At 41.0% G+C, this 144,179-nt stretch overlaps 3 protein-coding genes across 4 annotated transcripts; 2 read left to right on the top strand and 1 right to left on the bottom strand.

The window, feature by feature from the left end:
* Positions 1-16,159: 16,159 nt before the first annotated feature.
* opn6a (opsin 6, group member a) lies at positions 16,160-22,456 on the top strand. Its single transcript, XM_067259722.1, has 6 exons — positions 16,160-16,286; positions 17,259-17,464; positions 20,762-20,861; positions 21,021-21,125; positions 21,284-21,507; positions 21,965-22,456. The coding sequence occupies exons 1-6, from the start codon at positions 16,160-16,162 to the stop codon at positions 22,454-22,456; spliced, it is 1,254 nt and encodes a 417-aa protein (XP_067115823.1).
* Positions 22,457-28,438: 5,982 nt separating this feature from the next.
* On the bottom strand, positions 28,439-108,443 carry strn (striatin, calmodulin binding protein). Of its 2 annotated transcripts, XM_067259122.1 has the most exons (18): positions 108,136-108,443; positions 88,185-88,288; positions 83,101-83,174; positions 70,974-71,058; positions 66,680-66,850; positions 66,217-66,352; positions 64,534-64,696; positions 59,203-59,313; positions 58,205-58,348; positions 57,721-57,860; positions 55,600-55,775; positions 55,004-55,051; positions 54,361-54,482; positions 40,862-41,029; positions 32,563-32,703; positions 32,302-32,403; positions 32,005-32,091; positions 28,439-31,656 (listed from the first exon to the last, which is right to left on the bottom strand). In XM_067259122.1, the coding sequence occupies exons 1-18, from the start codon at positions 108,349-108,351 to the stop codon at positions 31,487-31,489; spliced, it is 2,358 nt and encodes a 785-aa protein (XP_067115223.1). In that variant the 5' UTR covers positions 108,352-108,443; the 3' UTR covers positions 28,439-31,486. The 2 variants fall into 2 exon arrangements, with proteins under 2 accessions (XP_067115223.1, XP_067115224.1); XM_067259123.1 differs by lacking the exon at positions 59,203-59,313.
* A 556-nt stretch (positions 108,444-108,999) lies between these two features.
* Positions 109,000-109,996, top strand: map1lc3c (microtubule-associated protein 1 light chain 3 gamma). The gene is made up of 4 exons (XM_067259390.1): positions 109,000-109,135; positions 109,226-109,281; positions 109,358-109,464; positions 109,680-109,996. The coding sequence occupies exons 1-4, from the start codon at positions 109,024-109,026 to the stop codon at positions 109,852-109,854; spliced, it is 450 nt and encodes a 149-aa protein (XP_067115491.1). The 5' UTR covers positions 109,000-109,023; the 3' UTR covers positions 109,855-109,996.
* The last annotated feature ends 34,183 nt before the right edge of the window (positions 109,997-144,179 follow it).

Consider the following 144,179-nt stretch of genomic DNA (forward strand, 5'->3'; position numbering starts at 1 on the left):
TGTTGTCAACGGCAGTATTTCAAATGGAATCGCGATTCAAACAGTACCATCTGCTAACTGAAAATATGCCCCCAAAAACTTTAATAAGATTGACGATCTTGGCGATCATTGTCAGTATATATTTACATTTACATTTAGTCATTTAGCAGACGCTCTTATCCAGAGCGACTTACAGTAAGTTCAGGGACATTCCCCCCGAGGCAAGTAGGGTGAAGTGCCTTGCCCAAGGACACAACGTCATATTTCCAATATTGTTCCATATAATTTTACCTATATTTAAAATTCCACAATATATTGAACACATATCTGTGCATATATTTCATGTATATCTTTCCATAAAATTAGGATTCCCTCGTCAGGAATAGGCTTTAAGGTGACACCCCCCTGAAGTACCCTGCAAAGTTTCACCTTGATATGTGAAAATATGACTGAATTACAGCTGTTTGAGCTTGGACCAAGTCTGGCAATGCTTGCCATAGGAGAAACGTCTTATTTTATTATTCAGTTACTGAACATGGCGAAGCCAGATTTGGGAATGGCTCAATTGGATGAGAAGTTGTGCTGGTAAACGAAGGGCTGCAGGTTCAATTCCAGGCATAGGCATTTATTTTTTTGACAGAATAGTAGTAATAAGTAGTAGTCCCGGTGTAACTATCTATTATGTCAATTTTACAACATTTTGCCATTTTGAAGGAGGAATCCACCATTGCGGCTTGCAGCTATATATTATTTTACATATATTTAAAATATATTCTACTGTATATTAAACATACATGTGACACTATATCTGTACATATTACCAATACATTTACTACTGTATTACCAATACATTTTCCCATATAAATCGGAATACATTATGGTGGTATTTGTAAATATAAAATTGCATATATTTTGGGATTTATATAAACAAATATATTATATATTCATGTTCAATATGTTGCAATGTATTATAAAATATTAAATCCCATATCTGGAAATATATTGCCTAATATATCACATGATATTTTCCAATATACTGCAATATATTTTCCTTCCGTAAGGCCGATAACAAGCCGGTTGGTCCCTCTCCTCTTTAGTCTGGAGTACGCAGCGTTCAAGGTTTCCAAAAATAATTTCAAAGTTCAATTTGTCTGACCACAGAACAGTTTTCCCACTTTGGCAGTCCCGTTCCAATACCGTTTTTTGCATGCCTGTGCCTGAAGATCACAGGCATGCAGAATTTATTTTCCCCCTTGTCCCTTACACAGAGATTTCTCCAGATTCTCTGAATAATTGTATTATATTATGTACTGTAGATGATGATATATTCAAAGTCTTCACTATTTTACGATGTGGAACATTATTCTGAAATGGTTCCATAATATGTAGATGCAGGTTTTCGCAGATTGGTGAACCTCTGCTCATCGTTACTTCTGAGAGACTCTGCCTCTTTTTTTTTTTTACACCCAATCATGTTACTGACCTGTTTGCAATTAACCTAGTTAGTTGCAAAATGTTCCTCCAGCTGTTTTTTTTTAGTAACTCATACTTTTTCCAGACTTTTATTGCCCCCGTCCCAACTGTTTTGAGACGTGTTGCTGCCATCAAATTCAAATTCTTTATTTTTTTCCTTAAAATTGTACATTTCATAGGGAGTCAGGTGGCTGAGCGGTTATGGAAGCGGGCTTGTAATCAGAAGGTTGCCAGTTCGATTCCCGGCTGTGCAAAATGACGTTGTGTCCTTGGGCAAGGCACTTCACCCTACTTGCCTCGGGGGAATGTCCCTGTACTTACTGTAAGTCGCTCTGGATAAGAGCGTCTGCTAAATGACTAAATGTAATGTAAATGTAAAATCATTTATATTGTTTTTATTACTGTTGCTTGCTTTTTTCCACAGGTACACTTGCACTTATAGCGGTTCATGTTGTTTAATTGTAACTTGTTTAACTACATGCTCTTATGGTTCTTCCCTTTGGCACTTACTTTGGTTGTTCACAATGTGTGCTTCATGTTTTGGCTACTCGCGATGTTTTTTGGCTATCTTGTTGTTATGATCAGTGACCTATGCACTTTGTAAAGCTCTCTCTTGGAAGTCGCTTTGGATAAAAGCGTCTGCTAAATGAATAAATGTAATGTAAAATGTAAATGTCATCAGCACTTGACATGTTTTATATGTTCTATTGTGAATAACATAATGGGTTCAGGAGATTTGTAAATCATTGTATTCTGTTTTTTATTTTATTTTACACAACGTCCCAACTTTTTTGGAATTGGGGTTGTATTAACCAATGGTAATGGCGGCGGAGAAAGGTGCGAGCGAAGCCATTCGGTCTGTTGTGGCAACGCTGACAAATATCCAGAAGTTAGAGAACGTTCTTGTGGCAACGCTGCAAGAACGATCTTTACTGAGTTTTGTTGGTGGCCATGATGTTGTGGCCCTCCTCCCCACAGGGTGCAGGAAAAGTTTGATTTTCCAGCTAGCTCCGTTAGTTGTGAAGGAGTTGGCTAAGGCGAACGCTAGCGATTGGTTATGGCAGATCAGAGTGGCCCTGGGCAGATCCAATAGTTTTAAACTTCAGAGTACCCGCCTTCAAGGAAGTTAACGCTTGTCAATGGAGCGATCCCAGATTCTCTGTACAAATGAAATGTACGAGAGTCGGGTTAGAACCAGGCTAGTGTGTCGCCTCATGTTTCGAAAAATTCAACGTGCTTCCCCCTTTGCACGTAATCGTTTTGAAACATTTGTTGCATTTTGCGATGTCAGAATCCTTTCCACGCTTCACTTTAGATATTTTAAATGCACTAAAAGCTAGCTAGCTAACGATAAACTAGCTGAGCAAGTGTAATATGTTTAATAGCGATCACGTGCAGTGTATGGTTAATATAGTTTTATGTCCGTTTTGGTGAGCCCAGAGATAAAATATGGCATTTTAAAAGTAGCCTACATTTACGGTAGCTAGCTAACGGTAGAATACAGAGAAAGTTTGATATTTTAACGTCCAGTTAAAGCGACAGAGGGAAAATATTTCAGTCAACACATTAAATGGAACCAAAATTTGCGTTCTAATCCGTTCCGATTCCATGGTGGAACCGGGTTTCGGTACCCAACCCTATTTATCCCGAGGGGCCCGAGTTTGGTGTCAATCAGACCCCCAACCCTCGGCTTAAAGGGGTGATTGACTGTTTTTGGGGGGTATTTCACACTGTTCCTTATGGTCTCCGAATGGGGTATGTAACATAGGTTGGGCTGACAATGGCCTGGGTGCTGTTCTATGCCCCCTGATACATCCTCTGAAATTTTCCTGGGAAAAACGCTAGGTTTTCTCCTTTTATGGTATGCTCATGAATATATAGATGAGCTGCGCGCTGATTGGTTGGTTTACAACGAGTGAAGCTGTGGAGCAAAGACGCAACACGGCCAACATTCACTGAAACAACGAAAGTGGAGACTTGAAATAAAAACTTACAAATAAATCTATTGTGTCTACACAACACTGTTTGCAACAGATTGACTAGATATCATTTGAAATGATTACGTTAGTTGTTTCCACTTCTGTTGTCGAAGCAAACTGGATCGACTTAGGTGGGTAGAACGTTACAGCTTAGCAACCAAACTATATTGTGATTCAACTAGCTAGATAAAAAATAACCTGCCAAAAATCTGGACAAACATGCATCGTGAATTGTAGATTTACATGTACGGGTTATTTATTCGAATGAAACACAGTCAGGAACATGAAATAACGCGTTAATGCCATTGCCAATAAACTAAATCATCACACATTACCTATGCTCTTGCGTTAGCAAGCTAAACTAGTTTAGCTACATGCCTACTCTAGGTGTTTTCGCTATCTAGCTGTTCTTGCATTCCTTGCAAATCAGCATTAATAAAAAGCAGTGAGATACAGTCTAGCTAAAATTGACTCGACAGTAATGGCAGATGTTTGTCTATACCGTAGCTCTAGCGTAGAAGATCCCTGTGCAAGCAAACAGGATAGACTTAGGTGGGTAACCTTAGCACTACCTACAGCTTAGCAAACAAACTATGGTCAACTCAGCTTCAGTTAGCTCTAGCTATCTTGCTGAAAAATAGATCTGGACAAACATGCATCTTGAATTGTAGATTTACATGACAAGACAGGTTATTTATTTGAATGAAACACAGTCAGGAACAAGAAATAACATTAGCCCCATTGCCAATAAACTAAATCATCACACATTCTACCGATGCTAGATACAGGCAGGATACGTTAGCATTGCTAATAGCTGGTAGCGACAATATCGTACAGCTTGCGGTTGTGATCAACCTAAGGTCGGAACAGCACCTCTTTTCAGCAACAGCTTCATAGCAAAACCTGCTTTGCATTGTCCCAGGTTTTCAAAACTCTCCTCGGTGACATGGTCCGAGCAAAGTAATACTTTAGCGTCGTACTTAATAGGGATATTTAACTTTACTAAGCACAATATATTCTTTAATAGGAAAGAGGTTTCAATGGACTTTGAGGCTCACTGTATGTCTATTTTACACACCAAACTGTCATTTTTCAACTATGACAAGGTGAAATCGGTTTTGCAATCAATCGCCCCTTTAAGTTCACCACACCACAGAAGAATGTGTTATTAAATTGCTTGAGACTGGGGGGGCGTGTCGCCTGAAGGAGCTGAAGCTTCGCCCCTCGCTGCCTACCTACGACCCAGATAATGGACGCTACATCAAGCCGAACAAAACAGTATAGAATTTGAATTTATTTGTTCAATGAGTGAAACATACAGATGCATATAAATGAAATGTTCCCCTGAGCTGTAACACAGGAGTACAAATGGACACCAGAGACAGCAGACAGTGAGCACTCCAACTACTTCTAGCACATTATACGGTGGCCGACGTGCAAACGCGCTGCAAATTAAGAAAACACATGCAAATAGACAAAACACAAGCAAATTAAGAAGACATCTTCATGAATTTGACAACACATGCGCAGCATTCAGCAAACGCGCTGCAAATACACACAACACAACCAAATACATAAACGCGTACAAGTACACAAATCTTTTTCTTCTACGGAGACACAAAACTTTTTTTTACAAGTACACAAATCTTTTTTGTAAGTACACAAATCTTGCCTTCTTCTACGGAGACACAAATTTTTTTTGGAAGTTACAAATCGTTTATACAGAGCTCGCTCTCCTGGCACTAATTTCACGCCATAAAGGTCCATAATGTAACAAGACATGAAACACTTGCGGGCAATGACGTCACCACGCCACCCGCACCAGCAACAAACTCAAAACATAACAATATATGTCAGAGAACAATGGTTGTGCTCGCCGAAGGCGTGAGCACACCCAATAATAAGAAAAGGTAGAAACACTTAAGGTGGCTTCGCAGCTTGGCCACCAACGAGTTTACTGGAAGCGATTATTGTCAGTAACAATGCAAAATGCGACCATTTGGTCACAGTCTAAAGCCCTGCCTGGAGAAGCCAGCTGTGCTCTGCTTTGCTCCTAGATTCAGACCATGAAGTTGTACAGCTGAGCTAACTACTAGACTACCGCTGTGTGGGAATTGCGGGAGATACAAGCAATGCTTTCGGGACCAAGAAGAACATTTTGACACCAACAAGAAGAAAAGGTAGAAACACACAAGGTGGATTTGGCCCCCAATGAAGACTTTGCTACATACTCCCCTCTGAACTTCATCCAAACCATTACTGTAAGTCAAACATCTAAAAGAGCAGTGTCATTCCTATGTGATAAAAGATACTTCTCAAAGGGAATTAAAACGGAAAGTGACAACAAAGAAAGCTGCGCTAACCCTATTTCCTACTTTCCTATACATACCCCAGTGCACATGTGTGTTCCCCATGACATCAAAGATCCAACCCAACCACTCACTGAGTTGGGTTCAGTACATTGCTTTGTTATCCTCTGAATCAGTGTATTTAATGGTTTCATTGTCCTACCCACACGTGTCGGAACTACAGCAACTCTACTACTTGGGGGACCTCCAGTGCTGGGAGGTTGCACAGAACTCTCAGATCTCGGGCCAGCACTCTGACTCAATGCCAGACATAATTCTGATTTGGGAAGGCTCAGCTCTCGGTCCTCCTCAGTGCTCAAAAGCAGGAGCAATTCTGTGCCATGCTCCATGTATCTATATAAATAAAATCTAACAATAAATGTGTTAATGATGCTATTATTCACACTTACACATATAGGCCCAGTTTCCCCAGACACAGATAAAGCCTAGTCCTAAATTAAGGGCAAAATTCAATGAAGATCTCAGTTGAAAAGGTTTACAACATACTATAAAGTGTTACCTGTTTACAAATGCCGTGACTGGGGTGAGATGCTTAAGGGTCACAGTTTTTTTCCCTCTCTTTTGTAAAAGGGTAAATGAATGACTACAAAGTGACAAACATTTACCTGAGAATTGAGTTGAGAATAGTGACCAGGGTTTTGGCTATTTCTATTTGTTAGCAAATCATTATCTTGAAATTTACTCAAGATTAAATAGTTATAGCTGTGTCCTGCAGCACTCCAAAATGATGAATATGCAAGATGCGTGAAAATGAATAAAGGATCATTACAACTTCTTTGGTTTACAGAATCTATCAAATAAGTTATATTTAGTTGTTCCCTACCAAATATTAACATAATTATTAGAGTGGATTGATGGAAATCATATCTTAAAACTGAGTTAGCATATTTGACCACAGATTGAGTCTGTTTATGTTTGAATTCTATTATTTTTGGTGTCTTGAAGCATTTCAATGCAGGCCAATTTTCAGATTTAAAAATGATGAATAAATACTGAAGGCAAGGCAGGTGAAGGCAAGTCTTTCCAGACTTGCCTTATTGGGTGTGCTCACGCACGTGGTGTGCGTGCTGTCTCATAACTATCATAGCTTCAAGAAGCCAGTAATCTACATTTTGGATGGCTGCAAGGACTGACTTGCCAATTTTAAAGTGGGATTATAAACACTTTATTTGATTGAAATACATAAGGCATGACAGACAAACACAAATCACCTCACTTGTGAGATGTATAGCCTATCTTCATGGCAAAAAAACATTCAAATGTTTTGTCTAAGGAAAAATGGGCTTTGCTTTATACATCTGCATTTAGACCTGACAATCACTTAATATTAGACAAATTCCCAGAATATGCTTGCATTTTCACTGTTCTTATTTACTTAGCTGGATGGAGATAATTGTTCCATTGCCCAACTAGCAGCTTGGGTTACTTGAGAGGTTGCAAATATTTGCCATAGGGAAAAAGGAAAATAGTCCACACTGCATTTCCTACTCTTGGTCTTGGACTCTAATGACATCTTGCTACTAAATTCCACCAAGGGCTTTACGACATGTAATAAACCAATTAGAAAATGTAACCTATGAGGCAATTGTCTTCCAAGAGGGGAAGACAGGATGAGAGAATGGGTGGGGACTTGGGGGAAAGGGGGTTACAGAGTAAGTGTTCAAGGCCTGGGTTGTGGGCACTGACTCATGAACAGACCCTGAAAACAGCACAACAGGAATAGCCACAGCCCTTCGTCAGCGAGCCATTACTCATGAAACTGAGTCATGACATGAAGGGCCCTTCAGGAGTCCTTTAAACCTGAAATATAGCAACAATGTAAAGGTACTCTAAACACTATTATACTCACTTATTTGCCCAATTGAGGTGTTAGTGAAACTTACTGGTCAGCAAAAGTGAACTATTAAAGAAACCCCACCTTCTGGATGTTTATTTGAGCCATCAGATGGATTAAAGGGGTGATTGACTGGGTTTTTGGGGTATTTCACACTGTTCCTTAAGGTCTCCGAATAGGGTATGTAACATTGGTTGGGCTGAAAATGGCCCGGCTGCTGTTCTATGCCCCCTGATACATCCTCTGAAATTTTCCCGGGAAAAAACGCAAGGTTTTCTCCTTTTATGGTATGCTCATGAATATATAGATGAGATGCGTGCTGATTGGTTTACAACGAGTGAAGGTGTGGAGCAAAGACACAACACGGCCAATAGTGATGGGAAGTTCGTATTATTTTACTGATTCGGTTCTTTGAATCTCGTTCAGTAAAATGAACGAATCTTTTTTGGAGTCATTCGTTCATTTCAACGGGGGGGGGGGGGGGGCGTCCACTGCAAACACGTATCATATTCTCATGTAGGTTAGTGCATGACATGTGCACCAGCAGATACTATTTTAAAAGAAATTCCTGCATTAAAATAATGTATCATGACAGTTTGTATGATTTGGTCATTTATTATCACACTAGCATTGAATTATCACGGCAAACAATTACACTGCACTAAACTGTAAGTGTAAATGTAAAGTGAAAATAACAAAACCAGTCAGTATGATGACTTGAGCGAATATCATTCACGTCTTACAGCGGCCACACGAAAGGGAATGAGGAAACTGTTTCCTTTACTAAAAAATACAATGCGGGTCATGTGAAAAAAGGATCCAAAGACTCGTAGAAAGACCGAGTCGGGAAATGAACGAATCGTTCGTTTCCTCTAGCTACCACTACAGAGCCTATGCAGGTCATGTGAAAAACGATCCAAAGACTCGTAGTAAGACCGAGTCGGGAAATGAACGAATCGTTCGTTTCCTCTAGCCACCACTACAGAGCCTATGCAGGTCACGTGAAAAACGATCCAAAGACTTGTAGAAAGACCGAGTCGGGAAATGAACGAATCGTTCGTTTCCTCTAGCTACCACTACAGAGCCTATGCAGGTCACGTGAATAACGATCCAAAGACTCATAGAAAGACCGAGTCGTGAAATGAACGAAACGTTCGTGTCCTCTAGCTACCACTACAGAGCCTATGCAGGTCACGTGAAAAATGATCGAAAGACTCGTACCCGAAGACCGAGTCGGGAAATGAACGAATCATTTCTGTTTACTTGGACGAGCCTATGCAACAATCCCGATGCGCGGCCACGAGAAAATGAACGAATCACTCTTTGAGAGGACTCGTTACTCCCGAGTCCTTGTAAGGATTCGTTCAAAATGAACGAATCGTTCACGAACGACATCACTAATGGCCAACGTTCACTGAAACAACGAAGGTAGAGACTTGAAATAAAAACGTACAAATAAATCTATTGTGTCTACACAACACTGTTTTCAACAGATTGACTAGATATCATTTGAAATGATTACGTTAGTCGTTTCCACTTCTGTTGTCGAAGCAAACTGGATCGACTTAGGTGGGTAGAACGTTACAGCTTAGCAACCAAACTATAATGTGATTCAACTCAGCTTCAGTTAGCTAGATCAAAAATAACCTGCCAAAGATCTGGACAAACATGCGTCGTGAATTGTAGATTTACATGTATGGGTTATTTATTCGAATGAAACACAGTCAGGAACATGAAATAACGCGTTAACCCCATTGCCAATAAACTAAATCATCACACATTACCTATGCTCTTGTGTTAGCAAGCTAAACTAGTTTAGCTATGCCTACTCTAGGTGTTTTCGCTATCTAGCTGTTCTTGCATTCCTTGCAAATCAGCGTTAATAAAAAGCAGATGAGCTAGAGTCTACAGGGTTCTTGCAGGTTTCAGTTAGTCAAATTTAAGACCTTTTTAAGACATTTTAAGACCATAAAGATTGAAATTTAAGACCTACACGACGCATCACCCCAAAAAATATTCAAATCAAAGAAATTCTGAAAAAAACATTTTATTTCAATGAATTCAGTCATTGAAAAAGCATAAATGTAATTTACAGATAAAACAATCACATTAGTAATTTTTGAATATTTTTGGGGCAAAGTTTGCAGCTAGCCTTGTACCTGGAGCTGGGTACCGCTTGTAACCTACAGCGGAAATCGCTGTGATCTAGCCATGTCTCGTTGAAAGTACACTTTCCCATTTTCCACACGTAGCCGAACTTTAACAAACTCTGTGTAAGCGCAGACGTATTTCGCGGGCAGGTATTGCATTTATAACAGGATTTGTAGTTTTATCACCATGTACATACCAACACCAATATCCCCCAGAAAGAACTACAACACACCGAACCAACGTTCTGAGGGCAGCGTTTTGCTGGTTTCGTTTATAGAGCTCCGCTTTGTAGGCTGCGACTCAATACTTTTTTGCTACTTTGTCATAACTTTCTGCGGCCAGCGGTTCTGGAAATGAACGAGGGTAAAACCTTTTTTAGACCTGACTAAATGAAATTTAAGACGTTTTAAGGCCTTAAATTTAAAGTTCCGAATTTTAGACTTAAGACTTTTTAAGACCCCGGGGAAACCCTAAGTCTAGCTAACATTGACTCGTCAGGGAAGGCTGATGTTTGTCTATACCGTAGCTCTAGCGTAGAAGATCCCTGTGCAAGCAAACAGGATAGACTTGGTAACGTTAGCACTAGCTACAGCTTAGCAAACAAACGATCGTGATTCAACTCAGCTTCAGTTAGCTCTAGCTATCTTGCTGAAAAACAGATCTGGACAAACATGCATCTTCAATTGTAGATTTACATGACAACACAGGTTATTTATTTGAACAGTCAGGAACAAGAAATAACGTTAGCCCCATTGCCAATAAACTAAATCATCACACATTCTACCGATGCTAGATACAGGCAAGTTTCGTTAGCATTGCTAATAACTGTTAGCGACAACATCATATAGCTTGCGATTATGATGAACCTAAGGTCGGAACAGCACCGCTTTTCAGCATCAGCTTCATAGTAAATCCTGCTTAACATTGTTCCAGGTTTTCAAAACTCTCCTCGGTGAAATGGTCCGAGCAAATTAATACTTTAGCATTGTACTTAATAGGGATATTCCCATAGATAAACATCAGCCATGCCTGTCTAGTGTCTTGTTCTTTGGGAAGATTGTGAAGTGTCAGGATTCCTGGTACAGCCTGGAACACTGCATTTACGGCGCTCCATTTTCAATATCAGATCTTATTTGTAATTCCTGTGGAAGTACCGAGCAGCGCGCAGTTAGCTAAAAAAGTGTAGGAGATCTACAACCTCTGTTTATGTTCCTGGACCAGAAAACCAGAGGGCGGGTAAATGTAAATTATGGGGCGTGACAAAGTTGATGCTGCAAGTTGTGACGTCACAACTTGCACTGTTTCAAAAGCTAGCATTTGCAAGTAGCAGTTTCAAAAAGTGCAATTTTTATAGGAAAGAGCTTTCAATGGACTGAGGTTCACTGTATGTCTATTTTACACACCAAACTGTAATTTTTCAACTATGACAAAGTAAAATCGGTTTTGCAATCAATCGCCCCTTTTTACTTTTTTTGCCGTAACACCACCTGAGACTTTTAATGCCATTTCTACCACCGATTCTTGATTCAAATTCCCCCGTCTACTATTCAAATTCTCTCGTCTACCTGCGCAGATATCAACAGCGCAACTGGGTTGTAGGTTGCGGTCACAAATGGGTTGAAGATTGTACAATATATTATGTGAGTGGGATGCGTTTCATACAAGATCTGGCAACTGGACAACCTTGGAATAATATATTGATGTGATTATTCATATAACAGAGTTTGGGCCATACAAATTTCGGGAGTTTCTCGGGAGAAATAACTAAACGGGAGGGGGGCGGGAGATGGGTGTGAAATACTCCCGGGTAGACAGGTAGCCTATGCCGCTGATGTGGATAGCATCTGTTTTATTTTCAGTCTCTTTAAAGAGAGACAGAAAATCCCAACGTCTGTCTGATGCACGTATGTAGCCTAGCATAGAAGAGAGCAAGAGGGATTCGGTCCAACACCGGCGCACAGCAGCTATCCATGTTGATTCAACGTTTATTGAAATAGGCAGCAAATTAAACTATGTATAATATGTATGTCATTTAAAATGATTACGTTAGTTGTTTCCACTTCTGTTGTCGAAGCAAACAGGTTCGCCTTAGGTGGGTAACGTTAGCACTACAGCTTAGCAAACAAACTATCGTGATTCAACTCAGTTTTCGTTAGCTCTAGCTATCTTGCTAAAAAATAGATCTTGACAAACATCTTGAATTGTAGATTTAAATGACAACACGGGTTATTTATTTTAATGAAACAGTCAGGAACATGAAATAATGTTATCCCCATTGCAAATAAACTAGGCTAAATCATCACACATTCTCCTATGCTCTTGCGTTAGCAAGCTAAACTAGGCGGTTTCTCTATCTAGCTGTTCTTGCATTCCTTGCAAATCAGCGTTAATAAAAAGCAGATGAGCTAGGGTTTAGCTAACATTGACTCGACGGGCATGGCTGATCTTTACCGTAGCGTAGAAGATCCCTGTGCAGTTCGACCCTCGACACATTTGCGCGAACCATTTCACCAAGGACGGTTTTGAAAACCTGGGACAATGTAAAGCAGGATTTGCTATGAAGCTGTTGCTGAAAAGAGGTGCGTTCCAACCTTATGTTCATCACAACCGCAGCAGTAGTGTGATTTTGTCGGTAACAGTTATTAGCAATGCTAACGTATCCTGTATCTAGCACCTGCCTTTCTCCAGTTATTTCAAATAGATAATCTTGACAGGCGTAATAGGCTAGACTGCCTTTTCTGGCTATTTTTTCGGAAGCTTCCCTTCTAATGCCGACTACAGCTAGTCTAGCTAGAGTCATTTGCTAAGTAAGGTATGTTGATGTGTTTAGAAACGTATTTAGCATTCTACCTATGCTAGATACAGGAGACGTTAGCATTGCTAATAGGCCATAACTTTAGCGACAAAATCCTACTTACAGCTTGCGTTTGTGATGAGCATACGGTAGCAGCACATCTTTTCAGCAACAGCAGCTTAGCCAATCTTTTTTCTTCCTTCTTTAAATTGTCCAAGGTTTTCATTCAAAACTGTCTTTGGTGAAATGGTTAGAGCAAATTGTCACGGTGTGAGGTGGGGTAGGACCCAAATGAACGAGAGTTGGTAGGCATTGTAGAAGGGGTTTTAATGTCAAAACAAGGAACAGATAGGGTACTCACAGGGACATGGGTAGTAAGGACACGACAAAGACTGGACACAAAACAGAAACCTAAATACACATCCTGGAACACTGCATTTACGATGGTCCATCTTCAACATACTTTCAAACTATCTCCTTTGTTGTTCATGTGGAAGTACACAGAGCAGCGCGCAGCTAAACTAGTGTCTGAGATCCTGGCCCAGAACACCAGATAGCTGGTCTGTATGTAAATATTGGGGCGTGACAAAGGTGATGCTACATTTGTGACGTCACAAATCCAGCTTTTTCGAAACCGATCGTTTAACAGCTGCAGTTTCAAGTTGTGAGATTTAGATAGGAAAGAGGTGTCAATGGACTTTGAGGTGCAACTTTTACATACAACATTTACATACAGACCAGCTATCGGGTTGTTGGTTATGGTGACTCTTATTTAGCATGTAATGAGCAAATCTTTAACATGGTTCTGTAGCAATATGAGTTTAATGTTCTTGGCTGTTTCTGTAAGAGAATCTGCTAAATGAGTAAATGTACTTACTACTTTTATTTTCCAGTGAGCAGAGCGTTGAAGATTCTTCCTGGTGATCTGCTGCCCATCATCAATAGTGTTGGGGACTTCTGTGTGCTTCTTCTTACCTCCTGCTATAACAACCATTCTCCATTCCACAAACATAGCTGTTGTCTCTACTCATTTGTCAATATGTGTACAGCAATCAAGTGCCAAGAGGGTGTGGGTTTTCATTCAAACAACCACTATACCAGCTGATTTTACAATTGAGTTGCTGCTCTTTATTAAACGGGAGCCACAAAGTGAAATCAGATGGTGCTTGGTTACGTAAATGTTTTAAAAAGTTATGTAAATGTTTTGTTAGCAAGGTAGGCAATTTGGTGACAACCTGGCTGGTGTGTCACTGACTATCCAATGTTATCAATCCATATATAGCCTCTCTATTATAATTGCACATCCTCATTACAATTTCCAGAGGGCTCATCTCATAAGCTCCGCTAAGGATATCCCTCCTGGAAAATGCACATTCATGTTTGTTAGTTCAGACTGTCAATAAATCTGCCATCTTACAAGTTTAATGCAGTTGACTGGCTTGATATTGCACAGGTTTTGCATCCCTTATGTAAGAGCCATTTTCATTGGTTTATATATATCGCATCAATTTGCACACACCGCATCACTCATGGGAATGTAAAAATGTTTGTTGATGGAGCTTGATGGACACATTGACTTGCATGTTCAATGGAAGAACATTGTGATCAATAAAGGGCCATCAAAACACAACGATGATTATGAGGAGTCTGTGATTTCAACAGCCAGCTACGGAGCGGTGTAAGGTAGAAGAGAGTGAGTCAGCTAGTTTACTATAGGCATAGACTGTTTTAAGTCTGTATAGCAGCCCCTAAGTGGCTTTAAGTTTTAAGCTTAGCCATAAACTGACTTGTTAATCACACATTGTGGTGCTAATTGTGTGTTATTGTTTAACCACCCACATGTGGCTGCACAAAGTTTGCCAACCATGGTTTCTGATGTGGTATTATGGGGTAGATTGGTGTATAATTGGCCTTGTGTATATCAGGGTGAAGGCTATGAATGCAAGTAGGCCTATGAATGTATTACCCAATACATTTAGTCATTTAGCAGACGCTCTTATCCAGAGCGACTAACAGTAAGTACAGGGACATTCCCCCGAGGCAAGCAGGGTGAAGTGCCTTGCCCAAGGACACAACGTCAGTTGGCATGACCGGGAATCGAACTGGCAACCTTCGGATTACTAGCCCGACTCCCTCACCGCTCAGCTAACTGACTCCCAACAATACAAAGTGTAGCACACAATAAGGGTTAAGTAAAATGTTCCGATGACACAGGTTATTACTGGATAAGAGCGTCGGCTAAATGACAATGTTATTAACGTAGGCTAATAGACTATTAAATATGCAAGCTGTCTTTTAAAGACTCGACGTCCAATACTTTTCATGTCTGGGAATGTTTGAAACTCGATTAAGACTCGTCAATGACGAGAAAAGACTGAGCAAATTTAAGTGTAAAATTAATGATAGAGAAATGTCCGAATCAGTTCCAAAAACGGGCCAGTTCCGTAGAATGATACTAATTTGTATCAGATCTGGAACGGATCCGCAAAACGGATGCGACTGTTACGCGGATCTGCCGGAACTCAGCCAGATCCGGCAAGGAATCAGCTGCTATCTGGGAAACGATCGTTTTACAGCTGCAGTTTCAAGTTGTGAGATTTAGATAACAAAGAGGTGTCAATGGACTTTGAGGTTCACTGTATGTCCATTTTACCCACCGAACTGTCGTTATTCAACTATGACAAGGTAAAATCTGTTTTCCAATCAATGACCCCTTTAATGAAAACATAAAACCGAGCAGATAGTTCGGGAACAAGTGGGCTTGAAAGTCGACGACTAGAAGGGGTAGTCTGAGCTGGCAGGGATCTTGACCAAAGCGTCAGTCCAAAGAAGGAAAATCCGTTAGCAAGGTCACATCCCCCCATTTGTTACATTAGTGTGATAGTTCCTAGACGATAAAAAAAAACCCGTCTGAAACACAATAGGCGACATAGTATTAGGAGTGCTAATTATGAGTGCTAGAAGTACTTAGACTCAGTATTTATTAAATAAATAATGGATGTATCGATATAAAAGATGTACCTTTTCAATATATTGCATTTGGCTAACCAACAACTTGAGGAGAGAATGATACATTGATCTAACAAACACGTTGAAACGCTTTATTAGTGTGTTCCGTGATTTTATTCAGATTCAGCACCTTGGACAGTTCCGTGTGATGAGCCCAAGCTGTGAACTACAAAATCGGAACTTTCCCGTATGCTACGTGTACCGGACTTTACAGTAACAAATTATCTGGAAAATATTCCAGATATATTCCAATATTCCTCGACATAGTGCAGTAAATGGTTTATTTACCACGGGGATTTCACTCTTGGTGGTCATTAAAGGATTAAAGCGGTTCACGTCATCCCTTTTCCCAACACACTTGAGAGAGAGAGAGAGAGAGAGAGAGAGAGAGAGAGAGAGAGAGAGAGAGAGAGAGAGAGAGAGAGAGAGAGAGAGAGAGAGAGAGAGAGAGAGAGAGAGAGAGAGACTGGGCAAGATAGTTTTGAGAGCAAAAGCACTTTTGTGTTTTAACGGAACTAGAGCAGTTTGCTCAATCCATGTCGCGGCACCTGTAGGACATTATCTAGCAGAAATGTCTTTGAAGGATCCATTCCAAGTCAACATTCCTTGGAGGAATAATAATTTCAGTCTTTCCAACAGAGATCCTCCACTGTCGGACCAAGGGGAAACCATAATAGGAGTGTACCTGTTGGTGCTAGGTAGGTAGCCTACATCAATTGAGTTTCTGTAGCGTTTGTCAGAAATGTTGTGATCATGTTTAATTTTGTTGATAGGCGCTTCCATGTATCTTTGTACTTTCTTTGTTCATTTTCAATTAGAGCATGGATAAACGTGGTTTAGCATATGCTAAGCTATAAGTAGACCTGGACAACCTGTCTCAAGGTGTAGTACTAAGTCGTGGAGATCTTCATTCAAGACAGGATAGCAGTCAGATTAGTAACTAAAGAGGTCAAAAACCCCAGTGATGTAGCACATAGCTGTTTCTGATTTGAATTTATTTTATTTTTAACATATTGTACTCTTTTTAAATAACTACTATCTAAAGATTGAAATGTGTGCATTATTGCTTTTTAAGAGCACTCTGACTAAAGGTTTTTATAAAGAATCGCATTTAGGTCAAAAAGATTATCATAGTTCTTTTTAGAAGACTTTCACAGGATTCGATTGGAACAAGGGGTTCCATAATATTCTTTTGGTTTTAGTTTTAGGAGTGCATAATATGCTTGGTTTATACAGGGTTGGTTGGTTTTAAATAAAATATAGGACTTTTCCCACCTGATAACAGTAAACAGTAAAATAAATGTTGAAAACTTAAGGTGTTCAGTTAGTTAAATTCTCATTAATAATCATTACAAACAAAAGACACATTACATTTGATTATGATGGTGAAGGTAGCGTTAGGGTGTAGAGTTTCAAATTCAAACAGTTACTGGCTGTCAGAATATGTAAGAAACGTCCATTAAACTATCCATCATTGATTTGTAATCCATCAAACAACACAGAATTACTCATACATGTCTGAAACATTTTGGTTTTGTAGTGCAATAAAATAACATCATTTGGTGTTAAAATGTTTGGCACAGTTATGTCAGAATATGTTATTTATAAAATTCTCACGTGTGTGTGCTCTGCATTCAGTGTCTGATACACAGTTGTTATTTACCTACCAGGCTGGCTGTCGTGGTTTGGCAACAGTATCGTCATCTTCGTTCTGTACAGGCAGAGGGCATCCCTTCAGCCAACAGACTACCTGACCTTTAACCTGGCCATATCCGACGCCAGTATTTCTGTGTTTGGCTACTCCCGCGGGATCATCGAGATCTTCAACGTGTTCAAGGACAATGGATATCTGATCTCTTCCATTTGGACTTGCCAGGTACAGCTTGAGCTGAGGGAATCCTGTGAAAGGAAAAGGGTAGTTGTGTGTGAGATGTGTTGCCTCAAACTGTCCAAATATAGGTGGATTGAGCACTTTAAATTATCAATAGATTTATGTAGTTGGTGACATGTTATTTGAAGGTTACTAACAGAGGGATCACACAAGTCACATATTGCATTAAGCCTCTACTGTCACAGCAAATACTGACACGAACATTTCATAAATGTTTAAAGGGGTCATTGACTGGGTTTTGGGGGTATTTCACAATGTTCCTTAAGGTCTCCGAATAGGGTATGTAACATTGGTTGGGCTGAAAATGGCCCGAGTGCTGTTCTATGAGCCCTAATGCATCCTGTGAAATAGCCCTTGGAAAAAAACAAGAGGTTTTCACCTTTTATGGTATGCTCATGAATATGTAGATGAGCTGCGTGCTGATTGGTTGGTTTACAACAAGTGAAGCTGCGGAGCAAAGACACATCAGGGCCAACAGCACTCACTGAAACTTCGAAGGTGGAGACTTTAAATAAAAACGTACAAATAAATCTATTGTGTCTGCACAACACTGTTTTCAACCGATTTACTAGATATAATTTGAAATGATAACATTAGTTGTTTCCACTTCTGTTGTCGAAGCAAACGGGATCGACTTAGGTGGGTAACGTTAGCACTACAGCTTAGCAAACAAACTATCATGATTCAACTCAGCTTCAGTTAGCTCTAGCTATCTAGATGAAAAATAGATCTGGACAAACATGCATCTTGAATTGTAGATTTATAGCAGAGGTTATAGCAACAGAGGTTATTTATTTGAATGAAACACAGTCAGGAACATTAAATAACATGAGCCCCATTGCCAATAAACTAAATCATCACACATTCTACCGATGCTAGATACAGGCAGGATACTTAGCATTGCGAATAACTGTTGCAACAACATCATACTACAGCTTGCGGTTGTGATGTACATAAGTTCGGAACAGCACCTCTTTTCAGCAACAGCTTCATAGCAAATCCTGCTTTACATTGTCCGAGGTTTTCAAAACTGTCCTCGGTGAAATGGTTCAAGCAAATGTGTAATTGAGGGTCGAACGGCACAGGGATCTTCTCATAGACAAACATCACAGCCCGTCGAGTGTTTGGTTCCTTAGGAAGACTCTGAAAAGTGTCAGCAGTCCCTGTACAGCCTGGAACACTGCATTTACGATGGTCCATTTTCAATATCCTTTAAAAACTTCCAAACTTTCTCCTTTGTAATTCCCGTGGAAATACACAGAGCAGCACGCAGCTAAACTAGTGTCTGAGATACTCGGCCAGAACACCAGAGGGCTTGTCTGTATGTAAATGTTGGGGCGTGACAAAGGTGATGCTACATTTGTGACGTCACAAATCCAGCTTTTTCGAAACCGATCGTTTAACAGCTGCAGTTTCAAGTTGTGAGATTTAGATAGGAAAGAGGTGTCAATGGACTTTGAGGTTCACTGTATGTCCATTTTACCCACCGAACTGTCGTTATTAAACAAGGTAAAATCGGTTTTGCAATCAATGAACCCTTTAAAAACAGATTCATACATGTGCCATGCAACGGTTATGTATGTAATCTTAAATCTAGGTAGCATTGAAAGAAAGTGTTAACATGTACTGTATATACTGACTTATCTTGTTGGTTTTGCATACAGGAGATGTTTTCCAGTTTGCTGGAGTAACATTTCTTGTATGTACAGTATGTCAAAGGTAGCAGATACTTACTACTGTAGTGCAGAATAACCATAATCTACCATGCTTGACAAAGCAGAGATATGTTACTTAAAACCACTGTACATGAGTACTCGAGTATCTTTGTATATTGTGGTACAGAATAGTTCTATGGAAAGATGATCTTTCCAATATTAGCTTGCAGGGGACAAAACATTTAGCTCTTGACAGTTTCATAATTTATTCAGTAAAAAGTAGCTTGTTCGCGCATTCATCAAAGTGATTAATGAGGCTGATTCCTGCAAAAGAGGAGAGGTGGCCTTGTAAGGCTTTAAAGTGGAATTATCCTCAGGATGTAAAAATTGCAGGTTTTACCTAATAACTAAATTCTACCATTATCTCAAGCAGGAGAACACCAACACTTTAGCCTCCTCTGGCCAATAGATGGTTTGTTGAAGGTGCTCCTGTGTTTGCAGTTGATGACAGGGTGTGATTAATGCAAGGACCAATATCGTTAATGGTGTCTTTCATCTCTCTATGTGATTAAAACCAGAGCCCTCGGCATTGGCTCCACTGATGTATTTTCTCAATACATCCGAATAATTTACGGAATATACATTACCAGATGGGTTTTAGTCTTTACGCCTGTGAAAAACCATTAGACATTACCACCTCTGTCACAGGAACATGAGATGGGGCTGCAAAATTATTGTTATCCCCATTATCTGAATGTCAGACCAGCACCACACTACATTGTTAGTTTTCCAGTAACTTCCTTTTGATTCTTGAATAGTACTGTACAGTCATTGCATACAGATATCAAATGGAATATGAGAGTGAGCGTGTTACCTATGAAGAAAAAAAATTCAGAATGTCGGTGAAAAGTTTGAGTTGACCTGACCAAATTAAATAGAAAAAACAATTACACTTTGACCTAGAGGAGCAAAAGCAAGTAAGATAAATAACAGGGAAACTAATTATGGGAACTCTGACCCAAAGAATGAGTCTTACAAACAATGTACAGCCACTGGCATGGTGATTGTGTCCTGCAGTGAGTGTAAAGGTACAGTACCCCGAGTCATACATTAATGCAAGCCAATATGGTCCCAAGCTTTTCTTCCTATGGACTTTTAGCACATGTACATTCACAGTCACCTAAACGTGACGGTGGTGTGGTATGAGTAAAGTGAATGCTGCTTGGGGCTTAAGTGAGCTAGTTTAGACCCGCTGATAGGATAAGAGAAAGGACATTGGCAGCTCTCTGCCAGGAAACAGACTGAACTCCATTCTCTGTAAATCTGAATCAAACACACCGACAACATACAATGGATTGATTTTCAGTTCAAGGATGCCAACTATCCAAATTGGTGAAACGTATATGCCACGTATATATAGTGAACGTATTTGATGAAGTGAAACTTATTTTTCAAAGACAGCATGCTTAGAAAATACACTGTCAACTACAACATGGAATTGACGTTTCTTTCATACCATGAAATGGCTTGGTTATATCTGATAAATGGTCTTTGTAAAATCAACTAACTATGTAAGTACGTTTTCAAGGCTCTAAGAATAACTAAGTATCATGTTGCTCTTTGCCAGGTGGATGGCTTCTTCACATTGGTATTTGGCCTTGGCAGCATCAACACCTTGACCATCATCAGTATCACAAGATACATCAAGGGGTGCCATCCAAGCAAAGGTAAGGGAATAACTGAGGCTCTCCTCTCAATGTTACCTAATGTACCGAAAGTGTACTGGTCAGATTAGAGATGATCAGGTGTGGAATACATTTATTTCAACAAAAGTTTTTCAAACTCAAATTGGTCTTGGTTTTAATTTAATTGTGTATCCCTAATAGCTTGCTGCATTACCAATAAAACTGTAGCAATGTGCCTGGTTTTCATTTGGATTGGGGCAGTGTTTTGGTCTGGAGCGCCTCTTCTGGGCTGGGGGAGTTACACAGGTAAGATAAAACAACTTACAATGTTGTGACTCTAAAGTGCCGTTGACTGCTTGGTATTGCATCTGTTTGTTTGTGCCCTAATGTCCACAATGTACCAAGTGAAAAAAAGACATTGAATATAAAACAAACACATAAAAACGTTTTACTTTACTTTTAAGATCGTGGATATGGAACCTGTGAAATCGACTGGGCCAAGGCCAACTACTCCACAGTCTACAAGTCCTACATCATCTCTATCCTCATCGCCTGTTTCTTCATTCCTGTCATCATCATGCTATTCTCGTATGTGTCCATCATCAATACAGTGAAGCGCGGCAATGCCATGTCTGCTGAGGGAGACCTGACAGACAGGCAGAGGAAGATCGAAAGAGATGTCACCATTGTGAGTAGGAGCAATGTCACAATACCTGGACCGTAAACCCAGATTCATTTTAGCCATTCATCACAGTTCAGTGGCACAGTAAGAATTGAATAAGATTTTGACCCAAAAATAAACTTAGTCGGTCAGGGATACCACAACATACTGTAGCGATCTCAGTCACTACGCAGAGAGGTTTTTCTGGAATGATCACTTTATTACTTCACATCAATGCACGTAAATCACTGCTACTAAACCGCGAGCACGAAGAGGCTCATCAACCAGAAACACATCAACTTATTCAGGTGTCCCCGCCCCCCGGCTACTCTGCCAGCCCCCCCCCCCCCCCCCCGTAGTGCATAGCAACCCCCACATGAGCTTTCGCTGCTACAATACTAACCAGGTATGAAATTAATAGGGTGAAATTCCTCTTTTTGAATATGATCCTTTAAAATTAATTGTGACTTACTAAATCCTACAGGTGTCAATAGTCATCTGCACAGCCTTCATCTTGGCATGGTCGCCTTACGCAGTGGTCTCCATGTGGTCTGCATGGGGCTTCCATGTCCCCAGCCTCACCAGCATCTTCACACGCCTCTTCGCCAAGTCGGCTAGTTTTTACAACCCTCTCATCTACTTTGGTCTGAGCTCCAAGTTCCGCAAGGACGTTGGCATCCTGCTACCGTGCACTCGCGAGGGGAAGGACACCGTCAAGCTGAAACGGTTCAATCCCAAGGCCGATGCAGCTGCCCCTGCTCATCAAGGGGGTGGTGGAGGAAATGTACTAAAGGCACCTGTTTGCCGTAAGAAGGATAAGTATGCACCTGGAGACAAACCCCTCCCAGCTCCAAGCCCAGATTCTGGGGTGTGTAGCCCCCCTGCCACTCCTCCTCCACCCGTCAACAAGGAGGTTTTCTACATTGAAATTCCTCAGCCATCTGAGGGACCAGAATTTGAATGTGACAGGCTGTAAAAACATTGTATTTGTTGTACAGTAACCATATGCTCCCATTTTACAAGAATAGGCTTTGACTTTAGTCAAATATTTGAGCAAGTCTATGATTATGGTGGAATGTGTCGAAAGCGAACAAACCAATGTATACCAATTTCTTTCCAATTGTATAATCTTTCATTTAGTTGTTATTGTCATATTTCTTAGACTGTTAAATAAACTGTAAATATACTGGGGTGTGTAGCCCCCCTGCCTCCTCCACCCGTCAACATGGAGGTTTTCTACATTGAAATGCCTCAGTCATCCGAGGGACCAGAAGTTGAATGTGACAGGCTGTAAAAACGTTTTATTTGTTGAATTTTGGGGTGTTTTATACATAATAAATTTTCATAGAATTGTACATGAAAAGCTATCTGAAATGACAGAGGATTATGTAAAGGATATTTTTGTATTTGCTGCCTACGTATGCAATTGACTTGGTGTGTTTTTTCCTTATAATCTGTGAAAATCAATGTGAACTAAAACGTTGTATTTAAAAGGATTTCCACAACATTCAACTCATTCAAATCTGTGGCTGCCCTTACAAAAAAGAAGTATATTAAAGTATACTATAAGTATACTAAAATATGGATAGTACACTTTTAGTTCACTTTTGATATACTTTTAAGAAGTATGCTTTGAAAATAGTTCACGTTTGATACACTTTTAAGTATGCTTTGAAAATAGTTCACTTTTGATATACTTTTAAGTATACTTTGAAAATTGTTCACTTTTGATATTACATTTAAGAAGTATACTTAGATAATAGTTCACTTTTGATGTACTTTTAAGTATGCTTTGAAAATAGTTCACTTTTGATATACTTTTAAGAAGTATGCTTCGAAACATAAAATTGCATACATTTGTTCTGGAGTAGGATGTACGTTTTCTATTATTATACAGCAAAAACAGTCAAAATAATTTTTAAGTACATTACAGGTTAAATTCTTTAGATCCATCTCATTCTAATTATTCATGTATAGGAAAATCTATTATGCATTGCACATTAAATCTTTTTTCGTACTGAAGCTGTAACCTTAATTACTGCAAAAACATTTTGTAGCCCTATACTCTTATACTAATAATTATCAATTGGAGTATTAATGGAAAAAACGAAAAAGCTACTTGAGAAAGAAGCAGACAGAAGGGTTGCATTGTGCATTTGAAGGTTATACTGTCAAACTGACTGAAGAACGAAATAAGGACGTGAAAAAATGAAGATAGCATGGCTCATTGGCTGGTCAATTCCCATGATGCAAGGCGGTAAATAATGTAAAAAATTGCCGATAAGTTTGCCGTTTATTCGAAATACAAATGTAACTTCATGAATTTCGTTTTTTTTATGTGTCTGCTTAGAATGTAGTGTTTTGTTGCGTGGAAATTGCCATTGTTGTGACGCTTTACCATTGTAACCATGAGTTAAATGAGTGTTACGTTTGATAAGACGAGCTGGATTATTAACATTTAAAGTTCACTTCTCGACGTACTTACATTAATTGAAGGTGTACTTGAAAGTATTGCACAGTATACTTTGAGGTGCTCTAGGAAGTATACTTCATGAACTGAAAGTGCACTACACAGGTTACTTTAGAGTGCCTCCACTACACCGGCTATTTTACAGTATTTAAAAGTAAACCTCAAATATACTATGAGTGTACTTTATTGTGATGGGCATTCCGGCTCTTTTTCGTGAGCCGGATCGTATGGCTCAGCTCACCAAAAAGAGCCGGCTCTTTAAAAAATACACGTTTTAACTATGAATTTGACTATGATGGGTGTGAAAACTATTTGAATTAAATTATGAAATGAAATCATACTCGATTGTAACCACATATCTTAAAAAATGCATTGATTTGTCATGGCTCCCCTCCGAGTTTTGACTACTCTCTGACTGTGTGTGAGTTGGCTCGGCCCTCCCTCATGCAGGATTGACAGGAACAGAATGTGAGGATGATCGTGTGCGCCTTTAAGCCTACAATTATTTTTTTGTTGTTTGAATTAGTCAATTATTTTAAATACAATTAAAATTCATTATTTCATAATCATTTAGTTTTTATAGGCTGTATTAATGTATTAAAAATAGAGTCGGCTCTTCAGATATGCGAGCCAGCTCTCGACGTTCACCTTCAAGAGCCGGCTCTTAGAGCCGGATCGTTCGCGAACGACCCATCACTAGTACTTTAAAGTGTACTAAATGACTTAAAAAGTGGGCCAATTCAGTTTACTTAGTACAAAAATAGTATATAAATAAGTACACTTTTAGTACACTGCTAGTATACTCTTAAGTACCATGTTAATAGTATACTTTTTATACTAAGTATACTTACAAAATAAACTTGAAGTATACTTCTTTTTTGTAAGGGTGAGGCTAATATAGTTTCTAACAGACCTTACATTTACATTTATTCATTTAGCAGACGCTTTTATCCAAAGCGATTTCCAAGAGAGAGCTTTACAAAGTGCATAGGTCACTGATCATAACAACAAGATAGTCAAAAAACATCGCAAGTAGCCAAAACATGAAGCTCACATTGTGAACAACCAAAGTAAGTGCCAAAGGGAAGAACCATAAGAGCATGTAGTTAAACAACTTACAATTAAACAACATGAACCGCTATAAGTGCAAGTGTACCTGTGGAAAAATAGCAAGCAACAGTAATAAAAACAATATATCACAGCGAGAACCAAAATTTAAAACAGTTACCACTAACCACAAGAGCAACAAGTCTCTAAGCAAGAGTCATTGTGATCCTTGAGGAAACTAACATCGGGTCAAGCGAACCATTCCTAAGTACCGTTGTACTCCCAGAACAAGTGCGTCTTGAGCCTTTTCTTGAAGGTGGAGAGACAGTCAGTATCTCTGATGGAGGTGGGGAGTTGATTCCACCACTGGGGGGCCAGACAGGAGAAGAGCTTGTGTTGGGACCGGGCGGTCTTGAGCGGTGGGACCACCAGGCGGTTGTCTGAAGAAGACCGTAGGTGACGGGTGGGGGTGTAAGGCTGCAGGAGAGACTTGATGTAGACGGGTGCAGTCCCATTCACTGCTCGGAAGGTCAATACCAGGGTCTTGAATCTGATACGGGCCATGATAGGTAGCCAGTGGAGAGAGATGAGGAGCGGGGTAACATGGGAGCGTCTGGGTAGATTGTAGACCAGGCGGGCCGCTGCGTTCTGAAACCTTCTGCATAGGTGTAAAACAACGAATATTCTAAACTGGAGACAGCCTTCTCACAATGAAGAATGTAACTGCATGGGCAGGCGGCATTAGTGGTCATTTAACCCTTGTGCTGCCTTCGGGTCACATGACCCAAAGGTTCATAACGAACCATCGTTGTGTTTACCCAATTTTACCCAATACAAAAACAAATAAAAATAATTTAATTTTAACCGTTGCAATGTGGGGGGTCTGAGACAGCCCAACTGTTAAAAGAAAATACTTCACTTTGTTTTTGTATGCGGTAAAGTTGTCGCAATACGACGGTGGGTCACAATGACTGATGGGTCAGAATGACCCGAAGATAACACAAGGGTTTAAAGAACTGAAGCGGTCAACCTCAATTCCTTAGGCCAAGCCTGATAATGACCATTCATTTGAATCAGGTGTGTTGGAGCAGGGAAACATCTAAAACATGCAGGGCAGGGAGGCCCGAGGACCAGGATTGGGAACCCCTGCCTTAGGCGATATTTCATTCAGTTCGTTTTCAATTTTATTTTAATTTTTTATAATGGATGATCAAATCGATTAAAGTTGTAATTGCGACCGAATAGGTGATAAGCCACATGAAAGATATTGTTACATGTGAACCTGGATCTGTTTGAAGAGCAAAGATAATTAACCGGACGTTCGACAGGTATGGTAAACTTTTTTGCTGAGTTCCACATTTTATGGATTTTGTCTCAAAATAGTATTGTTCGTGTGTATTTCAATGAAAAGACATGTCCAACTTTCTGGACACTAGACTGCGTTTTATCAGGTTTCAGGGTTATAAACTCTGAAGGCAAATAGATTATGTATTTTCATATTTGAATGTCTTACAGAGCAGAAACATTGAACACTGAATTACGCATTGTTCAACAATTGTAATTCATTGAAGTAAAGGAAGTACACAAAACAAGTGAAAACTTGAGCAGAGCAGAATCCCTGAGATGCCTTTTCTTTAATCGGGAGTTAACTGCTGGATCCTGTGCTACTGTAAACGCTTTTACGAACCTAACTGCCAATTATCATTCCATTTGGTGTTGCTTTCTCTGTATGCACTTCCAAAAGATAAAGACTTCTTAGTGTAATAACACGTGGAGTTAGGTAGTTAATGAAATAGTGTATTCTGAGTGTTTAGATACTTCAGACCAATATTGTTTAATTATTCTGCTCACATCTTAATTCCTTTTACAGCAGTCCTGTGCCAGGTCTGTCTATGGTACTAAATAAGACAAGTTGGTTTTGCATACTGTAATTCAGCAAAAATAATGTGTCTTATTAAAACATCTTTATAGAAAGTTTACACAATTACATTTGTTCTTTTTTGTTGTGAATATGTGTCCTGTGAAAGTTCTTTCCCCAAAAATAGGAATCTCAAGTAAGAGTCACATTTCTTTTGCATTCATTTGAACGCAAATACAGTTTTTTTGATTTTACAAGCGTTGATTGGAATATTGCGTTTATTTTTAAAGAGATTATCAATCTAAATAAATGCACTGACTAATAAAGTAAATTGTTAAAAATCAAAGTTTTGATTGTACTGGGGCACAGCAGATTTATACTGGGGCACGTGCCCCAGTAAAAAGGGTCTAACGATGCCCCTGAGGCAAACCCTCAGCTTACTTTGTCTCAGTAGGTGTCCTTTTGAAAATCACATTACCTTTTCTATCTCTGCCATAACTATTCATTAGAGCACCAACAATAACTTTGCAGCACTGTTGTATCGGATTCGTCCATTTCTGTTTTAAATGGGGTTCAATAGAAGTTGCTGCTCAATATCAGTGATAAAACAGTTTAGCCTCTATTAAGGGAAAGATTTGTGTTGTATTATAGGGTTTGTACAGTAAAAAGATGCTCCCATTTTACAGGAAGAGGCTTTGACTTTAATGAAATATTTGAGCAAGTCTATGATTATGGTGGAATGTAAGCATAAGCGAACAAACGAATGTATACAGATTTATTTCCAGTTGTATAAGCATTCATTTTGTTGTTATTGTCATATGTCCTAGACTGTTAAATATACTGTAACAAGATCATAAGAAGAATGACGTATTGATGATTGATGATATATTTGGATAAAAAAAAAAAATCTTTTTTCATACTGTAGCTCTTCTGCTAACATATAGCAGCTGGGCCATGTTCAACCATCACACAACATAAAGGCCAAAACAAGGTAATATATGCACCAGGGGTGGTCAATCCTTAGGCCCACCCCTGAAGGGATGATTGAGGAGACAGAAACGGAACAAAGAGACGCAAGGCACAAAAAAAGGCTTTCGAAAGCTGTCCAGTTCCTGACAGGCATAGTACGTCACCAGTCCGTCGGCTTAGCTTTGTGTGAAATTATGTTGACCTCCTCTACAAGCTGGTGCCAACAATCATCAAAACATATGCCAGGAATTCAACTCAAAGACCAAAAAATGACACTGGAGACCATTTAAACACATCATCTGACACAGTACATTGGCTGTGTGTACTACTACTACTTTATTAACTTTAAAGAATCTTTTACAAAGTATTGAGTGATCTTCAATTTACATTGTTGTTGAAATTGTAACATGATTTGTATTTCTTTATCCCTTAGTGCTCATTTGAATGAGTACATCCCTTTTAACATAATAGCATTTACATGGCTATCCTATAAATTAAACTAATCCATTCCATCTTTTGGAATGTAAAAGTCAAATAAACTTTTGTCAAAATAAGCATAGAGTTAGTGTTCACAGGTCAAGGTTCAACTTAATAAAACACAAGCATTATCAGTATGATATACAACATATGCCTTTATTGTTGTTATTGATAAATCTGTCACTGTCCCATCTGAGAAAAAAGAGAATACATCATGAAAAAAGAATAGACGAGAATAACAATAGTTATATGCACTGTATGTACAGTAGAATTACCATATCAAATTCACATGATTTCTTTGTGTAACTTACAAGTTAAAAGGGCAATTACTTTAAATAACAGGCAAACTAGACATGGCCCAGTCCTTTGTTGTAGTTCGTTTTGTGTTCAGGTTTTCTACATGCTGTAGTGCTTTTATGTATTACCCTGCTGGTCAGTCTCTTGTGATTAAAATACTGGTGACTCAAGAGTGACTGTTCATGATGGACCATAGAGTGAGGTTTCAAGCATAGAAACGCATGGCAATTAATTTCTATTAAACCCATGGAAATAAACAACAGGCTGTAGTGAAAATCTACATTGAATGTGGTCCTCAAAAAACTGGATTTTAATATTTGAACCTGAACACTCCTTATGAATTGTCATTCAAATTATGCCAAAGGAAATATGAGCCAACAACTGACCTGACTTAAATCTTCTGCATTCTGACCAACAGGGGGCACTACACTACCCTTTCATTATCCTTCGTGTTGTGATGAGACTACTGTATGTTTATCACGACAGACACCATACTGACTCCATTTCACATCACTGTTGTGTTGCCACTCAATATACATATACTGTTTTAATAAATAGATCTTTTAATACCTTAAAACTGTACATATTTTGTTTGCGCTCCCTTAGATGTTCTAAAACGACCTGACACCAAAGTAAAAAGAAGAAAACATTACTGTATTACATAAGGGCACCAAATTCCCAACCGTTTTTTCGAACATCCCAGGAAACATGAAAACATGTTCTCATTGTATGGGTCAATGCATTTGGAAAATAATGAAAACTTGCTCTTTTGTTATACTGCTAATTGAAACAACAAAGAAAACAATGTCCATCCTCCCTTGTAGTGCTCATCATTGAAGGCATAAACTTTGATAAGACTAACTATTATCCATTCCCACAACAACAAAAAGTTTAAGAATTCTCACAGAATACTTCTATATTTTCAAGTAAAACAAAATATTCTTTAAAAAATATCTACCTGTAGTTCACAAGGATTTACCTTTGTCACCAAGCATTTATTGTTAAGTAAATGAAAAACTATTAATTAATCAAAATAATTCCACAAAATAGGCATTTTCGACCAGTTATTACATAAAGCATATTAAACAAACTTGTGTTGTAGCTTTGTGTGCAGTTAGCAGACTGAGAACCTCAGTTATGCAGTCAGAGATAGGAGCTAAAAGACTATTCATTTTATGGATTAACAACCATAATGAAGGTGCTAACTTCCTGGTCTAAACCAAGTGGCTAACATAGCAACATTAGCTTGAGAGCTCATTTATTTACAAAGCCATCAAACAGGGGTAGGCTTTACGGGAAGCATGTTGTCATCATAGAAAAAAATATTGGTTAATTCTTTTGGCTTAAACGACACAAAACAATTACAAATAAATATATGTTTGTCTAAATAAAAATACAATTATTGAGAAGGTATCACTGCCAAAACTTGTCAAGTTTTAGTGCAGTTTGTCTAGAGTTTAAACTATGAGTAGACCACAAAAGCAGCATTATTTCAAACTGTGTTTCAAACTGTCAACCCACATTGATCAATCAATTGTGCCGAAATAACAAAACTAGAGTGATTGGTCTAGTCCTAGCGTGTGTCACATGACAACAAATCCTGTCAGAATTTACGTCTACTTTAGTTGGTACAGTACATTACAATATTGGTAACATGTCACAGAGTTTCTGTCTTATTTACTTTAACATCAAAACATTAAAATGCACTTGTACCTGGGAGAACTGTAGCCAAAAAGCAAAGCATTTACAATTCCATTGGAAGCTGAATGATGTTTCAGAATGGCCACAGCCTAAACAAGTTTTTGCTACAACCACGTTATTTTTAGTTTACACTTTTTTCTTTCATTTGTTTTTTGGTGAGTAAAGACAACTTGCATGTCAACACGTGTAGCAGAAGGGTTTAAAGCTTGGACACAAGAAGAGCTCACTTCCTTAAGTTAACAAATGTGAGGTAACACATGTTGGGGCTTCCATGTTGGAATTTGTAACCCACAGACAGATTATCTACTGGTATACTTAAATGTATTGGGGCTTTGAAAAAAGAAAAATAAATCTAAACGGTAATTCGAAAAACAACAACTTCTAATCACATTTCCCACTTTCCATTTTATAGGACCAACAAATTATACAACTGGAATTTTTGTCTCCCTACAATGAAATAATCCTGATCATGCTTTTTAGTATATCCAACTTTATTTGCCAAACAGAAAATCCATGACTTTATTCAGAATGATAAGGTGTGGTACAGGCTCAGTCTCTTGCCATCGCAGTGGAACTTGAATCTATGAGTACATCTTTATAACAACACTACTCTGAAGTAAAAGGCACATTTTCATGAAATATGTCAAACGACAACTAAGACACAGGCAGTCTTAAGGGTAAAGTGTGTGTGTGTGGGGGGGGGGCAGTAAGAGGGCATGAGTGACGAGAGGATGCAGCACACCTAGTCTGTGTCTGTTACGACACAAACCCCTTCCTTCAGAATCAGCGCAAGTCTTGTTTGGGTGCCCGGGAGTGTGAAAGCTTCCATCTGCCCCCTGTCCATGTGGTGCATGACCTGTGGGGGTCTCGTTCAGGTTTGGCTGTAAAACCCAGGCCCGCCTGGGGTAGCAAGGGGGCGGGGGGTAGGGGCTAGTGTGAGTTGAGGAATGGAGGGATGAAAAGAAAGGGTGGATAAGCCCTTTCTCTTTATCATTCTCTCTCCTCTCTCTCTTTATCCCCCCAGCCTTTAACTGATTAGCTATCCTCTACCTATCCAGAGCCAGATCAAGGTGCCTCATCCTCACATGACGTTTCTTTCCAGACTCCATCAGTGACTGTTTTTTTCTCTGTTATGCCCCATAGATTTTTGGTCCTTCCAGACAGATTTAGGTATGAGTCTGAGGGAGTCATACGAAGACCTTGGCTAGTGCGTCGGCTCCAGCGCTGCCAATGTAGCACTTGGTGGGGTGGAATGCCACATCGTGAATGGACTCGTCAAACTTCTTGCGGTGGGCGGTAAACTCTTGGATACAGGTCTTGCTCTCCATATTCCACAAGCGGATGGAGCAGTCATGACCTGGAAGAGAAGGAAGAATGTGGGTGTTGGGAGGGGGGAAAGAAAGGGAATGGATAATGAATAAAAAATAAATTAGAACATTGGTAGAAGAAGTCCACTAACAAAAATGTTGATACTTTGTTACCACTTTGGTCCAGTTACATTTATTTTATTTTACAATTTTAAAACACAGGTATGGAACAAACAAGGTGCACAACACATGGCAGCATTTCTCAAGATTTATTTTCACTTTAGTCTGGGCAGTTTAATCTCATATTGGAAATACAAGATGGTGGGTTATCACACTATGAACACAAACCAAGCCAAGCAACACATATTGCAGTAACTATAAACTGGGTAAGTACTTACTGCCAGACATGAGGTATAATCCATTGGGATCCACAGCTAAACTGGTGACTGCGTCCAAGTGTGCTACCATGGAGTGAATCAGTTTCCCTGCAATTTCAATACAAAAAGAAAACATACATTTTATTAAACTTGTTTTATTATTTTATCTAGACATGTGTTACTTTTTACTAAGACAAAACCTCTACTACTCTAAAGATTTGTATTTCACAGCATAGAAAACATTTCCCCTGACAAAATCAGAGCAAACAAGCAAAGAGCACACACACCAGCTCAAGCACCAGAGTGGTTGTTACTGACCTGTGTTGTTGTCAAAGAACTGAATGTGGCGATCCTCCTGTGCGGTGATGGTGATGGGCAGAGTGGGATGACTCAGCACTTTGTTGATTTTGCATGGGGGTGCTTTGGAAAAATATATTAAGAAATGTTGTAAAAGCAAAAACAACAGCAAACCTACAAACAAAGTATGATTTTGTGTACTTTAAGGACTTAAAAGATAAAAAAGGTAAAGAAAAGGTAAGAAAATAACAGTATTGGTTGGGACAATACTAGTTTGTTTACCTGACTCTCTGTTCGACTCCAGCTTGAGTAGCAGTTGCCGTGTCTCCATGTTGAAAAGTCCAATCTCCCCCGAGCTGAAGGACGCCACCATGTGGGCAGGCTCGCTGCACACCAGGTCGGCTGACGTTGGAATGCCCAGCTCTGAACGGCAAACAACCCAATGCAGTTAAAATGTGTCCTGTCCAGCAGGTGTAGGACCGTTAAAGTCTTAGAGCATGCCTTTTTCCTCAGGACTGTTTGTCTCAACCACTCAAATAAAACCAATGTAAGTAACAACTGCGAGACAGATCAAATGCACCAAGTTTCTTCTGAATACATGAATGAATGGATTAATACTAGTGCTGTCAGTTAAACGCGTTATTAACGGCGTTAACGCAAACCCATTAGGTGCGTTCGACATGGACTGTGGCTGCATAAAAAAAACGGCGAGAGTTGCCTCTTGCAGTCGGGGAGGGGTTAAAAACGCCTCCTTAAAGTAGGACATTCCTGCTTCTCGTGGTTTGCTGCGTTGACATCAGTCATGGCCGATCAAGCGCTGTTTGCTTACTTTACTTTATTTATAATTAATTAGTGAAGAGGCGGACTAAAACCCTTTCTTCATCAAATTTTTTATTCAATTAAACAGTTTGGTCCGGATTTGAGCATTGGCGAAACTGAAGGTGTCAGAATAATTACAAAACACGCGTCAAAGTTGTGTGTGTGAGTCTGGCCAATCATGAAATAGCTCTAACTCTAATGGCTACATCACAGTGACCTAGCCTCGGTGCCGTCTCAAGTCGGACAAAAAGTCTAACCAGAATTCATTGTTTCAAGTCAGCCGCCTGCAGCCGGCTGCAGCGCTGCATGAAGTCAGTCCATGTCGAACGCACCTATTTTAACGCCGTCAATTTTCTTATCGCGAGATTAACGTTTATTTTGGCCTAGAAAACTTTTTTTCACATGCTGTTGCAACAACTACTGACATTAGAAAAAATACAACACCACACCGGATCTAGCTAGACCGGAAACAAAACAACAGGCACGCCGCACACACTTGTTTGGGCTTACGAGCCAGCTAAAGAGTAGTCAAGTCAAGTCATTTTTATTTATAAAGCACATTTAAAAACAGCCAATGCCGACCAAAGTGCTGTACAAAATCATCAAATAGGGCAAAACAACAAACATCACAATTACAGTAAGCACAAGTGACCCTAAACTGACTCGAAAGCCAAAGAATAAAAATATGTTTTAAGACGAGACTTAAATGTCTCGGTGGTGGGGGATGACCTGATAAAAATTGGCAGTTTATTCCACAGAGTAGGGGCTACAACTGAAAAGGCACGATCACCTTTCGTTTTCAACCGAGTCTGTGGAATAGCTGGGTTGATGATCTAAGGGGCCTGGAAGTGTTATACAGCCTAAGAAGATCTGAAATATACAATGGAGCCAATCCGTGTAAAGCTTTAGAAACAAGTAACAACACCTTAAAATCTATTCTATATTTGACTGGCAACCAGTGAAGAGAGGCCAATATCGGGGAGATATGGTCCCTTTTCCTGGTACCAGTCAACACTCTAGCAGCCGCATTATGGACAAGCTGCAGGCGTGATAATGATGATTGACAAATGCCATAATACAGAGAATTACAATAATCAATTCGAGACGATATAAGTGCATGAATAACAATTTCCAAGTCCTTGAAAGAGAGGAAAGATTTTAGTTTTGCGATAGTCCTTAAATGAAACAAACTACCTTTGACAACAGAATTAATTTGTTTGTCAAATGTTAGTGCTGAATCAAAGATAACACCCACATTTCTGGCATGGGAGTGCACATTGGTGGACAAGGGGCCTATTTTTTTTAAGATAAATCATCAATCGATCTGGGGGTACCAAACAGAATCACCTCCGTCTTACTCTCATTAAGTTGGAGAAAGTTATTATCCATCCAGCACTTGATGTCTTTAAGGCAATCAAACAGGGACACCAGAGAGTTGGTATCACCTGGTTTTAACGGTAAATATAACTGTGTATCATCAGAATAACAGTGATATGGTATATTATGTGCCCTGTGGTGTCCCACAGGGCTCCGTCCTTGGACCCCTCCTCTTCTCTCTGTACACCACCTCACTTGGACCAATCATCACCTCCCATGGCTTCTCCTACCACTGCTACGCTGACGACACGCAGCTGTACCTGTTGTTCCCCCCGACCGATCCGGGGATCTCAGCTAGGATTGAGGCCTGCCTCACAGACATCTCCGCCTGGATGACCGAGCACCACCTCCAGCTGAACCTCGCCAAAACAGAACTTCTCATCATCCCGGCTAAACCCTCCATCTCCCACGATCTCTCAATCACCCTGGGATCTGCGACGGTGACCCCTTCATCCTCTGCCAGGAACCTTGGGGTTACCATGGACGACGAGCTCTCCCTCACAGCCCACATTGCTGCGGTCTCCCGGTCGTGTAGATTCACCCTTTACAACATCCGGAAGATCAGGAGATACTTGTCTGAGCACTCCACCCAGCTGCTAGTCCAAGCACTTGTCCCCTCCAAGTTGGACTATTGCAACCCGCTGCTCGCTGGTCTCCCAGCATGTGCAACCCGCCCTCTTCAGAGGATTCAGAACGCAGCGGCCCGCTTGGTCTACAATCTACCCAGACGCTCCCATGTTACCCCCCTCCTCATCTCTCTCCTCTGGCTACCTATCATGGCCCGTATCAGATTCAAGACCCTGGTATTGACCTTCCGAGCAGTGAACGGGACTGCACCCGTCTACATCAAGTCTCTCCTGCAACCTTACACCCCCACCCGTCACCTACGGTCTTCTTCAGACAACCGCCTGGTGGTCCCACCACTCAAGACCGCCCGGTCCCAACACAAGCTCTTCTCCTGTCTGGCCCCCACCTGGAATCAACTCCCCACCTCCATCAGAGATACTGACTGTCTCTCCACCTTCAAGAAAAGGCTCAAGACGCACTTGTTCCGGGAGTACAACGGTACTTAGGAATGGTTCGCTTGACCCGATGTTAGTTTCCTCAAGGATCACAATGACTCTTGCTTACAGACTTGTTGCTCTTGTGGTTAGTGGTAACTGTTTTAAATTTTGGTTCTCGCTGTGATATATTGTTTTTATTACTGTTGCTTGCTATTTTTCCACAGGTACACTTGCACTTATAGCGGTTCATGTTGTTTAATTGTAACTTGTTTAACTACATGCTCTTATGGTTCTTCCCTTTGGCACTTACTTTGGTTGTTCACAATGTGAGCTTCATGTTTTGGCTACTTGCGATGTTTTTTGACTATCTTGTTGTTATGATCAGTGACCTATGCACTTTGTAAAGCTCTCTCTTGGAAGTCGCTTTGGATAAAAGCGTCTGCTAAATGAATAAATGTAAATGTAAATTATGTTTACGGAGAATGGAGCCCAGAGGGAGCATTAACAGAGAAAAAAAGAATTGGACCCAGGATTGAACCTTGAGGTACTCCACATGTAATCGCTGCCGAAGAGGAGGAAATATTTCCAATATTAACAGAAAAGGTTTTATCTTTCAAATAAGAGTGGAACCACTGTAGAGTCACACCCTGGATCCCAACCCATTGTTGGAGACGATCCAGGAGGATAGCATGATCAACAGTATCAAAAGCAGCACTGAGCTCAAGTAATATTAAAACAGCACAATTCCCAGTCACTGAACAACAACAAATCATTCAGTACCTTAAGCAGTGCTGTTTCTGTGCTATGGTGTGCTCTGAAACCTGACTGAAAGTTGTCCAACACAACATTCTCACTAAGAAAAGGAAAGAGCTGAGAAAGAACCACCTTCTCCAGTATTTTGGACATAAATGATCATTTAGAAATGGACCTAAAATTGTTAAGATCTGTAGGGTCTAGATTGTTTTTTTAAATAAGAGGCTGAACCACAGCGTGTTTAAAACTAGAAGGAACAGTTCCATTAATAAGAGAGCTGCACTAAACAAGGTTTTGGGGCTATTTGCATTTTTAGCAACAATATCCGAAAAATGCTTTGCTTTAGAGGCTTTAACAAAACGCTGATAGGATCCTAGGCAATCTCTCAGTATCTCATAGGATACTTGCAACTTATCCATTTTCCATTTCCTCTCAGCTTTTCTACACTTGTCTAAGGGCACGAGTCTCACTGTTAAGCCAGGGAGAAACTTTGACTTTGGGTCGCTTAAGTTTGAGTGGGGCAACAGTATCAAGAATACCTGTAACTATGGTGTTAAACAGAGTGACTAGCTCTTCTGTACCCAGAGAGAAGGTTGTCCCTGTAAGGCTGGTAAATGGAGAAGCTGTAAAGGCCTCATAAAATTGCCCAGCAGTCGAGTGATCCATTGCCCAAATGTAGCGACCAGGAATATGACGCTTAGATAGTGGACAAGAGAGTGATGCATTAAAAATCACAGGTGTATGGTCAGATAGACAAATACAGTTAGGTCCATAAGTATTTGGACATTGACATAATTTTCATCATTTTGGCTCTGTATACCACCACAATGGATTTGAAATGAAACAATCAAGATGTGCTTTAAGTGCAGACTTTCAGCTTTAATTTCAGGGTATTTACATCCAAATCAGGTGAACGGTGTAGGAATTACAATACATTTTATATGTGGCCCCCCCCTTTTTAAGGGACCAAAAGTAATTGGACAATTGGCTGCTCAGCTGTTACATGGCCAGGTGTATGTTATTCCCTCATAAAGGGAGTTCGTTATTTCATTGACAAGGAGCAGATAAAAGGTCTAGAGTTCATTTCAAGTATGGTATTTGTGTTTGGAATCTGTTGCTGTCAACTCTCAATATGAAGTCCAAAGAGCTGTCACCATCAGTGAAGCAAGCCATCGTTAGGCTGAATCAAAACAAACCTATCAGAGAGATAGCAAAAACATTAGGTGTGGCCAAATCAACTGTTTGGTACATTCTTAAAAAGAAAGAACGCACTGGTGAGCTCAGCAACACCAAAAGACCCGGAAGACCACGGAAAACAACTGTGGTGGATGACAGAAGAATTCTTTCCCTGGTGAAGAAAAACCCCTTCACAACAGTTGGCCAGATCAAGAACACTCTCCAGGAGGTAGGCGTATCTGTGTCAAAGTCAACAATTAAGAGAAGACTTCACCAGAGTAAATACAGAGGGTTCACCACAAGATGTAAACCATTGGTGAGTCTCAAAAACAGGAAGACCAGATTAGAGTTTGCCAAAAAACATCTAAAAGAGCCTGTACAGTTCTGGAATAACATCCTATGGCCAGATGAGACCAAGATCAACTTGTACCAGAATGATGGGAAGAGAAGAGTATGGAGAAGGGAAGGAACTGCTCATGATCCAAAGCATACCACCTCATCAGTGAAGCATGGTGGAGGTAGTGTTATGGCGTGGGCATGTATGGCTGCCAATGGAACTGGTTCCCTTGTATTTATCGATGATGTGACTGCTGACAAAAGCAGTAGGATGAATTCTGAAGTGTTTCGGGCAATATTATCTGCTCAGATTCAGCCAAATGCTTCAGAACTCATAGGACGGCGCTTCACAGTGCAGATGGACAATGACCCGAAGCATACTGCGAAAGCAACCAAAGAGTTTTTTAAGGCAAAGAAGTGGAATGTTCTGCAATGGCCAAGTCAATCACCTGACCTAAATCCAATTGAGCATGCATTTCACTTGCTAAAGACAAAACTGAAGGGAAAATGCCCCAAGAACAAGCAAGAACTGAAGACAGTTGCAGTAGAGGCCTGGCAGAGCATCACCAGGGACGAAACCCAGTGTCTGGTGATGTCTATGGGTTCCAGACTTCAGGCTGTCATTGACTGCAAAGGATTTGCAACCAAGTATTAAAAATGACAATTAGATTTATGATTATGTTAGTTTGTCCAATTATTTTTGGTCCCTTAAAAAGGGGGGGGGGGCACATATAAAATGTGTTATAATTCCTACACCGTTCACCTGATTTGGATGTAAATATCCTGAAATTAAAGCTGAAAGTCTGCACTTAAAGCACATCTTGATTGTTTCATTTCAAATCCATTGTGGTGGTATACAGAGCCAAAATGATGAAAATTGTGTCAATGTCCAAATACTTATGGACCTAACTGTATCATCCAACTCAACATTTAAGACAGGAAAACCAAAATATAAAACAAGGTCGAGAGTATGGCCACGATCATGTGTAGGGCCAGATACAGACTGAGTTAAATTAAAAGAGTCCACGAGTTGTAAAAATTGGCTAACCAATGGCTTTGATGGACAACAAACATGAATATTAAAATCCCCAATGATTAAAAGGTTATCAATGTCAGGCACAATCAATGATAAGAAATCAGAGAACTCGTGGATGAAGTCCTTATTGTATTTTGGGGGTCTATACACAAGTGCACAAAGCAGTACTAGGCTAACGTTACGTTTTGAGTGGATGGCGAGCGCGAGTCCCCGAAATGGATGCCAATAAGATTCTGAATGGAAAGTTTACTTTTAAAAAGTTGCCCAATGGTTCCATTGACAAGACCAAAGTGATATATGTGTTTTGTCGTTGTGAACTGAGCTATCATCGCAGCATGTCCAGTCTGAAATACCACTTGATGGCCAAGCACACAGCTGATGCGAATTCTCCGCCCCCTCGTCAAAGCCAGGCAATTGCAATGTTGTTTTCAATTTAAAAAAAACATTTGCACTAAGCAATCCGATCCACTTTTCCATGTTGATAAGAGCATTAAAATGAGAAACAAATTATGGGACAAAAAGAAATCAAGGGACATTTAGAATAGATAAAATTGTGCGATTAATCGTGAGTTAACTATGACATTAATGAGATTAATCACGATTAAATATTTTAATCGTTTGACAGCAGTAATTAATACATAATTGATAGGGGATAGGTGTAGCTCAATGGTAGAACATTTGAGTGGTAGAGCATTTAACTGCAGGTCAAGAGGCTGCAAGTTCAAATTGTCCACTGTGGATAAAAGCATTTCCTAAAGGAATAGATTATTATTCCATTATGTTTGTCAATGACCCAAGTCTGGTCCAGAGTTTTTATATTGGTGATCTATAGGCTACAATAAAGGACAAAATCTGCTTGTGTCCACTTATTACACATTTCCTTACATACAGGGGCTGCTGCTCAAGATCAGTTGTCTGGAATACAGGCCACAAGGATAAAATACATCTACGATTTACTTGAAAGCATTTGAGGTCTTATTTTTCCTTAGAGTGTGCCGTAATCAGTGTTAGGGTAGTTACTCAAAAAAAGTAATAGATTAGACATTACTAGTTACTTAAAAAAAGTAATGCTTTACTTTACTAGATTACTCACTGCTCAAAGTAACTAGTTACACTACTAGTTACATTACTTTTGGATTACTCCGTGACATCACCTGAGATGCACTTGCCAAATAACAATATATATGCCCAAATCAACTCATACTTATTATAATGAGGACAGATCTCTCTTTTATGCTTTTTAATACCACAAAGCTGAAAAAAAAGTTGTGAACATCAACCTAAAAGTTGTCAAGCATAACAAGGCTACAGTACTGGCAGTAAGCAAAATGTCTCAAAAGAAAATAATGCTTAAAACTTTAAATGGCAACATTTCCTCTACTATGTATGCTGCTACAAGCCTGTTTATCTCTGCATTGGTAACCTGCTGATGTTGAAAGTCAAGTCATGGCTGCTTGGCTGGTGTCGGCAACAATGGCAACGGCAACCTTTTATCGGCGTAAGTGCCACTCAGGGTTCGGGGATCCTTAGCTATAGTCTCGAGTTAGCATGTTGACGTTGAAGATGCTTTGACAGATTAGAGTTTCTGTTCGCGGCGGTGGAGAGGTGTTTTTGGCGTGGGCACAATTTACATTGTACAGTTACGTTTTTGTCCTTTCGCGCAACTAATATAAAGTAATGTGCATACCTCCATCCCTCAAAAGACATCCTCTGCCATTCATGTTTCGCCTCATGAACTCTGGGGCTAAGTCAACTGACGAGTGTTAAGCAAACACACGTAGCCTACTGTAAAGGGAAGTTTGATTTGTTTTTTTCTCCTCCCGATATGCAGATCGCAGTAATGCAAGTTACGCAAGACATTTTTGTATTAGTAACTGTAATGCGATTATTGACGTTATCAACAGTAATGCGTTACATTACTGCGTTACAGACAAATGTAATCTGATTAACGCGTTACCCCTAACACTGGCCGTAATCAAATATAGCATCTACTTTACAAGCTGACAATGGAAGGAAGTAATGATAACCGACATACAGTATATTTGTGAATGACGGCCTGTTTCTTTGTCAGTGTCCATACCTCCTTTTTCGTTGAAGACAGCGAGGGCAGGGGCAATGTCGGCGGCATTCCACAGGCGCACCGTGCCGTCCCCAGAGCAGGAGAGGAGGCGGTGGTGGATGGAGCTGTACACCAAACCCCACACTGAGTCATTGTGACCGCACAATGACCCCCGCAGCACAGACGGCTCTGAGGGGGAAAGACAACGAGAGAAAGAATGAGGGAACAGAACAGAGAGTAGGATGAAGAGAGTCCATATTACTACTTATTAAAACTACAGAAACTAGAGAGGATACAATTTCTGGGGAAATTGTAGGGTGTGCTTGCTTGCGTCGGTGGCACAGGGGTCTGTATATTTTATATAAAAATGCATCGGGCCTACTTATTATTTATAAAGATTACATAGATTTAAAAGCATCTTTTTTTTGCTGCTCATTTACAACTCAAAATACGAGTGAAGTGTAGAATGAAATATGATGTCTTCTCATTTCCCCTGCAAGAGGCAGCTGACAGGCTGAATCAAAACGAATACATTTGGCAGACGGGTGTTAAAATGGACCTAATCTCTATGACTTAAACGTCCTTTTAAGTTGTCCCTTCTCGTGATATTTTCAGGCATTTAGCCTACTCATATTGCATTCATTCATTAATAAAGAACCCCCTTTGAAGATTATTCTACGACTTTACCGGCAGAAGATAGAATCGCGATTCAAACAGTACCATCTGCTAACTGAAAATATGCCCCCAAAAACGTAAATAAGCTTGACATTTATTTAGTGGAAAATCGCTCATTCATAAAAAGCTCACTGGTAGCGATCATTGTCAGTAACAACGCAAAATGCGATATAGCCCTGTGTGGAGAAGCTGCCCCGGTAAATTCTACTACTACAGTACAGTACTAGACTACTGCTGTGTTCGTCTTGGTAGCGATTGCGTTGGTTGAATTCGATTTAACGTTCCGTTGTACGGTTTAGGCTGAAATTAATTATTTTCATGAACAGATTGACAACGTTTAGGCTGTGGCAATGAAGTTCAGGTTAGTAGTCAGATTGTTTCAACTATTGAAAGACTTTTGAGTAAGGGGAGTGCCGAACATGTTCTGTCGCCGTTTGACTTGAACAGCTGAGGAGTTTTTGTTAGCTACTCACACTAGTGTCTCGGGGAGGCTACAGCGTTGCAGTGAGCTACACTGGTTTGAAACCACAGGTAATGGTAATTTCACCAACAAATCGTTTACTAATGTCAGAATAAATCATACAACGAAAATGTATATGTGAGGAATGTTTATTTTAACGATTGAAAACAGATACATAATAGACCACTGTAGTATGTGTTGCCCGGGCAACACAGGCTAATGTCATGATGCTAATACTTCAGTGAAATAGTAGACTACTGTTTACGAAAGTAGATGTACTTCCTTAATAATATCAGCTTATATTGTACATTACACATCACAATTGTGTGTCATATCACAAAGTAAAATGAGTAAATATTTATCACCCTGGCCTCTTTGCTTGTGGCGTTTCTGCAGCTGCCTTGCAGTAAAGCTATAGTTAGCCTAGCTATCCCCCAAGTTAACAGATGCGAAACGAATGTTCTGCCAAAGGTAGTCACGCGTGTTTTCGTGACATTATTGCAGACCGGTGTAAAAATTGACCTAATCTCTATGATTTAAACGTCATTTTAAGTTTTTCTCTTCTCATGATATTTTCAGGCATTTAGCCTACTCATATTGCATTCATTCATGAATAAACAACCCCTTTGAAGATTATTCTACGACGTTACCCGGCAGTAGAAGATGGAATCGCAATTCAAACGGTACCATCTGCTAACTGAAAATATGCCCCCCAAAACGTAAATAAGCTTGACATTTATTTAGTGGAAAATTGCTCATTCATAAAAAGCTCACTGGTAGCGATCATTGTCAGTAACAACGCAAAATGCGATATAGCCCTGTGTTGAGAAGCTGCCCCGGTAAATTGTACTACTACGGTACAGTACTAGACTACTGCTGTGTTCGTCTTGGTAGCGATTGCGTTGGTTGAATTGGATTTAACGTTCCGTTGTACGGTTTAGGCTGAAATTAATTATTTTCATGAACAGATTGACAACGTTTAGGCTGTGGCAATGAAGTTCAGGTTAGTAGTTAGATAGACTTTTGATTTAAGTAAGGGGAGTGCCGAACATTTTCTGTCGCCGTTTGACTTCCTAAACAGCTGTGTACTGTAGCTAGATGTTTTTGTAGTGTGTCTCGCGTAAGCTACAGCGTTGCAGTGAGCTACACTGGTTTGAAACCACAGGTAATGGTAATTTCACCAACAAATCGTTTTCTAATGTCAGAATAAATCCTACAACGAAAATGTATATGTGAGGAATGTTTATTTTAACGATTGAAAACAGATAACGCTACATCATAGACCACTGTAGTATGTGTTGCCCGGGAAACACAGGCTAATGTCATGATGCTAATACTTCAGTGAAATAGTAGACTACTGTTTCCGAAAGTAGATGTACTTCCTTAATAATATCAGCTTATATTGTACATTACACATCACAATTGTGTGTCATATCACAAAGTAAAATGAGTAAATAGTTATCACCCTGGCCTCTTTTCTTGTGGCGTTTCTGCAGCTGCCTTGCAGTAAAGCTATTGTTAGCCTAGCTATCCCCCAAGTTAACAGATGTGAAACGAATGTTCTGGCAAAGGTAGTCACGCGTGTTTTCGTGACGTTAGTGACGCAGTGACGTTAGTAACGTCAGTGACTGTGGCTAGCAAATTAGCCACCGTTAGCTTCACTTTTCGCCACAAAAACTTAACTTAAGCTTAAACCATGCAACGGAACGTAAATTCCAATAGAAGCAACTCAATCGCTACCAAGACGAAACTTTTGACACCTACGTTGTCTATGTAGGCCAAGTATTTACTGAGTTTTAGGGGGGCAAAAAGAAATAAAAAAATAAATAATAATAACTAGAGAGGGTACAATTTCTGGGGAAATTGTAGAGTGTGCTTGCTTGCGTCGGTTGCAGGTGTTGCAAGTTTTTCCCTTGTAGTGATATTTTCAAGCATTTAGCCTACTCATATTGCATATTTCATTAAGAACACCCTTTGAAACAGCTGCGAACCCCCTTTGAAACAAGCTACTGTAACAACGTTGTCACTGGCAGTATGGAATCGCGATTCAAACAGTATTGTACCGTCTGCTTACTGAAAATATGCCGGCCCCCCAAAACGTAAATAAGTTTGACATGAATGTAGGGGGAAATGGCTACTTCAAAATAAGTTTGCTAGAGGCAAGCTAGCTGCTGTTGCTCCACAGTTCACTGATTGTTTGAATGCGCCGGTAATGAGAAAGTTTCTTTTGACATAGAGTTTAGCTGTGGCATTGAAGACAGTACTACTACACACTGCCAGTGGACGAGCCGAGTCTGACTGAGGCTAACGTCAAAACAAGCCGCGGTGTCACTCAAATTCCAAGTTTTACACAAATCACAAAAATATGCTGACCCGCTGGCTATCTTCGCAATCGTCTTATCTTTAAAACACTGCCCTCCTTCTGATTTTTTTTATGTAGAATTGACCCTGGTACGAAATTAAGAAAATACTCATCAGAGATCGACAACAGCTGACGCAATCGTCAACGGAGGCTGACGGGGCTCTCACGTAGCAAACCAATCAAAGTTTTTACAGCAACCTACATTAAAATCTCACCATCTGGCTGTCTTCACAATAGTCATATCGTCATAACATTGCCCTCCTTCTGTTTTTTGGTGTAGACTTGACCGAACTATAAAATTACGAAAATACTAAACTACGATGACGCTTGCATGGCTGCCGCCTAGGCAGTCTCACGGGCGAACCGCACTCGCTCAAATTACAAAGACTTTCACGACCTAAATAAAAAATCCTAGATTGCAGTTCCACTCGAAATTGCTTTCTCAACAAAACCCAATGGTTGGTAATTTTCGGGGTTGGCATTTTTCACTCATAATCCAAGCTCCAATTTGCGTGCTAGAACGTCTCTATCACGTTGTATCCATGCGTCGTTGCTAACGTGTGCTGACGTAGTGACGTAGACTAGCACTGCTACCCTTCGCCGACAGAAGACACTTTTTGCAACAAAAACGTTGTAACCTCCTAAACTGTGCAACGGAGTGTAAATAAAAATACAAGCAACTCAATCGCTACCAAGACGAAACTTTTGACACCTAGGTTGTCTATGTAGGCCAAATAATGACTGAGTTTTAGGGGGGCAAAAAGAAATAAAAAAAATAATAAAAATAATAATATATATGTGAGAGAACAAAGGTTGTGCCCTTGCCGAAGGCAAAGCACACCCAACTAGAGAGGGTACAATTTCTGGGGAAATTGTAGGGTGTGCTTGCTTGCGTCGGTTGCACAGGGGTCCGTTTTTGAATGACATTTTTACAACTGATATTTCTGTATATTTTATATAAAAATGCATACTTATTATTTATAAAGATGACATAGATTTAAAAGCATTTTTTTTTTGATGCTCATTTACAACTGAAAATACGAGTGAAGTGTAGAATGAATAGATGTCTTCTCATTTCCCCTGCAAGAGGCAGCCTCATCGTTGAATCAAAACGAATAAATTGGGCAGACCGGTGTAAAAATTGACCTAATCTCTATGACTTAAACGTCATTTTAAGTTTTTCCCTTCTCATGATATTTTCAGGCATTTAGCCTACTCATTGCATTCATTCATTAATAAAGAACCCCCTTTGAAGATTATTCTACGACGTTACCCGGCAGTAGAAGATGGAATGGCGATCCAAACAGTACCATCTGCTAACTGAAAATATGCCCCCCAAAACGTAAATAAGCTTGACATTTATTTAGTGGAAAATCGCTCATTCATAAAAAGCTCAGTGGTAGCGATCATTGTCAGTAACAACGCAAAATGCGATATAGCCCTGTGTGGAGAAGCTGCCCCGGTAAATTCTACTACTACGGTACAGTACTAGACTACTGCTGTGTTCGTCTTGGTAGCGATTGCGTTGGTTGAATTGGATTTAACGTTCCGTTGTACGGTTTAAGCTGAAATTAATTATTTTCATGAACAGATTGACAACGTTTAGGCTGTGGCAATGAAGTTCAGGTTAGTAGTTAGATAGACTTTTGATTTAAGTAAGGGGAGTACCGAACATGTTCTGTCGCCGTTTGACTTCCTAAACAGCTGTTTAGTGTAGATGTTTTTGTACAGTAGTGTGTCTCGCGTAAGATACAGCGTTGCAGTGAGCTACACTGGTTTGAAACCACAGGTAATGGTAATTTCACCAACAAATCGTTTTCTAATGTCAGAATAAATCCTACAACGAAAATGTATATGTGAGGAATGTTTATTTTAACGATTGAAAACAGATAACGCTACATCATAGACCACTGTAGTATGTGTTGCCCGGGCAACACAGGCTAATGTCATGATGCTAATACTTCAGTGAAATAGTAGACTACTGTTTCCGAAAGTAGATGTACTTCCTTAATAATATCAGCTTATATTGTACATTACACATCACAATTGTGTGTCATATCACAAAGTAAAATGAGTAAATAGTTATCACCCTGGCCTCTTTGCTTGTGGCGTTTCTGCAGCTGCCTTGCAGTAAAGCTATAGTTAGCCTAGCTATCCCCCAAGTTAACAGATGCTAAACGAATGTTCTGGCAAAGGTAGTCACGCGTGTTTTCGTGACGTTAGTGACGCAGTGACGTTAGTAACGTCAGTGACTGTGGCTAGCAAATTAGCCACCGTTAGCTTCACTTTTCGCCACAAGAACTTAACTTAAGCTTAAACCATGCAACGGAACGTAAATTCCAATAGAAGCAACTCAATCGCTACCAAGACGAAACTTTTGACACCTACGTTGTCTATGTAGGCCAAATATTGACTGAGTTTTAGGGGGGCAAAAAAATAAATAATAATAATAATAATAATATATATGTGAGAGAACAAAGGTTGTGCTCTCGCCGAAGGCTTGAGCACACCCAACTAGAGAGGATACAATTTCTGGGGAAATTGTAGGGTGTGCTTGCTTGCGTCGGTTGCACAGGGGTCCGTTTTTGAATGACATTTTTACAACTGATATTTCTGTATATTTAATATGAAAATGCATACTTATTATTTACAAAGATTACATAGATTAATTTTTTTTTTGTTGCTGCTCATTTACAACTGAAAATACGAGTGAAGTGTAGAATGAAATAGATGTCTTCTCATTTCCCCTGCAAGAGGCAGCCTCATCGTTGAATCAAAACGAATAAATTTGGCAGACCGGTGTAAAAATTGACCTAATCTCTATGACTTAAACGTCCTTTTAAATTTTTCCCTTGTGATATTTTCAGGCATTTAGCCTACTCATTGCATTCATTCATGAAAAAAGAACCCGCTTTGAAGATTATTCTACGACGTTACCGGCAGTAGAAGATGGAATCTCGATTAAAACAGTACCATCTGCTAACTGAAAATATGCCCCCCAAAACGTAAATAAGCTTGACATTTATTTAGTGGAAAATCGCTCATTCATAAAAAGCTCACTGGTAGCGATCATTGCCAGTAACAACGCAAAATGCGACATAGCCCTGTGTGGAGAAGCCCCGGTAAATTGTACTACTACGGTACAGTAGTAGACTACTGCTGTGTTCGTCTTGGTAGCGATTGCGTTGGTTGAATTGGATTTAACGTTCCGTTGTACAGTTTAGGCTGAAATTAAGTATTTTCATGAACATATTGACAACGTTTAGGCTGTGGCAATGAAGTTCAGGTTTGTAGTTAGATAGACTTTTGATTTAAGTAAGGGGAGTGCCGAACATTTTCTGTCGCCGTTTGACTTCCTAAACAGCTGTGTACAGTACTGTAGCTAGATGTTTTTGTAGTGTGTCTCGCGTAAGCTACAGCGTTGCAGTGAGCTACACTGGTTTGAAACCACAGGTAATGGTAATTTCACCAACAAATCGTTTACTAATGTCAGAATAAATCCTACAACGAAAATGTATATGTGAGGAATGTTTATTTTAACGATTGAAAACAGATACATCATAGACCACTGTAGTATGTGTTGCCCGGGCAACACAGGCTAATGTCATGATGCTAATATTTCAGTGAAATAGTAGACTACTGTTTCCAAAAGTAGATGTACTTCCTTAATAATATCAGCTTATATTGTACATTACACATCACAATTGTGTGTCATATCACAAAGTAAAATGAGTAAATATTTATCACCCTGGCCTCTTTGCTTGTGGCGTTTCTGCAGCTGCCTTGCAGTAAAGCTATAGTTAGCCTAGCTATCCCCCAAGTTAACAGATGCGAAACGAATGTTGTGCCAAAGGTAGTCACGCGTGTTTTCGTGACGTTAGTGACGTTAGTAACGTCAGTGACTGTGGCTAGCAAATTAGCCACCGTTAGCTTCACTTTTCGCCACAAAAACTTAACTTAAGCCCAAACCATGCAACGGAACGTAAATTCCAATAGAAGCAACTCAATCGCTACCAAGACGAAACTTTTGACACCTACGTTGTCTATGTAGGCCATATATTGACTGAGTTTTAGGGGGGCAAAAAGAATAATAATAATAATAATATATATGTGAGAGAACAAAGGTTGTGCTCTTGCCGAAGGCTTGAGCACACCCAACTAGAAAAGGCTGTTCCTGCGAAACAGCAGTGAGAATGCTGAAAACCTGAATGGGGATAGCTGACCATGCTAAAAAAGCTGAAAAGTGAAAATTTTGTAGAACGTTATAAGCTGAAGCTTCAAAGCAACCAAAAGGTATTTTTGAAAGGGGCTGGAGCAGCATTCCAACAATGATTTGAAAGGATTTACCATTACTTTTAAAGGGAGAATAATTTGCACAAAAACCTTAATATTTTAAAAAGTATAAAAGTGAGAAATGAGAAAATACCCGCAAGCTGAAATGAATTTCAAAAATGTGTGAGTCACACAAAAGAGGCAGTGTGGAAGCTGAACTGCATCATCTAACAAAGCTAAGAGCTTAAATAGCCTACAATGCGGGAGAAGCTGAACTGTTAAACAGAAGAAGAAGTAGGCTAGGTAGTCGTAACAAGAATATTATCGTTTTAACAGCTGAAATTATAGTTGGGATAGTAATAGCAGTAGCAGATGTAGCCTACCATTGAGTGCGTTTACTCGGCTTTCTTAGTATGATTCAATGTGTTGATGGAATGAAACATACAGCAGTAGAGCCGATACAGGAAGACACGGCGACACTTTGTTGCAGAAGGATGGTGGTGCAAGTTTTGGCCGTGGAGCATACAACGATTAATAAAAAAGAATCATGTAGACGCGTTTATTGAGTAATCGCATAACTAATTACACATGTAAACGGAGTAATCGTATTATTGGTATAAACCGACAATTGCTAGTAATCGGGTTTCTCATGGTCAAGTAAACGTACCAATCACCTGTGTGAGAGACTGAGTCTGTCGTTACGGTGATGGTGCAGCTATGATTGCTAACGCGCTGAGGGCAGAGAATAAGAGAAATATAGCTAGAATCCACACCTCAAACAAGATAACCTAGACGCAAAACTGTACGTCCAATCCAAAATATAAGGATATTTTCCGAGACCCAAGACTCTGCCGAAACCAGATATTCTTTATATGTCTGTGCATTCAGAAATACGACTCTACCTGCAGTTTCAAAAACGTGTTCCTTTTGCTTTCCTGGTGGTGTTTGTTTGGTTGCCACTGCGATGGAGCAGCTGTGATCGCTAACGAGCTAGGCAGAGAGAAAAACGAACATTTACCTAGCATCCACACCTCAAACAAGTTGACCTAGACGCAAAACTACACGTCCAATCAATAAAATGAGGATATTTTCCGAGACCCAAGACTCTGCCGAAACTAGAGATGTCCTTTATATGTATGTGCGGTCAGAAATATGTCTCTACCTGCAGTTTCGAAATCGTCTTCCTTCCTGCTTTCTCTGACGGATTTTACCCACCTCTCCATTGAAGTTAGTGAGAGAATTTGAAAGGCTGCTCTCGCTTCAAGGCCCATAGCTGAAAATCTGTAAATGTGAGCTTTTTAGTAGTTACATTGGCTGAAAGAGGACAATTCTTCCTACATTTTAAGGTATAACTTGTTTCTGTAAGTTAAACTATATGAACGTTAGAGGAATTTGTTTGACAATTTAGTTGAATATCAGAAAAAGAGCAGCCAGCAGAGTGTGCCACTCTGCATGCTGCTCATTCATAAAAATCAAGAAGGAGCAAACATTTTAATGTATTTCAAACTGTCATAATTCAAAATTGGCTGAATATTTGAAAAAGCTGAATCATTTGGGAATAGCTGAATGTCTTGTGAACATTTTAAAGGTTGAATGGTGTCTCTAGCTGAAAGTATGCTGAAGTAGTTACGTTTGAAAGAGGAGGAAGCTTTTTAATGATTTGAAAGGATTTACCATTACTTTTAATGGGAGAATAATTTGCACAAAAACCTTAATGTCTTAAAAAGTATAAAAGTGAGAAATACCAAAAGTCATAGCCAACATCTCCTGAAGGAGCTGAACGTTTTGATACAAAAATTGTCGGAATCGGTGAAAGTATGCAGAACTAGTTAAAGGCCAAAAAACGGCGGAAGAACTAAGAAGTTGATATAACTAGAAACGGCTGTTCCTGCGAAACAGCAGTGAGAATGCTGAAAACCGAATGGGGTTAGCTGACCATGCTAAAAAAGCTGAAAATAGTGAAAATTTAGTAGAAAGTTGTAAGCTGAAGCTTCAAAGCGCCCGAAAGGTATTTTTGAAAGGGGCAGGAGCTGGACGAAGGCATAAAACTACAGAAAAGAGAAGAACAATGCAAAAAGAGAAATAATTCAGAAGAATTTGAAAATTTAGTATAAAGTCATTTGCTCAGGTTTCAAAAGGTCTGAAATGTATTTTAGAGATGACCTGGAGCTAACTGATTAAAATGCTGCAGCAAAAAAAGTTGAACTATTGAGGGTAGTAAATAAGATCATGCTACATCTAACCAGCGGATCATCTTGCAAGTGTGTCAAAGTGGTATTTTTACAGACTGTATTAACACCGTAGGCGTGAATAATGCATGCATCGTGATTGTCGTCCATCTGTAGCCGAAGCTAAACTAGAGAGAGGATGCAATGGAACATTTCCTACATAAGTTACATCTACTGCTTCAAATTGAAAACGGAGACCATCTTTTAATTAAAGACAAGTTCCTTAACCTCTGTTGTCAATATCGCCAATACAAAGTAAATACTGTTCAGTTACGAAGCATTTGTTTGTAGCTAGGTAACGAATATTATGTCTGGAAAAACGTAGCTAGCTATGTGACCTGGTTTCGCCAGATGATGACAGTCGTAGCGTCACTAGAATGGAGGCTAGATTATGTACACTTTAAGCTCAATGTAGCTACATACCTTGTTTGGCCAATTTGGTCGATTGTGGAAAAAAATCGACCCGTTTTTAGCTATGGAGAGCCATCGCGCTAGCTTGATTATAAGAGAGAATAACAGAAATGTAGCTAGAATCCATACCGCAAACAAGTTAACCTAGACGCAAAACTGTACGTCCAATACAAAAAATAATGATATTTTCCGTAACCCAAGACTGCTGAAACCAGAGATATCCTTTATATGTCTGTGCGGTCAGAAATACAACTCTTGGCAGTTTCGAAAACGTGTACCCAATTCTGCTTTTATGTTGCGTGTCTGTTTGGTTGCCACGGTGATGGCGCAGCTGTGATAGCTAACGAGCTAGGCAGAGAGAAAAACGAACATTTACCTAGCATCCACACCTCAAACAAGTTGACCTAGACGCAAAACTACACGTCCAATCAATAAAATGAGGATATTTTCCGAGACCCGAGACTCTGCCGAAACTAGAGATGTCCTTTATATGTATGTGCGGTCAGAAATATGTCTCTACCGGCAGTTTCGAAATCGTCTTCCTTCTTGCTTTCTCTGACGGATTTTACCCACCTCTCCATTGAAGTTAGTGAGAGAATTTGAAAGGCTGCTCTCACTTCAAGGCCCATAGCTGAAAATCTGTAAATGTGAGCTTTTTAGTAGTTACATTGGCTGAAAGAGGACAATTCTTCCTACATTTTAAGGTATAACTTGTTTCTGTAAGTTAAACTATATGAACGTTAGAGGAATTTGTTTGACAATTTAGTTGAATATCAGAAAAAGAGCAGCCAGCAGTGTGCCACTCTGCTTGCTTCTCATTCATAAAAATCAAGAAGGAGCAAACATTTTAATGTATTTCAAACTGTCATAATTCAAAATTGGCTGAATATTAGAAAAAGCTGAATCATTTGGGAATAGCTGAATGTCTTGTGAACATTTTAAAGGTTGAATGGTGTCTCTAGCTGAAAGTATGCTGAAGTAGTTACGTTTGAAAGAGGAGGAAGCTTTTTAATGATTTGAAAGGATTTAACATTACTTTTAATGGGAGAATAATTTGCACAAAAACCTTAATGTCTTAAAAAGTATAAAAGTGAGAAATACCAAAAGTCATAGCCAACATCTCCTGAAGGAGCTGAACGTTTTGATACAAGAATTGTAGGAATCGGTGAAAGTATGCAGAACTAGTTAAAGGCCAAAAAACGGCGGAAGAACTAAGAAGTTGAAAAACAATAGTGAGAATGCTGAACAGCATTCTCACAATAATAAAGAGAAACAGAAAATCACAACTAGAGAGGGTACAATTTCTGGGGAAATTGTAGGGTGTGCTTGCTTGCGTCGGTTGCACAGGGGGGGTCCGTTTTTTATGAAATGTTTACAACTGATATTTCTGTATATTTTATATAAAAATGCATACTTATTATTTATAAACATTACATAGATTTAAAAGCATATTTTTTTGCTGCTCATTTACAACTCAAAATACGAGTGAAGTGTAGAATGAAATAGATGTCTTCTCATTTCCCCTGCAAGAGGCAGCCTCATAGCTGAATCAAAACGAATACATTTGGCAGACCGGTGTAAAAATTGACCCAATCTCTATGATTTAAACGTCCTTTTAAGTTTTCCCTTCTCGTGATATTTTCAGGCATTTAGCCTACTCATTGCATTCATTCATAATAAAGAACCCCCTTTGAAGATTATTCTACGACGTTACCCGGCAGTAGAAGATGGAATCGCGATTCAAACAGTACCATCTGCTAACTGAAAATATGCCCCCAAAAACGTAAATAAGCTTGACATTTATTTAGTGGAAAATCGTTCATTCATAAAAAGCTCACTGGTAGCGATCATTTTCAGTAACAACGCAAATTGCGATATAGCCCTGTGTGGAGAAGTTGCCCCGGTAAATTGTACTACTACAGTACTAGACTACTGCTGTGTTCGTCTTGGTAGCGATTGCGTTGGTTGAATTGGATTTAACGATCCGTTGTACGGTTTAAGCTGAAATTAATTATTTTCATGAACAGATTGACAACGTTTAGGCTGTGGCAATGAAGTTCAGGTTAGTAGATAGTAAGTAAGGGGAGTGCCGAACATGTTCTGTCGCCGTTTGACTTCCTAAACAGCTGTGTAGTGTAGATGTTTTTGTAGTGTGTCTCGCGTAAGCTACAGCGTTGCAGTGAGCTACACTGGTTTGAAACCACAGGTAATGGTAAGTTCACCAACAAATCGTTTACTAATGTCAGAATAAATCCTACAACGAAAATGTATATGTCAGGAATGTTTATTTTAACGATTGAAAACAGATAACGCTACATTATAGACCACTGTAGTATGTGTTGCCCGGGCAACACAGGCTAATGTCATGATGCTAATACTTCAGTGAAATAGTAGACTACTGTTTCCGAAAGTAGATGTACTTCCTTAATAATATCAGCTTATATTGTACATTACACATCACAATTGTGTGTCATATCACAAAGTAAAATGAGTAAATAGTTATCACCCTGGCCTCTTTTCTTGTGGCGTTTCTGCAGCTGCCTTGCAGTAAAGCTATAGTTAGCCTAGCTATCCCCCAAGTTAACAGATGCGAAACGAATGTTCTGCCAAAGGTAGTCACGCGTGTTTTCGTGACATTAGTGACGCAGTGACGTTAGTAACGTCAGTGACTGTGGCTAGCAAATTAGCCACCGTTAGCTTCACTTTTCGCCACAAAAACTTAACTTAAGCCTAAACCATGCAACGGAACGTAAATTCCAATAGAAGCAACTCAATCGCTACCAAGACAAAACTTTTGACACCTACGTTGTCTATGTAGGCCAAATATTGACTGAGTTTTAGGGGGGCAAAAAAAAATTAAAAAATAAATAAGAATAATATATATGTGAGAGAACAAAGGTTGTGCTCTCGCCGAAGGCTTGAGCACACCCAATAATATATATGTGAGAGAACAAAGGTTGTGCCCTTGCCGAAGGCAAAGCACACCCAATAAATAGCAAAAAAGGACAGAGAGAAGAAAACAAAGGATGGATGGAGTAGTTAATCCAAAAATGGCGAGAACAAGGAGGAAGCTGGTATATTCGCTAAGTATTATTAAGATCTCGGACCATACCATACGAATCATAGGGGTCGATGTTTGGGCTGGGGGTGTTCCAGCTTTGGATCGTTCCATCCACCCCCCCGCTGAAGCACTGCTCCCCCGTAGAGCTCATAACGACACACAGCACTGCACCTCTACAAACATACAAGTAATCCGATCACTAATGCTTAGGGGTGTAACAATATATTGCGGAACAATATATCGCAATACAAAATGTTTACAATATGTATCGCAGAGTTATGGCAATATTTTTACAATATGACGTCTGTTTGATCCTATTGGTTGAGCTACCAGCATGCGACCTACTCTGCACCTGTGTCATGCGTGTATTCATTGCATTCACAGAAATTATAACAAAATAACAAAATTGTATGTACAACAAAGAAAATTATTGAAAATGTTAAATGTTTTGGAATTAAATCTGTTAAGTGAATTTCAGTTTAATTTAAAATGTTGTTCAAAATATTTTGATACGTATTGTATTGTACACCCAGTATTGTGATACGTATCGAATCGTGAGCTGAGTGTATCGTTACACCCCTACTAATACTTCATGGGTTCAGCATCACATCTGTAGTTTAGATATTATATATTTATAATATTACCACATTAATATACATTTGGGGATGATGCCATGATGTGTGTGCAAACTCACCGATGGGCCCTGAACGTATAGATGGGTTCGACATCTAGGGCAGCACACCTAGGAGGATGGAAGAAAGTGTTCCTGTTAATCCTTTGGTGTTGAAATCACATGCAAGTAACCAGAAAGATAACAATGAGTCAAACATATCTAGTCTGTTATTCATCGTCATTTGATGGTCATTTGAATAATTGTCATGATTAGCAAAACCTTCATTGTCTTTTACTCATCTCGTCTTGTTTAATGCAATTAAGGCCATTGAAAATTCATGAGTGCCTACATGTATAATGTTTAAAATGCAACATACTGTAGTATAACTGTTCTCTTTTCTTTGGAAATAAAAATAACTTTTATAGACTGGTTCCAACAGTGTCATGTCAGTCCTGAAATATTTCAGCTATACTCGCTAAAAAACTAAACAAGCTCCTAAATCACATGTTAATGCCCACAGACACAATCTAAAGAAGTGCAGTATGTCAACAACCACTGAAAAAAAGGAACATTGGCCTTTTTGCTACATCTCTAGTGGATATGAGGAACCTTTGCCGAGTCAACCTTTTATGTACCAAATGGAAGGAAAACATTTCAAACAAGAAACCTTCTCTTACTTCTTAGCGGGCGCGGTCTTCTGGAGGTTCCATAGCTTGAGCGTGTGATCCTCGGACGCGGTGACCAGCACAGGCTCCACTGGGTGGAAGGCCAGGCCGCGGATGGAGTCAAAATGGCTCCGCAGGGTGAACTTGGGGTTCCAAGTCTTCCTCAGAGTGTCTTGGTTGTTACCAATCTGAGGAAAGGTAAAAAGAAGATGACAAATATAAAACCCTTTAAAAGGTTTTAGGCTTTAGAGTCTTACATGAAAACAACTTGATTTGTAAAACTGTGTTCTGAACACCCAAGGTTGTGAATGGTCTTAGGGAATGGCATAGCACTTTGCTCAGAACTCAAAACCTAATGCTACAAAAAGAGAAAACAAGCCTGTCTATCGCCACTTGGCATTTTCAACAGTCTTTTTGACTATTTATAACCTACATATTGTTTAAGAAATGCCCACATAGGATTCTGACGCTTGACTTCCGCTTGCTTGTTCAGGTTCAAGTGATGTGGACCTTTACGACTATTTATACAAACACAAGATGGGCTTAGAACGAAAGTTCCATGGGAATACACCCACAGTAAAGCCTACCAGTCAACATAGTCTCTCTGTTACTCAATCTCCTCAATAGTGACCTCGTTCTGCAAAAGCACCACAGCAGCAGTTCACTTTGCTTCCAATTGATCTAAAGTGAGCATTTATGTGAGTAGGGTGTGTCTGTGAAATTGTTTGAATCCATACATGCACTTTTCTGAATGTTCAACTTGCGAGAGCATGACTGTGTGCATATTTGAAAGTACAAGTGCAGTGCGTGAGCTTGCATGAGGACAAAAACAAAAGCAAGAGAGCAAAAGCTATTCCAATGAGTGCTTCAATACTAATGTGCCAGGAGCCAACTCTCTTCCATCGTTGCTGCTCAGCTGAGAGGATTGCTATTGATTTTGGAGCTTCTGTTTGCTGCCTCAGTCACTAGCTCAAACTTGCATGTAAAAACATAGCTGAGCTTCACTTTATTGCCATAACCCAACTTAGAAAATTGCTAAAAACAATACAATATAGTCTTGAACCAAAACAAAAATGTAATTTAAAGACCTTAAATTTTACATGCATCACAAAGGAGAAATACTCAATCACATCTTCTAAGTACAAGTTCCACAATGAAACCTTGCTTGGATTTTAAGCTGGTGTAGGCAAGTTTTGCAAAGCTAGCTATTTTAGCTTATACAATATCCCACCCCCTGCCTTCAAAGCCACTCCCACAATGTCTGACTACAGAACTGACAGGAGACTAGTCTAGTTAGTCCACAAGAGAGAGATCAACTCACTGAGCAATCTGGAACTGGATTTATTGCCTGCTCTTTCACCGCCATTCTTATGCCTCTAGCTTGGTTGTTTAGAATACCTCTGCCTAGCCTTGTTGAAAACGACAGTAACATGCATTGAGTGCAGGGGACAGAGTGCCCGCAGTTAAGTAGGTAGACAGACAGGTAGCCCGTCCAATCATTAGTCTCGGAACGGTCTTAATGATTTGTCGTGTTTATTACACTCCTGCGACACCAAAAGATGTCGGATACATTTCATGTCACCTTCAAACCTTTAAATGTATTGGTTGCTATCAAGATGTGTTTAAAAGTTTATTTTGGCAAAATAATTTGCTTCTCAACAACATTGCCTTCACCATCTTTAAGCTTTTTATATCTCAGGATCAAGACAGCCCTAAATAGCTTTGTGCCTTCTTCTGAATCCTCTATTGCACATATTCATATATGTTCATATTATAATGGAATGTCTAAATGCTATATTCTATGCAAGATGCTGGCAAAAAAGTACTGCAAGTTTACAATTAAGCTTAGAAAACATAGGAAAACATTCCTATACAAATTTGCCAGTGTTCTAGCTTGGGAGCAAGTTATCATCTAGCTCTGTTCATCCTATCAATCAGTAAACGAGACAACAGAAAGCAGAAGTTTAAAAGCATGTTTGCCTCCCATCGTTGCCTTATTGGACTCAAGAGCAAACAGCAACGTGTCCAGGTGTGGCACAACCATTGGCCTCTCAACATTAGATTTTGGGACTTTCCCAGCATTAAAACAGAGTTGTGTGACATTATGAAGGGACGGTGCCCCTGTATGCTCACATCATATGCTAGGCTATCCGCCTCGTTGGCTGTTGTGAGACCCGCCAGCTCTCCCAGACCCAGCTCACTCTCGGCCGCCTCATCTACCCGGCCCATGATGAAGGATTTGCCCGATGTGGGCGGGAACGTCATTGCCTCTACTGGGATGGAAACAGACAGGAACAGAGAGGAGACGGATAGGTTAGTGTTAATCTAATCAGTTTAGTCTCTTTAGAGGAGAAGTCATATGGGGAACAAAACCATGGACTGCAGAACCACTTCATCCAGTCTGAAATCAACTTTGACCATGACCAGGGGCTTTGTTTACAAAACCTGGCTTGTGTTGCATTGTTTGGAGTCTCACACCAAGTTTTTGTAAATGCTAACTCTGTTTTCCACAGCATTTGTATGGTTTATAAAAAAGGCCCCCGGGAGATTCAAGCGGAGACCTTGATTGCTTGTTGTCTGGGAAGTGCAATTCTAGACGGAAGTGTGAGCAGGTTACCTTCCTCTGGCCGTCCGACTTCGTGCTCGTTGAGCCTGGGCACGCTTGGTCGGGAGGGGGGCGTCAACGAGGGCTGCATGGACGGCAGGTCCTCAGCATCCCGCAGGTTGGCCAGCATGTCCTGCAGCTTAGACCGGTTAGGCCCTGAGCACAGCAGAGGAGGAAACAAAAGTGTGATGAAGGAGGAGGAAGGGAGGCATGGACAGGGGAGAAAAAGAAATGTGGTAGAGGGGCGAAAAGATTTAGACAGAGAAGTTTAAGCAAAGGGAAGAAAGGAGGGGAGAGAAGAGTACAATATAAACAGTGTGAACAAAAAGAGGAGAAACAAGTGAAATAGTTGGGAAAATTATCAAAAAGAGATGAGGGAACAAGAATTAAATGCATTTTGAAACCAAAAACGGAAATAATATTCTAGAAAACACATACAATGCAAAACTCACAAGGGCATTAAAATAAATATCTAAAACAGGAGATCAAAGACAAGCCAATAAAAACAATGCAAGCGCAGTTTTGTGGAAAAGAAAATTAGCAAAAAATAACTGAATAATACACAAATTGAAGCTGCAGAGTTAAAGCTCATCCAAGGACATGTTTTATGTAAGCATAGGTGCACTTGATCAACTATGGCAGATAACCAAACAAGACATGAAAACAAGTTGGGAGTCAAGAATGGGACTAGTGATTAACTTGAGACAACGATGTGGAGTAGGGCTAATTAGGGATGAAAAAATCTCAACAGAATGACAAAACAAACAGACATGGAAATCAACGCATCAACACTTGGAGGGCACACAGACACCATGCAAAGAAAAAATGACAGAGATGACTGACGAAGCGTCCAAAAGAAGGAAAGGTAGCAGAAGAGTGCGAACGAAAGGAGAAGATGCGACTATGTACCATGATCCATTAAAAAACCTCAATGGAGCTAAAAGGTCTACGCCCAGCCAGAAGGAATGAAAAAGAGAGAGAGAAGGAATCGAGGACCTTGTCTCACTTACTCTTCACCCCCTTTTTGCCCTTGCGCTCCTTCCTGTATTGTTCCTTGAGTTGGGCTATCAGACCCTGGTCCACATCCCAGGCCTCAGACAAGTCGGACTGCTCATCCTTCTCTACACGCAAACATGGAGGACAGAAACTTTGAGTGTTGATATGTGTCCACAACTTCCTCCAGACCCCATCAGGGCCCCACTGTCCGAAGTGGTTTGAAATGATGAGTGGTTTGAGTTAAATGCCTCAAATGAAGAAAAAGAAGCCCATGATAATGATTGCAATGAAAATAATGATATAAGAACTGAGTCCTATGATGTACCTTTTCAAATGATTTATCCGTATACAATTTTTTTTTATGTGTGGTAGAAGCATCCATTTAATGTTTTTCCCTGTTACCAAAATGGGTGAAACCAGAGAGCCACTTAAAGGAGGATGATGTCAGCACATTGGACTCAGAAAATAGAATTTGTAAGGGTATTCAAATTCTCTTCAGTTGGAAACACAGGGTTGAAACAGATAGGAAAACCATGTCTTGGGGTTACTGTAACTGCACCAGTTGACATGGAAACAGAAAACAAATGACAAAAACTACTGTACGACAAAGGATTCAAATAAAATAATGACAAAAAGGTAATTAATAATGATAAACTATTATTACATAAATTAACATCAAATTCATTATTGAAAAGCATGTACATTACAGTCTATTAATTATGTAAATGTGATTTTAATTCACCACATATTGTAATCATAGTAAAACAAAAATGAATTGCTTGGAGTTGCTTGGCTTCTTTGTACTTGCTCATCAGTTGGGTTTTATGGAGACAGAATAGCTTCAATCATCAATGAGAATGCATGCACACACACATGCGCACAGACGCGCGCGTGCGCGCACACACACAGGATGACAAATCGGTTTCATAACCAGGCGGTTAAGAGCCTGTCACTAAGATAATTTTAGACCATGGTGATGCGTGTGTGCTCAGTTTAACTTGAGAACCCACACTGGCAATGGTAGGTTTTTATACAGAAATGGTCCATGGCAATTAATGACATTATCAGTATCTTTACAGAGGATCAATGGGTAACCTAGACTTTGCATTGTTGCACAAATAACAAAATACTCCACATATCTTGACTGTTCCGTCCTTGTTATGTTTTTGTTAGGTTGTCCATGTTGTTAAAAGCCCTTCACGATGCTGCTAATACTGAATATTGTTATTTTGACTGTTACGTGTATTGATTGTGCTAAGGTTTACACAGGGGTTATTTATGGGAGGTTTATTGGAGGGATATTGCACTTTGTATTGCACTTTTTATGTCAAACTATGCAGTGTTTGAATTCTCTAAAGAGAATTTCGTTGTTTTCTATGACAATGACAAATAAATATATTGAAATTGAAAATTGAAACCTAGACTGGAACTCGGTGAAGACCGTTCTTGAGGTTGTGACTGATACTACATCATGGACAAACTACTTCCTGCAGGTGCACTCAAAAAGAATGATTCTGAAAACAAAATTTACCTCTGTGGTGTTTACATACAGTTAGGTCCATAAGTATTTGGACATTGACACAATTTTCATCATTTTGGCTCTGCATACCACCACAATGGATTTGAAATGAAACAATCAAGATGGGCTTTAAGTGCAGACTTTCAGCTTTAATTTCAGGGTATTTACATCCAAATCAGGTGAACGGTGTAGGAATTACAACACATTTTATATGTGCCCCCCCCCTTTTTAAGGGACCAAAAATAATTGTACAAACTAACATAATCATAAATCTAATTGTCACTTTTAATACTTGGTTGCAAATCCTTTGCAGTCAATGACAGCCTGAAGTCTGGAACCCATAGACATCACCAGACGCTGGGTTTCGTCCCTGGTGATGCTCTGCCAGGCCTCTACTGCAACTGTCTTCAGTTCCTGCTTGTTCTTGGGGCATTTTCCCTTTTCCATTTTCCCACAGTTTTGTCTTTAACAAGTGAAATGCATGCTCAATTGGATTTAGGTCAGGTGATTGACTTGGCCATTGCAGAACATTCCACTTCTTTGCCTTAAAAAACTCTTTGGTTGCTTTCGCAGTATGCTTCGGGTCATTGTCCATCTGCACTGTGAAGCGCCGTCCTATGAGTTCTGAAGCATTTGGCTGAATCTGAGCAGATAATATTGCCTGAAACACTTCAGAATTCATCCTACTGCTTTTGTCAGCAGTCACATCATCGATAAATACAAGGGAACCAGTTCCATTGGCAGCCATACATGCCCACGCCATAACACTACCTCCACCATGCTTCACTGATGAGGTGGTATGCTTTGGATCATTTACATTTACATTTAGTCATTTAGCAGACGCTCTTATCCAGAGCGACTTACAGTAAGTACAGGGACATTCCCCCGAGGCAAGTAGGGTGAAGTGCCTTGCCCAAGGACACAACGTCAGTTGGCATGACCGGGAATCGAACTGGCAACCTTCGGATTACTAGCCCGATTCCCTCACCGCTCAGCCATCTGACTCCAGGATCATGAGCAGTTCCTTCCCTTCTCCATACTCTTCTCTTCCCATCATTCTGGTACAAGTTGATCTTGGTCTCATCTGTCCATAGGATGTTATTCCAGAACTGTACAGGCTCTTTTAGATGTTTTTTGGCAAACTCTAATCTGGTCTTCCTGTTTTTGAGACTCACCAATGGTTTACATCTTGTGGTGAACCCTCTGTATTTACTCTGGTGAAGTCTTCTCTTAATTGTTGACTTTGACACAGATACGCCTACCTCCTGGAGAGTGTTCTTGATCTGGCCAACTGTTGTGAAGGGGTTTTTCTTCACCAGGGAAAGAATTCTTCTGTCATCCACCACAGTTGTTTTCCGTGGTCTTCCGGGTCTTTTGGTGTTGCTGAGCTCACCAGTGCGTTCTTTCTTTTTAAGAATGTACCAAACAGTTGATTTGGCCACACCTAATGTTTTTGCTATCTCTCTGATAGGTTTGTTTTGATTCAGCCTAACGATGGCTTGCTTCACTGATGGTGACAGCTCTTTGGACTTCATATTGAGAGTTGACAGCAACAGATTCCAAACACAAATACCATACTTGAAATGAACTCTAGACCTTCTATCTGCTCCTTGTCAATGAAATAACGAACTCCCTTTATGAGGGAATAACATACACCTGGCCATGTAACAGCTGAGCAGCCAATTGTCCAATTACTTTTGGTCCCTTAAAAAGGGGGGGGCCACATATAAAATGTATTGTAATTCCTACACCGTTCACCTGATTTGGATGTAAATACCCTGAAATTAAAGCTGAAAGTCTGCACTTAAAGCACATCTTGATTGTTTCATTTCAAATCCATTGTGGTGGTATACAGAGCCAAAATGATGAAAATTGTGTCAATGTCCAAATACTTATGGACCTAACTGTATTTGTCTATCTGACCATACACCTGTGATTTTTAATGCATCACTCTCTTGTCCACTATCTAAGCATCATATTCCTGGTCGCTACATTTGGGCAATGGATCACTCGACTGCTGGGCAATTTCATGAGGCCTTTACAGCTTCTCCATTTACCAGCCTTACAGGGACAACCTTCTCTCTGGGTACAGAAGAGCTAGTCACTCTGTTTAACACCATAGTTACAGGTATTCTTGATACTGTTGCCCCACTCAAACTTAAGCGACCCAAAGTCAAAGTTTCTCCCTGGCTTAACAGTGAGACTCGTGCCCTTAGACAAGTGTAGAAAAGCTGAGAGGAAATGGAAAATGGATAAGTTGCAAGTATCCTATGAGATACTGAGAGATTGCCTAGGATCCTATCAGCGTTTTGTTAAAGCCTCTAAAGCAAAGCATTTTTCGGATATTGTTGCTAAAAATGCAAATAGCCCCAAAACCTTGTTTAGTGCAGCTCTCTTATTAATGGAACTGTTCCTTCTAGTTTTAAACACGCTGTGGTTCAGCCTCTTATTTAAAAAAACAATCTAGACCCTACAGATCTTAACAATTTTAGGTCCATTTCTAAATGATCATTTATGTCCAAAATACTGGAGAAGGTGGTTCTTTCTCAGCTCTTTCCTTTTCTTAGTGAGAATGTTGTGTTGGACAACTTTCAGTCAGGTTTCAGAGCACACCATAGCACAGAAACAGCACTGCTTAAGGTACTGAATGATTTGTTGTTGTTCAGTGACATACACCTGGCCATGGAACAGCTGAGCAGCCAATTGTCCAATTAATTTTGGTCCCTTAAAAAGGGGGGGGGGCCACATATAAAATGTATTGTAATTCCTACACCGTTCACCTGATTTGGATGTAAATACCCTGAAATTAAAGCTGAAAGTCTGCACTTAAAGCACATCTTGATTGTTTCATTTCAAATCCATTGTGGTGGTATACAGAGCCAAAATGATGAAAATTGTGTCAATGTCCAAATACTTATGGACCTAACTGTATACACAACTCTGTACTGTTTATAGATCTTCACCCCAACTTAAATCACTTAACTAAAAGGATAAACAATGACAACATTTGTGACATGAATACATACATAAACATCATCATAGGGTTTTGATAGAATCCCAGAGTAATTAACCAATCATTTCATCCTAAAAACATTTCGCTTACCACCCCGCAAATGGAACGCAACTGCATTACACATTCATCTTTAGCCATGAACCTGTGAAGCGTTCTGTGAATCACTGACTGTGTGGGAACGTCTTCTCTCATTGGCGGAGGTAAACAAAAGGTGTTGCTAGGTGACGCCTGTGAAGGGGGTTTCTGTTTGCATGGAGGGGTCAGCCAGGTTGCCAGCTGGGGACACTATAAAGAGCTTGTCATTTCAGGTATCATAGAAATGACAAGCTCTGCCTGAACTTGTTATTCAGAGGAGGTTGTCAGCCTGTATGCTTGTTTGGTCTGTAATACTGGAGCTAAAAGTGTTCTTTTAATCTGTTGTCTCCACTGGAAATGTGTTATTTTGTCCTCATTATGTCCTACTGTCCTACTTTTGTCCACACCAGAAACTTCTGCTCTCAGATGTCTCTCCCATGGTATTTTCCTCAGACTGTTTCCAAACTAAACAAATGGACTTGAACGCAACCACCCCTGAAAAATGTCCACTAGGTTCACAAAGGCTGTTTAATCCTTGGTGTTACTGTTAATGCTGAATTAGATTTTTTTATATTTCAGACCAATTCCTGAGTTTATGGATGTACCATTTCTCTATTACAAATTCCACCTCAGAATGAGAGACTGTTCAATACGCTTCACCATTGTCCTCAATCATGGATCCAAATGGTCTCAGTACCATCATTAGTTAGTTAGTCCCCCACTCATAACACCCCTTACCCCAGTCTCCGTTGTCTTCGGTACTCCTGGACTCTGGTGAGCCATCCAGCTCGTCCGGACTGGCCAGGAAGTCAAAGCCCTTCAGGGCCTCCTCCGTGTCGGGATCGTCGCTGAGGTCAGAGGACGTGGAGGAGGGAGAGGGGGAGGTCTTCTTCCTCACCATCTGTGGAGGACCAGCAGTTGGCAGATAACTTACGCAAGTCCCCAAATAGAATTCAACTTCCAAACTTCTTTAGTAGATCAGAAAGAACCATGAGAAATTTGATTAATACACTTGGGACAATATTTAGTTCAAACACATTGAACACAAATATAAGACACATTGGCTATGGATGAAATCTTACAAAGTTATATTTTTTATTTATTTTTTGAAATTCAAGTATTCACTTCCTAAACTTCTTTAGTAGATCAGAAAGGACCATTACAATTTTGATTAAACACTTGGGTCTGTGTATAGATCATTGAATATATTTAACACAAATATAGAGCCCATGGTTTTTGAAATGTTTGCCGAGTTCTGTTTTTCTTTAAATATTTTTAGAGAACCCCAACAAACTCTGGCTTGTGAAGAGGTCTGCCATTAACCACAGATCAATGAACAATAATAAAGATTACAAATAATGATTACTATATTACTTTTATACTGTTTTGAATGTTCTGAATATAATAAACAATGTTTGATCTATACCCTGCTATGTTAGCTCATTAGAACATGACCGTGGTCATGTTAAGAAGAGAAATATGCCTACATATGAATTATGCTGCTTGTATCACGGAAACTGTCATTATGCTGTTTGCTAAAGCTTGCTTATTCCTGCACAGCCATAAGTTAGTTCTTTGTGAGTAGGAAATGTCTGTGACACTAGAGAGTAGGTCAAAGTTCAAAATGTTACCAAAGTGTATAATGCCATGCAACTTTGAACAAGGAAAATAGGAGGAATGTCAAGGCCATTTTTAGGAGCCCTATCTAAAGGCTAAACAAACACTATCTAGCACCATGAATGCTGTCTCTTCTTTCTTTGCTTGCGAAGCTTTGTTGATTGTCACTCCCCTTCCATATTGTGTTACTATTTAACTGCCCTTCATCCTGTATTCATTGTCCTTGCCCAACTCATTGTCTTCTGAGATGCTCAACTTGAGTGTATCAGACACCTGCACCTTAAAGATCTGTAATAAATACTTAGATTTAGTTTTGAACTTGTATGTGGCAATTGACTTCATTGTCTTGGTACTTTCAGTGTAGCCGGTGTGTATCGGTGAAATTCACTCCTCAGGTATGTAAAAGGCCACCCGCGTCAACGAATTGCTAGCTTTTTGTTGGCGTAGTTGGTAGTGGTGGCGCTTGGGAAGCCAGAGGTGGTAAGTTCTAACCCAGTGCGGGACGATTTGCCCGATACCTCTGACGGAGCTTTCAAGACCACGTCTGTTACACTGGTGCCGTGACCCGGATCGCTAGGTTAGCATCAGCTAACCGGCCGGAGTGAGTTTGAGGGGTGAATGTAGCCGGTGTGTATCGGTGAAACTCACTACTCAGGTATGTAAACAGGCCACCCGCGTCAACGAATTGCTAGCTTTTCGTTCCCGTAGTTGGTACTGGTGGCGCTTGGGAAGCCAGAGGTTCTCATCAGGCAAGTCTTCATTCTTGCAGTTTCTTGTATGTGTAGATGTGTTTGGCAGGCTTACCGTGTCCAAATCCATGATGGTTTTGTCTCTTCCTTCGCTGTCATCTTCGTCATCCTCGTCGCAGAACTCCGCAGCAGCGCTCTCAATGAACTTGAAAGCCTCCAGTACCGTGGCTGAGTCCGACATGTCAGGTTTACTGAGGCAAGGAAGTGAGAAGGAGAGAGTGAAAGGACAAAAGAAAGAAGAGGTTTAGTGGGGGAGATACCAACAAGGATACAGCACTCTTTCTTCATTTACTTGCTACTGTAAATTCCCCCCTAAACATGTCAGTAGCTGAACAGACCGAAGCTACTAGCCATTGTCTTAACCCTAATTTTAGCTTCCAATTCTGTCAAGGCCTTACATGTGCACACTCTGGGCCGTCATTGATTATCAGGCTGTGCTTTCAACTTCATACAAACCATCACCCAGCATAAGCAATCTAAATTCATCCAAGACACCGTGGCGTTAGCTGTGAACCTACCTGACCATATCGCTATCCTTTAGGGAAGACGGTTCAGTGCCGTTGACCATGGGCTCGGTCTTGTGGTCTGATGACCTGTCTCCAGGATCCCCAGCCAGACCTAGCAGCGCCCTCACCCTCTGGGATTTCACGTCCAAAATAGTGTCTGTGTAGCCCACCTCCTGGAGATACCTGAAACGGAACGGGGAAACATGCTTTACATGTCTGATGTTTACATGTTTGAAATTAACGAAAAGGATAGGTGTTGTGGATATAATAGTTAATTAACTGGTTTCCCATTTCATTGCCCTCCGTGATTTTAATCCTGTCTTTTAAAGTCACTTAAAGCCACTTAAGTCATGAATACAGTCCATGTCATCATGTTGACAGTGATGTGACATGGATTGGGTCACTGAGGAAGCCTGTTGGTGTGTCATATGCTCTTATGGTGAGTAGGCTTCAAAGCCGACAATTAAGGTCTACAGTTCAAGTAAATTGCATTTGAAAAGTACATTTTCTATAGATAGGAGCTTTTCTATGTAATTGTTTTCTTAAAAGTGTCAGCGTACGACAATTATATTTTTACATTTCAAGGGAATAAACCAATAAAATATATACCCATCTTTAGTAGTAAATGTTTTAGTAAACATTTAAAATGGTATACTACATTGACTACATTTCTTATCCATTTGGGTTGGACAATACAAATATAAACACACTCATGGAAAAATGCACCCAAAAAAACCTGAAAGCAAAACCATTTTCGATTTACTCTTGAATTCACTTCCAAAACTATCCACAATTTAAAACACATCGTAAGCCCCCTAAACACACCACATACAGTACCTCACTCTGCAGTAAAGCTGAGGCTATGTTGACACCCTTTATCCTTCGAGAAGCCGCTTAATTCTGCTGCGAGTGAAAATAGCATCTTGTACACATTTTGACAGAGAAATGAAGGAAGGAGGAGAGAGAGGAGGAAACGGTTCCCCTTGGTCTCTAGCAGTACCAGCCTCGCCAGTCACAGAAGGGCTGAGTGCCCCGACACAATCCTCCATTCATGGGCACTTGCACCGTCCCTGTCTCTGACACTGTGTCTCTCTCACCCCACCCCACCCCCCCGACACACACACACACACAACATGCCGACCAACACGCATGTACACTAACACTCACATCCATTCAGTCAAATTCAATACAACTTTCTTCACTGTTATTAAGTGCCTGGCTGGCCTCGCTGCTGATTGGTGCAAACAGGAACTTTTGTAATGTTTGGATGAAAGAAAGTGAAAGTCGGAAGACACTGCTTAGTATGTGCCTGACATTCCATGCAGGCTTTTGTTAAAAAATAAAAAAACATATTTCACAATATTTTTCAGAAGAAGTAAAATGTTATAGTCTCTGTGTATACATCTGTGTATATCTCCCTCTGTTTCAGTCTGCTTCACTCTTTTCTCTCTTTCACTGTGTACCTCTGTCCCTATGTCTGGTTCAGTGAGTTCATGGTGTGTGGGGGGGGGCTTGTTCCTTGTGTAGTTAAGTGCCTGCCTTTAGCTGTCGCTCACGTCACTGCTCCCCCCCCCCCTCCCCACACACAACAAAATATAGATTCAATATCAGTAAGAAGATGGCTCACGCACTGTCATATACTTCCTGCACTAGCATGACAAGGACTGTTCCACTGTGTGTGTGGGCTGGGGAGATAAGATCCGGGGGAGAGGGGGGGGGGGTTAGGGTTATGGTTAGGCATATCGGCTGGCTTATGCTCTAACATGACGGAATCACTGACCACTCTGTGGAGCACATGTGACCGTGTGGAGTGAATACTGGTACTGTATACAGTTAGGTCCATAAGTATTTGGACATTGACACAATTTTCATCATTTTGGCTCTGTATACCACCACAATGGATTTGAAATGAAACAATCAAGATGTGCTTTAAGTGCAGACTTTCAGCTTTAATTTCAGGGTATTTACATCCAAATCAGGTGAACGGTGTAGGAATTACAATACATTTTATATGTGGCCCCCCCCTTTTTAAGGGACCAAAAGTAATTGGACAATTGGCTGCTCAGCTGTTCCATGGCCAGGTGTATGTTATTCCCTCATAAAGGGAGTTCGTTATTTCATTGACAAGGAGCAGATAAAAGGTCTAGAGTTCATTTCAAGTATGGTATTTGTGTTTGGAATCTGTTGCTGTCAACTCTCAATATGAAGTCCAAAGAGCTGTCACCATCAGTGAAGCAAGCCATCGTTAGGCTGAAAAATCAAAACAAACCTATCAGAGAGATAGCAAAAACATTAGGTGTGGCCAAATCAACTGTTTGGTACATTCTTAAAAAGAAAGAACGCACTGGTGAGCTCAGCAACACCAAAAGACCTGGAAGACCACGGAAAACAACTGTGGTGGATGACAGAAGAATTCTTTCCCTGGTGAAGAAAAACCCCTTCACAACAGTTGGCCAGATCAAGAACACTCTCCAGGAGGTAGGCGTATCTGTGTCAAAGTCAACAATTAAGAGAAGACTTCACCAGAGTAAATACAGAGGGTTCACCACAAGATGTAAACCATTGGTGAGTCTCAAAAACAGGAAGACCAGATTAGAGTTTGCCAAAAAACATCTAAAAGAGCCTGTACAGTTCTGGAACAACATCCTATGGATAGATGAGACCAAGATCAACTTGTACCAGAATGATGGGAAGAGAAGAGTATGGAGAAGGGAAGGAACTGCTCATGATCCAAAGCATACCACCTCATCAGTGAAGCATGGTGGAGGTAGTGTTATGGCATGGGCATGTATGGCTGCCAATGGAACTGGTTCCCTTGTATTTATCGATGATGTGACTGCTGACAAAAGCAGTAGGATGAATTCTGAAGTGTTTCGGGCAATATATGTAAATGTAAATATTATCTGCTCAGATTCAGCCAAAAGCTTCAGAACTCATAGGACGGCGCTTCACAGTGCAGATGGACAATGACCCGAAGCATACTGCGAATGCAACCAAAGAGTTTTTTAAGGCAAAGAAGTGGAATGTTCTGCAATGGCCAAGTCAATCACCTGACCTAAATCCAATTGAGCATGCATTTCACTTGCTAAAGACAAAACTGAAGGGAAAATGCCCCAAGAACAAGCAGGAACTGAAGACAGTTGCAGTAGAGGCCTGACAGAGCATCACCAGGGACGAAACCCAGCGTCTGGTTATGTCTATGGGTTCCAGACTTCAGGCTGTCATTGACTGCAAAGGATTTGCAACCAAGTATTAAAAGTGACAATTAGATTTATGATTATGTTAGTTTGTCCAATTATTTTTGGTCCCTTAAAAAGGGGGGGGGGCACATATAAAACGTGTTGTAATTCCTACACCGTTCACCTGATTTGGATGTAAATACCCTGAAATTAAAGCTGAAAGTCTGCACTTAAAGCACATCTTGATTGTTTCATTTCAAATCCATTGTGGTGGTATACAGAGCCAAAATGATGAAAATTGTGTCAATGTCCAAATACTTATGGACCTAACTGTATGTGTGTGCGTGGGTCTTTTGAAAGTCTCCCACAGCATGTGTGTGTGTGCTACAATTGAAGTGTGTGTGTGTGTGGGGGTCAAGGGAAGGATCTTCCTGTAACGTCTGCGTGTGTGTGCTGGTGTACCTTAACGTGTGTACTGTTTCCTCTGCTTTTATTAAGGAACATGGGTAGATACCAGGGCTTGCGCAATGGTACACACACACAAACAGGCCCAATTCATATAAAAGCATTAAGAAGATTGGCTCTGCTTTCACTGCTTATTGTTTTAAGAGACTCACAGCTGATTATGCCGTCACCACACACATGAATTGCCGTTTCCATGACTTCCTACTACCTAGAACCCATTGTTCCAACATGTGTTGTTTCGCGGTTTTGCACGTGTTGAGTCACCACACACAAAGAGATGTGTGACAACATGAACGATATGGAATTACCTTGAGGCTGTCCAGGCATCCTTCTGACTTGTTACGGGGGAGGCCTCATATTATGTGTGTGTCTCATGTGTCTGCATGTGTGTGTGTCTCGTGTATGTCTGTCTATTGTGTCTGTGTGTGTGTTTCATGTGTCTGTGTCTCGTGTGTGTGTCTTGTGTGTGTGTGTCTTGTGTGTCTCGTGTGTATGTCGTGTGTCTCGTGTCTTTGTGTCCAAACCGGAGCTTCCCTTGGGAGTCTGCTAAATTAGGTAGTCCATGAGAGGTCACTGTGACATTTTGTGGTGAAAAGCATGAGCTAGCGGTAGGGTTGATGGACTGTGTGTTTATGTTTATATATGCGTGTGCGCACACTCACTGTCTGAGTAGCTGTCGTCCCTGTTTCCAGTTAAGCTGATGACTGCTGTTGGGGGGGCTAGGGACTTCGTTCTCATTCCCGTCATCTGCGTAAAAAAATACATTAGAGATAGAGAGAGAGAGAGAGAGTGAGAGGATGAAGTCCAGGATATGCCCATACAATCTTAGCATCACATCACTGGGTATGAGAGATCTCCATCTGTAGCCTTATGGAGGGGACCACAATACATTACTGTACTATTAGGTTCAAACTAAGGTTAAGCTTGGTCTGAAGTTTTTTGTGGATTGTTACTTTGTAGTTTCGTCTTGGTAGCGATTGAGTTGCTTGTATTTTTATTTACGTTCCGTTGCATGGTTTAGGCTCAAGTTAAGTTTTTGTGGCGAAAAGTGAAGCTAACGGTGGCTAATTTGCTAGCCACAGTCACTGATGTTACTGACGTCACTACGTCACTAACGTCACGAAAACACGCGTGACTACCTGTAGCAGAACATTCGTTTCGCATCTGTTAACTTGGGGGATAGCTAGGCTAACTATATCTTTACTGCAAGGCAGCTGCAGAAACGCCATAAGCAAAGAGGCCAGGGTGATAACTATTTACTCAATTCACTTTGTGATGTGAAACACAATTGTGAAATGTAATGTACAATATTAGCTGATATTATTAAGGAAGTAGACCCACATCTACTTTCGGAAACGGTAGTCTACTATTTCACTGAAGCATTAGCATCATGACATTAGCCTCTGTTGCCCGGGCAACACATACTACAGTGGTCTATGATGCATCTGTTTTCAATCGTTAAAATAAACATTCCTCACAAATACATTTTCGTTGTAGGATTTATTATGACATTACATTACAAGTAAACAATTTGTTGGTGAAATTATCATTACCTGTGGTTATGATCGCTACCAGTGAGCTTTTTATGAATGAGCGATTTTCCACTAAATAAATGTCAAGCTTATTTAAGTTTTTGGGGGCATATTTTCAGTTAGCAGATGGTACTGTTTGAATCGCGATTCCATCTTCTACTGCTGGTAACGTCGTAGAATAATCTTCAAAGGGGGTTCTTTATTAATGAATGAATGCAATATGAGTAGGCTAAATGCCTGAAAATATCACGAGAAGGGAAAACTTAAAAGGACGTTTAAGTCATAGAGATTAGGTCAATTTTTACACCGGTCTGCCAAATTCATTCGTTTTGATTCAGCTATGAGGCTGCCTCTTGCAGGGGAAATGATAAGACATCATATTTCATTCTACACTTCACTCGTATTTTGAGTAAATGAGCAGAAAAAAAGATGCTTTTAAATCTATGTAATCTTTATAAATAAGAAGTAGGCCCTATGCATTTTTATATAAAATATACAGAAATATCAGTTGTAAAAATGTCATTATAAAACGGACCCCCGTGCAACCGACGCAAGCAGGCACACCCTACAATTTCCCCAGAAATTGTACCCTCTCTAGTTCTTATTCTTATTGTTATATATATTTTTTATTTCAATTGTTTTATTCTTAGATTGTTTAGTTCTTAGGAATAGTTAAACTTCTGTACCTTTACTTAATTTAAGATTTGTATATGTTTAGTGTTTGCACCTCCCTGCCACAGTAAATTCTGTGTTTGTATAACATACATGGCTAATAAACCGAAATCTGATTCTGATAACGACATCTCTGACGTTGATAACAAACCAAACCGTTTGAAATCGGTTGAAAATTGAGCAAGTTATGGTTATTTAAAAAGTACATGTAGCACCAACACAATGTTATGGGTGAGCGAGTTGACAGTAGCAAGATGGCCGCCATGTGCGGACGTTCGACTCCGTTGGCCGGCAACGTGGACGAGACATCTAGCCTTATATATATCTATGGTCACAACATCACAATCAGCACATGTTAGCAACGACGCATAGATACGCCGTTCTAGTAACAGACAGCAATATCAGTGAGCCCTCAGCATTAATACCGTAGCTAAAAGTCTAGGTAAGTTGAGGCTACTTTTCACTAGGTACCTACTGTAGAGTTGAAATCAGGGCTCTCAAGTGTCACGCATTGAGCGTGACAGTAACTCATATTGGTCTTTTGTCACGCACTCCCGCCACACATTGTATTTCTCACGCGTAAAAACTATTTATAACATATTTAATATGCCGCAGCGCCCAACCAACATTTCTCTGGCCGCGCCGCTCTCACTTAACCTGGCTCTGCCCTCCTACGTACTTCCGCTCAATTTAGATTTTACAGTTTTACAGTCAATTCTACACCAAAAAGTCGAGCAGGGCAGCTTCGGATTTCTTGAATAAACCGGCTATTGGCTATTGCGCAATACCCTGGACTCGCAGCAGTATGACAACACTGGCTGTATAGTGCTTGTGTATTACATTTGTGTTAAATATAGGCTCAATAGCTCATAACATTTGTGTTTGTTATTTCACTGATTTGATAGGATTCTGATAAAATGCAGCAACTAGTGTCTGCACTGCACTGCAATGCTAGCTAGGTTATTGAAAAATCTGAGCAAATTTACAAATGAGCAGTTTCATCAATAAAATAAGCACATTTTCAGCAACTACACTGCCCACTTCTCATTACATTTGAATTCAGATGCTGATTTACAAGTACCGCTTAGCTGAAATATGAATTGTAAAAACTTAGAGCATTGGCGGTCAAAGGATTCTGTTCATCTTGTTGGTCACGGTAACCCCGCCCCAAGCGGTTCTTACTTTGTTCCCAACAGGGGCGGAGCAAGGGTTGTGTCTCAGGGGGGGCGGAAACTGATTGGGGGCCCCCCTGTTATTAACATTTTGCAGTGCAATAAAATATAACAATAAAAAGTAACCAATGACACCTCTATTGTGAACAGCACATATTAGCCTATATAATAAATGTGTTCAGTCATCCTAGCCCCTAATGTGCGAACAAAATGTAGGCCTAGGCCACTAGCCTCGCATTCAGCATTAATTAGAATCTTTCACACACAGTAGGCCTACACAAATCCATGCATAACATGGGTTTAATGATTTTTCCATTTACCAAATACACTATATTCAAATTCAACGGACTTGGCCAATTACAATAGATTCATTAATAATACTAAGCATGGGTGGTCCAATAATAGGGAGACGTTCCCTACAGAGTTTGGCCGGGAGGGGATCGAGAAGGCAGCTAATGGGTTTCAAGGAGTCCATCAGCTCGATGAACGCTTCCATAGAAATAGGGTTAAAGTGAGTGAGAGCTTCAACATGCAGCATGCTTGGTATAGGGCAAAGTTCAGTGTTGATGGCCACTCCTCCAGGATTAGTCTGTAGTTTGTCCCTTATTACAGGCATGCTACGATTGAAATAAAATTCCACTAGACTATAATCATTTTCTTTTCCGAACTGACATGTATTGTGCATCTCTCAAAACCAGCAAACTCATAGCCTACACACAGGTCAAAACACATTATTTATCAATTTCAAACAGCTGAAAGTCCTCTCTGCCTTAGCACTGCTTATCGGAATTGTCAAGTGTGAATGGCAAGGTTGGGGAAAGCACGGTTCATGCCGTTGTCAATGAGAAATGGTAGAATGCTGTGTGTTTAGTTCATGATTTTCAATGCTCAGCTCACGGTACATAGTACAAAGTGTAACAAATTCATCAACCACATAATCGGCCTTAGACAGATATTCCGAATAGAACTCCGCAAGCGCTTTAATTTTCCGAGCAGCAATTTGACATATATTTAGTCAAATTGTATTGTATTTTAGTTAATCCCCATGCTTGATGGAGTAACATGAATGAATGAGACATTAAAACCACCTGATGATCACGATAATCCTTGTTCATACAACTTGCCCAGGAACACTGCGCCTCAATAATAATCTCACCTACAAAGAAGCAATGTTATATATTTGCGAAGAGATTGCACACAACTATATGGAAAAACGATATTTAGTCAAATTATCTACCATGGATACAATCAACGTTTTGTTGCCAAAGAGAAATTATGAAAAAACAAAATCATAGATCGCGGGGCCCCCTCGGGTGCGGGGACCGGGGTTTACGGCAGCCCCGCCCCCACCCCCCCTCCACTACTGGTTCCCAATCTAGACCAGCTCTGAAGTGGTGCTATTTGCGAACCATGTACGAACCACTTACAAACCACTTTTCCGGTTCTCAGTCTGTCGAAAGAGAAAGAACTGGTTCGCGATTAAGCACCGGCTCCGTACCGGCACCCAAAATGCGTTGGTGGAAAAGGGTTAACTATGGAATCGGCAGGAATCAAGCGCGTCTCCCCTGGAGTTCTTAGTCGAGCCTGCCACTTATCAAAAAAAAGAAAGGGGCTACACAATAGCCAATCAGAAAATGGTTCTATTGTATCTGAGTAAGATTTAACGCAACAACCAATGAAAAAAAAGTATATCCTGGAATTGTTCACGTGATCTACGTCGTCTTCCGAAAGTTTCGTTCACCCACAGAGGAAACCACTGGAGCTCGAGCATCACTTTGAGCACAGAGTAAGTCATGATCTCCTGTTTTAATGTAACAACAAATTCACAACTTGTTTGACACAAACAATGACAACTTGACTGCTGTTAGAAAATGTTTCCCAGATAATTAGCATCAGTTTTTCAGGAGTGTCTGTAACTTAACAACACCTGCTCAGAACAAGTAGTCTAGGCCTAGTCATATTTTCATTTTCACACGATGACTGACATATTGTCACATTATAAACATCTCTCTCCAAATAGGCATAATAATTGTATTAGCACTAAATACATTTAAGTGTATTGCATAGTTGATAGTATAGGTCACTTTTAAAATCATGTCATACTTTATAATTATATCCTGGCCATGGATGCATTAATCATTGCATCTGTCTTTCAAAGATGTCAGGTAAAAAGCAATTCACTAATTAATTTTGTCACTCTTGCCTGTCTTCAAAACTTGAGAGCCCTGTGAAATATACATTGTAACTAACATCCGTACACCTCGGATGCTACACTACGAACATGTCGACTCTTGATCTGCCAGGCTAGTGGGTTCCCCTTTGTTCTTTTGGTGAGCAGTCTCACCTACTTACCCGGCGTCATGGAGCCGGCCAGCTAAATAGTTATTTAGTACTAGCATTGCTACCTGCATATACCTACAGCTGGCAGCTATGCTCCGTTTTTCTCCTAGATTCAGACCTAGCCCCGGTAAATTGTAGAGATAGCTAACTACTACACTTCTGTTGTGTGGGAATCACAGGAGCTAACCCAGTCGAAGGACGTACAAAAATACAGGAGCACACCCCACAATTTCCCCAGAAATTGTACCTTCTCTAGTTAGTTATGTTATTAATTTGTTTACAATATTTTCAGGCTTCAACCAGTGCTGCTCAAGCAGAAAGACAGAGTCAGGGAGAGAAAAAGAAAGATTTGTTAGGCATTGAACAAAGAGTAGGAGAGGAGGACAGCATCAAACATGCTGCTGTGAGAGAGCCAGCTGAAGCAACAGGTGATGTGGACAAACAGATATAGAAACAGGCAGGTAAGAAAGCAGGGGCGTACGTCGCTAACTCAGTTAGCAGGGGCGTACGTCGCTAACTCAGTTAGCTGGATTTGATTGTTGACGATTTGTCATTATCTTGGATTGTTCGGTTCTTCGAAGCTCATCCTGGACTATGCTGTCATAGCAACAGGTTTGTAAGCTTAAACCTGCTCGGGAGCAGGTTTATTTTATGTAAACACGATTAGATTGAGGCTTTACAAGCAGAACACACATACAGGAAGTCTGTCACAGACATGTCTTGTCCGTTTTTACTACAGGAACCTGTTGCAGAAGGTGCAGGAATAATTAGCAGAATTTAACATGAAACCGAATTAATTGCTCATTGCGTGATAGGCTCCTTAAGCACAGCGCGATATGCTAGCCTATACTTTTTGAGAGGATAGCCTATCGTTTTTTTGTGAGGGTGTCATTTACATAATACATTTGTTGAAACCACATGACATATGACATTAAAGATGATAAATGAAAATCTGAAAGTATAAAAAAAAAAAAACATAGGCCTAGCTTACTGTAACTAGAGAGGGTACAATTTCTGGGGAAATTGTAGGGTGTGCTTGCTTGCGTCGGTTGCACAGGGGTCCGTTTTTGAATGACATTTTTACAACTGATATTTCTGTATATTTTATATAAAAATGAATACTTATTATTTATAAAGATTACATAAATTTAAAAGCATTTTTTTTGCTGCTCACTTACAAATGAAAATACGAGTGAAGTGTAGAATGAAATAGATGTCTTCTCATTTCCCCTGCAAGAGGCAGCCTCATCGTTGAATCAAAATGAATAAATTTGGCAGACCGGTGTAAAAATTGACCTAATCTCTATGACTTAAACGTCCTTTTAAGTTTTCCCTTCTCGTGATATTTTCAGGCATTTAGCCTACTCATATTGCATTCATTCATTAATAAAGAACCCCCTTTAAAGATTATTCTACGACGTTACCGGCAGTAGAAGATGGAATCGCGATTCAAACAGTACCATCTACTAACTGAAAATATGCCCCCCAAAAATCGCTCATTCATAAAAAGCTCACTGGTAGCGATCATTGTCAGTAACAACGCAAAATGCGATATAGCCCTGTGCGGAGAAGCTGCCCCGGTAAATTCTACTACTACAGTACAGTACTAGACTACTGCTGTGTTCGTCTTGGTAGCGATTGCGTTGGTTGAATTCGATTAAACGTTCCGTTGTACGGTTTAGGCTGAAATTAATTATTTTCATTAACAGATTGACAAAGTTTAGACTGTGGCAATGAAGTTCAGGTTAGTATTCAGTTTCACCTATTGAAAGACTTTTGATTTAACCCTTGTGTTATCTTCGGGTCATTCTGACCCATCAGTCATTGTGACCCACCGTCGTATTGCGACAAATTTACCTCATACAAAAACAAAGTGAAGCATTTTCTTTTAACTGTCGGGCTGTCTCAGACCCCCCACATTTAAATGGTTAAAAGAAAATTCTTTTTATTTGTTTTTTGTATTGGGTAAAATTGGGTAAACACAATGATGGTTCGTTATGAACCTTTGGGTCATGTGACCCGAAGGCAGCACGAGGGTTAAGTACTGTAAGGGGAGTGCCGAACATGTTCTGTCGCCGTTTGACTTCCTAAACAGCTGTGTAAGTTAGATGTTTTTGTAGTGTGTCTCGCGTAGGCTACAGCGTTGCAATGAGCAACACTGGTTTGAAACCACAGGTAATGATAATTTCACCAACAAATCGTTTACTTGTAATGTAATGTCATAATAAATCCTACAACGAAAATGTATTTGTGAGGAATGTTTATTTTAACGATTGAAAACCGATGCATCATAGACCACTGTAGTATGTGTTGCCCGGTCAACAGAGGCTAATTTCATGCTAATGCTTCAGTGAAATAGTAGACTACCGTCTACCTCTCTCCGAAAGTAGATGTGGGCCTACTTCCTTAATAATATCAGCTAATAATGTACATTACATTTCACAATTGTGTTTCACATCACAAAGTAAAATGAGTAAATAGTTAGCACCCTGGCCTCTTTTCTTGTGGCGTTCCTTCAGCTGCCTTGCAGTAAAGCTATAGTTAGCCTAGCTATCCCCCAAGTTAACAGATGCGAAACGAATGTTCTGGCAAAGTTAGTCACGCGTGTTTTCGTGATGTTAGTGACGCAGTGACGTTAGTAACGTCAGTGACTGTGGCTAGCAAATTAGCCACCGTTAGCTTCACTTTTCGCCACAAAAACTTAACTTAAGCCTAAACCATGCAACAGAACGTAAATTCCAATAGAAGCAACTCAATCGCTACCAAGACGAAACTTTTGACACCTACGTTGTCTATGTAGGCCAAATATTGACTGAGTTTTAGGGGGGCAAAAAGAAATAATAATATATATGTGAGAGAACAAAGGTTGTGCTCTCGCCGAAGGCTTGAGCACACCCAATGAGCAGCATGAGTGGTCAACATAGTGCAATCAGATACTGGGTTAAATAATGAATGAATGTCAGTGGGAGTCCTTGGCCTGGTTGAAGAGGCCAGTAGCAGATGGAAAGAAACTGTTCTTACGCCTGGGACACACTGGCTGCGAAGCGCCTGGACGCGCCGTGCAGTGCCACGATCGTCTACGATCTGCTACGACTGAGCAAAAGCTGTTCACCAGACGCGCATTTCACCGCGCCGGTCACCAAGCCTTTCAGCTACTCTGAGCTTTCCTTTACGCTGACATGGTACATAAACATGGCATTGGATATATCCCAGCATTGATCCTTATCTACGTCGTCCTTGTAAAATTGTTGCTGACATAGACAACAACTCCCTGTGCTTTTCAACTTCGAGAATTCATTTGATGCTGATTTTAGAAATCGACTTGGGGGTTCTCTCTCGGTAAGCTATGTCTGCGTGTGTGTTGTGTGCAACGCGTGACAACTCGTTTCTCTCAAACAAACAAAACAACTACGGGCATGCTAGCTCAACGGATCAATCCGTTTATTTTCATTCGTTTTCATCAGGGTAACCACAAAGGACGTTCGTTACCAACATTGTGTAATTATAAAGTCTACAACTTTACAAATGTTCACCGTAATCTACAATTAATGGAGTAAAATCTTAATGTTTTTTTATTCAAATATATCAACTAATATGGTGTATTTCATCATCCTGCAGCCGATTTCGCAAGCGTCTCGTGAAAAAATTAGACCAGCTGCCGAAACGATCGCTGCAGATCGCAGGCGATTGCAGCGCTTCACAGCGCTTCGCAGCCAGTGTGGTCGGTCCCATTTGATAGCATGGGCGCCGAAAGAAAAAGGAGGCGCTTCCAGGCGCGTCGCAGCAGATCGCAGCCGATCGCAGGCAGTGTGTCCCAGGCGTTATGGTGTGAGGTTTTGGTCCTGATGGACCGCAGCCTTCTGCCGGAGGGGAGTAGCTGGAACAGGGAGTGGCCAGGGTGGGAGGGGTCGGCTACAATCTTCTTCGCTCGCCTCAGGGTCCTCGAGGTGTGCAGGTCCTCGAGGGTAGGCAGATTGCAGCCGATCACCTTCTCAGCAGTGGGGATGATACGCTGCAGTCTGCTCTTGTCCTTGGCAGTGGCAGCAGCGTACCAGATGTTGATGGAAGAGGTGAGGATGGACTCAATGATGGCTGTGTAGAAGTGCACCATCATTGTCTTTGGCAGGTTGAATTTATTCAGCTGCCGTAGGAAGTACATCCTCTGTTGTGCTTTCTTGGTGAGGGAGCTGATATTCAGTTCCCACTTGAGGTCCTGGGAGAGGATGGTGCCCAGGAAGCAGAAGGACTCCACAGTGTTGACTGGGAAGTCGCACAGGGTGATGGGGGTGAGTTGGGCTGTATTCTTCCTGAAGTCCACAACCATCTCCACTGTCTTAAGAGCATTGAGCTCTAAGTTGTTCTGGCTGCACCAGGTCACCAGGTTGTCAGCTTCCCACCTATAATCAGACTCGTCCCCGTCAGAGATGAGCCCAATGAGGGTGGTGTCGTTCGCAAACTTCAGAAGTTTGACAGATGGATGACTGGAGGTGCAACTGTTGGTGTACAGGGAGAAGTGCAGAGGGGAAAGGACGCAGCCATGAGGAGATCCGGTGCTGATGGACCGGGACACAGCTTAACACACTGCTTCCTGTCAGACAGGAAGTCTGTGATCCACCTGCAGGTGGAATTGGGCACGTTCAGCTGGGAGAGCTTGTCCTGAAGCAGGGCGGGGATGATGGTGTTGAAGGCAGAGCTGAAATCCACAAACAGGATCCTGGCGTAGGATGCTGGGGAGTCCAGGTGCTGTAGGGTAAGTGGAGGGCGCCTACCATGGCTGCAGGTCCAGATGCTGCTTGTCTACCCCCCCCCCCCCACTCCCCGTTGCAAGTATCGTGTTTTGTAAATGTTGTTGTGCTTATGTGCTGAGGTTTTTGTCTGTTCCCACACTGTACTCCTCTAGGAGCATTGTCTGGGTGTTGCCTTTTTCTCTCCTCCTCTCTCCTCATGTTATGCTGTAACTTTCTAGTTGGCGCCGAAATTGGCTGCCTAGGTAGGCTCTCCTACCAAAGTAAATTCCTTGTCTGTGCAAACTTTCATGGCGAATAAAAACCCATTCTGATTCTGATTCTGATGTTAACGGCATCATCCACAGATCTGTTGGCTCTGTAGGCAAACTGCAGTGGGTCCAGGAAAGGGTCGGTGATGGATTTGAGGTGTGCCAGCACAAGGCGCTCAAAATACTTCATAACCACAGAGGTCAGGGCGATGGGTCTGTAGTCATTGAGTCCTGTTGGCTTTGGCTTTTTGGGCACAGGGATGATGGTGGAGGACGTGAGACAGGCTGGCACATGGCATGTCTCTAGGGAGGTGTTAAAGATGTTGGTAAACACCGGAGACAGCTGGTCAGCGCAGTGCTTGAGGGTGGCAGGAGAGACAGAGTCTGGCCCAGCTACTTTGCGGGGGTTCTGCCTCTTGAAAAGTCTGTTAACTTCACCCTCCTGAATGGAGAGAGTCGTCACTGTAGAGGGGGGAGGCCACATGGGTGGGAGGGGGTCCAATTGTCTTTCAAATCGAACTCGTTCAGGTCCTTGGCCAGGCGGGAGTCATTAGTGGAGTGGGGGGCTCTGGGCTTGTAGTTGGTAATCTGCCTGAGCCCTCTCCAGACAGAAGCAGAGTCGTTAGCAGAGAACTGGCGCTTCAGTCTCTCTGAGTACAGTCGTTTAGCCTCTCTCACCGCCTTGCTAAACCAGTTCTTTGACTCCTTGAATCTGTCTCTATCCCCACTCCTAAATGCTTCCTCCTTCTCTGACCTCAACCTTCTGAGCTCTGCTGAGAACCAGGGCTTGTCGTTGTTGAAGTTCACCCTGGTGCGTGTTGGTATACAGAAGTCCTCACAGAAGCTGATGTATGATGTCACAGCCTCTGTGAGTTCATCCAGACTATTGGTAGCAGTCGTGAACACATCCCAGTCAGTACAGTCCAAGCACGCCTGCAGATCCTCCATAGCCTCACTGGTCCACTGTTTTGATGTCCTCACAACAGGTTTACAGAGCTTTAATTTCTGCCTGTATGCAGGGATTAGATGCATGGCATGGTCAGAGTGACCCAGTGCTGCACGAGGGACGGCGTGGTAGGCTCTACTGACTGTAGTGTAGCAGTGATCCAGAGTGTTCTCTTCTCTGGTTGGGCATTTGATGAATATGCCACTGCATACTTATGCATACTTATGAATAATTATGTTTTTTTTTTTATATAGAATAGAAGTATGCAGTGGCATAACGACATCTCTGATGTTGATAACAAACCAAACCGTTTAAAAATCGGTTGAAAATTGATCAAGTTATGGTTATTTAAAAAGTACAGGTGGCTGGGCGGTGAGGGAAGCGGGCTAGTAATCTGAAGGTTGCCAGTTCGATTCCCGGCCGTGCAAAAATGACGTTGTGTCCTTGGGCAAGGCACTTCACCCTACTTGCCTCGGGGAAAATGTCCCTGTACTTACTGTAAGTCGCTCTGGATAAGAGCGTCTGCTAAATGACTACATGTAAATGTACATGTAGCACCAACACAATGTTATGGTTGAGCGAGTTGACTGTAGCAAGATGGCCGCCATGTGCGGACGTTCTAGACTCCGCCGTAAGACATCTAGCCTTTATATATATCTATGGTTGTGAATGTGTGTGTGTATGTGAGAGACGCGGGAGCGACCGAGAGACGGAGGGAGAACAGGGAAAGGAAATGCAGTTGAACGAATACGCTGCGTGTTTTAAATAGTGTTAAAAAATTATAATAATAACGAAACGCAATATGTGGCGGCCGGTGTTGATTCTGTGGCGCACCACCTCAAATTGTTGGGAAACACTGCTGTGTTTGAGGTTTAGTATCGTATGTAGCCTACTCATACTTTAGTTCCACACCAAAATGGTTTGGTATGGAACTAAAGACAGGCACTGTAAACATCCATGCTATGTGGCCACTGAGTCACCCCAGATTTGACCATGGTCTGTGCCAACTTGAACATTTAAGGGATAGTTACATTTTAACAGTAGTCAATAACTACCGTTTGTACAAGTGGAATCCTTCGAAATATTAAATTTGAGTCACCACCAGTTTGCCTTTCAGTGTCACAGACTTACCAGAATCGTAGGTAGGTGGTTTCATGTCCCCCTGGTTCAGCTCTGTTCCATATTTGAGTTTGTGGTATTTTGCCCTGAGGGAAAAAGTCCGGAAAAGGACAATGAAAAAAGGACAAATTAAATTAAGGGACAATAAGGGACATTAGAGGGCCCCTTTTGGCTCTGAAGATACACATCATGGATGAAAGATGTTGGTAGTTGATAGGATCCAGGCCCCATTCTATCCCACTGGGGGGGTACATGAAGTCTCTGTTGCAGTATTTGAATTTGATTAATTCGATAGTGACGGGACTGCCCTGTCCATCCTGTCCTATTATAACAACAAGCACATAATGAGAAATAATTTAAAAAAAATATATGCATATATGTATATATGAACGAAAAGAGCGAATAGCGTCTTACTGAGTGTACTTCGTGACTGCCATTTGACTGTAAGTAACCAGAGTTTGTTTCATTCATTTGTGTTTAGCTAAAACTGTGTCTCAAGGACAGAGGGTAAGGGTATAGCAGCTAAATTTCTCAATAGGTAGCTAGCTAGAGATCAAGTTTCAAGGTACTTGCCGCCGAGTGAGACCCTGGCTTTGTTTGCATAATTAGGGCCATTGTAGAATTTGGTTAAATAGCTCTGACTTCTGTAATCGGATTCAGAGCGAATTGTGTCTTACTGAGTGTACTTCGTGACTGCCATCTGACTGTAAGTAACCAGAGTTTGTTTCATTCATTTGTGTTTAGCTACAACTTTGTCTCAAGGACAGAGGGTAAGGGTATAGCAGCTAAATTGGTCAATAGGTAGCTAGCTAGAGGTCGAGTTTCAGGGTACTTGCCGCCGAGTGAGACCCTGGCTTTGTTTGCATAATTAGGGCCATTGTCAGCTGCGCCTTTAGCATATTTAAGGCGGCTAGCACTGCAGAGGCAGCCTCGTCTGGCAGCCTCGGTGCACGAAGACTCGGTCGAACAAAGACAGGGAGTCTACCTGCGGGCGTTTGCATCCCATGCTTCTCTGCACGCCCTTGCGCTGACAGAGACATGGATCCGCCCAGAGAACACTGCAACTCCAGCTGCTCTCTCCGTCAACCACTCATTCTCTCATTCACCTCGCTCAACCGGGCGAGGTGGTGGGACAGGTTTGCTTCTTTCCCCACATATTAAATACACATCCAGCCCACTCTCTGTTGCTGCCAAATCATTTGAACACCATTATGTGATGCTAACTGATCCTATTAAAGCATTTTTAGTTGTCCTCTATCGCCCACCAGGGCCGCTAGCTGACTTTGTGGAGGAGCTGGACATGCTCCTCAGCGTCCTCCCGGATGATCGAACACCGCTGATACTCCTTGGGGACTTCAACATCCACCTCGAAGGAACGCAGGCCGTTGACTTCAAGTTTCTTCTGACTTCCTTTGACCTGAAGCTGCTGAACACACCGGCGACCCACAAGGCAGGAAAGCAGCGCGACCTCATCCTGACACATAACTGCATCACTGACTTAACCTCTGTAACCCCACTACACATTTCTGATCACTCCTTCATCCAATTATCTGTCTCTCTCCTTCCAACCCCTACTACCTCCGCTCCCTATCCCCCTCCCATTTCTCCTCCATTGTAACATCCTCCCATTGACAAGTTCATGTCCCACCCCACTGACACTGCCACTAACACCCTGTTATCCACATTAACTGAATCACTCGACACTGTCTGTCCCCTGTCAACCAGGCCTGCGCAATCTTCTCCCTCCTGCCCGTGGCTCACGGATGTTATTCGTGAAGAACGGTCCATCCTTCGGGCAGCTGAGATGAGATGGCGCAAGTCCAAAGACGGTCTTGACCTTGATAAGTATCACTCCCTCCTCAAATCCTTCTCTGCCAGCATAACTGATGCTAAAACCCACTACTTCCTGAACAAAATTAACTCTGCCTCAAACCCTCAAAAACTTTTCTCCACCTTCTCCACCCTTCTTAACCCCCCCACCCCCCCCTCCACCCTGAAGACAGACGACTTGTCCTCCTTCTTTGAGAAAAAAGTTGCTGACATTAGCAGCCGGTTCCCTGAACCCACCTTTCCTACCCACCCACCCTCTATGACTGACCCTACTAAATCTCTAAACTCTTTCTCTCTCCTGTCCGAGGCAGAGATCTCTGACCTCATTCTCTCTCATCGCCCCACCTCCTGTCCCCTTGATCCAGTCCCCTCCCCTCTCTTTCAAACCATCTCTCCCTCCATCATAACTTTTTTTTTCCATGTCCTTAACTCTTCTCTTACTTCCGGCACTTTCCCCTCTGCCTTCAAACAGGCCAGAGTTAGCCCTCTACTCAAAAAACCCTCCCTTAACCCAGCCGTCCTCCAGAACTACAGACCAGTATCACTGCTACCCTTCTTTTCTAAAACAATTGAACGCGCTGTCTCTAACCAACTGTCAAACTTTCTCTCTCAGAACAACCTGCTTGACCCCAACCAATCGGGCTTCAAGACTGGCCACTCCACAGAAACTGCCCTCCTGTCAGTCACCACTGCCCTCCAGTCTGCCAGAGCGGCTTCGAGGTCATCCGTCATCATTCTGCTGGACCTTTCTGCAGCGTTTGATACGGTTAACCATCATATCCTGCTCGCCAGACTTTCTGAAATGGGCATCACTGGCACTGCACTTCATTGGATCTCATCCTACCTGTCGGGAAGATCCTACCAGGTCTCCTGGGGATGCAAAGTGTCAGGACCCCGCCAGCTCTCCAGTGGTGTACCACAGGGCTCTGTCCTTGGACCCCTCCTCTTCTCTCTGTACACCACCTCGCTTGGACCAATCACCACCTCCCATGGCTTCTCCTACCACTGCTACGCTGACGACACGCAGCTGTACCTGTCGTTCCCCCCGACTGATCCGAGGATCTCAGCTAGGATTGAGGCCTGCCTCGCAGACATCTCCGACTGGATGACCAAGCACCACCTCCAGCTGAACCTCACCAAAACAGAACTTCTCATCATCCCGGCCAAGCCTTCCGTCTCCCACGAGCTCTCGATCATCCTGGGATCTGCGACGGTGACCCCTTAATCCTCTGCCAGGAACCTCGGGGTGACCATGGATGACGAGCTCTCCCTCACAGCCAACATTGCTGCGATCTCCCGGTTGTGTATATTCACCCTCTACAACATCCGGAAGATCAGGAGATGTCTGAGCATTCCACCCAGCTGCTAGTCCAAGCACTTGTCCTCTCAAAGTTGGACTACTGCAACTCGCTGCGCGCCGGTCTCCCAGCATGCGCAACCCGCCCTCTCCAGAGGATTCAGAACGCGACGGCCCATTTGGTCTTCAATCTACCCAGACGCTCCCATGTTACCCCGCTCCTCATCTCCCTCCACTGGCTTCCCATCACGGTCTGTATCAGATTCAAGACTCTGGTACTGACCTTCCGAGCGGTGAACGGGACTGCACCCGACTACATCAAGTCTCTCCTCCAGCCTTACACCCCCACCCGCCACCTACGGTCTTCTTCTGACAACCGTCTGGTGGTCCCACCGCTCAAGAGCACCCGGTCCCAACACAAGCTCTTCTCCTGTCTGGCCCACCAAAGGTGGAATCAACTCCCCTGTCTCCCCACCTTCAAGAAAAGGCTCAAGACGCACTTGTTCCGGGAGTACAACGGCACTTAGGAATGCTTGGCTGGATCTGATGTTAGTTTCCTCCAGAATCAGAATGACTCTTATTGAGAGACTTGTTTCTCTTGTTGGTTGGTTGTAACGGATTTAAATTCTTGTACTCGCTGTGAAATATTTTTTACTGTTGATTGTTTTTCTACAGGTACACTTGCACTTTTGAGTTTCATGTTGTTTAATTGTAACTTGTTTAACTGCATGCTCTTATGGTTCTTCACTTTGGCACTTATTTGGTTTTCACAATGTATGCTTCATGTTTTGGCTGCTCGCAATGTTCGGGGCTATCTCGTTGTTATGATCAGTGACCTATGCACTTTTGTAAAGCTCTCTCTTGGAAGTCGCTTTGGATAAAAGCATCTGCTAAATGCATAAATGTAAATGTAAAGCTAGCTCTTCCTTGACGCCGTTCACCTGTTATATACTTGAGTGAGATTCACGGATTCACACCCGTTACACACACATATATGTGTGTGTATATACACACACATCAGAGAGAGAGAGAGACAGATAAACAAAATTACAAAAAAGCAAGAGTGAACAGCCAGTAAAGGAAAAAGAGAAAACGAGATAGTGAACAACAGAGAAAGTTGGAAAGAGAGCAAAGGAGACGTCAACGGAGAGAGAGGGAGACAGAGAAAGGGTGAGCATGGGTGAAAGACAGAGACGAGGAGCTTGAGAGTCAAGAACAGTTTGTTCTGATGCTCCAATCGAGAGGTGGTCTGGGAGACATGTTGTGCATGTTCTCTTCATAGCTGCTCTTCCCTCTCACGAGACTTACCATGCTTTAAGCCTGTGTCTCCACCACATCACCCATGTGGTCAGGACTGAACTGCGTTTGTGTGTGTGGGTGAGTGTGTGTATGTGCGTACATGATAAAGGGAGAGGTTGAGTGTTTGTGTATGTGAATTAGTGTGTGTGAGGGTGTTTCAGGCAACCAGTCGGTATAATCCCTAGGTCGCCTGGAGTGTGATAAGTAGAACAGGGATGTGATGCCGCACATCAATCCCAAGATAAAGGAAGGTGCGCCTAGCACATGATTGCGTGAATGCTGTTCTGGGGACAGGATGTCTGCCTGGAACTACGTTTCCCACTATTCCGTTTGTGTGTGTTTAGCATGTGACATAATCCTGGGTGTGAGATGAATGTAATATATGGTTCAATAGTGAGTGAGTCAGTATGTATGTAGTATGTGTCTGTGTGTATGTGTGTGCGGTGTGTGTGTGTGTCTGTCTGTCTGTGGGAACTAGCATGTATCACATTCACATGGAAGGATTTTACAAATGTAGAACAAGAAAGTAAGAGAAAAAACAAGAGTATTTCTTGTAACTGGTTCTCTCATTAAATGGGCATGTGTCAGCATGCATGTGTGCCGACACATATGATCACAGGCTAACCCTGTTTGTTGGAGTGTGTGTACACATTGTGCATACAGAACCCACCTCTCCTGTTTTAGGGCGTACTCCAGCATCTTGATCCTCCTGACCAGATCCTTCTTCAGGTTCTCCTGTCCCTTCCTCTCCCCCTGCAGGAAGGCTATCTGGGCCTAGGAGAGAACATCAGATACGTGATACACAAAAACACAAGTTCATCCCAGGTTACAAATTATTGTATGCCATAAGTGTCATGGAATGTACTTGAATGGAATGACACACAGTTGCACCACAATCAAGAATTCCCAGGGTTACTGATGAAAACTGCTGATATCCTTGAACTATTTTGAGGCTGTGTGGTGATGGCAGCCTTTATCACAGCTCATATCATTTCAATGAAATAATCAGAGGACCTATTCCTTGAAGTTAAGATATACAGACAGAAAAAGAGAAAGTGATAGAGACAGGGAGAAAGAGAGGAAGAGACAGATGTATATTACATTTACAATACAGTCACAAATGCATTCCGTTTTTGTGTAGGCTTTGCCCATGACAAACTAGTCTCTCAATCTATTTACCGTTTTCTAAACACTGGTTGACTGTAGACACAAGTCTGAAGACTGATTCAGTTCAACCTCCTGACACCTTCCGAGTACTTATGGGGTTCTGGAGATTTGACACCAGATCTGCTGTCATGGTGACCAGCTGGCTGGTTAGTGAGTGAGTGAGTGAAGAGGCTAATTGAAGCCGATCAGCCAGGCCACACAGGGACAGAGGGCACTCCCAGTGCTTAATCCCATTAAACAGAAACAGAAAAATGGAAAGGTTCCTCCTAATCACAGACACTCTCCAGTCCCTGACACTTCTGCCATTTCTGCTCTCCCTCTTAGACACATACATGTTAGTCATTTAGCAGACACAAATGGAAAGGTATCACACTCACACACACAAAAGTTTTCTAGGAATTTCTAGGAATAGGGAAGAGGGCAACAGAAAGCACTGTGTTGTTTGAGGAAGCAGAGTAATCCTGAGGGAGACTCAATCGAGATAATGAGCTATTTGCAAAACAAGCAATCCCATAATAACCTACACCCACATATCAACACGCACACACACAAACAAACGCGGTCCATCTTTAGCTGCTCTATGAATTTAATTGTCCTGTGAATTCAGAAACAAATTTTTCCAATGATTATCTTGACTTTATGTTGAATACAATTGAGTTACATACCCTTGACATAATCCTGTAATTCTTAATAAAAAAAATATACTGGGGGAAAAAAATTTGGACACAGAATATGCTACGCAAAAGCATGCTGGAAATAGCTTTGATTAATTAATAAATCAGACATAAAATTAATTTGGCCGGGGTTTTCTCAAAGGCCATTTATTTACGAACAGCAAATGTGGCAAATACTGGAGTTCTATGGGGGGTGCTAGTTTTACCTAGGCAGAGTTGTTCAACCGTGTCACAGGAGTTGTGCACTATGCCCTTCTGAGGTATGAACCACACATAAGCTAATAGCCCATGTAGAAACTGCGAGATACCTCTCCAAAATGGCTGACTGTCTCTCTTCACATTCCTGTGGGTGGTTTGTGGAGGGTCTAGGGGGGCAGTTAGTCCATATAAGATTGAATGCACGTACACTCTAACCAAAACAAGTCCCCTTTTGTATACAATTTGTCGAATTTAATTCTTGTGTATAGAGAGAGAAACACAGACACATAACTTTGCATTCTTTGTTTTGTTGACATATTTTTTTTTTTTTAAGCTTGATTTCTTTACTTTCAGTTAGATAATACAATGCATTACTTTTGGTGGCAATAATGTCATCTCACATACATATCAGAATGACATCTTCTGAGAAATTGAAGACATGTATTTTTTTAGGTTATGGATGTTCGAAGTTTTGCATTTTGTTTCGAAGGTAATTTCTTTGCGTGCGTAATCCTAAAGAACCGAGGGAATAGACAAAATACCTGTGTCAGGGTTACTGCTGTCAATAAAACATACATGAAGTAAACAAATAAACATTATTTTGACCGAGGCCTGGCCAATACAGCCCATCAACTCTCCAAAGTGAGGGAGCAAAACTGATCAATCACCTGATCTGAACGTACTCAACGAGGACAATCATGATCAATTTGACAATTGTGTTTAGCTAATAGACTGGAGTAAATTCACGATGTAGTATTGACATCAAACACTCACTCAGATCAATGACTAAAATAAAAACACACAAACCATATTGCCAACTCATGAACGCTTTAGAATGACCCCCAATTCCAATCCACATAAACGACCATGGTCCTGTTCCACAAACCACACCATAGACCTAACCGACTTGAGCTTTAATCTTATGCAATGAATCACAAGAGTCTAATCCGGAGTGAAGCCTCGTTTGTGCAAGACTCTCAGATGTTCGAGATGCCGCCGCCCCCCCCCCCCCCCCCCCTTAATTAGGTGATAAATGTCTGCCCCGCTCTGTCACCTCCGTGTCCTGGCCCTCAACTCTTTCTTTACCTCTCTCTATAACCATTATCACATTTTCTGTCTGCATCTCATTAACCCTTGTGTTATCTTCGGGTCATTCTGACCCATCAGTCATTGTGACCCACCGTCGTATTGTGACAAATTTACCTCATACAAAAACAAAGTGAAGCATTTTCTTTTAACTGTCAGGCCGTCTCAGACCCCCCACATTGGAATGGTTAAAAGAAAATTATTTTTATTTGTTTTTGTATTGGGTAAAATTGGGTAAACACAACGATGGTTCGTTATGAACCTTTGGGTCATGTGACCAGAAGGCAGCACGAGGGTTAACAGGCTACTATAGCTTTCGCTCTCTTTCACTCTTCCCCCAGTTCATGACTTCCTCACACTCAAACTAATCGCTCTCCCTTTTGCTATTACTTTTTTGTTTCCACATTCGTTCATTATTTTAATCTTCCTTTTCTGGGAAGGAGTCTCCTCTTTGCCATCCAATGGCAAAGAGGAGCTCCAGATAGCACAGGCAGGTTTGGGAACCGAAGGAGAAGGGGGCTCCCACACGTAGACAGCGATCCCTCGTCTGGTTACAATGCGAGGTGAAAGCTCACCGGTTACCCTGTGGAAAAGAGACAGGGCGGGACACTTCACATTTACATTTACATTTAGTCATTTAGCAGACGCTCTTATCCAGAGCGACTTACAGTAAGTACAGGGACATTCCCCCGAGGCAAGTAGGGTGAAGTGCCTTGCCCAAGGACACAACGTTAGTTGGCTTGACCGGGAATCGAACTGGCAACCTTCGGATTACTAGCCCGATTCCCTCACCGCTCAGCCACCTGACTCACTTCATCTGACTTAACGTCACAAGTGGGCCTCAACGGTCACTGCGTCTACAACATGAGCTACATGTCATACGATACTAGCTTAGCCGCGTGGGAAGGAAAAACATGTGAACGATCTTAATGTGGATTTAAAGGGATTTGGAGAACAAGGAGATCAAGTGATGCTGTGGGCTTAAAGCCTCAGTTAAGAGAGGTACTTTGCAAAACAAGCTTTTTGGGGGGGTTGTTGTGGTACACAAAAATATGCTTCAGTTCAGGTCTGAGGATGACAGTTCTGAGGATGAGGAAGACCTGAGGATTGCTGCTGTGTTTGCCAAATAATGTGTACAGGTATTCAGATAGCTAGTGACATGCACGGCTCCATAATCATACAATGAATGATCAAATGTCCTCCCCATTATCGGATTATTACCTCCTCTTCTCTGAGAAGTACGTATTCCACAGCCAAAGGGCATCTCTCTACTCCATCCAACTCTCATTCTTTCTCTCTCTGGCTGGTTCTGTTGGTGTTACACCCACAGATTTCTAAATGGAGTGACTCATTGCAGAGCACCACCCAACCGCCTACCATCACCCTGAGAATCTTCCGGGCATTTCCCACCATGCATCCCTGTCCCTTTTCCAATTCTTTCTTCCAAGGCTTCCCTGGTGATTGCCCCTCATAATCAACTCCGGAGGCACTTAACCCCCTCCCTCCCCATGCCAATCTCGCTGCGGCGTCTTTTCAACTCACCAACAAACTAGTTAATTCAGTAGCTGTTAGCCCAAGCTTAGCTAGTGAGTGTCATTTCATCCAGTCACTGAAATTATTTGTCTCAAAGCTGATGCAATCTTGCAGCGTGCAGAGAATATGGGGGTCAATATAAGGGGGTCTGTTTGGCATTTGTCTGATCAAACTTCTTCATCGCTTAAAGGGGAGCTTGTTTTCGTTTTTTGGGGGATGGTTGAAGCCACAATAGGCACCGCTGCTCCAGTGAGAGCCTCTACAGACACAGCTGTTGGCGCTGTGAGCTGTTAGCACTGTTAGACACCAATAGGGATGAGTTCAGCTGAGGCCCTCAAGATTGACGTCATAACATGTCTGATCCCAAAGGACATTTATGATCAGTTGTTTCTTGTTTCTCACACTCGGCTCTTTGCGTTTGTGGTGTGTATGCTGTATGTGTGTGCACATGATGCCTACTGTAGGCTGCCAGCTGAAATACCCTGGTTGACAGCTAGATAACCATCAAGTCTGTGTGTGGGTGTATGAGACCTTGATGAGTTGTTAAAAATGTGTATGTCGCAGCTTGCTGTGACATTTTCTAATTCTGATCTTGGTTTGACTTGGAGGGAAAACACTGGAGTTCATGCCTCTGCTTCTTGTGTTTTCAGTCTGTATTTCCAGACAATTAGGCTACTGCATGTTTGCAAACTGGATACCAAGTCACCCATATAGGATCACAAGTCAAACAGCCCCAAAAAAAGATGATCAATAGTTTTAGGAATAAACTGCTATACATGTATACAATTTCCACTAATTTGATGCCAACAACAGTATAAAAACAAAACAATACTCTACTAATGTGAAGTTTGCCATTCTTGTGATGTGATGTCAGCAGTCCGTTGCCATGGCTTCTCTTTGCCACTGAGCAGAGAATATTTCTGATCATGCCTCAGTGTACATACATTTGCAGGCTCTTGTGTAGGATATCGACCGTAACCATTGATTTCAATGTAATTGGAAGGTACAGTCGGCTAAAAGAGCATAGCTTATATAAGAAGGAACACAGAGCACATTGCACTGGGCACGCAACTTATGTTACACTTCTTTTACTCTACCATAACGGACACAGATGTTCACACCTAAAGAAGACAGGTCATACCAGTCCCCCAAAAAGATACGTTTGATACAGTGAGATGTGAAATAGCATTGACTATCTTGTCAAGCACCAGGACTCAACAAGAAGAGGTGACAGCACACTAATATTTGTACCCTTTACTGCCCTAACTTTTGTTAAAGTTCAAGGTCAAGTCTTTTATTGTCAGATGCACAGAACAACACAAGGTCAGACTGGGCACTGAAATTCTTAGGACAAGACAGCGCAAAGCAACCTGGCATAACATAACATATAAGTACACAGAACATAGATTACATCTATGATAAGCTAAAATATAGTAAACCTAAATATAAAAATAATATACAATATTCAATACAGTATACTAAACTTCTAATACACATAATAACCTGTACTAATCTTATAAACCTATACTAACCTAAGACAAGTGAAGTACAATAGTGCAATATTGCTGATAATGCAACCAGTAGCTGAAAGTGACAGTGTATAAAGTGACTAGTGAGAAGTGTATAATTGTCCATATCAGTGTCCATTCAGAAGCCTGATGGCCCTTGGAAAAAAACTGTTGTCCAGTCTGAGTGTGCAAGACCGAATGCTTCGGTATCGCCTGCCTGAAGGAAACGGGGTAAAAAGACTGAAGGATGGGTGGTAGCAGTCCCTTAGAATCCTGCCAGGCATCGTGTGTGGTAGGTGTCCTGTAGCGCTGGGAGCTTCCTGCCGATGATGAACTCAGCAGACCGGACCACACTACGTAGGGCCTTGCGGCCCCTGTCTGTGCAGCTCCAATACCACACTGTGATGCGACCAGTCAGTATGCTCTCTATAGTGCATCTGTAAAAGTTAATGAGGATAATTGAGTCCATGCCAAACTTCTTCAGTCTCCTCAAGAAGAAGAGGCGTTTCCGGGCCGCTTTGACCACCTTGTCCGTGTGAGCAGACCAGGTGAGATCATTGCTCATGTTCATCCCGAGGAACCTGATGCAGCTGACCTTCTCCACTTCCACTTCCGTTGATGTGTAGGGGTGCATGCTCCTCCTCCTGCCGCCTCCTATAGTCCACAATCATCTCCTTATTCTTGCTGACGTTGAAAGAGAGGTTATTGTCCTGACACCACAATGTTTACCTTGATCTTTTTTTAATTTTAATAATTAAACTGAAATATAGTGCAATACAAATACAATTTATTATTATTATTATTATTATTATTATTATTATTATGTCAGGGTATCAACCTCCTCTCTGTAGGCTGACTCGTCACTGTCAGAGATGAGGCCCACAATGGTTGTGTCGTCAGCAAACTTAACAAGGAGGTTGGAGCTGTGCGTTGCCACACAGTCGTGAGTGAACAAGGAGAACAGGAGAGGGCTGAGCACACAGCCCTGGGGGGTGCCTGTGTTGGTGATCAATGTGGATGAGGTGCAGTCACCGATTATCACCACCTGTGGCCTCCCCGTCAGGAAGGGGAAGATCCACTTGTATAGGGAGGTGCTTAGTCCCAGGTCCACAAGCTTGGAGACAAGTCTGGAGGGGATGATGGTGTTGATTGCTGAGCTTTAGTCAATGAACAGCATCCTCACATACGTATTCCCTTTGTCCAGGTGGGAGAGAGCGGTGTGCATGGTCAGGGCGATGGCATCGTCTGTAGACCTGTTGGACCGGTATGCAAACTGAATAGGGTCCAGGGTGGGAGGCAGCGAGGAGCAGATGAATGATTTGACTAGCCGCTCGAAGCACTTCATGATGACAGAGGTCAGTGCTATCGGGCGATAGTCGTTCATGCAGGTAACCTTGGTGTTCTTGGGCACAGGGACAATGGTGGTCCTCTTGAAGCAGGTGGGGAGTACAGACATGCTGAGGAATAGGTTGAAGATGTCACTGAAGACCCCTACTAGCTGGTCAGCGCAGCACCTGAGAGCCCTACTTGATATGCCATCTTGGCCAGGTGCCTTGTGAGGGTTGATCTTTTTGAACCAAAGCCTACAGTTAGTGTAGGAACACCACTGGCTAGGCCTTCAGGTAGCTCCACTGGAGGGGGTCACTGTCCCTCTCAAAGCGAACGTAGAAGGCATTCAACTCGTCTGGCAGTAGGACAGAGAACTGGGTCTCACTCTAGCCCCTCCCTTTGTAGTCTGTAATGGCTTTAAGTCCACTCCATATGCGCCTGGGGTCAGAGCCATGGTAGCTGGACTCCACCTTTGTCCTGTAAGCCCTTTTTGGATGTATCCACAAGACACTGCCATGCTAGCTCCTCAGGGTGTCTAACTCTCATTGTAAGGTTACCAAGGCAACTGCTGAGGTTTTACCTATGAGGCAAAGGACACTGTGTGACAGACAGGGAGCAGATAATCCCTGTCATTAGCCACCTTCTCTAAAACAACACTGGTCTGGGACAGAAATTGATAGAGAAATCGATTCTAAATTATTTTATTTTAATGATGAGTGGTGATCTGCAAGGTTATGGAGTATCTGGAAAGTTGTCTTAGCTCTGGGTGTGTTCAGGTATTTCAAGTACATTGCCATGATAGTTAGAAACAGAGATTGAATACACAACCATATATATTCAATTCAATGGTGCCTTAGTTTAGCCTACATGTAGGGAAAATGGGTAACCCACTTAGAAAGACAAAAAATAAAATTTATTCACAATCTAGTTTATTTTGTTACTGCTCCAGATCAGGGCATGGAAGTAACACAGAACTGGCATCTGTGATAACAAAAAAACAAAAAACATACAGAAAGACAGTGATACTGTTAGGAAATGAAAAGGCTGACACTGAATGTTTTCTTCGCTGGACTGATGAGCTGCTTTTGTAATAATTAATCACCAGGACTATGAGCTTAGAATACAGTAGAATTATTTCCAAGCTATTACTACATCTAAGCTCGCTGACCCACATGTAAATGCAGGGGTAAATAATAACAAGAACGAGAATATAGCTGACAGAGAAATCCTAAATATGAGCTAAATGACCACAAATGTACTTAAGACTTAAGTTATATTAGTCCACCCTATGTGTATTTCACGTGTTTCATGTGTAAGGCCACTTCTCTCTCACATGAAATAATTAATGATTTGCCTCCCTCACACTTTTAAAATCAGCCCTTATGTGTGATGGGGTAGTGAACGAACTGGACTTTGCCTTTGATGCACCTCATCTACAGTCACTTTTAACACCTACAAACATATAGCCCTCGCTGTGACACTACATTTCCTAACTCCTATGCTATCGAAACCAGATACTGCCATCTGTATCATAAAATCCCATTGTCATCTCCGACAAAGCACGTGTCATTACCTGTCAAGATTAGCGTGTGTCCCACTATGCAAGCGCCCAAGTGCAGAGCAAACATGGAGCATTCTGGGGCTGCTCTATGTCCTCACGCTTAATCTTCCAGAGTTACAGAACATTGAGTCATCCTGGCACCAACTAGCCCTTAGCCAAACTCCCTACCCTTCACCTTTTCTTCCATCTGCCTGCTGGCTATATGTAACCCTCTGCTACTGTCACATCTGTATTCGGAAAGTCAAGAAACATTTTGGAATGTAGAGTCCTCTGGGGGAATTCCCCGCTTTTTAAATCTGGAGCAGTTTGCTGGCGATGATTCATAAAGAGTGGAAGAGGGAAGGAGAGGGGGATGATAGGCGGAAGGGGAGAAGAGTAGTTAAGAACAGATACCAAGCAAAAGAGTGTGTGTTGTGCTATCATTCAGATGCGAACTTGGAACACAGCCTAATTTTCATAGGCAAAATGAACAGGTCCATTAAAATACCTGGAGAAGGTTGGTACCAGAGGGAATATGATGAATGAGCACAATCAATTACAAAGTACAACTCCATCTATTAGTCTCGCCTGGATTTTTACTCCATGCAAAATAAATCCATTCTAATGCTTGCCTTTGCAAAAGATTTGAGAATCCGACAGACTTAAATAACCCCAGGTTACTATGGAAACCCCAGAATATCTAGACACCAAACAGCAGCAACCATGGATACGTGCATAGCTAATAAGGACCCTGGAGATTGCACATTCCTGAAAGCCTGTGGAAGCACATAAAATTGACATATACACGTAAGAATTTGAACACTCAACCTCTTGATCTACAGTCAAATGCTTTAACTACTGAGCTATACCCCTTTAGACAATATTTATGCTATAAGTTTGTTGCACAACCACTACATGACTCTTTCTTGTCTTTCACTTGACTTGATGCATTGTCTTATCCTGATACCTGTTGTTGGCGATCGTCAACAGTTGCAACGAAGCAATGCACAGAATCTCTTGGTTAAACTTGAAGTGTTGTAGGAGACACACACACACAGGTTTGCAGACGTAGGAACCATTTGGGGAAAAAATCTGCTTTCAGGAGAGAATGGCAGGAGAGTGATTTTCTGGCACCCTCCCTCAGGGAACGCACTGACAAGCGCGAACTTCTGAGGGTGATGGGTCTTTGATTAGAACAAAGAAACTCTCTAAGCACAAAACAGGGCCACGGAGCCAGGGAGGAAGAGGAGGCGTGGGGACAGAAGGAAGAACCCTTGCCAACTGCAGCCTGGGATAAACATATGACTGTATATATCACGACGAGGCGGAGAAGGCGAGTAGCCCCAAAAGTCTGTCTTTTACCTCGCTATTGCATTGCTGCTCTAGAAAGCTGTGGAGGCAGAAGAGGTGACTGGGGTATACTGTATTTCTCAGGACTGGGAGACATGACGTAAGGTCTGACTTGGTCTTGGTGGAACAAATGCCCAGGCCCAGGCCCCCACCTCCCCCCCCCCCCCCCCTTAGCTTATGGATATTCGGCAGCGTTGCCACAACGGACCGAATGGCTTCGCTCGCATCTTTCTCCGCCGCCATTACGGAACTACAACATAAACTAGCGCACGACAGCCACTCCCTCTGTTCGCTGATTGGCCGGTAGAAAATTTACTGGAGACATCGGACTTACTTACCTCATGGCCAGACCTAGTACAGAAGCAAAATCTAAATTGAGCGGAAGTACGTAGGAGGGCAGAGCCAGGCTAACCAATTCCAGCCACCAAATCCCAATCCGCCTCTACCAGATTAAGAGGCAGGGCTATATTAGTGTTAAATTGGGCCCCTGCTATACTAGTAAACACTGGGGGAATGCACTCAAAGCTGCCCCCCCCCACCGCCACCCTCTTTATGTAGCGAAAACAACAAGGGCCTTGGGAAAAAGCACTGAAGTAAGAGACAGAATGCTTGTTAACACAGTACATTCTGTTTTTGTTTTGTGTTTTTCTTTGGCCTCTACACACCTTAGACTCAGCAGAATGCATTCCTGAAATGGCACAAAACACACAAGAAGTCTACACCTGGTGCGTATACCCACGGACCTCCAGTCTTAGTAGTTCACTGCTTGGGCTGCAGTCTGTCACATGCCGTAGAAAGTAATTGTGTCCCCTGAATATACTGCAACCAAGTCGGATTCTCAGTTTTGCAGTAACAAAAGGGATGACCTACTGACCTATATTAACGTCAGATAAATAGACCTAAAGACGGATGCTCACTAGGAATCTGTGCTAGGGTGCTAGGGCTGTAACACACAGATGCATGCTCACTCGCAAACACACACGCATACACACCTTGGGTGGCCCACACTCATCCCTGTGGCAAGCAAACTAATGGTAGGCTCTCATTTAGATTGTTAAAGGTTTCCTGGAAGAGGAAGTAAAAACTGCAACAATCCATTATTTTCTGTTAGAAACCTAGAGCTGACAGTTCAATATTCAGGCATTTAGTTGAACTATTCCCTTCTCTAGGTTCGTCAGAATCCTTTGCGACTAATAAGAGACAGCCCCAAAGCAAATATTTCCTGATGTGTCACAGGAAGTGGCTTTTGATAGTATGCACACCAGCTCAACTGTTTTTTTAACCTAATTTTTCATAGTGGGTTAACAACCGCCCATACACAAAGCTTATACTGTACTTTTGATCTATCACACACTGTCATGTGTCAACAGACAAAGTTTAAGGAGTACAGACTGGGCATTGTGATACAAAGTGACCGTTAAGGTTGACTGAGTGAGAGAGAGGTGGAGGGAAAACTGTTGTAATGTTTCGACACAGAAAACCTTGAAAAGAAAAAAGATGCTTCAAGAAAATTATGAAATGGTGCTATGAAAGTGCTAGAGCAGAGGCTATTGCTAACATAGACAGCAACCCTTCCTTTGAGAGACAGCCAAATGATAGCAGCCTTAAAATGCAGTCCATTTACCATTTACTATATACTATAGACTACAGTACACTGGAAAGATCCTACAAGCTGTCATTGTATTTGTTGACAAGAAGTCCTATGAGATGTTAACACAAGCTATGTGGCAATTCAACCAACAGGAAGTATGTAACCTCTGGAATGTATGTAAAAGGGGAGGGGCAGCATTGCTATGACTACACCATGCTGAATCAATATCCTTCTTCATGTCACATATAAAATACAGTGGTGGGGTCATGCCAGTTTGAATAAGGAGACACGGTTGAAAATCAAGCTTCTGCTTAACTTAATAGAATTGGGCCTGGCAGGAATGAGTGCACATAGACACTTAACTAACAACACTGTTCAAATATTCCACTGCGGCTTGATTATGAGTGTTTGTACACTGTCCGTGGTGCTCATTGCCAACCGTGAAATGGAAAACTAATATTCAGTTTTATTTCAATTAAGTGTTAATTAATGTCATTTTATTTATGTATTTATTTTAAAACAGGGGGTTCAGCACAACCACTTTTCATGGTACTGGCTTCAGGAGACCTCCAGACGGGTTTGTGTGTTTTACGTCCCCTTGCTCACGAGGTGGTTAGTCAGCACTAGTTAGGATTCCCTCATCACGTTTCATGAGACTGCTGTTCATCGACCGTTTTTTCACCAAGGTGAAAAAACTAACAATAAAACTCTCACTTCATCTAAACAGATCGTTTTTCAGCTGCCAACCTTAAATGGCATCTAGAAAAAAGGCTTGTGCATATGTTTGTGTGATTACCATGTGATCACCTAATGAGTTAAAGAAGCTGGCGTCCATGTGTTTAATGGCATGTTGAACTGCACCTTCATTAAGTCAATACAATATGCCACCTCAAGAAATTAGTGACCTACTCAAAAGGTAGTTAAATATAGCACAAAGTAAACATTTTGACTGTGGAAGTTGAGGATAATTTAAGAAATTACACGTGTGTTATGTGTTGTTGAATTGAAAATGGGAGTTACCGGATATGTGGTCTCTCAATTTGGTTTTCCCATTTCCCTTGAGGCACTGGTTAGCGGGTGCTTCCATGCCTGGGGATCACCACAGGGTCCTTTTTCAGCCTCGGAAGTGCGGTTTGTTATCGTGCAGACTCTTCATTCTCACCGCTGCTTGCTTTTCCCCACTCAGTTCATTTCAGTCATCTGCTCTCTACGCTTGTGTGGTCTGCATGTGATCTCTAGCCTGAGGACATCACAAGGGTTAGCGAAAGGCTAACCAGAAGTTACAGTGGGGCAAGAGTGCTGACTAGTCATAACAGTCTCCCCCCCCATGTGTTGTCTCTTTCCTTCTTATTCCTTCTGCCGTGCCCTTTTACTTTCTTCCTTCTCTTCAACCAGATCCTCTTTTTTTAAATGTATTAGTTCCAAACCTCCCAGATTAAAGAGAGACAGTGCTGCACATCAGCAACGGTGTTTCCATAAAATAGAACTTCCATCCTTTAAAGACAGGATACTTTCAGCTGGAATACTTCAAAGTGGAGCGAGTCGACCAATTCATTTTCTGGGGGATACGTAAAACTTGAAATCAGGCCACCAGTCCCACTGCATCTGTCAAAAATGTAATTGCCATTGTGAGTTGAGCTATTGCTATCCGTCACATGATGACTCTTCAGAACTGTGAGAATTGCCATCCTAGACCATGTCAATATCAGATCCATGGCATCCAATCAACACTGTATTGAAGAAAGTAAACACTGAACAAGCCAGGGTTTCCCACAGCACTTTTCAGTTAAGGCGGCCGCCTAAGCAACACACGCCTGCCTAACTACGTCGTTTTTTTGAATTTTTTAATAGCGATATCCGCCGTGTTACTCAGTCCTGTTTTCTCACTTCCATTCCAAAATGCCAGTCTCCCTTCTCTGCAGAACGCATTAGCCTATCGCACAAACTATCCCCCCCCCCCCGGTCTGATGGCAAACCCCCACCCTACCACCTTAACTAACAAATTGTAACTACATAATACATGGCGTATACATCACTGTCCGAGTCTCCGGGGAAGGTATGTTTTGTTGTCAAGGCAATCTGTTGTGTTGCTGTCAGAAGCAAGAGAGTGTTGTAACTGCGCTGAGGCGTGATCATGGGCGTTGTCCGGGGGCGCCGTTTACATTACACAGAAAAATAAGCAGGTGTACATACCATTCCTGACAAGGAAATGTAGAACAGGAGGTCCATGCCTCAGAGGTACATCTAGACCAGGCCTGTATTGTTGACAAGAGCATGGGAGCGCCAACATGCAACAAGAGTCTTTATCATTGCCGGAACACTGTAAGACCTGTGTCCTACTTTGTGTCTTCCCAGCAAATCCACCTGATTTCGCTAAAACATTGTACACACTGTGTTGCCTTTACAGATTTGGATGTGCTGAAGGCTGTGGTGAAAGTCTCTGGTGTCCGTGTGTCCGTTGGGGCTTGAGCTCCGAATGTTTTCTCAAAAGCCCCAAATCTTTGAGGTAAAAATGTGGTTGCAATTTTCGGCAAATATAACAATATGAGTCCAACATAATGTTTATTGTCATGACTGTCTTTCTGTTCCCCTCCCCTTGTGGGTGTGTGTGTTTGTCTGTCAGATTCAATGTGAGGGTTACAGCTCGTTTGTCTTTGGTCATTACCAAATGACTTGTGTTAACCTGTTGATTACCCTGTCTATTTAATACTCTTTCTGTGTGCAGGTCCCTGTCAGATCATTGCATGTTGCCCCCCCGTCTTGTGTCTCGTGATTGGTGTAACGTTCGGCTACCCCAGTGCTTCGACCTACTGTTTTGTTTTTTGTTATTTTCCTCGTCTGTTACGGGCACTTTGATTTTTCCCGGCTTAGTCGCCAAGGTGTTTTTGGTTTTGATTTTTCCCTGAACGGTTTTCTAAATAAACCTCGGCTTGCATTCAACTGCCTCTGACTCCTTGGACGCTACCTGACAGTAGGGCTGTCAACGAATATTCTAAATTCTAATATATATTCGAATAGTTGTTAAAAACAGAATTTCGAATGTGAAAATTAATATTCGAATATAAAAAATAAAATAAAAAAGGCAGCAACGGCAGCGGTGGCAGCGGCAGCAGCGGCGCGACTGTCTGCTTTGCGTGTGGGCATTACTAATGTAGGCTAGTCGCTACTGTACTGACTGTATATTGCATGAATAAAATAGACTATATAGGCTACAACAGATTCATGTACTGGTTTGATTATTTGCCGTTTCATGCCAAGGAAAAGTTCCATGTTTAGGATACCACAGCACATTTCGCTCGGAGCGTTCAATGTCGGTTCAATACTGTAAAACTTCAATTAATGTTAATAATATTTGTTTCAATCACTGAATGAAGCCTGCCATATTTGGGACAAGAATCGCGACCGTAAATTGCTTGCACAAAACTCTTGATCAGCACTCAGCATTTGTTTATTATTGTCGTTCATTTAAACCGCTATGCGCAGAAAGCGCGACGGTGCGGGAGAGTGAGAGAGTGAGTGAGTGAGAGACACAGAGAGAGAGAGAGAGAGAGAGAGAGAGAGAGAGAGAGAGAGAGAGAGAGAGAGGCCAAGGTCTGCGGTCTTGGCCATTAGTTCATTTACTTATTTTTGTGTAGGTAATATGTTGTTAAATATGTTTAAACTTAATTAAATTACCTATACAAGTAGTTATATCTCGTTGTATTAATTTGTCCTGTTATTGACGTGCCTAATGCGCAACCAGAAATTCGAATATATTCGAATATGTTGGTTTTTTTTAAGGGAATATTCGAACGTAATTTTTGAGCAATTTTGACAGCCCTACCTGACAGTTTATACTACATAAAACACACAAAACAATTTTGCTCTCAAATGAATGCAAAAAAATCTTGCACGCTACGCACACTCACATTACCTTTGGAAGTTCATATCGAAGATCACGTCAAAGCTTGACTAGCTCCTAGATTGGGGCTAAAGGCCGAATTATACTACTCCGACTCCGTTACGGACAGATAGACGGACGGAGTCAGAAGGATTCGGTGCATGAAATTATACGGAGAATACACTGTATAAAAATAAATAAAACTTGCGTGCAAATTAATTTATGTAATGCGGAACTACTGTTAGAGACTTGTGTTCTTTAGGGACATCTAATCTGTAGCTCTGAAGCTCTGATTGGCGTTGCCGTGAGTCAGAGAGTGGTGGCAACCCACGAGAGATAGAGGACCCGCCGGCCTTTTTAAGATTTCAAGTTTAGGAAAACTTCGGTTTCCCATTCAGTTACAGTAGTACAGGCGAGAGAGTGGTGGATAAGACAAGCACTGTGTGTTGGCGTTGTTCAGCAGTTGTGGGGTGTGAGTGGAAATACATCTAACATGCTAACGCATATAACGCATCTGGCGTGTGCTAAATGACTACAAATGTCCGACGCCATCACCCAGGTGTGCCAATCACTGGAACGAGACAAAAAAAACTGTTCAACTTCTCCCTACAGTGCTTAACCAGCCATTAGATTCCACATATAAATAGGGCCAAAAAGATTACTGACGCAATCGGAATTTACATGTCATCTTCAATGCGCCGTATTCACTCGAAAAGAACCTGGTTTGTTTTGCTTTTCCCTCCGTTGTACCAAACTCGTACCGAACAGTGATGTCTGAACCGCAGTATCGAACCGTGACTTCAGTGGACCGTTACAACCCTATCTAGCATCATGCTAAGCAGATGGGCAAAGCACAGCTGAGGCAATTACACATCTGTCTCAGGCAATATCATTTAATTAGTGCAAAAACTATTGGATTAAAACAAATATCTGTGAGAAGATAAGGGTATGGGAATGACATGTTAAACCAGCAATGAGGCCTGGGGGGCTTCTCTGGCCCCATGACATTTTAAGTGAGCATAATTTAGGTTTATAATACTCAGTGGGCTCAAAGCAGTGCAAAGCAGTGGTGTTGGTAAATCATAAAAACTCCTGTGTCATTATGCAAGACAATGATACACTGATTGAGACTGCATGTTCAGTCAGGAGACGCAGGTAGTATGAGCGTTGATGTTATGAGTGTCCAGACATATCCTCATGGCTGTAGGGTTGTGCTTTGCGACAGCTCTCTTAACGACAAACCCAACTTGATATCAGAGGCAGAGAGCTTATATATCACAACTAAGATTAGGAGCATTTGGAACGCACTTAGTGAAAATGTCAGAAGAGTATGAGAATTCCTGGTCTTGAATAGACCACCCTGTAAACGCTGATTTGGATGATGGGATGTGTGTAGTATGACAGTCATATTTCTGACTGACGCAAGCGCACCTTGGAGTCTCCTGCCTGAACCAGTTTCACCTGTTTATTTTCAGAGCATTGGACTTGAACCTGAAACAATCTAATGAAGGGGAACTAGCATTTGCTGATTACAATATGAACTGTGTCAAGTGTGGGGGGGGATTATTGAATGTCAAGATAATAGCTAGGGATATATAGTTACAGGATGTGACAGTGAAGTCTTAGCATTAAGCAGTTCCTCTTCATCTAGGCTGAAGCATAGTAGGCATTACAATTACACTGACTGGGCCTGACATAGTGGGACAACAGTCTGACAACTCCAGTTATGTCCTTGCCTCTGCCCATCCAGAAAAATCCTTCCAGTAATTCAAATTCTAAACACCTGTACAACAAACTGATGGTGAAAATGTGGAGGGCTAGTCAGGTGGGAGGCCGATTATGATACCAGACAGTCTTACTCATGAGGTCCGGCACTAAAACTACAGTAAACCAAATGGCTTGTGAAAACACTTCATCACTCCAACGGTAAAGTACAGAGACAATGGACTCAAACTCCATACGCTCAGAAAGCATAGCAGGACGGTCAGTGGAAGACATTGGAATGCACTCATAAATTAAAGATAAAATGGGCCAGAAAAGTGTGGGGACACACAAATCCACCCAAAATGAGCAGCATTTCCAGAAGTTTTGTGTCTGGAATGCCTGACAGGCTCAATCCCAGGCCTTCTAGGCCATCTCCAGGTGGTTGCTCGAGGGGCGGTCAGAATCCACAGTCTATTCCTGTGAAAATCTCAGGGCTGTGTTTAAAATCAAAAGGAGGCAAAGAGGCAAGCAATGACTGAGAGCCTGCTCTGAAAACAAAAGCAAACACCTTCTGGGTCTGGTCGAGGGAGGCGGGAACGGCGCGAGATTGGAGATCCTGGGGATGCTCCAAATCAGGAACAGGAGGCTTAGAAGACCACTGTCTGAGGAGATGAAATCCCTAGAAACTGAAATGGCAGCTTAGTGAGCCGGGTCAGGGAACCACGTTGTATGAGCAGAAACCCAGCACTATAAAGTGAAATAAAAAAGGAAATACACAAATTTATACAGGAGAACTCCAAAAAGAAGTTAGTGAACATTTCCAGCTCTTTCTCCCATATTTCTGCCGCCAACTTGTGTTGTCGTCCTCTGAGTTATGTATTTATAGTGCAGGGTTAGGGAGGGAAGGAAGGAAGGAAACAAAGTGGTGATGACAAACTTCCTTTGGGCCACAGAGGGACTCAACAGAATCTCTCAGTGAACATGTAGCCCACTTACACATCAAAGCAGAACTTAATCTTGGTGTCATGTTATAAGCTCTTAAAGACCGAAAACAGTTGACCTGTGCTGGTCGATAGTTTTGAGAGGGATATTTGATACTGCTACGAAACATAAGAAACAACACATCATTCTTTTGAGAGAGAGAGAAAATGGTTGGCAAAAGGTTTAATGGAAGCCTGTCGGTAACAGACAGTGCTTGATCGAGGTGCCATTCAAATGAGCTCCACAGTCATCCCCTTCATGGTACAGGCACTACACAGGTCAGCTTGTTGTAATAAGACCCTAATGCAGGCTCAGTAACATATTTTTTGTTTTCCTCAGGGCTGGTGTTAAGGCCGAATTATACTTCTCCGACTCCGTTATGGATCGACGGACGGACGGAGTCGGACGGATTGGTTGAATTTATAGTACTCCGAAGGCTGTGGGTGCTGAAAACAATTCACTGCCAGAAGAGTAGTGGCGCAACGGTTTTTTGTAAGTCGTCGTCGAGTGTTTATTTACCTAGGTTATCGAGAAGTCGGAGCAAATGTACAAATTAGCCGTTTCATCAATAAAATACGCACATTTTCAGCAACTACACTGCCCATTTCTCGTCACATTTTAATTCAGATGCTGATTTACATGTACTGTTTAGCTGAAATAGGAATTGTAAAAACTTACAGCAATGGCGGTCAAAGGATTCTGTTCGTCCTGTTTATCACGGCAACCCTGCCCCTGACGCAAGCGGTTCTTAATACGGACCAATCACAGCCAAGGGGTATCCGTAAAATGACGGACGGACAGACGGATAGTCAGGAAAATCAGCAGGTGCACGTAGAGCTCTCCGAGGGGCTCGGAGAGGGCACGGAGAGGGAATTCCTCGTCGGAGAGGGCGTTCCCTGTGTCCGTCTCGGTAAAAACGGAGAAGTATAAATCGGCCTTTATTCCTGGTCTGGTTCCTACAGGGAAACACTATGCTTCATCGGAAACTGATCAGACTGTCTATTCTACCCTTTCAATTCGATTTTCACATTAGATTAGATTTTAATGGAATGCAGGTTCACTCCAACAGTATATGAAATGTAAAGCTGCATAACAAATGCATTAGGATATAGAAATAGTTTCTGAACCACTGGCAACAGAGCAGCTCTCATTCCACATTGACATTTGTTGCTGCCATTGAGCTCCTTCTAGTCCGATAAGCAATGAAGGAAAGGAAAAAGGGGCGGGTGAGGGGGGGGGGGGCTGAAACATCTTCTAGCTTTCGTCTCTAGGCCTGGACACATGGGGAATGAAAATGAAATCGGACATTGATTGAAGCTAATATTTAAAGTTAACAGGAGAGCAAATGCCATACATAGATATACATCATTAATTCCAGTAGGAATAAGCATGGTCCTTTAAAGGGAATGCACTGTTTATGAATCCACTGTCATAAAAACATAGGTTGGCTGTAAATTATGTAATCCTCTGGCCATTTCATGAGAATGCACTTAGCACTGGTCTATGGGAGATGACTAGACGCACTCATGCATAGTTTGGCAGAACAACTCACTGGCCAAGCTATGTTAACAACCTAGAGACTCCACATTCCACACTCACCACAAGTCATGGGGTAACCTTAAAGCTGTTGTCACCTACGAATGTATTCACCTTGGGTTGATGCTGCTCTGTTCTGGATGGTTATCTAAGGCTGGCCTGGTTGAAGGGGAAACTATTGATATATTAATTTGATAACAAATGATTGATATACCTTTATAGGTGACAGCATTCCAGAAGTCCTCAGGCCTATGGGATGATTCCCAAACTGCTTATTTTGAAGAATTTCTGGTGTATATGGAAAGCCCATTTCTCACATTTATAATGAGGTTTCAGTAGACTATACACTTAAATGCATACGTTGTGAACTCCTGGTTGCACTGCTACTGTATCGTTTAACGTAATTCTGCCAACATTAGACTACTACGCAGCTGAGTGTAACGTAGTTCACGACAGAACGCGCGTGTATGTTTCCTTGCACAAACGACATTCTTTTAGCGGAGCTGTCATAGCGCCGTAAACATTACATTTAATGATTATTTACCTGCAGTTCGGCTCTCTCCACCTGCCATTGCGCTCTTTCAACCTCAAAGCGGGCCCATTCGTGCTGTAGAAAGTGCAATATCCCCGGAATACTGTACTGAGCCCTTGCCGCCTCTCCGCCACCAACGTCGTCTGACTGTGGTAATTTGCCAGCGCCGGGCAAACCCGAGTTGTTATTATTGTTAAAAAATACACCGGGCCCTGCCTGTTCGTCCATGGCCAGGCCAGGTATGTGCGTTGGGTCAGCGAAAGCTGGCACGACTGCGCTCAGTCGGATGGGTTTTCTCTGTCGCCCTAGAAATATGAAAAGGAAGGAAATAGGTATCCACAGCTTTCTCTACTGGGCAGGCACACTCATGTCTGAAAGCCAGCTGTCAATTGGTGACGTACACATGAACTCCCGCCCATACCAAGAGATTCCTTTTGTCATTGGTTGATTTAAATGACTGACATAGGGACAAGCCAATTGGAAAGAAATGCGCGTGGTGTTGACATCCCTGTCAGCCTCAGCATTGTGGAATTTGGAGTTCAAATTTAAAGCGTTCTGACGAGGCCTACTTCCATTAAACTTTTTTATCGAGTGTAGGCTCCTGTTACAAAATGTGTGCAGGTTTTTTTTTGTGCCAAAATGACCATTACACATATTTCCTCTCTAGAAATTAGACTCTTATCAATACATCTATCTGTCGATGTAGATATATATTAATTACTATAATAGCCTAACAAATGCCACACGGATTGATGATATCCGAGCAGAACTACAACTCAATGGACAGGGTTTACATGGGCGCGGATAATTCATTGGTCAAGACCCCGTTGACCAAACCCTATGTTAATCAGGTGATACGTCATTGCAGCCACACTATTTAATTTCAGTTGGCAGGCGTGCATGGTCAACTTTTCTTCCCAGTTCACATTGAGAAATATAAAGCGGAATAAGACAATGCCTCCTTTCGAGAGACCACCACCCCAAAAACCATTTAAGCAGAGGAAAACCTTTGGTGATTTTTATTCCTCGATTAACTGTTTCTTGTCATTAGGTAAGGTGTTATGAATCTGCATGTTTATGACCCGTTTTCTCTCGTCAACAGCAACAAGAAAGCTGGAGGTTGCGGGGATCCGTTCAAAATTTCCGACTAAAATTCCGGTTAGTTTCAATGTCATTTAAAATAAATTGAGTTTAGATTGCACGGCAAGCTTTGATCAAAGTTTTTCTTCCTCAGGTCATAATTGAAAGGTATCAACGTGAGAAGTTTTTGCCGCCTCTGGATAAAACGAAATTCCTTGTCCCGCAAGAACTTTCCATGACACAATTTGTTACAATTATCAGGTAAGGGTATTATTTGTAGACGGACAGTATAGACCTATGCCTTCTGACCCATAGTTTATCCATTGACAAGTCGTGCAAATCAGCTGATTTGTGTCAGCCGCGCACGTCTTCGACATGACTCATGACCTTGTGTTTCACTGAATGGGAAACAGATTTACTCGTCTGCTTTTTTCATTCCATCCATATTCTGAAAGTCATTTGGTTAATTGTTTTAGAAATCGGATGTGTCTGATGCCAAGTCAAGCCTTCTACCTGCTCATCAACAACAGTGGACTCGCCAGCATGTCTCTCACCATGGCTCAAGTATACAAAGACCATAAAGATGATGATGGCTTTCTTTACATGACTTATGCCTCTCAAGAAATGTTTGGCGATTCTATTGAATCTTGACCAGTTTGTAAGGTTGGGCGTGCCCAATAATGGGTGTTTAAGGCTTTATGTACATAGAATATGAGTTTTGTATTGAATAATTTTTAATATCCCATGAGTAAACTGTCTGTTTTGTGACGGTAATAAATTGTTTGCAGCTTTATGTGGACTTTTTTTTTTAAATGGTAAACAAGTCCAGGCTTTCTTTAGCTCTAGTGTGGAATTTGGCTTTACCCTCTGTGTATTTACATGGTTACTACAGATCCACTGTCAATTTGATGAACTGTCTCCTCACACTGTCCACCTCAAGATGGCAGTATTGCTCTTCTGCCAACTACTACTTAATCCTCATGCGGGTTTTATTTGTTTAATTGGGTATTCATGACGTGCCCATTTCAAAACTTGTCGTAATTCAATTGCAGGATATGTTTAGTTGAACAAATTGCAAATGTATACCTTAACTCAGTAATACACACTAGGGAGCTTTGCATTTTGCACTGAACCTAATGTATTTGCATTTTTTAAAGGCTCCTCTAGACATGCCTGTTTTGGTGCCAAATAAAGTTTCACATTTGTTACAAAAGTTTCTCTACCTCGACAATACAAATGTTCCAGTGAACAGCAGAGGATGCATTGTTTTAATAGGCATAATTAAGTGCCCCCCATAGCAAATAACCAATTGACACAAGTAGAGTGAATTAGAGTAGTAATTTAGTCCTACTAAACAGTTTGTATGTTTGGTTTATTCAGTTCTCCAAATAGAATACCACCCACAGGACATGTCTTAGACATGGATGGCTAAGCAACACCTGACAATGTTTCCATGCAGTATTATGTGAAGTAAGATCAGTTGTGAGAATGTTTGTGAACCATATTCAAATAATTCACTTATGTACACTTCAAAATTGATAGCTAAATCGATTTTGGGTCAGTAGCCCAATCTAAGCATCGTCTTCCTGCCATCGAGATTTAATGTGATTCAAGGATTCAGTACAGTTTTCTCCTGACAAATAGTTTGGGAAAATCAGCCAAATGAAACAACTACTATAGCGATCCACATCCACCACAAATCTCAGTTGTAGATTCTACTCTGGGGGGTGTTCCATCAACGTCGATTAAGGAAAAGCGAGACTTATTTAGCCAAGTCTCACTTTAGCGAGAGTTCCGTTCCATTAAGGTGGCTTATTTTAGTTCTAGCTACGTAACCAAGGTAACTTATACTTCGAAACTAGCCTGATCCGTGTCAGGCTGAAAGTCAAGCTAAACTAAAATGTGTTGCAAATCATTTCAAACAGGCGTAAACAGAATCTCAAAAGACAGTTCCGTCGAGTAAATTCCTGCGCGCAAAGCACTTAGTCCGTGTTCTGAAACGTAAATTCAGAATGATTTACGTGTTTACTTCATCTCCAAAAAATATATTAATTTAAATAAACAAGTTAAGAAATACTGTCACTTTACAGTTTTTCTCGATTAGTTACACACATTTTCTGAATGCATACCTCATACTCTCAGAACTCTACACACAAATCAAAAAAACACACACACAATGGGCAAAACCCCTCACTTCTCCTGCAAAATTAAACTTAACATTCAAAACAATGTTATTTAATCTCAAAATGGTATTTTGTTTTCAAATGACAAACACAAACCATCATATGAATAGACATAAGAACCGGGAGTCAGGTGGCTGAGCGGTGAGGGAATCGGGCTAGTAATCCGAAGGTTGCCAGTTCGATTCCCGGTCATGCAAACTGACGCTTTGTCCTTGGGCAAGACACTTCACCCTACTTGCCTCGGGGGAATGTCCCTGTACTTACTGTAAGTCGCTCTGGATAAGAGCGTCTGCTAAATGACTAAATGTAAATGTAAGAACCATTTGAACACTGATGTGCTCAATGTAAAACACTGATGAGTGGAAAACACTTCATTCATCATAGTGAGTTAGGCCTTTTTTGTTCAGTGTTACATTTACTACAGACAGTACATACATAAGTGTGTTGTAAAATATTGAGAATATTGTTTTTATACTCAGAACACAGAAATACACGGTAACAAATATATTTTACGTATTTTTCCCAGAAAAACAATGTACACAGTGTACATCCCAACCAACACAAAGTTGCACATACAGTGGTCTACATACAAAACAACAGAATAATTTACTGTATAGTGTATACAGTTACATTATTATTTTTCTTTGTATTTGCCGTTATTTTCTAGGACAATGTTTATGATTTCAGTTTCCTGTTCAGGAGACAGAAAACGTTCCCGACCACCTTATGTTGGTAATCTTTCAGTTCTGCCAAACAAATAGTAAAATACGGTAAATACTGTGAAAGGAATACAAAGTAGGAATACATTTTCCAACATACTTTATTTTTACAGTCCTACAGAACAGTCCACAGGCAATACTGTACTCATTGAGTACTGTATTGATATGCAGTAGGCCTACTGCAATTTTGTAGTGAGAGTAGATTTCTTACCTATTCTCATTTCGGAAAGTCCGGATGATGGATGCTACAGTGTACCTACTCAAATTTGGCTGTACTCTTTGCCCAGCCTCCCTCATTGTTAGACCATGGTTGACTACATGGTCAACCAAAGTGGCTCGGATCTCATCAGAGATTATGGTCCTTGGCCTTCCTCATCCTCGTCCTCCCCGTCCTCCTCCTCTTACTCTCACTCCTCTGCCTCTGTTTCCAATGTTGGCATCCATTGCTCAAAAACAGAAGAGGTCACCTGTTGCCCTTTTATGCTAAAGCTCTGATTGCTAATTGTAAAACTGTGTGACAGGTGTTTGTCCATGCGATGAGTCAGTGTGCGTATTTGAATGGCAGTGTGTTCCTTGTGAAAACAAAAGACTTTCTTTATGAAAATTGTGCCAAATGCAGAGAATTGTGTGTAGTGTTTTGAAAAAAGTGTGTTTTAGAACTGCAATTTGAGTGTAAAGCAGGAATTGTGCTTGTTGTTTAGCAGAATTGGTTCATGGGGTTGGTGCATGAGTTACATGTTGTGGTCATTGTGTCTCAAGTACCAGTATTTGTGTGCAAACAATTGAGAAAAACTGTAATAATATCAACAACAAAAAGAGACAGAAAACAGCTGAAGGTGACGTTACGACTATCGGCATGCCGCCTATGAAACACTGGCGGACCACTGAGTAATTGCGGTCTGACCGTCGGTGACATGCTAGCTGGGATGGAACACCCCCCAGGTCTTCTACTTAAAACTGTTGATGACTTGAGCAATTTTGTCAACTAACCATGCTTTTCCAGGGAAATTAAGAGCACAATTTGGTTGACAGCTGAATTCCCTTACAAAAAAGGGGCGGAAAGTTTCCGGTAAACTTCCGGAAAGTTTCCGGAAAGTTTCCACGGGAATTTTGGCTTGGGAATTTGGGAAATTTTGAAGGAAAAAAAAAACGTGCCAAAGTTTGTTTTCAAAAGCATATAACAGGGAACTTCAATTTAGTTGAGAACAAGACTATGCACGCCTTGCTCAGCTGGACCCCAAATGCAGCTGGTTGGGAACATTGTCTGCCAGAAACAAAACCTAAACCTGATTTACTTGGAGCTGAAAGAAATGGCTTGAGTTGCCTGCCCTGTTGTAGCAAGTTTAGCAAATGGTTGTCACACATACATGAAATGTTCTTAATATAGTTTATTCCCGTTATTTTAAAATAGATTAGATTTTTCGTAAAAACGTTCATGACATGATGGCAAATATTATATTATGTTAAGCGTGAGCATAGATTGTTGACATGTCTATCTGGAGCAAAGACGAAGATTAATAGTACTTTAACTGATAACCACAATAGGAAATGATATATATATTTAAATAATATTAGTCTTGCCTTCAGAAGCTTTTGTTAAATACACTCATTATTATTTTTTTGATCGTGTCAAAGCCAGACTGCTTTTGTGGGACAATAAAGGTCCTCAGTGACTCTATGTTTCACCCCCACTTATATCTGATGGAAACGTCTTGTATATAGTTCTGTTAATATGCCCCTTTCAAAGGCATGTTCAATAAAGTAGATTACATTTTAGACACACTTCTCAATTTATTACATTATTTCCAAGTCTTGTTAGATCACGTTATATCCATTAATAGGCGTTTGGATTAGGGTTAACCCTACAAGGTTGAACATATAAAACACAAGCCACATTTCTACACTGATGTTAAATTGAAGGCAGTGTGATTTTCATGGCATTTCATTTGAATATAAAGTTGACAGTAAGCTATGGTAAGTCTGCATTATGGAAGATTTCTGTTACAAAAATAACTATTAAGCTTTCTTTGCCTGGCGAGAACAACAACGGAGCTAAGTGTTCATGTTAACAGTTTATTTAATCCGATACAATGCGTTGGAAATCATACTCAAATCACGAAGAAAAAAAACAACATATGTGAGGAGTTCCATCTAGAATAGCCCTATATTTAGCCCTATAGCCTATTTCTAAAAAAACAAGTGAAAGGAATACTATACAGTGACAGCATACATTTCCGTAAAGTTTGCATCATATCTCTGATTCTTATCGGACTTGTACCCCATTCTGCCACTGCAATGCCTTAGCTCACACGCTCGCAACCATATAAATCTATGATCGCGACTGGTTGTCGCAAAGTATGACGTGTACAGCTAGTTGCAAGCGTGCTCGAGGTCTCGGAGCTAGGGAAAAAAGAGCCACTGTTTAAAGCTAGACCGGAAGAGTCGGCAGTGGAAAGATGGCGCGGTCCAGTTTCGTACTCTCGCTTCCCTCACTGCGCCACTGAGCTGAGTATGTCCACACAAAAGTTGTATTATAAATGTTTGCATGCATATCTGCTCATGACAAGGTAAATACAGTTAAATGACCACAAAACTTACAGTTTATTCCTGTTAAAGTACTTCAAAATATACTTTGGGATACTTGCAAGTGCACTTTCAATGAATGTAAGTACTTAAGGAAGTAAACTTTATAAACGTGTATTTACTAAGATTTACCATTATATTAATATGTTTAGGGGCCCTTCCAACGCCACCGATCTTGCATCACTTGATGTGAACGGGTGCCCGCGCAAAGCGACGCTTATTATTAGCTGAAAGAAGCTAACTCCTGCGCATGGTAACATCTGTGTCAATCCAGCTCTTCTTATCAAAAGCAACAGTCATTTAACTCATGGTTACAATGGTAAACCAGCACAACAATGACAACTAGAGAGGATACAATTTCTGGAGAAATGTAGGGTGTGCTTGCTTGGGTCGGTTGCACAGGGGTCCGTTTTTTTATGACATTTTTACAACTGATATTTCTGTATATTTTATATAAAAATGCATACTTATTATTTATAAAGATTACATAGATTTAAAAGCATCTTTTTTGTTGCTGCTCATTTACAACTCAAAATACGAGTGAAGTGTAGAATGAAATATGATGTCTTCTTATTTCCCCTGCAAGAGGCAGCCTCATAGCTGAATCAAAATGAATAAATTTGGCAGACCGGTGTAAAAATTGACCTAATCTCTATGACTTAAACGTCCCTTTAAGTTTTCCCTTCTCGTGAGGCATTTAGCCTACTCATATTGCATTCATTCGTTAATAAAGAACCCCCTTTGAAGATTAGCAGTAGAAGATGGAATCGCGATTCAAACAGTACCATCTGCTAACTGAAAATATGCCCCCAAAAACGTAAATAAGCTTGACATTTATGTAGTGGAAAATCGCTCATTCATAAAAAGCTCACTGGTAGCGATCATTGTCAGTAACAACGCAAAATGCGATATAGCCCTGTGTGTAGAAGCTGCCCCGTAAATTCTACTACTACAGTACTAGACTACTGCTGTGTTCGTCTTGGTAGCGATTGCGTTGGTTGAATTCGATTCAACGTTCCGTTGTACGGTTTAGGCTGAAATTAATTATTTTCATGAACAGATTGACAAAGTTTAGGCTGTGGCAATGAAGTTCAGGTTAGTAGTCAGATAGTTTCACCTATTGAAAGACTTTTGATTTAAGTAAGGGGAGTGCCGAACATGTTCTGTCGCCGTTTGACTTCCTAAACAGCTGTGTAGATGTTTTTGTAGTGTGCCTCGCCTAGGCTACAGCGTTGCAGTGAGCAACACTGGTTTGAAACCACAGGTAATGATAATTTCACCAACAAATCGTTTACTTGTAATGTAATGTCATAATAAATCCTACAACGAAAATGTATTAGTGAGGAATGTTTATTTTAACGATTGAAAACAGATGCATCATAGACCCCTGTAGTATGTGTTGCCCGGGCAACAGAGGCTAATGTCATGATGCTAATGCTTCAGTGAAATAGTAGACTACCGTTTCCGAAAGTAGATGTGGGCCTACTTCCTTAATAATATCAGCTAATATTGTACGTTACATTTCACAATTGTGTTTCACATCACAAAGTAAAATGAGTAAATAGTTATCACCCTGGCCTCTTTGCTTGTGGCGTTTCTGCAGCTGCCTTGCAGTAAAGCTATAGTTAGCCTAGCTATTCCCCAAGTTAACAGATGCAAAACAAATGTTCTGCTACAGGTAGTCGCGCGTGTTTTCGTGACGTTAGTGACGTTAGTAATGTCAGTGACTGTAGCTAGCATTAGCCACCGTTAGCTTCACTTTTCGCCACAAAAACTTAACTTGAGCCTAAACCATGCAACGGAACGTAAATAAAAATACAAGCAACTCAATCGCTACCAAGACGAAACTTTTGACACCTAGGTTGTCTATGTAGGCCAAATATTGACAAAGATTTAGGGGGGCAAAAATAAATAATAACTAGAGAGGGTACAATTTCTGGGGAAATTGTAGGGTGTGCTTGCTTGCGTCGGTTGCAGGTGGGTCCGTCCTCTAAGTTTTTCCCTTCTAGTGATATTTTCAAGCATTTAGCCTACTCGTATTGCATATTTCATTAAGAACACCCTTTGAAACAGCTGCGAACCCCCTTTGAAACAAGCTACTGTAACAACATTGTCACTGGCAGTATGGAATCGCGATTCAAACAGTACCGTCTGCTAACTGAAAATATGCCCCCCAAAACGTAATTAAGTTTGACATTAATGTAGGCCCTATGTATTGTATTATTGTATATATTAATTAATGGCTAATTCAAAATAAGTTCGCTAGAGGCAAGCTAGCTGCTGTTGCTCCACATTTCCCTGATTGTTTGAAAGCGCCGGAAATTAGAACATTTCTTTTGACATAAAGTTTAGCTGTGGCATTGAAGACAGTACTACACACTGCCAGTGGGCGAGCCGAGTCTGACTGAGGCTAACGTCAAAACAAGCCGCGGTGTCACTCAAATTCAAAGTTTTACACATCACAAAAATATGCTGACCCGCTGGCTATCTTCGCAATCGCCATATCTTTAAAACATGCCCTCCTTCTCATTTTTGATGTAGAATTGACCCTGGTATGAAATTAAGAAAATACTCATCAGAGATCGACAACAGCTGACGCAATCGTCAACGGAGGCTGACGGGGTTCTCATGTAGCAAACCAATCAAAGTTTTTACAGCAACCTACATTAACATCTCACCATCTGGCTTTCTTCACAATAGTCATATTGTCATAACATTGCCCTCCTTCTGTTTTTTGGTGTAGAATTGACCGAACTATAAAATTACGAAAATACTAAACTACTATGACGCTTGCATGGCTGCCGCCTAGGCAGTCTCACGGGCGACCCGCACTCGCTCAAATTACAAAGACTTTCACGACCTAAATAAAAAATCTGAGATGGCAGTTCCACTTGAAATTGCTTTCTCAACAAAACCCAATGGTTGGTAATTTTGGGGTTTGTCATTTTTCACTCATAATCCAAGCTCCAATTTGCGTGCTAGAACGTCTCTATCATGTTGTATCCATGCGTCGTTGCTAACGTGTGCTGACGTAGTGACGTAGGCTAGCACTGGTACCCTTCGTTGAAAAAAGACACTTTTTGCCACAAAAACGTTGTAACCTCCTAAACTGTGCAAAGGAGTGTAAATAAAAATACAAGCAACTCAATCGCTACCAAGACAAAACTTTTGACACCTAGGTTGTCTATGTAGTCCAAATATTGACTGAGGCTTAGGGGGGCAAAAATAAATAATAATAAATATATATGTGAGAGAACAAAGGTTGTGCTCTCGCCGAAGGCTTGAGCACACCCAACTAGAAAAAGCTGTTCCTGCGAAACAGCAGTGAGAATGCTGAAAACCTGAATGGGGATAGCTGACCATGCTAAAAAAGCTGAAAATATTGAACATTTAGTAGAAAGTTATAAGCTGAAGCTTCAAAGCGCCCGAAAGGTATTTTTGAAAGGGGCAGGAGCTGGACGAAGGCATAAAACTACAGAAAATAGAAGAACAATGCAAAGATAAATAATTCAGAAGAATTTGAAAATTTTGTAGAAAGTCATTTGCTCAGGTTTCAAAAGGTCTGAAATGTATTTGAGAGGACCTGGATCTAACTTATTAAAATGCTGCTGCAAAAAAGTTGAACTATTGTGGGTAGTAAATAAGATCATGCTACATCTAACCAGCGGATCATCTGGCAAGTGTGTCAAAGTGGTATTTTTACAGACTGTATTAACATCGTAGGCGTGAATAATGCATGCATCGTGATTGTCGTCCATCTGTAGCCGAAGCTAAGCTAGAGAGAGGATGCGATGGAACATTTCCTACATAAGCTACATCTACTGCTTCAAATTGAAAACGGAGACCATCTTTTGATTAAAGACAAGTTCCTTAACCTCTGTTGTCAATATCGCCAATACAAAGTAAATACTGTTCAGTTACGAAGCATTTGTTTGTAGCTAGGTAACGAATATTATGTCTGGAAAAACGTAGCTAGCTATGTGATAAAGAATGTATAATACATTACAACACATATTCTAGAACTGTAATCACCAGCTGCATATCAGGCACGGCACTAACTATGATCCCAGTTATTAATATGTGTGGCATTTTAATCACTGAATGCATCACGGGCACTGTGCACGAGTGAATATAACAACAGGATTTATGAAGGAGGCATGTCTTAAAGTTATGTATTGTGCTTATTAAAGTTATGCATTGTGCTTATTAAAGTTATGAAACTTAGAAGTGTGCTCAGGCTTAAACATTGGGTCTCACACTGAGTGTGGGAAGCAGGCTGTTCTTTGTGTCTCTATCTTTTCATTTTCAGAAACAACCTTGAATCTGGGTGGAGATGGCACCCGAGCAGGTGGGACGCGGAGGCAAGAACAACTCCCTGATGCACGAGAGAACAAGCTCAACCCTCTTTTCATCTTTCTGTTTTAATTGCACTGTATATTATATGCTGGGGAGGGAAAGATAGCCAGTTGGACTTCGTGAACCAGCGCAAACTCTGTTGCGGGTAGGGAAACGTAGACAACCCCAGAGCTCTGTACTTGTTGATTTCCAACTGCTGCATTAAAGCTGATATTATCGGACCTCTGCGACTCCAGACCACTCTTTCTAGAACACAGATTTGTGTCATAGAATACCATCATTACATATTGGAATAGACACAAAGATTTAGAATCCTTCAGTGACCTGGTTTCGCCATATGATGACAGTCGTAGCGTCACTAGAATGGAGGCTAGATTATGTACACTTTAAGCTCAATGTAGCTACATACCTTGTTTGGCCAATTTGGTCGATTGTGGAAAAAAAGTCGACCCGTTTTTAGTTATGGAGAGCCATCGCGCTAGCTTGATTATAAGAGAGAATAACAGAAATGTAGCTAGAATCCATACCTCAAACAAGTTAACCTAGACGCAAAACTGTACGTTCAATACAAAAAATTATGATATTTTCCGTGACCCAAGACTCTGCCGAAACCAGAGATATCCTTTATATGTCTGTGCGGTCAGAAATACAACTCTTGGCAGTTTCGAAAACGTGTACCCAACTCTGCTTTCATGTTGCGTGTCTGTTTGGTTGCCACGGTGATGGCGCAGCTGTGATAGCTAACGAGCTAGGCAGAGAGAAAAACGAACATTTACCTAGCATCCACACCTCAAACAAGTTGACCTAGACGCAAAACTACACGTCCAATCAATAAAATGAGGATATTTTCCGAGACCCAAGACTCTGCCGAAACTAGAGATGTCCTTTATATGTCTGTGCGGTCAGAAATATGTCTCTACCGGCAGTTTCGAAATCGTCTTCCTTCTTGCTTTCTCTGACGGATTTAACCCACCTCTCCATTGAAGTTAGTGAGAGAATTTGAAAGGCTGCTCTCGCTTCAAGGCTCATAGCTGAAAATCTGTCAATGTGAGCTCTTTAGTAGTTACATTGGCTGAAAGAGGACAATTTTTCCTACATTTTAAGGTATAACTTGTTTCTGTAAGTTAAACTATATGAACGTTAGAGGAATTTGTTTGACAAATTAGTTGAATATCAGAAAAAGAGCAGCCAGCAGAGTTTGCCACTCTGCTGGCTGCTCATTCATAAAAAACAAGAAGGAGCAAACATTTTAATGTATTTCAAACTGTCATAATTCAAAATTGGCTGAATATTTGAAAAAGCTGAATCATTTGGGAATAGCTGAATGTCTTGTGAACATTTTAAAGGTTGAATGGTGTCTCTAGCTGAAAGTATGCTGAAGTAGTTACGTTTGAAAGAGGAGGAAGCTTTTTAATGATTTGAAAGTATTTACCATTACTTTTAATGGGAGAATAATTTGCACAAAAACCTTAATGTCTTAAAAAGTATAAAAGTGTGAAATACCAAAGGTCATAGCCAACATCTCCTGAAGGAGCAGAACGTTTTGATACAAAAATTTTAGGAATCTGTGAAAGTATGCAGAACTAGTTAAAGGCCAAAAAACGGCGGAAGAACTAAGAAGTTGATATAATAATAACTAGAAAAGGCTGTTCCTGCGAAACAGCAGTGAGAATGCTGAAAACCTGAATGGGGATAGCTGACCATGCTAAAAAAGCTGAAAATAGTGAAAATTTAGTAGAAAGTTATAAGCTGAAGCTTCAAAGCAACCGAAAGGTATTTTTGAAAGGGGCTGGAGCAGCATTCCAACAATGATTTGAAAGGATTTATCATTACTTTTAAAGGGAGAATAATTTGCACAAAAACCTTAATATTTTAAAAAGTATAAAAGTGAGAAATGAGAAAATACCCGCAAGCTGAAATGAATTTCAAAAATGTGTGAGTCACACAAAAGAGGCAGTGTGGAAGCTGAACTGCATCATCTTAACAAAGCTAAGAGCTAAAATAGCCTACAATGTGGGAGAAGCTGAAAGCTGAACTGTTAAACAGAAGAAGAAGTAGGCTAGCTAGTCGTAAAAAGAATATTATCGTTTTAACAGCTGAAATTATAGTTGGGATAGTAATAGCAGTAGCAGATGTAGCCTACCATTGAGTGTGTTTACTCGGCTTTCTTAGTAGGATTCAATGTGTTGATGGAATGAAACATACAGCAGTAGAGCCGATACAGGAAGACACGGCAACACTTTGTTGCAGAAGGATGATGGTGCAAGTTTTGGCCGTGGAGCATACAACGATTAATAAAAAAGAATCATGTAGACGCGTTTATTGAGTAATCGCATAACTAATTACACATGTAAACTGAGTAATCGTATTATTGGTATAAACCGACCATTACTAGTAATCGGGTTTCTCATGGTCAAGTAAACCTACCAATCACCTGTGTGAGAGACTGAGTGGTGCTTGTCTGTCGTTAGGGTGATGGTGCAGCTATGATTGCTAACGCGGTGAGGGCACAGAATATGAGAAATGTAGCTAGAATCCACACCTCAAACAAGATAACCTAGACGCAAAACTGTACGTCCAATCCAAAATATAAGGATATTTTCCGAGACCCAAGCCGAAACCAGAGATATTCTTTATATGTCTGTGCAGTCAGAAATACGACTCTACCTGCAGTTTCAAAAACGTGTTCCTTCTGCTTTCCTGGTGCGTGTTTGTTTGGTTGCCACGGCGATGGAGCAGCTGTGACCACTAATGAGCTAGGCAGAGAGAAAAACGAACATTTACCTAACATCCACACCTCAAACAAGTTGACCTAGACGCAAAACTACACGTCCAATCAATAAAATGAGGATATTTTCCGAGACCCAAGACTCTGCCGAAACTAGAGATGTCCTTTATATGTATGTGCGGTCAGAAATATGTCTCTACCGGCAGTTTCGAAATCGTCTTCCTTCCTGCTTTCTCTGACGGATTTTACCCACCTCTCCATTGAAGTTAGTGAGAGAATTTGAAAGGCTGCTCTCGCTTCAAGGCTCATAGCTGAAAATCTGTCAATGTGAGCTCTTTAGTAGTTACATTGGCTGAAAGAGGACAATTTTTCCTACATTGTAAGGTATAACTTGTTTCTGTAAGTTAAACTATATGAACGTTAGAGGAATTTGTTTGACAAATTAGTTGAATATCAGAAAAAGAGCAGCCAGCAGAGTTTGCCACTCTGCTGGCTGCTCATTCATAAAAAACAAGAAGGAGCAAACATTTTAATGTATTTCAAACTGTCATAATTCAAAATTGGCTGAATATTTGAAAAAGCTGAATCATTTGGGAATAGCTGAATGTCTTGTGAACATTTTAAAGGTTGAATGGTGTCTCTAGCTGAAAGTATGCTGAAGTAGTTACGTTTGAAAGAGGAGGAAGCTTTTTAATGATTTGAAAGTATTTACCATTACTTTTAATGGGAGAATAATTTGCACAAAAACCTTAATGTCTTAAAAAGTATAAAAGTGAGAAATACCAAAGGTCATAGCCAACATCTCCTGAAGGAGCAGAACGTTTTGATACAAAAATCTTAGGAATCTGTGAAAGTATGCAGAACTAGTTAAAGGCCAAAAAACAGCGGAAGAACTAAGAAGTTGATATAATAATAACTAGAAAAGGCTGTTCCTGCGAAACAGCAGTGAGAATGCTGAAAACCTGAATGGGGATAGCTGACCATGCTAAAAAAGCTGAAAATAGTGAAAATCTAGTAGAAAGTTATAAGCTGAAGCTTCAAAGCAACCGAAAGGTATTTTTGAAAGGGGCTGGAGCAGCATTCCAACAATGATTTGAAAGGATTTACCATTACTTTTAAAGGGAGAATAATTTGCACAAAAACCTTAATATTTTAAAAAGTATAAAAGTCAGAAATGAGAAAATACCCGCAAGCTGAAATGAATTTCAAAAATGTGTGAGTCACACAAAAGAGGCAGTGTGGAAGCTGAACTGCATCATCTTAACAAAGCTAAGAGCTAAAATAGCCTACAATGTGGGAGAAGCTGAAAGCTGAACTGTTAAACAGAAGAAGAAGTAGGCTAGCTAGTCGTAAAAAGAATATTATCGTTTTAACAGCTGAAATTATAGTTGGGATAGTAATAGCAGTAGCAGATGTAGCCTACCATTGAGTGTGTTTACTCGGCTTTCTTAGTAGGATTCAATGTGTTGATGGAATGAAACATACAGCAGTAGAGCCGATACAGGAAGACACGGCAACACTTTGTTGCAGAAGGATGATGGTGCAAGTTTTGGCCGTGGAGCATACAACGATTAATAAAAAAGAATCATGTAGACGCGTTTATTGAGTAATCGCATAACTAATTACACATGTAAACTGAGTAATCGTATTATTGGTATAAACCGACCATTACTAGTAATCGGGTTTCTCATGGTCAAGTAAACCTACCAATCACCTGTGTGAGAGACTGAGTGGTGCTTGTCTGTCGTTAGGGTGATGGTGCAGCTATGATTGCTAACGCGGTGAGGGCACAGAATATGAGAAATGTAGCTAGAATCCACACCTCAAACAAGATAACCTAGACGCAAAACTGTACGTCCAATCCAAAATATAAGGATATTTTCCGAGACCCAAGCCGAAACCAGAGATATTCTTTATATGTCTGTGCAGTCAGAAATACGACTCTACCTGCAGTTTCAAAAACGTGTTCCTTCTGCTTTCCTGGTGCGTGTTTGTTTGGTTGCCACGGCGATGGAGCAGCTGTGATCGCTAACGAGCTGGGCAGAGAGAATAACTAATGTAGCTAGAATTCACACCTCAAACAAGTTAACCTAGACGCAAAACTATACGTCCAATCCAAAATATAAGGATATTTTCCGAGACCCAAGACTCTGTCGAAACCAGAGATGTCCTTTATATGTCTGTGCGGTCAGAAATACGACTCTACCGGCAGTTTCAAAATCTTGTTTCTTTTGCTTTCTCTGACGAATTTTACCCACCTCTCCATTTAAGTTAGTGAGAGAATTTGAAAGGCTGCTCTCGCTTCAAGGCTCATAGCTGAAAATCTGAAATACCAAAAGTCATAGCCAACATCTCCTGAAGGAGCAGAACGTTTTGATACAAACATTGTAGGAATCGGTGAAAGTATGCAGGACTAGTTAAAGGCCAAAAAACGGCGGAAGAACTAAGAAGTTGAAAAACAATAGTGCATTCTCACAATAAATATATATATGAGAGAACAAAGGTTGTGCCCTTGCCGAAGGCAAAGCACACCCAATTACCACGCAACAAAACACTACATTCTAAGCAGACACAATAAAAAAAACTAAATTCATGAAGTTATATTTGTATTTCGAACAAACTGCTAATTTATCAGCAAATTTTAACACTATTTACCGCCTTGCATCATGGGAATTGACCAGCCAATGAGCCACGCTATCTTCATTTTTTCACGTTGTTATTTCGTTCTTCAGTCAGTTTGACAGTATAACCTTCAAATGCATAATGCAACCCTTCTGTCTGCTTCTTTCTCAAGTAGTTTTTTCCATTAATACTCCAATTGATAATTATTAGTATCGTATAAGAGTATAGGGCTTCAAAATGTTTTGGCCGTAATTAAGGTTACAGCTTCAGTAACAAAAACGATTCTATGTGCAATGCATGATATATTTTCCTAGACATGAATAATTAGAATATACAAGATGGATCTAAAACATGTAACTTGTAATGTACTTTTAAAGTATTTTGACTGTTTTTGCTGTATAATAAAAGAAAACGTAGCCTACATCCTACTCCAGAAAAAATGAATACCATTTTTTGTTTCTAAGTATACTTCTTATAAGTATATCAAAAGTGAACTATTTTCAAAGCATACTTAAAAGTATATCAAAAGTGAACTATTTTCTAAGCATACTTAAAAGTATATCAAAAGTGAACCATTTTCTAAGTATACTTCTTAAAAGTATATCAAAAGTGAAATATTTTCTAAGCATACTTCTTAAAAGTATATAAAAAGTGAACTAAAAGTGTACCATCCATTTTTTAGTACACTTATAGTATACTTTGATATACTTATTTTGTAAGGGTTATCATGGAGACACTTTAAAATGCACAATGTATCAGCTTGGAAGAGTGACACTTTTGATTTTGATTAACGCTTCATGAAGGCGAAAAGTACTACTGTGGCCGGGACGTGGCAACGCTTTGCAAAAGCCACAACACAAACGCAAAATCTTCAACCCAAACGTAGAAGCCACAACACAAATGCAAATGCCGCAACACAAATGCAAAAGCCACAACACTAATGCAAAAGCCACTTTATCGTAATGATGCGAGAAAGCCTGGGAGGAAAGGTTAGTCACCAGTCAAGTCTTATCAGTTATTCATTCAAGGGTGCGAGGAGGCAAGGTTGTATCTGAGAGAAGGGAATCAAATGTATTACTGTGGACCGAGTAGGGACTCAAATCGGAATGCACATCCATGGTCATTTAATAAATGACATAGAATGAGCACAAGTAATTCACATTGTGAAGTAAACAACTTTGGTTAGGCCTAAGTAAATTTATGGCACTGAGAACAATCACACATCCGTGTAACTGACAACACTGCTGTCTGTAGCTCCTGTCCTTTTTCCTATCTGACAGGAAGACTGCTGCTGTTTACTGCAGGTACAGTACAAAAGTCCTTCCTCATGTGTTTCAGTTTTGTCTTTCCTTCAAATAGCATAGGAAGAGTAGCAAGCAGACCAAAAATAACTCATACTGTATGCACTGGGGTACCTCTGTGATCCAGAAGGATATGATTGTCTTCTCCTTATTCCAGGGGCATAGGTTTCATTATACATGTAAACGACAAATCTGTTCCCTCCACTTTTTATTAAGAAAATAATATTTAACGACTGCATCCAAATTTGAAAAATAACCTATGCCCTATTCTGACTGTGACTGTGCATTTGATTGTGTCTTTACTTGATATAATCTCAGAGCTAATATTACAGGACAGATGAGGTCTTCCCCAACACAGCTCTTACCATCAAATCAGTGATTTTACAAAAAGAGAATAGAAGTGAAAGTGATGACAATATCTAATGTTATGTGTTTGAACCACCAAGTGCAAGATAGATAGATTTTAAAGCTTGGACAGTATTGTAGTAAATATCTTTGACCACTAAGAGGAGCTCACAATCTTTACAATAGAAAATTCCAGCAGAGGTACTTGTGCAAAGTGTAGATTGCTTCAATCAAATCTAGTAAAAATAATCTGGATTTCTATAAAAATGTATGTTATATTCAGCTGCATATGTATGTGCTTGATGTTTTTTAAGTAAGATTACACCCGTATGACCACACGTATCCAGCTTTACTTTGTGGACCTCAAGTGCTGCATTGTTGCAGCAGGGAACACTAGATGAGCAGCATCAACAGTTATGGCTCATTAACTGTAAGAGAATCAGCCAAACGTATTATGCGCAAATATATTGACCATCTCAGGTCAGGAAGGGAGGGTGCAGGTTGTTTTGGTTTTGCATAGTCATGCTCAACACCAGCAAAGGGCTTTCCTTTGCCACATTAAAGCAAAAAAAAAAATATTACATATATTCTGACAGGAGTGGGTACGTGTAAGTGGGTCTTTGGTCAGATTATACAGTTCTCACTAATTCATTCATGCCAGATCAGGGGTTTCCTCATGGAATGTTACAGAGATGGAAAAGAGATGCAGAAAGAGAGAAAAATTTGTGAGTAAGTGTGTGCATGCGAGAGAGAGAAAGAGAGAGAGAGAGAGAGAGAGAGAGAGAGAGAGAGAGAGAGAGAGAGAGAGAGAGAGAGAGAGAGAGAGAGAGAGAGAGAGAGAGAGAGAGAGAGAGAGATGGTGAGGGATAAAGCTACATCTGCACCCTCCTTCTCAACATATCATCAAACGGACAATCCGAGGCACCTATCACTTTCTAGATTTGTCAAGACTACCCTCTTACCATTGGTTGCCTTTTTCAATGTAGACTTCCATATTGCCTGGTGAGAGGAAGGTAAGGGAGACACTGAGGCGTATTTATTTAACCGCATAAAGATCCCTGCTTAATGTAATGGTACAATCAGCGAACGACCGCAGATCTTTGAAAAGCCAATACTCTGAGTTAATGAGGCCTACAGTTCTTTTAAAAGTTTTAATGTTCCAAACTTTAAAAACTTACCTCGGGAGTTCTCAGGCCTCTTTTATTTTAACTAATTTGGCACTGGCATTGTAATGCTGAGAATATTAGTCATCAATAAAGTGAAACTTAAGTGTAGAGCTGACAAAGAACATCTATCCTGACAGAGTTTCAAGTTGATCGCTGCCCAACATGATTCATCTGCATTCAATGCATCTGTTTATTACAGTTTTTCTCAATCACTTTGGCTCAATTCTCAAATGAGAATAATTCTTTTCAAAACAAGAAGTTGAAATCTGAACAATTTGATTCTTTTTCACACCAGATTTGATTGAATTTCTTATTAATTCAAGTAATTTGAATGTTTTTTGGCACGTGTGCAAGAGTAAGTATAATTGTCTACAATTCTCTGTCTGCTGATAAAAGCTGATGAGTGGATTCTCAGTGACATTGTCATACTCTTTGTGTGAGCCATCACATGCAAAATGATTAATTAAATGATCAAAATCTGTCAGACATACAGTAGATGTATGAATATCTATGACATGGAGTGTTTGTGATGTCTGCTAAATTGGCAAATTACCCGCCAGGTGACATAATACTGTAATGAAATAGGAATGACAATGTTACCAATCAACCCATTTATGTTCTCTTTTTATGCATGGATGTTATTTTGAGGCAATTTTATGTTTCTACAAAAACAAAGTTACTGTACACATACAAAATACATAAATTTGTGTACTATAGTATTGTACAGTATTGACTTTTCCCAGTAAACTTGTAGCTACAGTTGAAATCGGTATCTCAAAAGCTCACTGTGATACACAATAGCATGTAGTTGGACAAACTGACATTATTGAATAGTACAATCATAAGTCAGTGTGAAAAAAAGAGAAAAATGACATTTGTAACAAACATTTCCATGGTTCCATGGTGAAAAAGCATCTAAACATTTTGACCAGTACTGCTCACATGATTACAAAAAATAATAATTTCATTTTGCATTTTGCTGGCATTGACGCAATAACTGGAATTTGAAGCATGAATTACATGTTTTGGGTGAGAAACTACCTTTTGCAGACATGCAATAGATGTGATGTCCCAATAAACAGTTGTGACGATTGCACTTATAGTTTAGAGAATGTTAAGACGATGTTTCCAAAAATGAGCCAAAGCGATTAAGAAAAAACATAATTGGGTGTGATTGCCAATGACAAGGCGCGACCTATATTCTCTCTCATATATATTATGTATTGGGTGTGCCTTCCTATGGCAAGGCACAACCTATATTCGCTGTCATATATGTTTATTGGTGGCCAAGCAGCGAAGCTGTGAAGTGTTTCTACCTTTTCTTATTATTGGTGGCCAAGCAGCGAAGCCACCTTAAGTATTTCTACCTTTTTGGGGGCCGAGCAGCGAAGCTGCGCCGCGAAGCTGTTTGTACCTTTTCTTATTATTAGGGTTCCTCCGGCAGGAGAACCCTATTGTTATTGTTGGTATTATTATTTGGTGGCCAAGCAGCGAAGACACCTTAAGTATTTCTACCTATTTTTCTTATTATTATTACACATCTTCTTCCATGGGAGTCTAATGCAACCCCTAGAACTGTATGGTCAGAAGTTGTGAAATTTGGCACACTCTTTGGGGCCAGTCCCCTAATCAATTTCACCAAGTTTCATGTCTCCGATTAAAACCCTCTAGCGCCACCAATGGGTCAAAGTTTAAAAGTATTCTCCTGTCTGGCCCCCCAATGGTGGAATCAACTCCCCACCTCAATCAGGGACACTGACTGTCTCCCCACCTTCAAGAAAAGGCTCAAGACACACTTGTTCCGGGAGTACAACAGCACTTAGGAATGCTTGGCTGGATCTGATGTTAGTTTCCTCCAGGATCACAATGACTCTTATTGAGAGACTTGTTGCTCTTGTTGGTTAGTTGTAACGGTTTAAAATTCTTGTACTCGCTGTGAAATATTTGGTAACACTTTATAATAAGTCAACGCTTTTTGGCATTTACAAAGTGTTAACTAATAGTTAGTTAATCCTTTATAAAACATTTTGAAACATTAACAATACATTATTAAATAGTTAATAAGCGTATTATTAAATGCTATGTTAATCATTAATAAACACTGTTAAACATTATGTATTTTATTCATAATACAATTCATAAGGTGTTTGATAACTGCATTATCATACTTTATAGACAGCTTGTTAATATAGTTGCAAACCAGTAGTTTAAAAGGTGTTAATGGTACATGAGCTGGTATAGAAAGCATTATCAAATGGTGAACAAACCATTTACATTACCTTTATAAAGCATGAGTAAATAACTAACAACATATTTACTTATGTCTTTAATTAATGTATGCCAAGTCGAATACAGGATGTACACTATGCTTTGCAGATATCTTAACAACTATTTTATAAAGACTTACTAATGATGCAACTTCTGATTAGTAATGCAAGTTATAAAGCATTTACTAACTGTTAGTTAAGGCTTTTGCTTGACCTAATCTAAAGTGTGAACTATTTATGCCTTATTAAGCATTTATAGAAAGACTATAGGCCTATAGATGTTGTGTTTTTGTTTTTTAGAAGAATTTGCTGTTAATTTATTTACCTGGGTAATAAAATAGTATTTTATTTCCATTAAGAAGCGATACAGTAGAATTGGTATAAAAGTTGGTTACCCAAAGCTGTATTTTATTTAAAAAAAATGGCTGTAATAAACTGCAAATGTTTAGCTACTCCTCGACAGGTCTGCAAACGCCTTTGAAAGCAGAGATTTGTTAAAACGTTTGTTAACCGAGACCGTAGGTCGAGGGTTACAAACAAACAAATCGTTTTAACATATTGAGGCGACAAAGCGTTTGCTGACCTGTCGAAGAGTAAACATTTGGTTTCTTATATACTACAACAATACGTGGGAAGATCCCAAATCAAACACGGCGAATCTGGAGCAGACGCCATCTTGTCAGAGCAATCAGCTGCACTTGTACTGGTGACGTCACTACATCTCCAAGGCAACATATCAACAACTCTTTTGAGAACGTCTTCTGAACCAATAAGAACAGCATATTGGTTCAATTGCAACAACAGTACGAGCGTTCTGATTGGCTAATGGGTAGTCATGCCAGCCGCGTATTAAGTCTTTATATTCTATGCGCGTATTGACCTCATCTGCGGTCTGATACGTATTCTTATTGCCCTCCGCTGATGTCATCTTCAAAATGAGCGAGATCGAGGAGTTTTACTATCCAGATGACAATGAAGACATCAACAGCGACAAGGAAATTCTTAACTTTCTAAAAGAGCAGAAAAGTGTGAACACACGCGCTAGGCAGATTGCTAGGTTTGGTTGTTCAGATTTCAGATTGGTTGCTAGGTAGGTGCTAACACCTGAAAAACACCGTGTGAAGACTTGAGTAGAGCTGAACAAAACGACATGTTTTAAATGAAAAGAGCTAAAAATTCCATATAATAAACAACTTACTAACCTCGACCGTTCGGTCATGCCGGGAAATATCAAACTGAGGTTATAACGTATCGACCGCTGTCACTCTCGGCTAGTAGAGCTAAGTACTGTAGTTAGTAAGACACATGCCTGTCATTACTTCAATAAAATAGTAATATTGTGTATCACATTGTGTTGTGTCTGTTTCCTTTTGAGAAACGTATGTTCAGCCTTTGTGAATGTGAGGTTCGAGAATGGACAAGAACACTTTAATAAATAACTTATAAATGTTTAATAAGGCATAGATAGTTCACACTTTAGATTAGGTCACGCAAAAGCCTTAACTAACAGTTAGTAAATGCTTTATAACTTGCATTACTAATCACAAGTTGCATCATTAGTAAGTGTTTATAAAATAGTTGTTATGATACCTTTGTGAATGTGAGGTTTGAGAATGGACAAGAACACCTTAATAAATAACACAAAAGCCTTAACTAACAGTTAGTAAATGCTTTATAACTTGCATTACTAATCACAAGTTGCATCATTAGTAAGTGTTTATAAAACAGTTGTTAAGACATCTGCTAAGTATTAGTGTACATTATGTATTCGACTTGGCGTACATTAATTAAAGACATAAGTAAATATGTTGTTAGTTATTTACTCATGCTTTGTAAAGGTAATGTAATTGGTTTGTTCACCATTTGCTAATGCTTTCTATACCAGCTCATGTACCATTAACAGATTATAAACTACTGGTTTGCAACTATATTAACAAGCTGTCTATAAAGTATGGTAATGCAGTTATCAACACCTTATGAATTGTATTATGAATCAAATCCATAATGTTTAACAGTGTTTATTAATGATTAACATAGCATTTAATAATACGCTTATTAACTATTTAATAATGTATTGTTAATGTTTCAAAATGTTTTATAAAGGATTAACTAACTATTAGTTAACACTTTGTAAATGCCAAAAAGCGTTGACTTATTATAAAGTGTTACCAAATATTTTACTGTTGATTGTTTTTTCTACAGGTACACTCTTGTGGGGAGTTTCATTCATTTGCAACCGCAACATCAGAGATTCGAATCCAGCCAAAGCTGTTTACACTATCAAACCTCACTTCACACTACTAAAATGATTTGAGATTTTCGAAACCGTTTGTCCGGTACAGCCAATTGAAATTGGCAGCAGAGCCGCCAAACAGAGACTGCTGTCGTATCTCAGCACATCTTTGATGGATTCACGCCAAACTTGCTGCGTGTACTCGGAATCCTCTTCTGAGGATGTCGAAAGTTTCTTCTGGGTCATCTGACCTGCTTGGCCATCCCATTGCTGCCTGCAGCTATATTTAGGGTTCCTCCGGTAGGAGGGAACCTATTATTTTTGTTAGTATTCTTATTATTATTAGGGTTCCTCCGGTAGGAGGGAACCTATTATTTTTGTTAGTATTCTTCTTATTATTTTTCTTCTCCTTGCGCCCCAATATCTCAAAAAGTCCCTGGTCGTAAATTTTCTAATTTGGCACATTGATACTACATCCAAGTGGGTACCACCACACCAAATATGGGCCACATCGGACCATAGGGGGCATCACAGGCCATGCTCAAAATCACATTTTCAAAGTGATGGCATTTCCACCCCATTGCTCCAATTCTTCTTAAACTTGGTGTGCATGCCTCATTTTTAATGAGAAACAAAAAAGCCTCAAGGACCCATAAGGGCCGCCATGATGGATTTTCCTGTACAGTGATAATTTTGGAAAACCTTAAGAATTCCTCTTCTCTTGAAACAAAGCTCTAATTGACTTGAAATTTTGTACAGATATGTATTATTGACGTATTTAAAAACGCTACTTAAGACAATTGAATCAAATACAAAATGGCTGAAAAGGGTGTATTTATGTACATGTTAGTGGTGGGCATAGATCAGTTTTTTAATCTAGATTAATCTCACTGTAATCTTGGCGTTAATCTAGATTAAAATGGCTCATTTGAATTCCGCCGAAGGCATTCAGAATATGTGTGCAACCCAAATAAAGAAAGTCAAAGTAAGTCTTTGAGAACGGGTTTCTCAAGCCAGGTGGCGCATTAGACCAGGAGCTCATCTCCTGTTTCCAAAATGCATCACAAATTGCTTGAGAAAGTTGTTCTACTATGATAATTGGTGATGAAAATAAATTATGTTGAATAAGATGTACTTGTGTTTATTAACTGTTTATTAGATTAGTTAGCTTGGTTGATAGAGCTGTGCTGACGGGCTTTCCTCGGTTGCACTCAAACATCGTAGTTTGACGACGACTCTTCCCCTGCGCTACATCAGTGCTTGGCCCAGCATTTTCCGCATTAGCTAAGGGATGCTTTGCGTTTAGGTGGTATTTGAGACTGGAAGAACTCCTACAGTAAACTAATTCCGCATAGCACAAGGTGCAAACAACCTTAGTCTTGTCGAGGTTTCCATTGGGAAGCTTCTTAAAAATACATTTTCCCTGAAGCAAACCAGGCTGCTTCATAGCTGCATCCATTTTAGCACGTCACGTTTGATGTAATAATTTCATACACAAGGCATACACACAGGTTCGAAGACTTGTTCTCGCCCCCTACAGTGCAATTCGGCTAGGTATACATCCGCGCTAAAATATCAAGGTGAAAGTCATCATAGCTTGCGTAGTATAGACCCAGCTCCCAACCCAACTTTGAGAATAGATTAACGGCGATATTTTTTTTATCGCAGATAAGAGTCGCAGCGCGTTAACGCGCGTTAACGCCGATAACGGCCCACCACTAGTAAATGTACACATTGCCTCAATATGTTTGTGTCACTAAATCAAATGTATTTTTAAAGGATGGTTCAAACCTAATAGGCTTTAAGGTGACACGCCCCTGAAGTACCATGCAAAGTTTCACCTTGATATGTCAAAATATGACTGAATTACAGCTGTTTGAACTTGGACCAAATCTGACAATGCTCGCCATTGGAGAAACTGCTTTTTTTATGATCCAGTTACTGAACTGTGTAATCCATGTGTGGGAATGGCTCAATTGGCTGAGACGTTGTTCTGGTAAGCAAAGGGCTGTAGGTTCAAAACCAGTCACAAGCATAGTTTTTATTCTGACAAAATGGTGTCTAGTCTTCCGATCAATCCTCCGGTTGTAAAACATAGCAATGCGTGTTTATTTGAGCCCATCACAGCACTTCGATCATCTGTTTAGCGAGACTGTGTAAACCACTGCAAAACAAGCCGGGTTCACCACAGTAGCTAGCTACTTGTAGTCTACACATGGTAGAGATAACTCTATCTCTAATGAAGTAAATTGATTGTTCAGGTGGATCCCTTGCCTGTTGCACAAATTCATTTCAGTAACCTAAGCCAGGACACATCCCCACTGATGCTAGGCATGATTTGAAATTCCCTTCCATGACAAGTTATGGCACTCCAAACAACCTTTTTAAAAACTATGAGTAAGTTATTCCTTACAGCAGCAACCCAGTCATCCTGTTGTCCCGTACAAGCAGTTTCAACGTTGGCTGAATCTAACGACGCTTACCACAGGAGAAACAGCTTACTTTTTATACAGTAACTGAACAACACTGACAATATTCAACACTGAGAATAGCTCAATGGGCTGGGATGGTGACCTGTAAAGTATAAGGTCGTAGGTTGGAATTCAGTTATTATTCAGTCATTATCTTTTGGCCTGTCATAATTTTGATCATCTGTTTAGCTAAACAGGATGACATCATTCTGAAATACCATGCACAATTTCATGTAATTTCACCTTGAAATGTCAACCGCTTTGTCCCAAGGCTGACCAAGGCTAATACTCTTCTCTTTCTATTCATACAATCTCAACAGTTGGTGTGTAGCAGAGAGGATAGAGAGACTGACTTGTAACCTTATGCTCATGAGTTCAAATCCTCATTCAGCCTGTTGTTGGCCAAACATGTAGTTTTGCTCTCTTGTTGTCCAACTCTCGATCTTCGACAGTGGACATGTTTATAATATTTTGCCACTTTGCGGAGGAACCCGCATCGCTGCTTGCAGCTATATTTATTATTATTTTCCCACCCTAACTCGTACCTCAATTTTTGCACTATATAGACAGTACCGGTTTCATTTTGGTCCCGATTGCATTGCTTTTATTTACATTTACATTTATTCATTTAGCAGACGCTTTTATCCAAAGCGACTTCCAAGAGAGAGCTTTACAAAGTGCATAGGTCACTGATCATAACAACAAGATAGCCACAAAAACATCGCGAGTAGCCAAAACATGAAGCACACATTGTGAACAACCAAAGTAAGTGCCAAAGGGAAGAACCATAAGAGCATGTAGTTAAACAAGTTACAATTAAACAACATGAACCGCTATAAGTGCAAGTGTACCTGTGGAAAAAAGCAAGCAACAGTAATAAAAACAATATATCACAGCGAGAACAAAAATTTAAAACAGTTACCACTAACCACAAGAGCAACAAGTCTCTAAGCAAGAGTCATTGTGATCCTTGAGGAAACTAACATCGGGTCAAGCGAACCATTTCTAAGTACCGTTGTACTCCCGGAACAAGTGCGTCTTGAGCCTTTTCTTGAAGGTGGAGAGACAGTCAGTATCTCTGATGGAGGTGGAGAGTTGATTCCACCACTGGGGGGCCAGACAGGAGAAGAGCTTGTGTTGGGACCGGGCGGTCTTGAGCGGTGGGACCACCAGGCGGTTGTCTGAAGAAGACCGTAGGTGACGGGTGGGGGTGTAAGGCTGCAGGAGAGACTTGATGTAGACGGGTGCAGTCCCGTTCACTGCTCGGAAGGTCAATACCAGGGTCTTGAATCTGATACGGGCCATGATAGGTAGCCAGTGGAGAGAGACGAGGAGCGGGGTAACATGGGAGCGTCTGGGTAGATTGTAGACCAGGCGGGCCGCTGCGTTCTGAATCCTCTGAAGAGGGCGGGTTGCACATGCTGGGAGACCAGCGAGCAGCGAGTTGCAATAGTCCAACTTGGAGAGGACAAGTGCTTGGACTAGCAGCTGGGTGGAGTGCTCAGACAGGTATCTCCTGATCTTCCGGATGTTGTAGAGGGTGAATCTACACGACCGGGAGACCGCAGCAATGTGGGCCGTGAGGGAGAGCTCGTCGTCCATGGTAACCCCAAGGTTCCTGGCAGAGGATGAAGGGGTCACCGTCGCAGATCCCAGGGTGATTGAGAGATCGTGGGAGATGGAGGGTTTAGCCGGGATGATGAGAAGTTCTGTTTTGGCGAGGTTCAGCTGGAGGTGGTGCTCGGTCATCCAGGCGGAGATGTCTGTGAGGCAGGCCTCAATCCTAGCTGAGATCCCTGGATCGGTCGGGGGGAACGACAGGTACAGCTGCGTGTCGTCAGCATAGCAGTGGTAGGAGAAGCCATGGGAGGTGATGATTGGTCCAAGTGAGGTGGTGTACAGAGAGAAGAGGAGGGGTCCAAGGACGGAGCCCTGTGGGACGCCAGTGGAGAGCTGGCGAGGTCCTGACAGTTTGCCCCCCCAGGAAACCTGGTAGGATCTTCCCGACAGGTAGGATGAGATCCACTGGAGTGCAGTGCCAGTGATGCCCATCTCAGAAAGTCTGGCGAGCAGGATCTGGTGGTTAACCGTATCAAACGCTGCAGAAAGGTCCAGCAGAATGATGATGGATGACCTGGAAGCCGCTTTTATCTGCATAATTTAGGTTTTCGTGACAAAAAGTGAAGCTAACGGTGGCTAACTAGCTAGTCACAGTCACAAACGTCACTAACGTCACTAATGTCACAACGTCACAAACCAGCGTGAAATTACCAATAGTAGAACATCAGTTTAGTAGCTTGTCTACTTCTGGGAGATAGCTAACTACCTAAGACAGCTGCATAAACGCCACAGGAAATAGGGTGATAACATGTAGCTAGTTATGTTTACAGGCTGTTATCAATACCCTATATTTTTTTACGCTAAAAGGAGCACAGCCGACTTCTCCAGGTTTGGAAAATGGTACATTATGCCTACTAGGGTCATTTCAAGCTTATTTACATTTTTGGGGGTATATTTACAGTTTTCAGATGGTACTGTTTGAATCGCGATTCCAGCAACTGCTAGTGGCGTTAGAATTAGCTTTTTTCAAAGTGGGTTCTTTATTAATGGAATGCAATATGAGTAATGCAATTTTTACACTGGATGGCCCCATTTCTTAATTTTGATGCAAATGTTTCAACTATGTGAGGCTGTCACAAAGCCTATTCCTTCTTGCACTAGGGGAAATGAGAAGAGAACCATGTTTAATTCTACACTTCACTTTTAGTATTTTGAATTGTAAATGAGCAGCAACAAATGTATGCTTTTTAATCTATGCAATCTTCATAAATAAGTAGGCATACTTGTTTAAAATATACAGTATAAATATTTACAAATTTAAGTTAAAAAAACGTACCCGTCTGCAACCAACGCAAGTACACCTCACAATTTCCTAAGAGACTCTGGCTGATACATATGCATATGATTGAAATCTTTTTGATGGCAATAACAATTAAATAATACCAAATTATCTATTAGTGTGGTAGTGGGGACTCTTCTCAAACTTGAGAGCCTGATTCCAATGAACTGTCCTACCTGTCCTTCAGGGCCTGGACGCAGCTGTGTGTCTGAACCTGAGACAGAACAGAATGGCCACTACAAACTCTCACACAGGTGACAGGTGACCTGCTGGCAACTGTGCACCAGTATGCAGATGTCTGTTTAATAGTCCTAAAGTGCCAAGCTGCCTGGGTTAGTCACGGCACATGCAGAGCGGTAATTAACAACCTGCCAAAGAGGTGATACCAATTTTTTTGAAGGGCAAAAATGGTGTGCTGTGCTGAGGAAGGTAGAGGAAACTGCAACATCTATGGAGGCAGGATTTCATCTCAGCAACAAATGCTAACCAATTGAAATGGACAAATCTCTCTACAAAAGGGTCTTTCTTAACCGTTCCATTTATTAACTTTCATAACTTTTTCTTCTATTGTTACAAATTTTACACATGTACTTGAACACATCAAGGTTGGCTGCTGAGTATAAAAGTGGAATTATACGCTTGGATTGTACCATTGGTTCTCACTTTTAGGTGAATAAATCATGGCAAGTATTGTCTCAGAAACTGACTTTCACAGCAAAAATCATTGAACTGTCAGCAAGAAAAGTAATCCTGCTTATTCCAACCTCTTATTGGACAACTTTTAAATTTGCCTCAAATATAGAAACTGCTCCAAGGTTTCCATGTAACCTTTGACCCTTAGGAGCCCAAGAGTGATGCAGGTTGCTTGTAAAAAATGTATCCTGACCCCCAAGGCCTGGAACCTTGCGTGGAGGTGAGCTCTGACTCTGAGCGATCAATTATTCACCCCTCTGCTTTTTTCAAAGATGGCCTCACTTGCACTGACATCACTGCTCCCAGCATGAGGGGAAGAGAGAGAGAGAAAGAGAAGGGATGAGGAATGACAGGGGAGAGAGCTGGAAAAAAAGAAAAAAAAAATCCATGGAGGAGAAGACAAAAAAAAAGTGTTTGGGCTAGCAAGAGAGAAATCATAAAAGGGGTCACTCAACCTTTTTTCTGGCTATGAATATTCTATCACCCTTCCCAACGGTCCGTAACAGGAACACATGCACTTTTAATGAGAGCGCAGGTTAAATGAGACATTTTACGTCCAAGCCTGTTGCATCAACTATGGGATGAATGTTTAGTCAATATCAAGAAGGTGAATGAGCGTGTAACACACCTACACGCACTAAAAACATAACCCTCCAGACACAGAGGATCGGTTGGCATAGATTAGACATAGTTTTTGAAGATGTAGCCTGTTGTGTAAAGATTCATAATCCAGTCCGAAATCCCCAAAGTAGTATTATACTGTCTCTCTGACTGTCTGGCTGTGTGCATAGGCATTAGTATGTTGGGGTTTCATGCATGTGTACATGGCAAGTGTGTGTTTGTGTGCGTGTGTCCATGCATACACATGGGTAAATCAGTCTTGTGAGATGACATTAGTATCTTCCGAGATTTAAATTCTCCTCACGTATTTAGTAAACGTGTCTCTTCAAGTAGGACTTGAGCTGCTGATTTCGTGCCTGAAATGCAAATAGTACAATTAACCCACTTTTACGAACAATATCCTCGCAGGACTGTAACCACGGCGACCTGTCAGCTCCAAACTGTGTGGGCAGGAGTGTCATCCCTGATCCTTTGGTTTGAGAAGTCATGTGTAAAGATAATTAAGAAAAAGTAAAGGGTGGGAAACACTTCCACTGAGTGTTGACAATATAAGCAAACATATTTTTATAACAAAGACTGATCTCTTTTACTCAGTTTTTTAGATTCTGTATATATTTAACCCAATACCATTATGGCTACATAGCAGCAACATTTCAGATGACGTAACATGGAATGAGGTATTACTGCTGCATTTTAAACGTTCTAAGAAACTTTAATATTTTAAAATCAGATGTTTCAATTTGAATTTGAATGTTAATTTTGATTTAATCATCTTAATTTCATTCATCATCCTTTTAATATTCTATTCATTCATATTCGGATGTTCTATTCATGCCCACTGGTGCTAAGCTGCACAGCTGTGCTCCTCATGGGGATTTCATCATCTCAGATCGAAATTGTCTCTGATGCCAAACCTGAAAGGGACAGTCTACAGAGTTGTGTGTGTGTGTGTGTGGTGTGTGTGTGTGACAGATTGAAAGAACAAAGGGAAGTGGGAAGCACCCTGGAGTGTGTGTCAGAGTTCCATCCGAACCCTCAATCTGCCTGCCGCTGAGAGGCAGGCTGTTGGAAGATGACACACATGCACATGCGCACGCACACACACACGTGCACACACACACACACACCGCATATATATATATACGGTACACATGTATGCAAACACGTTTACAGGGTGTACACACATCGACAGAGACAAATACATGAAAACAACTTTTACACTCACAAACACATCAATAAGACATCTTGTTTCTCATTTCAATCAAGGACATCTATCTTATCTGAGCTCATCCTCTGTCTTTTATGCAGTTGTGCATACAGACTCTCTGGGTGCAACAGCTTTTCATCTTTGAGTGGGACCACGAGGCACCTGCAGGATTGTTTAAAGTACCTCCAACCAACTCTAGGGGGCACTGTGGCCCCAGGCTGTAACATATACTCATTATAGCAGAAGTGTTCCAAAGAATTTGAACTCCGTCTTTGTGTCAACTGCAACTGTCTGGAATATAAAATGTCTCAATTCTCAGATATGTCCGAAAGGTGGGTATTATTGTATTTAACCCTATTAACTGTTTTAGATAAAGCACCATAAGGTCAATGGTCGACCTGATGGTTTTTCGACTAAACGACAAAACTAAAGTTTAAATAAATTTATGTCAAATGTCAAAAAAGAGAGTTGCATGGAATGGCCTAAGGTCGATCAAAGAGTGGTTCAACATTTCATTTGAAACACTCATATAAGTAACTTTAGTTTGCTAGTAAGAAGATGCTCTGATGGAAACCAGCCTGCAGATGAAGGACTTTAAGTATACAGAAGGAAGATAATACTCTACAGTGCTCCACTGAACTATAAGAGACTCAGATGTTAGGACAAGGGCCACGACACACCAGTGACTGCAAACGGTCAGCTTTGTTTGTGTTAGCATGCCAATCCATATGTAAACCATCTGGCTTTTTACCCTCAGGCTTTCACCCGAGCATAGCATAGAATGGCTGAGTATCCTATGGAAGACTGTGAACAGCACTCCAACATCACTTAAACTGAGGCAAAATTAGTTATCTCCTTATTAGCAAGTCAATTTGCCTTAAGGTATTGACAAAAAAAAGGAAACAGGACTTGAGTGAGACTCGTTTCTGTCATGTATTAAGCATTTTATGGTTATAAAATGCAACAGACGTGAAAATAAAGACTGTGGAAATCATATCAACGTTCAGTGCCTTTGAAGCCTTTGTTGAGAGTGATGAAGGACATTCATATTTTGGCAATGCTCTGGGACAACAGTTTCTGGTCTTGTTTAGAGGAAACTCAAGTATTGGAAACATTTGTGGTTTGGAACAACCTCTTACTCTTAGTCTTCTCTCTTACTCTCTCTCTCTCTTTTTACGTCTCTTCTTCTTCTCCAAATCTCACCCTTCCAAGTTTGCCCGGGGAAGTACTCAGATGATGAAAGGCGCACTCCACTCTTTTTTTCCTCCCTCTTCTCTTTCTTTCCCTCCTCTCACATTCATCATCAGGCCTTCTTCTCGTTTCCTGTTTACATGGCCGGGGGCAGGGCAGCCTCCAATGAAAGAGACGAGCCTTCTGATGATGCAATCTGCCCTCACTGCCCTCTCTCTTCCCAGCAGCACTCCTCCTCTCCCTCCCTCCTTCCTTCCCTCACTCCCCCGTCTGATTTTGAGAGCACCAATGGAAAAAGGAGACTGTGTGCGTGTGTGTTTGCATGTTTTTCTTTTTCCTCTTTTTTTTTCTCTCAGCCAGTCTCTGTTGTTTGACTCTGTTGACTTCGAGGTCTTGGCCTGTGTGGGCACCTCCCACTCACTCTCTCCTCCCTGAATGAGGTAAAGCATCTGTGCACAACACTCACACACACACGCACATAAACACACACGGGCAAATTCTTTATATAGAGGCTGTATTGCGCAACAGGGCTCAATTGCGTGTATCATTAGCTTATGGAGATCCGTGTTCTGTGCTCTGTTCTGTTCAATCGGTTTAATGTTCCACCACCTTTGCAATGTCAAGGTTTTTTCCTGCGTGTGTTTTATCAGTTATTATAATTTAGAAACTATAATAGTTACTAGAGCTGGATATTAGCTTGAGGCCTGAGGCAACCCAATTTTTCTACATGAAATGTATTTCATGCTGATAATGCCCCTTTTTTTTGTGAGACAAAGTACCTATCATTATGCATGAGATCAAGTCCAATGACAGCAAGGAAAAGGCAATGGACTATTATCCCTTGCCAATATAAGAACATTGTATACCTTGTTATTCCTTAGTTACTTTTACAGGCCCTGTTAAAGCGGTTTTCCCAAGGAGAGGTTGACAACAATAATTAGCAATAGACCCCATTCTAAGATTCAGTTTGAGATTAGGTTCAGAACGATTTGGTTGTGTCACAAACACAGCTGGTCACATATAGATTGTGTGTGTGTGTGTGTGTGCGTGCATGTGCATGTATGTATGTGTGTGACACAGTGATGTGTTTTTACCATACTAATGTTAACAAAATAACCTGAAGCATGAGTTTAGCTTGCCAGATGCCTAACTTGCTGTGGAATACAACACAAAACAGCTGTTTCCAGTCTCTACAATCACAACCCATGGTATATGTGGTTGGCCTTATGAGCTGCAGAACCCCTGCTATCCATCAAAGCCCTTTGAAATCAACGTGAACTGTAGCTTCTGTCCCTGAAAAAAGTTTATTTTTAAGATAAATCTTGGAACCAAAGACTATGGGGCCAAACACATCAAACCAACTACCCTTACAGAAAAATATCAGGGTGGTTTGAGTAGGAGCAATTAAACTACTGAACAACAATAAAAGGGCAAATGAGTGGATATGCCCTTCCACATGTCATCCTATATCCCTTGAACAATGCAACCTGATACCCATCGTTGGCATCAGGGACAAGGAAGGGCATGAATGGAGAACGGTGCCAGAGGTTGTGACAGGGGTTGGTTGGCCTCCTTGAACATAGGTCTCCACATGCATACACTGACTGTCTCCCTCTCTCTCTCTCTCTCTCTCTCTCTCTCTCTCTCTCTCTCTCTCTCTCTCTCTCTCTCTCTCTCTCTCTCTCTCTCTCTCTCTCTCTCTCTCTCTCTCACACACACACACGCACACAAACTTGAGTTGAGTCGAGTGATACTGCCACTTCAGCAAGTGTCTTTCCCCTGAACCCCGTTCCAGTCCACCCCTCCCCCTCCGCCCCCAAACAGACACACTCCATAATCCCATAAGGCATTGTGAAAGCTTGACTAATCCTTCTCTGTCAACTCCCATCACCCCCCCCCCCCAACCCCTTCCTATCAGCCCCAACCCCCATGCCTCACTCGCAATTATGGACGCACACACACACCATCCACTTCTGTTGCGAAGAGTATGTGCGCACAGTATTACGCAAATATTACGCAGTGGAAACTTGTTTATTTTGGAGGCCATATATTAAGCAGCGCGGCAGCAGCAGATATTTAAATCTGAATGGTCCGCTTTTGATGTCTTTATCTCAAGACACAAGCAGAGCTTTGAAGTTTCCGACTCTAACCGTGTTTGTTTTGCCAATGGGATGGTATGTGTATGACACTGAAAGAGCCTGCATGTGAGTGTCTGAGAGAGTGTATGCGTGTAAAGCAGTGTGTGTGTGGATGTGTGCGTGCTCAGGGACCCCAATCACCGTGCATCATTGTCCCTCCTTTTCTCTTTATGTCTAGTATCTAATCCATCTTACTAAGGTCGCCTCCCAAATCAAACTGACAAAGGCCTGATTAAAGAATCGATGAGAACATTGTTTTTTAACTCTTCCAGTTTAGGGAGGCGCCCATGTGACGTTTGATCGCTCCATTCTGGCATCGGCCATTGATGTAACTCCTTAGGGAGATGACAAGTGTCTGAGAGCACTGTGGATGACATCAACCGTTCGATAACACTTCGGTCCCTCTGTGATTTTTTTAATGCTTGAATCTCTCTCTCCATCTGTCATTCTCTCTGTATTTCTCACTCCCTATTCCTTCATCTATCTCTACCTCTTCGGTTGTGTGATGAGGAGGAAGTCCCGGTTTTAAGCCTGTTGTGGAAATCTGTGGGGCTAAAACCCATTGACAACATCACTAGGCTAGGGTTTCAAAGAGGTTTTAAAGAGGTTTCAAAGGCTGAATGTGTAGTACATTTCAGATGAATAAGAGACAACTAATAACCAACGTGGATGGAGTCCTTGAAAATAAATTGGGTTTTGCACCGGTAAAAGATTTCCCTGCATACTCTTCGCAACTGAGTTATGTAAAGGCAATGGGTTGAAATGCGACAGTAAGTACTTACAACAGTGATTCTCATGGCCTTGCCACCCATGCCTGTCCCTATGCTCCAGGCTGGCTACCTGGAGCAATGACTTCCTCTGGCTACTCTCATCTAACTATGAGAAGTCCTGTTCTCTTTGGAGAGGTAAACACCAGAGCATCCATGACTTGCTAACCTCTGATAAACAGCAATTTAAGGTTAGATCATGCTGGTTAATTTGGGTGTTAAAAGGTGTTTAGCAGAGTTGTCAACATAGATAGATCCCAACCTCCTCTTTTTATGGCTTTTCATCGTACATCCATGTGTGCTTTCTGGGGTCTGGGGGTTATTAAGGAGAGAGTTTTGAGACATTCTCTGGCTTCAAGGCTACAAGAACAAGTCAATGGCAGAGCAGTCAAGTTGCCAGGACAACCATTTGCTAGTGGCCAAGCCTGTGAAGAAGACCAGCAAGAGCCTGTGTACACAGTTAGGTGTATGTCAGTCCTCCCAGGC

This window comes from Osmerus mordax, chromosome 21, assembly GCF_038355195.1.
Source record: "Osmerus mordax isolate fOsmMor3 chromosome 21, fOsmMor3.pri, whole genome shotgun sequence".
NCBI lineage: Eukaryota > Metazoa > Chordata > Actinopteri > Osmeriformes > Osmeridae > Osmerus > Osmerus mordax.

Bases quoted from the DNA above. Each gene is read 5' to 3' on its own strand.
- opn6a (XM_067259722.1), top strand. From the start codon at position 16,160: ATGTCTTTGAAGGATCCATTCCAAGTCAACATTCCTTGGAGGAATAAT. The intron at 17,465-20,761 runs GTACAGCTTGAG...GCTCTTTGCCAG, and splicing joins CTTCCATTTGGACTTGCCAG to GTGGATGGCTTCTTCACATT. The intron at 21,508-21,964 runs GTGAGTAGGAGC...TAAATCCTACAG, and splicing joins TCGAAAGAGATGTCACCATT to GTGTCAATAGTCATCTGCAC.
- strn (XM_067259122.1), bottom strand. From the start codon at position 108,351: ATGGACGAACAGGCAGGGCCCGGTGTATTTTTTAACAATAATAACAAC. The intron at 64,697-66,216 runs GTAAGCCTGCCA...GGTCCTCCACAG, and splicing joins CCATCATGGATTTGGACACG to ATGGTGAGGAAGAAGACCTC. The intron at 55,052-55,599 runs GTAAGAGAAGGT...CCATCCTCCTAG, and splicing joins AAGACCGCGCCCGCTAAGAA to GTGTGCTGCCCTAGATGTCG.
- map1lc3c (XM_067259390.1), top strand. From the start codon at position 109,024: ATGGTCAACTTTTCTTCCCAGTTCACATTGAGAAATATAAAGCGGAAT. The intron at 109,282-109,357 runs GTTAGTTTCAAT...TTTCTTCCTCAG, and splicing joins AATTTCCGACTAAAATTCCG to GTCATAATTGAAAGGTATCA. The intron at 109,465-109,679 runs GTAAGGGTATTA...TAATTGTTTTAG, and splicing joins CAATTTGTTACAATTATCAG to AAATCGGATGTGTCTGATGC.